The following is a 141,532-nucleotide window of genomic DNA, read 5'->3' as shown; positions in this document are numbered from 1 at the left end:
TCTGGGCAACTGTGCTCATTTCGAATTTCGATGAGGGACTCAACATTTTCCTAAATGTTAACTCAATCTTTTTTTTCTTTTTTTAATTGTTATTGGGGTGGTGTAGGTAGAGATGGAAGATTTTGATGCAAATATCGAAGAACAGAAGGAAGAAAAGAAAGATGCAGAGGAAGAGGAAAGCGAACTGGTAGGAGACAGACCAACCACTTTGAACAAAGTGTCTCTTTATTAAAATTCTTAAGGGTTTAAATTCAGATCTGTGGTCAGATTACTTCTGTTAATAAGCACCTTAATGGTAAAAGTTTCCATAATCATCTTCAAGAAGACTTTTGGATACTTTTTATTTTTCCCCTGACCAAAAGAACCCTCTACTGTGTTGTTACAAGAAAATTTTAAGAATGCTAAGAAACTTACCCTTGTACTCACTCATCTATTTGTGGGTGGCGTTAGGAGAGTATACTTTTTTAAGAAAATCAATTACATATGAAAGGGCATTCTTACATTCCAGCAGATATGTGGTACAGCCTACCCAACATATGCATAATTGTCTCTTCTTTGCTACAAGATCTCAAAATTGAGTTTATGTCAACTGAAGCAGAAGAACTTGTTGAGTGAGGAGGCAAAGCGTTGACTGCTGGATTTGTTCTTCTGCATTTTATCCTATTAAGTGATTAGGAAAATGATTTGACTGTGTAGGAAATGCATTTTGCTTAGGCTGACTAGAGGCTTTCATAGTGTGGGTTCAAAGCTCCTGTGTACCTACTGTAAATGCTTTTGATCACACCTCTGTAGAAATGTTTGCCTTACCCTGTCATTCAAGAATATGCGACCTATTGAGTTATGTTACTTTTCAGTGTTTGCTAATGAGGTACAGAAAATAGCAATGCCTTGGAATAATAGTGTTGCTTTTTAAATTCAAAATATTATTCGGTTTATTTAATATTTCAGCCCTTGCTAAAGCTGCTTCTTATAATCTTCTGAAAATGTACAAAGCAAGAACTCTGATTCCTATCCCCTAGAGAATACAGACTCTCTAAGGAGTGGTCTCATCAAACCCATGTGTGATATAGAGAACTCTGGATAGAAATTGTGTGTTCATATAGAGATGGTGTCAACCTCTACATTCTTAGATTTCATATGTGGATTAAAAAATAAGCTTTAAAGTTAATGACATTTGAGTCTCAGTATGTTTTTTTTCTTTAAATGAAGTATTTTTCTTAATTAGGTTGTAGTTTGACATATATGATCTAAAATGTAGGCAGGAAATTCACATGAAGGTCCACGCTGTTCTGGAATATGGCTAATGACCTCTTTAGCTCCTTGCAGCGTGTGTACTAGAAAGTGATCATGTGAGAGGTCTATAATGTTAGCTTTCTGAAGCTCTGTCTTCCTTTTGTGGAAATTTCAGTTCAGGATATGGTTCTTAACATCTGACTTGCTTAGGTGTAGGGCAAAACTTGGAACTTTTAATTGAATTCACTATTATTTTTAAAAGTGAAACACACTGTAATACTATATTTTTACATCAGAAAAAATGGCAAGGAAGCCTTAGCACTCTACACTGCTGGACTATCTCTTTTATTTCCAAGCGGCCTGACATTTCAAGCAGTGAGAAGATAATATAGTTGTAAGGACGAACTGGGTGGTTCCAGCAGGGGGATGTTAATATACTCATTTTGCTTATCTTTATGTTATAAAACTTCTCTTAACCCATTCAAAAATGCAGAATCCAGATCTTCTACTATTGGGTTCTAGTCCAACAGTAAAAGATCCTTGGAGAAGTTTAACCAAAGGGTTAAGAGCAAGTCTCATGTCATTTAGACCATTTTAATGGAATTCTCAATAAACTTTGCATTTTCTACTCTGTGCTGATTACTGCAGCTGGATGAAATCCAAACTTTTCTTGGTTAAGAGAATCCTTTTGGGGGATCGTTGGTATGATATTTTGCCTTCTTTAGTGCTTCAGTGAACCTAGTAAATATGACTCAGAATTTTTGAATATATTATTCTAGTGATGCTTAAGGTTTTCAGATGATTTTTGAGATATAACTTGTACAAATTTCATCAGTACTTAACTTTTAGCACCATCACTTCAGATAGCTTTGTCTTGGTTTGTTCTAAAAATGTATTTGGAAAAGATGGTATAATTTATTTATAACCTGAAATACTATAATAAGTTGAAGTTGAATTATTAGTCTGGCTTAAAGACTAGAAATGTATAAAACCTACAGGTTTCCTGGAAGAATGATGATGCTCTAGTAAACTCTTACACAAAAGCTATTGTTATGACATGCTCGACATACTTTCCAACTTACTTGTGTGTCAGTCTATTCTATGAACTTGAACATTCCCAATAGTAGAGAGATATATTGATTCTTAAAAGAAGATGCTGACACCTTTGATGAATCTGTCCTGTAAAATAAGTCCTAATATTAAAGTTCTGTATGTTAGGGCCTAATAGAGAACAGAGTCCAAATGAAGGAAAAGGGGAATCATACTAAATTACGTGGAAAAAGCATACACTTGCCAGATGAATAAACTGAAAGGATTACCACATAGTTAAATAGTTAATGTACATTGGGAATTTTTAAAATCTTATGGGACTTTGAAATAAAGCCCAGGTATTTTATTAAATACGATGTGAATTGCCTGTGGAAATTTCTGGTTTTTCATATAATAGGAAAATGTAATTTTAAAAGACGTAGAAATAATCATCTAGTTTCCAACTGATGAAAAAGAAATGCTCTGAAATTGATTCATAAAATTAGCTTTTGTAAGATCTAACTGATAAATGGATCGAGTCATTTTAAAATGAAGTTGAACTTCATAATTATGTTCAGTGATACCAAGTTTTCTCCTTTCTTTTGAGTATTTAAATTATACTGGAATATAAAGTAACTGTCTTGAACACTCTTTGGAGCTCATGGCTACTATCACTTGAGAATAGCAGTTATATTTAGAAAATAACCTACCTAGTAGTATAAGTCCTCTGCTACTCTGAATGATATTAATATTAGCACAGTAACTACCGTACATTCTTGCCATATTTGCTATACAGCTGTTGTTCAGACTACAATTGTGTTGTCCTGAACTGTAGCTGCCTCACAGCGCCTTCATGATACTATTCTGAAGTGACTCCTCTGAAATCTGGGCAGTGAAGTTTGGTGGATTTGGTAATTCAGTTTCTTCAAAAATAATGAGACTGTGTTTTCCCTAAGAATATATTGATAACTAGTAAGTGGAAACTGAATCCATTCCCAGTTTTAATGCTTTTCCGATTCAAAAGTGATATGCATGTATGTGTCTCTTTCTAACCCTTCGAGCTTCTCTCTGTGTACAATTTAGGGTTACATTCCGAAAAGCAAATGGGAGATGGACACATCTGAGGCAAAGCTAGGTGGGTATTTCCTTTTTCCTGTTTTTATATGTGATACCTCATGGTAATGGTCATAGATCTTTCTGCTGTACGAAGAACAGATTTCCCCAAATTTCTGCTTAAACCAGGATTTTTGGCCTCCCTTACATCCTCAGTCTGTTTTGCTAGCTTTCAGTTTAACTAGTTATATCTTGTGACAGTGTGAAAGAAGAGTATTTTAAAAGAACTACCTTCCATCCACTTAAGGTTTTTAGAGTAAGCAGAAATATGTGATAAATTTAGTAATAAAATACTGTCACTTCTAAAATCCATTCTTTTATATTAATCAGAAATGTTGGCGCTGAGGAGATTTCTGCTTTTTTAAGAGAATATTTAACTGCGATCCAAAGTTAAACCTGAATATGAATACTTTGGGCAATCATGTTAGTAATAATAATAAATATTGGAGTTTAAAAGTTAATTAAAAGGCAATTATTTTCCTTGTATGATAAATTAGAGTTTCTATGTGGAGGGAGGTACATATATAATTCAGGTTTTTGAGGACCCCGCTTTGTAAGATTTCATTCAAATTTTTCTTCAACTTTAGTGCCAGATTACAAGGTAAACTGGTTAGAATGATTGTCTAAATCAAAAATTGGAGTTGCTTAATGTGAGGTTATCTGTCAAGCAGAAAATCATACATATCCAGTGGATTTTCCTCCAGTATTTCATGGTGATACTGCAAAATGTTTTCAGTTTTTTTTTTTTTTTTGACCCTCACTTAAAGAGAACCATTTAATATATTGATTAAGATGTATTAATAAGTCATCTAAGAAAATGTGATGAGGACTTTTTGAAAGATTGATCATACTAATGTATGAAGTATGACTGTTGGTCTCTGCATTTCTCTTCCTGGTATCATGCAAAACTGAAGTAACCATCTAAATATCTTAAATTTGTAGATCAAATTTGAGTCATTTAGCTGCTTCACTGTTTGGGACACATTGTCTATGATTCTGACATCAGAGGGGCTATATTTTACACACAATTGCATAGGCTATGCCTTTCATTGTACCCAACTCTTCATGTTAGCAATTGATGTTGACCTATGTTAAAAAGTCCTGTGTTCAATGATAGTTCCATAAACTGTAGTATTACTGTATTATTGGGATAGGTGCTTTGTTGTAAAGCCTAGAATTTTTTTCTAGTGTATGTCATGTGAAAATTATATGTGGTTACTGACATATTCTACTAGTCTTCCCTCTGTGGGAAATCTTAATAAAAACCAACTATCTCCTTCCCTAAACCTTTAAAACATTTATAAGTGTTTAAGTGCAATTAGATATGTAGGAAAATAATAATCACAAATTACTTTTTTAATACTAATGCTTTAGATCTGCTTATTTTGACGTTAGATTAAGTCTGTCTGAAGTTCTGTACTTTTAGAATAACCTGTAAGACTGTAAGATCATTTTCCTCTTCTCTGGTTCTCTAAATAATGATTATCTTTTGGGGTAAAGAGAGATCATAAATAAAGAGACAAAGGGATTGTAAAAGTGATAAATATTTTAGCTAAACATATACTCTTCAGAGGCCTTATGTGTAATATATGTTCTAGGATAATGCTTTTTTAGACTTGAGCCAGTCCATTTTCTGTTTTCCTTTCTAATTTCTAAAGAGGAAGGAAAATGGAATTTAGTTATGATGAGTATTCAAGAAAACATGATACTAATTTTGGTATTTGATTTCTTCCATTTGCTTCTCAGAAAATACATTTTATACAGATTCAATCCATTTTAAAGACAGAATGTTAGACAATGAATTCCAGAAATGGATGTGTTAAACCATTTCAGTTAAAGGCACTGAAGATCTAGTAATGAATCTAGAAAATAAATTCTAGCGTGTTTGCAGTTGGGTTTTTGTTTTTAGTAAGAGTGACAGTGATGTTTCATATAATGATTTGTATCTTGCACCACTCTGTTATCTTGAGAGCTAATCCACCAGTGGAGAAAGGCAGATTGAGTGTGAGCGTTCTTACAAGTGCTTGCTTCTTTGAGATTGGTCCATGGAGCCAAATGAGAAGAAGACTCTTCTCTAAAACATAAGGATCTTCATCTGAGAATTAGCCTGTTTATGTTGCCTTCCTTATCATAACAAATTCAATAGATTTGATTACCAAGTACAATTTATTTTTCTGAGTACTTTACCTACACTCTTAAGTTAATCTTGGTAACATGATTATGATGGATGGAAACATATTAAGCTTTAGCAGTGTTATACATTGAGCCAGAAGAGCTGAATCTGTAACTGAGAAATTTTAATTCACAAGTGAGTCTGCCAATGAGAAAATACTCGCTTAACCTATAATCTTTCAAGCAGCTGGTTAAATCTCATTGCAGATTCTTGATCTATGTTCATTAAGTATAGTATACAGTTCAAACTGTGTTGGAGGGTTAAATTGGAAGTGGTGTAATTTTAGAAAAATTCAGAACTGGCCTGAGCTACATCTGGCATGGATGTCATGGATGTTGAAGACTGCCTGTGGCCCACCTTCAGTTGCACCTAACTGGCTCCTTCCCAGCTGGGACACAGGCACCCTAATGCAAGGGTGGGTGTTACATGCCACATCAGATGCTGGGATTCAGCATTGAAGCTACTTAAATTCCAGTGACATGATTTTGGTTTCTCAAACTGTGAGAAACCAAAAGAATGTTTGAGACTGTTATCATCCTAATTTAGATTTCTCCATATTGAGTACTTTTGCTTTTCTCATCTCTGTCATTTGTCTCCGCTTATGAGTTACTGTGTATTGGCCTTCTACACATCGGGCAGTTTCATCTCTTCACGGTTGGAATGCAGTTATTATTTGTATAGACACATAACCCTTGTATGTTCACCATGAACAAATTTTCAGAAATAACCATTTATGTTTAGAAAATACATAGATGTATCTAAAAAATTTTCCTGTTGTGCTATATTATAGTAATATATACTGTTTTGAAGATGTAAAATTCTGTGACCTTCCAAGTTGAATATATAAACTTTCATCTTCATCTTAAAACTTCATCTTTTGAAACTCAGACCTCTGAAAATCATTAGTATGAGTGTATCGGACACCAGTCGTGTTCCGTAATTAACACCCCAGGTTACTCTTCCCTCACCTTACGCCATACATCTGTGTGTTTGGGTTTCCAGGATGCCATGTGGAAGAGGTATGAACCTTTCTTCAGCCCCAAGAAAGAAACTTTAAACATGTTGTGCAAAACAAAATTTCAAATTAAACATTACAAACAAGGGTGTTCAGACTAGAAATACATGCTCCTCTGAATGTCCGTGTGGCAAATATGGGACTCCTGGTTTTGTAACTCCTGTCATATACCCAGTGTATGAGGAAAAGCTCTTGCAGTTTTCATACTGCTCTTCTGCATTGATGCCTGGCCACGCTCTATTCTTGAAATTGAAATATGAAATTTTTCCTTTGAAGTATGTTAATGTCGAAGTTGATCTTATTAAGTTTAGAAATCCTTTGAGGTTTATTTAATAATAAGTGTGTTGGAGCTTTCTGCTCTTCTGGTAATACTGTACACTGTTGAACTGAGAACAGTTTTATTGTTTGTGGGACTTTGTTTTTCTAATACCATGTCCCGTGTCCCTGTGCAATCAAGGGGTCACTTCTTTAAGAGCTTGTATAATATGGCCTGTCATATACGTGTAGATAGAGCCATTTGGTACAGCGTGTGATTTACAGAGGAGATTAGGACTGTTTCTATTGAACTCATCCATGTTAAAATTTTTCCATTGTGATATGATAAAAATTTCTTGAGTTTTGTAAAGTGTTGTAGTTTGCCTTGCTGATTTTTCACTAATATTGCTTTATCGGGGAGGGGATTAGGAAATAAAAAGCTTCACCAAGTATGCAAAATCTTATTGGTTTTTGAAGCCTGTATGGTATGTTACAGTTAGTTGTGTATGAAACTTTTACATATTAAGCATAAACTCACCCTCTCTCCTTCTACTGCTTTCATTGTACTTTTCTTTTCATATCAAGTTCTCTCCAACCTGGTGCCTAAAAGATTTCTATTGTATACACTCTGCACCCTTTATGGAGTTGAATGAAGTGTGGTTATTGTCTGTTTCTGAAGTTTTTAGGTTTTCTTTTATTGACCTGCTTAATATCAGTATGTCTGTATAACTACAGATAATTCAAAAATTTAGTGCTTCAATGTAACTAAAAATATATATAACTCATAATATTTCCCATGTAGAATTCAAAATCAGTATAAACAACCACCAATAAAAAAAGACCACACGTTTTCATCGCGTATTCTTCTTGAAGACATCTAAACTCATATCTCATAATTTCTGAATCAGCAATCCCTGTTCATTTAATTGATTACTGTTTGGGGCCCTTGGAAAGCGTACCCCTCTGAGATTGAGGATTCAGAAAGAAAATTCAGATCTGGTTACTTTGGCTGATGAGCCCTTAGTCTCAGGATGGTCAACAGCACTTCATAGTTTAACCAAAGAAAATGATGATCTGTACAATCAATTTACTCATAAACATTAACTCGTGGCAAATCCTCTCACAGCAGTCAAAATCTCAGGAAACTGTTAATCTAAAACCTTTTTAAACATTAGCTTGGCTCATTAAGTTCTTGGTATTGGTACTACCTGTTTTTCATATGACACAGTATCATACACGATTGCAGATGAAATGGGCAGTGTTAATATTGTACTAAAGACAAAAAAAGAATGGAAGAAATTGTTTTTAGAAAAACTCAACTTTGCATTTTCCTTCAGAACATGAGAGCGGAAATGTTGTGATTTGGGGCGGGGTGCAAGGACAAGGAGGCCAGGAGACAAGTGCCTTTCTTGCTCTGCCCGTATTTGTTACTTAAACCAACATCGTAATGTAGTGGCTACCAGTATGAACACCAGATAAACGATGGAAATTGCACAGAACTTGATATTATCTCAGCCAAGAAGTTAGCTTGGATCTGCAAGTGATGCTGCTCTCAGAAATGTGGATGTGCCCTCTCACAGTGTTCCAGCCTTCTTTTCCCCTGTTTGTGTGTTGTGTGCAAGCTCACACTCTTCCTTAATGCTGCGGCTCTGTGTTTGTCCCTCAGACAAGTTGGATGGCTTGAGAACTGGTACTAAAAGGAAACGAGACTGGGAGGCAATTGCCAGCAGAATGGAGGATTATCTTCAGCTCCCTGATGATTATGACACTCGTGCTTCTGAGCCTGGGAAGAAGAGGGTAAGAGACTTTGTCAATAACCACCAACGGATGAAGGGCCCATTTAGGCATCTGGTTTTAGAAAGCTTTAGGCAGATAATCATATGAATGTTATTTTTTTAGAATGATTTAGTAACACATCCAAAAAAAGAGTCAGACCTTGCAAATTATCAGATCAAAATGTACAAGTAACTTAAAAATTGGAGAACAGAACCTCACGTGGCTAGCATGCTGTCAACTTGAAAGGAGTTTAGAGTGGCCACTTGTGCCATTTTGTCATGGGGCAAAGAGCCAGAGTAGAATGCAGAATAGAATGTTGAAGAAAATCTGTGGGACTTCTTAATGGATTAGATATAGAGGGTCCAGGAGTGGATGGAATCAAAGGTCACTCTTCAGGGTTCTGGCCATAAGCACGACATGTATGTGCTTATCTGAGTGCCATTTACTGAGTTAGAGAAAACGGGGGGAGTCGTAGGTTTGAGAGTGAAAAATCAGAAGTTCAGTGAGGGACCAATTAAGTTAGAAATGGTAATAGGCCTCAGGACTCCAAAATTTAGAAGTTCAGATAGAGATAAATGTTTCAAGAAGTAAAGAATAGTCAATTGTTAAATGACACAAAGAAGACAAGTAAATTGGGAAAAGAGAAATGGCCGTTGGATTTGGCAACATGGGGATCTTTGATGATTGGTCAAGAATCATTCAAGTTTTCTTAGAGAGTTGAAGGGCAGAAGCCAGTTTGGAGCAGATTGAGGAAAGAATAGGAAATGAAGAAGTATAGAATAGCAAATGTAGACAACTTTTTGAAGACATTTTGTTATGAAAGGGAGCAGAGAAATGAAGCCAGGATGTTGGATAGTTCTTCCACACAGTTGTCAAATTCAATAAAAGTGGTATTTGTGTATATCTTTAAAACAAAATAACAAAGCAAAATGGATCATATTATATATGATCGGCATTTATAATTTTCCAGCTAATCTGTCTTTATCTTTCTATATAAGTATATACAGACCTCCTGTTCTTTTCAAATGTCTGCCTAGTGTGCCATTGTTTGGTTGTAAAATCAGTTATTTATCCAGTCCCTTATTGGTGGATGCTTCTGCTGTTTTCATTTTATTGCTATGGTGCAAGTCATGGTGCACATGACTTGGCATCTTTTTGAAAGTATATCCCTAGGGTGGATTTTTAGCCCTAAAGTTGCAAGCTCATAGAATATGATTTGTCATTTTGACAGATATTGTGAGATTGTTTTCTCAAAAGGTTACACCTGTTTATACACCCTCATGTAAATAAGTGCCTGTTTTTCTAAACTTGCACCAGCAGTGCTGTTACCAAATTTTTAAACTTTTGACAATCTAATAAGTGAAAAAAAAATGGTATCTCATTTTTCATTTCTTTAATTAAGAATGAGGTTGCAGGGCCGGCCCCGTGGCTTAGTGGTTGAGTGCGTGCGCTCCGCTGCTGGCGGCCCGGGTTCGGATCCCGGGCGTGCACTGACGCACCGCTTCTCCGGCCATGGCTGAGGCCGAGTCCCGCATACATCAACTAGAGGGATGTGCAGCTATGACATACGACTATCTACTGGGGCTTTGGGAGGAATAAATAAATAAATAAATAAAATCTTTAAAAAAAAAAAAAAAGAATGAGGTTGCATATCATGTTTCTTTACTTTTACACATCATTTATTTTTTAGGAATTTCCTCAATACTTTAATATTAAAAGTTTATTGTAAGTGGAAAAAAATGCCAGTAAAACTTCCCATTACAGTGGCTACCGTGACAAAGAATTCTAGGTTTCAAAGCTCTTGCAAATACTTCAGTCAGTCACTGGGCCCGCCCTTGTCTGTGTGGCTTGAGGAGGTGGGGAAGGGAGATCTGATTACTGTATGGGCCCAGCTCCACTCAGGGACTACTTGTACTGATACCTCTTATTCCAGTTCTAAGCTTGGGGCAACATAAGTGAAGTAGCTTTTCTTTGGGAATAATAATTTGGTGTAGTTTGGTAACAATGAATAATCTCAAATGAGAAATATTTTTCTCTAGTTTATTTTTAGTCAGATAACTTCTCTTCAATAAGGAGTATGTGAGGGCCGGCCCCGTGGCTTATTGGTTAAGTGATCGCACTCCAATGCTGGCAGCCCGGGTTCGGATCCCAGGCGTGCACCGACGCACCGCTTGTCCGGCCATGCTGAGGCCACGTCCCACATACAGCAACTAGAAGGATGTGCAACTATGACATACAACTGTCTACTGGGGCTTTGGGGGAAAAATAAATAAATAAATAAAATTATAAAAAAAAAAAAAATAAGGAGTATGTGAGCCCACGTAGCTTACTTGGTAAGCTGGGTGGGCAAAGAGAACTGAGCTGTGCTCTTCTAGTTCTTTAAAGTGGCTCCTCTTTAACTCTCCTCCCCTGCCTCACACCCTCATTTCAAATAGTTTACAGTGCTCAAACCACTCGTCAAAATCAACATCAGAGCACAAGCAGATCCTACAAGCGGGTTCCTGGGATTAACTTCCACTGTAACAAAAAGGTAGTTCTGTAAAGTTGATCATATTAGAATTTTACAAAGTTGGCTAGGTTTTAAAATATAATTTAGGGGCCGGCCTGGTGGCGCAAGCGGTTAGGTGCGCACGTTCTGCTGGGTTGGCCCGGGGTTCACTGGTTTGGATGCCGGCACGCACTGTCGCACTGCTTGGCAAGCCATGCTGTGGCAGCGTCCCATATAAAGTGGAGGAAGATGAGCACAGCTGTTAGACGAGGGCCAGTCTTCCTCAGCAAAAAAAAGAGGAGGATTGGCAGATGTTAGCACAGGGCTGATCTCCTCACAAAAAAAAAGAAATAAATAAAATAAAATTTAGTTTTTAGAAATCTCACTTACCTACCTTGGCTATAAAATGGTAACTCAAGTGGACATTTTTGTGTGTATGTGAGGAAGATCGGCCCTGAGCTAACATCAGCCAATCCTCCTCTTTTTGCTGAGGAAGACTGGCCCTGGGCTAACACCCATGCCCATCTTCCTCTACTTTATATGGTATGCCGCCACAGCATGGCTTGACAAGCAGTGCCTCCGTGCCTGCCCGGGATCCCAAACGGCGAACCCCGGGCCGCCGCAGTGGAGCACGTGCACTTAGCCGCTTGCGCCACCGGGCTGGCCCTCAAATGGACTTTAATTTGTTTTACTTTGATGACTGTGGAAAGTGAACATTTCCCTTGTTTTGTTTGCTGAACTCATACATTTTTGAAATATTTGTAGTGACAATGGATGAAATATATGTACCTCAAACCTTTGAGTGTTAGTCAAGATTTTTCTGTTACAACAATTTTTTTTTACGGTTAAGATAAATGGCAAAAAATTGAGATTGTAAATTTCAATAAAAGTACCTCTAGGAGGATTAGGAGGGACACTGACATTTAAGAAGCCATTTCTAGCTGAAAGTCATTGTTCTGCTCCTTCTATTTTTAGTGTTTTGGTAATCATTCATTCTACAACATTGAGTGTCTGTGTGTCAGGTCTGTGGATGAAGCCTCCACCTCTAGTGGAAGAGTCCAGCATGTAGATAAATAATGTTGATATAGCATCAGTGTATCTTAGAGATGTGAACAAAATACAGTAGTTTCCAAAATATTTTAATTTCAACTTTAAAATTTTAGGCATTTGTGCTAAAACATATTGCTTATTTAAAAAATAATTACGTACTTTTTCTTCTAATCTCATATTCTTTATTTTATCTGAGTTTTAAAGACTTAGAATTTAAACTGTGGATTTAAAAATTAGCTCTTAGTTTATTCAGGGAGAGATTAATCAGTGTGTTTAACTCTGTGCTAAGGATGTAGTCTGGACTGGTTACCATTTCCTTGTTCATGGCTACAATCTGTCTGTCTGTCCTTCATCCCCTTACCCATTGTGGTCTTTTGCTAAAATGTGTACGCTTGATCCCAATGGGAACTGAAAGAGTGTGTATGAATCTATCAAAATAAATACTTCACCGTTAATGGGCAGAAGGCCCAGAGATCTTTGTATGCTTATTACTTATTAGGCTTTCTTAAGGCCCATGAAGGTAATTGAGCAATAGGTTTTCTACACACTAAAAAGCTACTTTAAAAAGAGTCAGGTATTATCAGTTTCTCACCACTGCTATTACTATGTATCTTCTCTTTGGCCAAGTGGTTGCTGTTTGGAGAAGCCTAGTCATTTCATTAGTAGTCCTGTAAATGATAATAGGGAAGGTCAGTGTACCTCTGAGAGCAATAATGCATTTCCAGGTCCCGTGTGAAGACCATGGAGTATGCACGCTCTGGTTCCCTTTCCTTGTCACAGATAATAAATCACAAGCCATATTTAAAATACGGTCTCTGCAGACATTGGTACTGTGCACTGCAAACCAGTTTCATAGTCTTTCTTTGAGTATTTCAACTTTTACAGAATATGATGTATCTGCTTATATTTTTTAAATTATTACTATAAGAATATATATTATTAAAATTTATAATATATCTGCTTATATTTTTAAATTATTAATATATAGAATCTGTATTTTTTAAACATCAGAATACCAATAGGAAATATCCCTGATCTATATATTTGTAGTTGTCATCTTGCCATAGATGATATCAAAGTCAGTTTCTTGGTCTCTTTATCTCATGAATGAACGTAATAATACCAGCTCCCTATTTTCTCTCTAAGATTAAATTTCAAGAAATATTTATTCTGTGAAGATAAATAAAACTCAGTCCTTGATCTAGGGTGTTTATAGTCTGTTAGGAAACGCAGATCTATAAATGGATAATTGCAATATAGTGTGGAAGTTCAAAAGTAGACATGCCAAAATCCAGAAGTAACTCCAGGGAAGCAAAGATTAATTAGCTTGGCAGAGGACAAGAGGGATAAAGCAGGGCTTGATGACCAGACTCATGCCAGGTGGACAAGGTTAGGGCAAAGATGTGTCAGAAAGAGAGGCTAGTGTATGCAAGGTTACAGAGATGGGTAATGGCCCAATGTGCTCTGAGAGCTAGAGTAATTTTGTACTGCTTGTTTAAAATGCCATAGGCACTGCCCAGAGATGCCGCAGGAGAGTAGACAGGGCCAGATCCAGAGGGACCTGTGTGCTTGGATTTTATTCTGTAGGTAGGGGAAGGATTTAAAGCAGATGAGAGTCACAACTATGTGTATTTTAGGAAGATCACTCTAGCAGAACGGATTGGAGGGAGTGAGAACGAGACTGGAAGACTAGGTAAAGGTTGGTGCTTTACTTAAAGGAAAAAAATGAAGTTGGTGAACTAAAAAGGAGGGACAGAGGAGATGGAGGGGATGAACCAAGAGCTGACCTATTCAGGAGCTAGAATGGTTAGGACTTGGTGATTGACTAGAGAGTTTTCTTTCTGTAACTTATCTGTGGCTTTCTCCAGTTCTCCCCAGTTAATTTCTAATTTTTTAAATTCCTAGTTTCAAATTAGTTATCCTGCCCCTTAGACTATCCAGAGAGGGAAGAGGCCCTTTGCATGTTTATTTTTCCTAAAGCCCAGCCTAACGCTATGTTCTTTTTAGGTGAGATGGGCAGACCTGGAAGAGAAGAAGGACGCAGATAGGAAAAGGGCCATAGGTTTTGTGGTCGGACAGACTGATTGGGAGAAGATCACAGATGAAAGTGGTCACCTGGCTGAAAAAGCCCTCAATCGAACCAAATATATATGAGACTTAGTTTTTGAATGGAGTCATTGTTCCTCTAAGGTAAGGGTACACAGTCCTATAAATAGCCTACTGTGTGGTTGTTTTGAAGTGTTTGAGATAAAGAAGACAGCATGCTTTGCTAAAAATGCTTCTCTTCCTGTATTATTTTCTGGTTCTAAAAGAGTAAGTATATGCTAGTTGCCAACATTTATAGTACAGAGTGTGTGAAAAGGAAGCAATTTTCTGCAACCTGGCTCACTTATAAAAATATGAGACTTGAGAAAATCTTGGGTTCTGTAGATTTGGGAAGGAGTGGAGTGATGAGATACTAAGGTCTACTGAACTTTCTGCATGTTCTTTCCTGGCATGACAGCCTTTTCTTTTCTTTCCAGGTGGTTCGCTTTGAGGTGATCTGAAGCCAAGGCCTCATGGAACTTCGTTGTGTGTCACCTTGCTTCCACGTTTCAGTTTTTGTTTTGTTTCTACTGCTTTAGTTTTTTAAAGTTCTCCAGTGTCCCCACGAGGTATTAGAATCTTGCTGTACCCAAGCAAGACATTAATTTTTCTTTTTAACTATTTTTGGGGAGGGAGGGAGTGATAGCTTAACTGCTGAAGCCAGGTGGGGGTCTGCTGGAGGATTCCAACAGAAAATATTTCTTCCACTGTACAATGTCACAGACTATCTCTATCATCATTGCTTTGTGGCTGTTTTTGTTTTTTACTGTATGTAACTGGTAGCTGATTGTACTAAGATTAAAAACAATAAACTTTCACGATAAAGCCGATGAGATTCATGGGCTATACAGCATGGGCCCTTTTCTCTTGTTTTCTTAATTTTACTTTTATTGCTTTTTTAATATGGTGTATTCTAATTACATGCTAGCTGAACATCTCAAAACTTCTTTCCCGTGGAATATTATGTAGCTCAATGATTCCATAGCGCATGTTGTAAACACAAGGCTCAGTGATGTTCAACACACTCATCTTTGTTTTACAGCTGATTTTTCTCTCTGTCTTTGCATCTTGAAGACTAGTAATTTCGAATATTCATTAGTTCCCTGGAGCTCATCTGTTCTGTAACATGATGTTTTATTGCTTCATTTTTTTTGATCCTCCCTCTGTTCCTCCCTCTCTCCTTTCCTTCCTCTTTTCACTTTCTCCCTTCATGCTGTGTTATGTTTTGATTTTTCTCTGATCTGGCTTTGACTCCAGGTGGATAGAACTGATGTACTGCATGGAACTCAGGAGCTTGTTGCCTTACTGCTGAACTTGAATTGTTGATTTTTTAATCAAGATTGCAGAGGAGCATGGAGATGCAGAGTCCTCTGGCAGGCAGCCTTTAAGCCTGTCAGGTTTTCAGGTTCTTGCCAGATTGCTCATTATTGGAAAGCGTGGCCTTCTGCACAGAATCTCCTCTCTTGTGGATAGTACCAGGTGGAACCTAGAAACATACAGAGCTAAAACCCAAATATCATTCCTATTTAAAAACAGAAAAGGAGCTCTTTTCCCTTTTTCATTCTGCAAAGAAAAAAAAATCATTTTCTAGCATGAGAGAAGACAAATAAGAGCCTTTTTCCTCAAACACCATTTGCATTTTGTAATCCAACTCAGCAACTTGTAAATTTGTTCACAAAAGCCTTGAATATTTTGAAATGTTCACTTGGGCTACAAACAAAAACCTTTTAGTTTTATGACCTACATTAAATACTGTGTGAATAGAGATAATATTTGTTAGCATTCGAATAGTATCACTTTGGGTTCAAGAACTTGAAAGTATAGTACTGAAGACTAATTTAATGGGAAATCCTGACAACTTTCTGTACTTTTATCTTCCCTGAAATTCTGAATGTTTTCATGTAAGAGGCTTTAAGTTCAGTAAGTCGATATTGAATGTATAATTTGCTACATTAAATAACTTCCACAGTTTGTAGTATTTAACAAGCTACTTGGGTTGCTTATTGGCCAACAATACATTTTTATGTCGATCTTTCTCAGCCGCCTTTATTATGTTGAGTGATGGTACATCACAAGATAGCCAATAGAATTATTGTTTGTACAAAAACCCACTTACAAGATACTGAATCTGCTGAATGTCTGTTCTTATGAAAAATACAATTTCCAGAATATGTTCTTTAGTTCAGAAGAAAATGAAGGCATGTATGTTCTTAAAGAGGATGTTTTACTTCAGTTTTCTTAACCTCTTTATGTTCTGGCTGACAGTATTCAGAATGCCAATGAAATAAGAAGTGGTAAATACCCAGGAATCACTTTAAATCCGTCATATTTTTGCTTTGCAGTCATGGCTTTGTGTCTGCGATCTTATGCCAAGAGCGGGTGGGAAAGAGTGAACGGAGTCGGAAATAGCCTCTGCTGATTTTTAGAAGATAGAGATAAACATGACTTTAGGGGGTGAACATAAAATGTTGCATACTGTGGGGTACTAGAATAAGAAATAACCTCAATGAAAGGAGATAAATGAAGAAAGATAAGACACCAAAAAGAAAGTAATGGAGACTGTCAGTTGATGTTTGACTTTGCTAGTCTGATGTGGGGCTGTTAAGAAATCCTTGAATTTTGCATCATCACTAGAAGCAGAATAGATTAGAAAGTCCAAGAGTATCTTGGAGAAATTTGGTGTGGGTAGAAAATGCCTTGATAACACACGTTTTAAGTTTATTAAGAGATGATGTCCTGGGAATATAGAGGATCAAACCTCTTTTTATTTGCTAACATTTTACTGTTACTTTATTAACATTGTTTTCCTTATGATCTCAGAAAACTGCTTGGTATGTGTTTTAAAATTTTATTGTAATCATGTTAAGTTTATTTAAAATCTTTTGTGGTGTCTTGTGTCTTAACACAAAATAGTCTGATATTGGGGAAAGTTCCTGGTATCCTTAACGTTTCAGATCTTTTAAACTAAACGTAAAACCTCTCACTTCAGTGATTCAACTCTACTTGTAAACTCCCTGTGCAAGTAATTTGGTAGATGAGATGCAGAAATTTTTCTATTTGGGAATCACTTTTTTAGGCTTAAGTTGGCATATTCAAAATATGTTTTGATGATTACAGAGATAAAAGCCATCCATAATACACTAAATAATCTGTTTGTTGACACTTATTTGATTCACATAATTTTCTAGAAGTTCAAATTTGATGCAGATATCAATGATTAATTCATAAGTTTATTGGCAAAGATAAAATCTTTAATTTTCTGGTTGGATTTATTTCCCTAGTGCAAGAATTCTGATTGCTCATTGGGCAAACCAAAGTAAGTGCCTTCTCATCTAGAGATCAAGTTTTAAATTCTGAATTGGATTGACTAAAAATTTCAACCTAAGTGTTCTTACTTTGGAGGCGCCTCCGCTTTTTTGTTGGTGTTTCATCCTGCTAACTATGCAAGTTGCAGGTATTTTGGTAATAATAGGTGTCTAGAGCCTGGCTTACTGCTAAGAGTGTAAAAGCACCAGGTTGTCAGCTACAAAGAGGCCATACAGCTGTTTCAGATAGAGTTTAGAGTTTAGAGCTAGCAAAACTGATAATCAGTTTTGCTAAGCCATAGAAGAATGATTCCTATTTTTATTATTGACAGACCCTAGTGCAAGTTCATTTCCTCCCTTGGAAGCTATATGACCTTAGGCAAATCATTTAACCTATCTGAGCTTCAGTTTCCTCATCTGTAAAGTGAAAATAACAAAACTTACGTATTAAAGGTTGCTGTGAGGAGTCAATTGAGATGACGCTTGTAAGCAGTTTGGCGCAGTAAAAGCTCAAAAATCGGTAGCTGTCATTATCATTATTACTTTTTAACTTGTTCTCATGTGCTTTTGAAATTCAAAATTTTCCCTTGGCTTGGAGATAATTGTCACTTTTATAGTCAGGTACATGGACTGAGCTATGCCATATGAAATAGTGCAGGGTGCCGGGGGAGGGTGCTGGGGGAAGAGTACTAATTCAGTAGCATTTTCAGGTAATCAGTGAATCTGACCTTCAGAACTAGTATGGAGGCTTAAGAGGCTTAGGTGCAAAAGATGATTAATAAACACCCAGGAGGGGCTGAGTAGTAACGGAAAGAAGTTGCCAGACCACAGGTGTGAACAAAGGTGAAGGCACTGAAGCCTTGATTTTCACATATTCAAAAAGAAAATAGTAACTTTGTGAATAAGTAATATTTATATGAATACATGATATAAAATTCAGAAGGTTCAAGAGTGTATATATATTAAAGTCTTCCTTCCATCCTAACCCTCAGCTTCCCACTACCCTACCTGTAAAGGCAATCAGTGTTGCCTGTTTCTTTTGTGTCCTTTCAGAAAAATTCTGTGGATAAGCATTAAGTATTAACATTTTTGTTTTGGTTTACCCAAATGATAGAGTGCTACACACACTACCTTGTTTTTTTTTCTTTTTAATAGTGTGGCTTAGAGGTCATTCATATCATGTATAGAACATTCCCATTCTCATTCCCTCATTCTCTCCCACCGGCTTCTCTCCCTCCCTCCTCCCCTCTTCCCCTTCTCTCCCTCCCCTTCTCCTCTCCCTCTTTAATTTTTCAAAAGTACTTTCTTATTGTAAGGAGGTTTACTGAAAATTTTTAGAAATTGCTTCAACTATATTCTTTTCGTGGCATGGAATGTATATTGTGTGGGTGTGGGTATATTTCTATACAATTTTATCACATGTGTAGGTTTGTGTATCCAATCCCATCTTCCTCTGACCTCCCACCCATCTCTAACCCTTGGCAACTACTAATCTGTTCTCCATTTGTATAATTTGGTCATTTAAAAAATGTTATGTAAATGAAATCATATAGTATATAACCTCTTGGGATTGGCTTTTTGGCCTTTTTCACTTGGCGTAATTCCGTGACATTCATTCAAGTTGTTATGTGTATCAATAGTTTGCTCTTTTTTATTGCTCAGTAGCATTCCAGCCCATTCTTTTTTACAGCTGCGGAATATTTTATGTCTTTACCATAATTTAATTTACTAGGTCTCTATTGACAAGTATTCATGCTCTTTTTGCTCTTATAAATTGTGAATTTCATATATCATATATGAAATCATATATATGATCATATATGATCATATATCATCACTCTTTATACTTACCTAATTTCTAGCAATGAAGGAACACTACCGATGACATCCTTTGCATAGACATCCTCAGAGGATGACAGGCTCTTAAGGGCCAGCACAACACAGCAGTGAACTATCAAGAGAGAAGACAATAATGCCATGACAGAGGCAGATCTTATTTCCTGCAAAATCCTGCGTGATAGGATTCTGACAAAGCAAAGAACCATGGTGTCTCTTAGAGGGCCAGAGTGGCCAGAGGCTGTGATGGTTCCCTGGTCCACATATGACTGAGTTAAGACCTTAGGCCACTGTCCTTCGTACCTGGATATTTATGTCCCTGCACCTCAGTGACTGATCTGATGTCAATTCTCAGACTCCGTTGCTTTCACATTTGACCAGAGTCAAGGAGCATCCTTACGACTGGGGCTGAGCTTCTGCAGTTATGGACAGCCCTCTGCCTGCCGGCAGGACCTTACATTTGTGATCCTACGAAAAGCCTGTAGATTTAATGGTTTACTATGTAGGGAAAGACTTGACTTTAACTATTCTACTTAAGAGGCTTGAAATTTCTACCAAATATTCATATTCTTGTTTTTGACAATATTGATCTAGATTACAGATCTCTCTTCTATGATATTTGAAGAATTAAAATAATCTCTTCCACCGTAACTTGAAATCCCACTCTCAGATCTATTGTTTCTGACAGTGAGTTCCTACTTCTTGACTAGATATGTCTAATGTTTATTTCTTTTACAGCATCTAGCTCAGTGCATGCCTCATATATCTGTAGAATGAATAGAGGGGATGTCTCCTGTATGTATGGCAGTGGTCACAAACTCATTCAGAGTCGGACAGGTAACAAATGAGTGAGGCAGAGGGTGGAGACTGGCGAACTGGAGAACAAGGTAGGTCTGGTTAAAGGGGAGGCAGTACCTGGTCAGCCACAGCGTATTGTGGCCATGTGGGGATGTGGGTCTTGTGTTGCCAGATTTTCTGGGTTTTCAAGAAAAGTGAGAAATCTGGATTTTTATGTCAGATCTTCAATGTTTTAGAACGGGACTTTTTCTGTTTTTTGTTTGTTTTTTTTGTAAGTGCTTTGGCCCACACAGCCTGCCTGCCATTTCAGACTTGAAGGCTGCCAGTTTGTAACTGTTGATATTTAGAGAAGAGTTTGGAGAGACCTTAGAGCTCATTCCTATCACGTCCTTTCATTTTACAAATGAAGTTTCTGAGGCTGAAAGAAGAGAAGTGACTTGCTCAAAGTCTCACGGTTACTTGATGCAAAACAAGGCTAGAACTTGGGTTTTCTGGTCCATAACCCGGTACTTTCCTTTTCCTTAACTGCAACACCTTCTTTATGGGGGCCTTCATAAGTTCTAGGACGGTGAATCCTCCAGTATTGTGACCTGGAGATACATTCTGATCTAAATATATCTATCAGGAGCAATGTGATTGACTTGATTACCTCTGAAACCATCTTCCTTGAACTCTCACAAGTATAAGGTAGCTGTATACCTAGGATTTCATTATTATTTGTTAGATTGTTTGATACTTTTTTTAAATCACAGAAGCTTAAAATTTTGGCAATAGTATTGAATTAATTATTGTACAAGAACAGTGGGATTTTCTCTACAGAATAGAGAAAATCATTCATGTATTGCTGTTCAGGTAGCTTATAGAAATAATTTTGTTTTCTGTAATTTCTTATGTAATGTAACTAGCATATTTGCTTTAGCTCCAATGACGAGCATCTTACCTACTGCACTTGGAAGTTCCCTGTTACACAGCTTATTAAGGCCAAATTCATCAACTTGGCAGTGAAGTCTGTCAATAACGCGATCCCAACTACTTCTCCAGCTTCCTCTTCCACTCTTCTTACCAGGTGTACAGTACACTGCAGGTGCACTGTGTGACTTACTGTTCCTCAACACTCCCTAAAATTTCCTGTTTTACTGCCTCCATTTTATCTCATCCTTTATAAATTGTAACTGTCTTAAGGTCCAGCTCACGTGCTACTTTCTCCCTGAAGCTGTTCCTGATCTTCCTGTCTTGCTCCCTCCTCCCAGCTCTCACGGGGCTTTGCTTGTATTTATCCTGTGATCTCTCTTAATTTGCCTTTCTAATAGAGTAACTTGTATATCTGTCTATTCTTTCTTCTCCATAACTTCCCTAATCCAAAAGCAAGCTCCTAGAGGGTAAGGACTATATTTTACTCAGCTTCCATGCATGTAACACCTAATATGCAATACCTGCTATGTATAGTTGGTGCCCAACAAGCATATTTAGAATTGATGATGTGATGAATTTTAAATATAAAGTTAATTCATATAGATGAATATCTCTGTAATTCACAAAACTCCAATTCTTGTGTTTGCTTTTTCACTGCCTCTATATCTTGTGGCTGGTGGCATATTCATAAGTGTTATATAAACCAGGCATCCCAAATTCAACTGCCTGCTATGGACAGGAAGATATCATAAGTGAGAGAGAATTGGCCAGTAGTTTCATAATGGCATATTAAGTTATATTCTTTCATCAAAACATATTTCATTTGCAAATCAGATGTGTAGGAATATTCTTAAAATCATGGAAAAATATCCTCTTTCCCATTTTTCTTGAAACATTGATACTGTGTGTCTTTAGTTTTCCTACTTTTGGTAGAGATGTAAGTACAAGTATTTATTAATTTTCTTCTCAACTTTGCTGTGAGAAAAACAACAGCAAAAGCAGAATGATAATGGCAGCTGACTCAGCCTCACTGTTGAAGAGGCAATAGGGCATGATGGGGACTGGGATGACGCGGAGTGGTTGCCATGAAGCAAGGTAGACCCAGTGTTACAAGATGAAGATAAAGTGGAAATCTGGATTTTTATGGAAATATAAAATACTGTTTTTCAAAATACTATGGGGACAATAGAGTAAAGGCAAAACAAGTCACATCTGGAGGCCACATATTACCTGCAGGCCATCATTTTCAGATTTCTGACATATACCAGAAAGGATGGTGACAATTCTGAAAGACAGTTATTGCAAAGAAGATATTTATAGGAGAGGAAACATCAGGTCGTATTACAGAGATTGTATATAAATATTTGACCAGCACCTTTTAACTGATATTTTGGAATGAGCAATTCTGTTTTCATTGAGCCAGATAGCAATACATACATAATATACTGGTGCTGAATTTGCAGTGGGTTAATTTTTGTACATTGCTTGCTTTCACATTGAGGCATGTATATTACCCCCCTTTGGGTGACATCCTTCCAGTGCCTCTATTTATCAAGATGCAGGTAAGCACCTTGTGTGTGCACAAATAATGGGCACACACCTATCCCAGAGAAAGAAGACAGCAAGAATTCCCTTTGGTTAAGTGGAGCAGCTGAGCAACCATACCCAGGTGTGAATTTGACCAGAATGTTCTGCTCTTAACTCTCCATTGCTTTCTACTATTTCCACTGGGGAAAGAGGATGCATGTCATTAAAGCGTCTTTGTTGGCACCTGTCAGTGTCAAGGTGGGTATACTTTTGCTATGTTTGATTTCTTAAAGTATGTTTTTGGACATTATCTTTTTCAGATTTATTTCAGCCATAAAATATGAATTCATTCTCAATATTAAAAAAAATTTAAAATATTATAGGTAATACTGAAACCCCTATTGAGCAACAAACACCTTAAAATCTTAGAGGTAATTACTGTTATCATTTTGGATTGTGACTTTCCAAACCTTTTTCTGTGCATTTGTATACATATATATGTACCTACAAGGATATGGTTTTATTGTTTTTTTACGTGAGTGATATTGATTACATATTGTTCTACAGACCCATTATGTCTTGTGTGTGTATATATGTACACACACAGTGACATATACATATGTATATATAAATATGCATACTTATGTATATGTGTATATTCCATGACATGTATATAACATAGATTATTTACCCTTATTTGTGACAGTTTTTCACTGTCATAATAATGTTGCATTGAACATCCTTATAAATGCCCCTTTTGGACATATTTTCAAATTTTCCAGGGAAAATACAGAATAATTTAATTACTGGGCCATAGGGAAACAATTTCTCCTTTTATGTCCTCCTAATAATTATCTAAATATGTGTTTTAGAGAGAGTCCTAACTTAAATGTCCAGGATATCAAAAGAAATTATTTTCTTGGTATTTTAAAATTCCAGTTTTGTACGCTGTTTATTTGAATTCTGCCTTTTGAATCAATTTGAAATTGATATGGATAAGCAAAATAGGTTCTAAGTAGTAGCCATAGTTCAAAACTAATAAGCTTTTGGGAATAGGTGCTGTGTTTCAATGGCGGGGAAATTAAATTTTCAATTAAGAAGGTAATCTCTCTTAATCACGAAGTTCATTTTTCCAAGTCTTTCTCTGCTCCTTTTGGAGTTATCACAACTAGATCCACAGGTACAATGAAAATATTTTCTCACATCACACATCTTCTTTAATCCTAGTTTGAATAATCCTCAAAAACATAAGTTTTGATATTGTACGCTTGCTTTTCAAAAAAAAAAGTATTAGTTTAGTGAAGTCTAGAATACTCACTTTTCTTGAGAGGATCTAGTTCATTTATTTAAGTATTAAAACTTTTATTAAAAGAATATTCTTTACACAAATTACTAATATTGAAAGTGAAAGAGGGGACATCACTACAGATCCCGTGGACATTAAAAGGATAACAAAGGGATACAATGAACAACTCTTTGCCTACAAATTTGATAACCTAGATGAAGCAGACTAATTACTTGAAAGACACAATCTGTCAAAACTCACACAAGAAGAAATGGATTATTTGAATAGGCCTATATCTAGTTAAAAAATTGAATCAATAATTATTAGCCTTCCAAAACAGAAAGCACCGGGCCCAGATGGGTTCACTTGGAATTCTACCAAATATTTAAGGAAAAAATTATACCCGTTCTCTATGATCTCTTCCAGAAGATAGAAGCAGAGGGAATACTTCCTGACTCATATGATGAGGCCAGCATTATCCTGATATCAAAACCAAAGACATTACAAGAAAAGAAAACTACAGACTACAGATCTCTTATGAACATAAATGTAAAAATCCTGAACAAAATATTAGCAAACTGAATCCAACAATGTATTGAAAGTTTTGTACACCACAACCAAGTGGGATTTATCCCAGGTATGCAAGGCTGGTTCAACATTCAAAAATCAGTTAATGTAATCCATCACATCAAGAGGCTAAAGAAGAAAAATCACATGATCATATCAATAGATATAGAAGAAGCATTTAACAAAATTCAACACTCATTCGTGATTAAAAAGCCTCAGTAAACTGGGAATAGAGGGGAACTTCCTTAACTTGATAAAAAATATCTAGAAAAACCTACAACAAACATATTTTTTCATACTTAATGAGAAACTTGAAGCTTGAAGGAACAAGGCAAGGATGTCCCCTCTCACCACTGCTTTTCAACATTGTATTGGAAGTCGTGGCTAATGCAGTAACACAAGTAAAGGAAACAAAAGATATACAGATTGGGAAGGAAGAAGTAAAACTTTGTTTGCAGAAGATATGATTGTCTATGTAGAAAATCCTAAAGAATCGACAAACTGCTGGAACTAATAAGCAATTGTAGCAAGGTTGTAGGTTACAAGGTTAATATATAAAAGTCAGTTGCTTTCATAAATACCAGCAATAAACAAGTGGGACTTGAAATTAAAAACAATACCATTTACATCAGCACCCCCCCAAAATGAAATACTTAGATATAAATCTAGCAAGATATGTACAAGATCTATGTGAGGAAAACTACAAAACTCTGATGAAAGAAATCAAAGAACTAAATAAATGTGGAGATATTACATGTTCATGGATAGGAAGACTCAATATTGTCAAGATGTCAATTCTTTCCAAAACGATCTATAGATTCAGTGTAATCCCAATCAAAATCCCAGCAAGTTTTTTTGTGGATATCGACAAACTGATTCTAAAGTTTATATGGAGAGGGGCCGGCCCCGTGGCTTAGCAGTTAAGTGTGCGCGCTCCGCTACTGGCAGCCCAGGTTCGGATCCCGGGCGCGCACTGACGCACCGCTTGTCTGGCCATGCTGAGGCTGCGTCCCACATACAGCAACTAGAAGGTTGTGCAACTATGACATACAACTATCTACTGGGGCTTTGGGGAGAAAAAGGGGGGAAAAAAAAGGAGGAGGATTGGCAATAGACGTTAGCTCAGGGCCGGTCTTCCTCAGCAAAAAGAGGAGGATTGGCGTGGATGTTAGTTCAGGGCTGATCTTCCTCACAAAAAATAAATAAATAAAATAAAATTTATATGGAGAGGCAAAAAAGACTCAGAATAGCCAAGACAATATTGAAAGAGAATAACAAAATTGAAGGACTGACACTACCTGATTTCAAGACTTACTGTGGAACTACAGTAATCAAGACAGTGTGGTATGCGTGAAAGAATAGACAAAAATAAATAAATGGAACATAATTGAGAGCCCAAAATAGACCCACATAAATATAATCAGCTGATCTTTGACAAAGGAGCAAAGGCAATACAATGGAGCAAAGATAGTATTTTCAACAAATGGTGCTGGAACAAGTGGACATCGCCATGCAAATAAGTGAATCTAGCCACAGACCCTACATCCTTCACAAAAATTAACTCAAAATGGATCACAAACCTAAATGTAAAACCTAAAACTCCTAGAAGATAACATAGAAAATCTAGATGACCTTGGTTTTGGTGATGACTCTTTAGATCACCAAAGGCACAACTCATGAAAGAAAGAATTGATAAATTGGACTTCATGCAAAACAAAATTTCTGCTCTGTGAAAGACACTCTTAAGAGAATAAAACAGGCCACAGACTGCAAGAAAATATTTGCAAAACATGTCTGATACAGGACTATTATCCAAAATAAACAAAGAAGTCTTAAACCTCAACAACAAGAAAACAACCCAGTTTAAAAATGGGCCAAAGATGTTAACAGACACCTCACCAAAGAAGATATGCGGCTAGCAAATAAGCATATGAAAAGATGCGTCACGTCCTATGTCATGAAGGAAATGCAAATTAAAACACCAAGATGGCACTACACACCTATTAGAATGGCCAAAATCAAGAACACTGACAACACCAATGCTGGAGAGGACGTAGAGCTACAGGAACTCTCATTCATTGCTGGTGGGAATGCAAAATGGTACAGGCACTTTGGAAGACAGTTTGGCAGTTTCTTACAAAAGTAAACATACACTTTCCATACAGTCCAGCAGACATGTTCCTTGGTGTTTACCCAAAGGCATTGTAAACTATGGCGACACAATAACCTGCTTGTGAATGTTTATATAGCAGCTCTATTCATAATTGCCAAAATTTGGAAGCAACCAAGATGTCCTTCAGTAGATGAATGGATAAATAAACTGTGGTACATCCAAACAATGGAATATTATTGCACTAAAAAGAAATGAGCTATCAAGCCATCAAAAGACAAGGAGGAAACTTAAATACATATTACTAAGTGAAAGAAGAATCATACACTACACACTGTATGATTCCAAGTATATGACATTCTAGAAAAAGCAAAACTGTGGGGACAGTAGAGATTAGTGGTTGTTAGGGGTTAGAGGGAAGGGAGAAATTTTTAGGGCAGTGAAACTACTCTGCAGATACTATAACAGTGGATACGTGTCGTTATACACTTGTCCAAACCCACAGAATGTACAACACCAAGATTGAACTCTAATGAAGACTATGGACTTGGGGTGGTGCTGATGTATCCATGTAGGTTCATCAGTTGTAACAAATGTACAGCTCTGGTAGGGATGTTGATAATGGGGGAGGCTGTGCTTGTATAGAGGCAGGGAGTATGTGGGAAATCTCTGTACCTTCTGCTCAGTTTTGCTATGAACCCAAAACTGCTCTAAAAAGTAAAGTCTGCTTTAAAAAAAACCAAAAAATATGCTTTGAGGATTTTCTGTTTTTCATATGAGCCTTCTGCTTTCACTAGATATGAATCTGAGAGTCTGTAGGGCCCCTACAAGATCTGAAAGGCATTTCCAAAGTTTATTGTCAGGGAAGGGTATCGACAGTGGAGGCTTAACCAAAGAATTGGTAAGGTTCTAGTTGAATAAGTGCTTAGATTCCTTAAGCACTTGAACGTATGATTACTCTTGTCTTTATGTATGCATGTTTGGAAGAAGGATGAAATATGAAAAGTGCTCCATGTGAAGAGCTGTGTGCTAAAGAAATAGTTATTAAACTTTACATATAAGAATTACCTGAGGATTTGTAAAAACTCCCAAAGCTCAGGCTACACCTCATAGCAATTAAATCATAATCTAGAGGTGGGATTCAGGCATCGGTAATTTTTAAAGCCCATCAGATAGTGCCAATGTGCAGCCAAGTTTGAGAACGGGTAGGCTAGAGGAGATTTTAAATTTTATTTCATCTCCATCTAAAGATAGGTTCATTAATCACAATATCCAAAGGCCCTGGTTTGTTAGTAACTTTGCAGGTATGGAAGATGTTGAAGATGTTGGAAGGATACTTGTCAATAACAAACTCCTTAACTGCAAAATAAAATCCACCTAGCCTGGAAGAGTTAATGCAGTTTCCGAAGGTGCTTGATAGCGAAGGAACAGTTTAGGCACAGGGAGAATCTGGCTTATTGGGAGCAAATAAAGCCAAGATTGAAAGTGTCTCTTAATCTAAAACACTTATGTGCCCCAGGGTCTGAAAACAAGCTAAGACCTTCATAGTTGAGGTGAAGTTTCTTAACAATAGATAGAAATGACTTGTGGTACAATGTTATTTAAACTTGAAAGTTTAGAAGAGAAATCTGATTTGTGGAGGAGGTTGTAGATGGGAAAAGAGAAGTGCAGGGGCCAGGAAGGACAAATTGCTTATTTTTCTATGACTTGTTTCTGATTCCGAGGAGAGCAGAACTAGCTGATAGTTCTGATTATCTGTGTACTCGGAACAGAACAAAACCAAACAAACCCTAAGAAAATGAAAATTAATCTGCTTTGGTATTTAAGATAATTAGGTATTTGTGGTTTTAAGTGTACTTATAAAAAGCACTGTAATCTATGGTGGTGTGGACTTTTATTTGCTTCTTCCTTGGGGGACATCACTCCTTCAGTAGAACTCTGTCTCAAATATTCTGATTCTACATGAAGTGTGTTTTTTTTTTCTTTTTGTTTTGAAATAACTATAGATTCGTAGGAAAATGCAAAAAAATTTACAGGGAAGTCTTCATGCATCCTCCACCCAGCCTCCCCCAATGGTAACATCTTATATAAATAGAGTTATGTATGGCAACCAAGAAATTGACATTGGTAAACTTCCCAAAACTTATTCAGCTTTCACTGGTTTTCTTTTTCTGTTCAAGTGTGTATGTGTGTAGTTCTGTTTAGTTTTATCATGTGTATTTTCATGTAACAACCATTACAATCAAGATATGGTACTCCATATGGGATTTTGAAGACCCGTTAAGGGGTATGGAATGAGTCACTTTTCTTATAATCCCATCACCAACCTCAGTTCAGGACTTTGTATTGTTGGGGACTGCTGCTTTGAGGGGGTAGGTAGCCCATAGCTTTTACAACATAAAGTGGCTTTTTAAGTCTTTTTCACATGGGATCATCATTAAAGTTGTGTTTCTCAATAACTATGTTTTGGGGAGGTAAATCATGGTCACTTTATTTGAAGGAAGTGAAATGATAAGTATATAGCCCAAAGCATAAAAATCTGCTGTTGATCTTTATTGTGGGGGCAAATCTACCAATTTTGGCAAAACAGCAATGGACTGAGTGCTAGGAAGTTCTTTTTCTGCCGAGTTTTAGAACATCTGAGACTTGCTCCATCATTAGCGCATCTTTCTAGTTCCTGAAACAGTGAGAAGACTGTCAACCTCCCAGAGAAACATCCTGGTATGTTTGAAGTGAATGTTGAACGCTTAATAGCATATTCTAAGCGTTGTCAACATATTAAACTCTTCCACACTTACTGTCTCCAGAGCTTAAGAATATATAATCATTTCCACCATTCACGCGGCTTGAGGATTTTAATTGTCTTTGTACTTGTATCAAAACTAAGGTCTTTGTACTTGCTATATCAAAACTAAGGTATTTAGGAATGTAAGTCCAGTGTTATTAAGCTTTCTGTTTCCAGGATTTGCTGATAAATCTACAATCTAGCAACACTGTGTGTGTGTTCTGGTCTAATACCTGCATCCCACTGTCTTATTTCTGACACTATTTTTGGCAAGAGTTCTTTATTTTTATTTATTTATTTTTTTGTGAGGAAGATCGGCCCTGAGCTAACATCTGCCAATCCTCCTCTTTTTTTTTTGCTGAGGAAGACTGGCCCTGGGCTAACATCTGTGCCCATCTTCCTCTACTTTATATGGGACGCCACCACAGCATGGCTTGCCAAGCAGTGCATCGGTGCGCGCCTGGGATCGGAACCGGCGAACCCCGGGCCGACGCAGCGGAACGCGCGCACTTAACCCCTTGCGCCACCGGGCCGGCCCCCATGAGTTCTTTAGTTTTTTTGGTTTTTTTTTTTTCCCCCCTCCAAAGCCCCAGCAGATAGTTGTATGTCATAGCTGCACATCCTTCTAGTTGCTGTATGTGGGACGCGGCCTCAGCATGGCCGGAGAAGCGGTGCGTCGGTGCGCGCCCAGGATCCGAACCCGGGCCGCCAGCAGCGGAGCGCGCGCACTTAACCGCTAAGCCATGGGGCCGGCCCCATGAGTTCTTTAGAAGATAAGAATTCTGGAATTTGTTGTGGTTGGTCCAGAGCCAGTAAGCTCAGCCCTGATGAAGTAATGGGAGATGTGATGAGAAATGAAGTGTCTGTGCACGATGATAGTCATCTTGCGCGAAGGCAGCTTTAGGGTCTTGATAGAGAATATAATCTGCCAGATATAATTGTGGGTTTTTTGTCAGGGATTTAATATAGTGAGAACTCAGCAAAGCGTTAAATCAGTAATCCCATTGTCTCATGAAGCTTGATTTGAAAAAGTCAATTTATTTAGAAACAGTAGCCAGAAAAACATTGAGAGTCTTAAATATTCTGGAAAAGATAATCACCAACCCACATTCATGAAAGAGAGGAGGAAGGTAATCCACATTAATGACTATAAAATGAAAAGGACCAGAAAAGAGGCCAGATTAATTTCAATTAAAAAGTAAGCTTATCTTTGTGGAAATGTAGTCCTAAACATAGATTTTAAATGTTAGGAGAAGAAAGCCAGGGTCGTGCCTGTATATACTCCCCCTAAACACCCACCCAATCAAGAAAGCAATGAACCAGCCTCTTTTAACAAGTGGAACAACTACGAAGATGTTTTGAATAACTATACAGAAGTTATTCAAGATACTTATGGCAAGAAAGTATTCAAGCCAAAAACAACCTATTCAATGGACATTGATACAGCCCCCAAAAGCAGTTGTTAAAGGTGGCAAGTTGAATAATTTTAGAAATGTCACATTAGTCACTAAGCTTATAATTAAGAGGGTGTCAAAAATGCAATGTGTTGGCCTGTAAAAGACAAGCTGGTTGATATCTTAGCAATAATAGTTATATCATGTATCAAGTAAACATGTCAACATAGGATTGTTATAAAGAATAAATGAGGGAATGCAGATAGAGTTTATAGCACAAGGCTTTTTTTTTTAGCTGGGTTTCCTTTACCTCTCAGAAAACATTAACATCAGTTTAAAGCTAGGTTTGTGGGCCGGCCCCGTGGCTTAGCGTTTAAGTGCACGCGCTCCGCCGCTGGCGGCCCGGGTTCGATCCCCGGCGCACACCGACGCACCGCTTCCCCGGCCATGCTGAGGCCGCGTCCCACATATAGCAACTAGAAGGATGTGCAGCTGTGGCATACTATCTACTGGGGCTTTGAGGGAAAAAAATTAAAGCTAGGTTTTATGCTGTCATCACAGGTATTAGTGTATGTGACTGCATGGTTATAGTAAAAACAAAATTCAGAGTATGTTTTACATCAGTAATGTCACGCATCAGTGCTGTTCTTAAGCTAAGAAATAATTGTTTTTCACTGTAAAGGAGCACAAATTGATGACTTTGCTAACAGTTTATGACTGCTGAGTTAAAGCAAGGCTAACATTTACTGAGCTCATACTGTGCACTAGGAGTGTGCTGAGAATTTCCCGTGTATTATTTGACCTAAACCTTAAAACAGTACTATGAGGTAGGTACTATTATCTCTTTTTTACAGATGGGACAGCTGAAGCCCACAGGGTAACTTGCAGAGATCCAAAGCTGTTAGGTGCTTGAGCCAGGATGAAAACACACTCCAGAGCTCATGCACCTAACCACACAGTACTCTACTTAGGAAAGGTATTGGTTGAGGGCGAAAGTGAAGGTAGCTGGCTGCAGATCAGATAACCAAGGATCAAGTGGGGAAAGGTACCGGGAGAGACAATAATCTTGCCTAAGGCTACATTTCCAAGCCGGGAGCAGTTATCATGGAGACAGGAGTCTGAGCCACAGAAATCAGTAAATATGGAGAGTAGAAGGGTTTTCTAAGGAAAGACTAGGACCTGATGTTTGCTTCAGGGGTGACTCTGGAGAATTTGAAAATGGCAAAACAAGAGTTTGTGAGTGTGAAGGGGTAAGATTGTGAGAAACAAAATAACCCTGAAAGACTCTTGGTGAAAGAGTCCTCAGTAAGTAGACTGTAAAACTCGTGAGGTTTGGGGTGGATGTTCCTCTACTGTTTTCATTGTCTATCTCTGCCCTTGACATTTCATCAGACGTTCCCTTCTTCCTCTGGAAGCTGGCATCTGGTTTTTTTAAAAATATGACTGAGCATTCAACTCCTGGGCGCTTGGTTACACTACTTAGGTTTGTATAGTCTGAAAGAGCTGCTTCTTGGTCTATAGGAATTGTCCACCCTCAAAAATACTCTTTCTGTGAATTATCTTTTTCTGCATATGCACGCTTAATACATATTTTTAAGTGTAGGTACCATGATCTACCTCAAAGATACAGCATACATTATTAATACTCTCAAATAGGTAATAAGAGCTCATTCTTTACAGTGTGTGTTGTTTATACTTAAATCTGACTAAGAATATTTTTTTACTTTCATGAGAAGTATTATTATATTTGCCATATTGTCACAAGCCTATCTTTCCCCCCATAGCGTTAAACCCTGAAGCAATTGTTAAGAATTATAGAGTACTTTCCAAATTCAAATTTACATAATTTAATCATCAGCTTGATAGAACTATAACTTATTTTAGCTAACATGTTCTTTATCTCTTTCCCACCCACCACTGTTTCATTATGTTTTCTGATTTTCTCAGTCCTGAGAAACGGATCTTGCATTATGTGAAATTGATGCAAATGCCTAATAGAGTTTGTGTAAAAACATCAAAGGATTTTTAAAATTTCTATTTTGTTTTGAATGCATGTATCATCAAACTATGTTTGATCTGCTTTACAGAGCAAAGAATCAGAACTATAAAGAAAAGAGCTAGATCAAAGATTATGAAAATTTAGAATATAGAGGACTTCATCCAGGAAACTGGTTATAAAATTTTAGCTAATTTTATAAGAATTTTAAAAAGATTTTTTTTTTTTTTAAAGATTTTATTTATTTTATTTTTCCCCCCAAAGCCCCAGTGGGTAGTTGTATGTCGTAGCTGCACATCCTTCTAGTTGCTGTATGCGGGACTCGGCCTCAGGATGAACGGAGAAGTGGTGCTTCGATGCGCACCCGGGATCCGAACCCGGGCCACCAGCATCGCAGCGCACGCACTTAACCACCAAGCCACAGGGCCGGCCCAAAAAAGATTTTTTTTTAATAATTTTTTTTTATTTATTTACTTTCCCCCCAAAGCCCCAGTAGATAGTTGTATGTCATAGTTGTACATCCTTCTAGTTGCTGTCTGTGGGACGTGGCCTCAGCATGGCCGGAGAAGCGGTGCGTCGGTGCGCGCCCGGGATCCAAACCCGGGCCGCCAGCAGCAGAGCGCGTGCACTCAACCGCTAAGCCATGGGGCCGGCCCTAAAAAGATATTTTCTAAAGGCATGTGAAAAATTGTGTTGTGGAAGTCTTATTTTAAATTATTACTTTTTCTGAGAATTCTATATTTTGTCATTGAAAACAAAGACAACTTTTTAGAAGTGGACCTGTGGACCTCCATATAGTGATGGGTCTGGGACGCAGAACTTTATTAAAGAATGTTATCTCTGCCACGTGTGCTTTGCCCCTTCTCTGATGGAAAGGAAATGGATCAGGTACCCCTTATATGTCCAGGAGAAGCCTTTGGCCTCTCCACTGCATGAATCTGGTTTGGAGCTGTGTATACTATATGAAACCATGTTTGAAATAAAGGTTTCTAATGAACCTTTTCCTGCATGGAATGCCAATTAACTGCCTGCTTTTAATTGATAATTGGCATTAACTCCTCAAAACTGCCATCGTCATAAACCACAGTCCGGGCCTTTTTGTCCACCATTGAAGGATTAGACAATTACGCAGTATTTGACCAGACTCTGAACATGTCTAATTTCGGAAAGAATAGCCCCCACACATACCTTAAGGGAGAAGGACCAGACCTTTGGCAATGTTATGACTGCTGAAAGAACATAATCACCTTCTCAGCTTACTCTCAGAATGTGTTCCCAACAGAGAAAGAGATATACTTGGTAGAAACAGAAAAATAGAATAAAATAGGATTCTTCTGCTGGCAGAGTGTATGTATTTATACATTCCTCTGTGTTTAGCTCAGTGGTTAGAGAACATTTCTGGAAAGACTGCAGGACACAAATGCTTTCTATTTGAGCTTGTGCATTTCATGTCATTGGTCCCTTGGACAAGGTTCACTGCCCTGGAGGTGGCTTGGCTCAGTCTTTAAAACATACACTAATGAATTTCAGGTTCGGGACAGAAAACGGCTGCTCCATATCGGACAGTCATGTGAACTTGGAATAGTTTCCCATGAGTGTCTTAAAAAGCTCTGTAATATCATTCTGGATAGTGGGTTCTTCTGCGTCTCCAAAGACAGATAACTGATTGCCATTGCTCCAGGTACTCAATGCTGGCCTACTCTTAAAACTGAGATTTGGCAGATTCCTTTATTTTTGTAAAGGGAACATTGTGGGAGAAAATAGGGCAAAGATCATCTGAGTGCAACTGGGTGTATTGAAGGACACTTAAAAATAACCTTAAAACAACTGAAAAGATTGGTTTGGGCTGAGTGTGTTTGTTTTGTTTTTCCTCTCAGCTGTTTGAAGAGAAAAAATTTTTTTAAAAGTCATATTTCATATCTTTTTATGTTGATACATCTTGCAATAGTTTAGGGGTTTTATCTCATCTGATCCAGCCCACTCGAAAAGTCAAGAAAGTGGGGTAGTCAAATATGGAAACTTGTTTTATGTAGGTGGGAAAGAAGTAAGCTAATGGAGTCCCAGACACTCCTTATCAGAACAACAGAGCCAGAGTCCTATGTGACCCCCACCCCAGCCTGCACACCTCTGGCTGACAAAGACTTGACTCTGACTAGCTCAGAAGACAGATGCAGGTACTCAGCTTTGCAGACGTCTTGCCTGTATGCTCAGAGTGAGTCACAATTGGTGTTGAGCTGGTAGGAAAAAAAAATGTTGATTTCCTGAATTTCTTTATCTGTGAAAGATTGACCATGGACTGTGATTTCCTTGTGAGGCTGTGCACAGGCTGTGCAAGCCTCTTGTCTGGGTCTCAGTTTCCTCCTTCCAGATTTAAGCAGGGTGGGCCGGATGATCTCCAAAGGCCCTTTCTGGCTTTCACAGTCTGAAGTTCAGTTTCTTCTGCACATAGGAGGTGGGTGTATCAATTGCAGTGGTCGGCTAGAGATTATTTGGGTTCTCCAGCTGATAAAGTCTTCCAGCAGATGAATCTGAATGAACAGCAACACTCAAGTCCTGCAGAAAGTTTATGTTGAGCTTGCTGGAATGACCACTGGAAATCCTGGGTGATGAAGCACTTCTGAGTGCTAGGCAGAGGTTATCAGATGACAGTGCCCCATCGGTGCTGGATGCTTATTGGGGCTCATGGAGAGGCAGCATGAGGTGGTCCAGCATACAGCCTGGCACCGGAAAACCTTGGGTTCCTCCACACTCCTGCCCATCCCTGCCAACCCAAATGCCCTAGCCTTATACTTTGGCGAGTTACCTCACAGTTCTAAAACTCTGTTTGGTTATTTTTTAAATGAAGATAATATCTACTTTTCAGGATAAAAAGCTTGAACATAATGTATTTGAAAGTGTCTAGCAAATAGGTGAAGCTTGATAAATAGGTAACTAAAACCAGCAATTTGTAAAAAACCCAAATACGATAATCTTACCTGAAAGTCAAGGGAGGGAGAAACTAACATTTGTGTAGTAACATTTCACAAGAGTACTTTAGGACGTATTACCTTTTAATCCTTACAACCTCATTTTACAGATGCAGAGACCCTGCAAGTTCGCAGAGTCACGACACCTGAAATCAGTGGAGTGGAGATTTAATTTTCCAAACTGTTGTGTTCCTTTGACAATATGCTACCAATACCATTACACTTGGTTGATATATTTTATAGTTAAGGTTTAACATCTAGATGATTCTGGAAAAGGAAATAAATGATCAGAAGTGGTAATAGTACCTATTTGGGGGATTTCTCCTTATGCCCTTTTTATATGACTACAGCTATACTAACTGCCATTTAAGACAAATCCAGGAAACCCTGGCCAGTTGCTCCTCACTTTGTAGGATCTTAATTCCGAAACAGCTCCTGGGGATAGCTGGAAGATTTGAATATTTCTGGGATGTCACTGTCCAGTTTCGAAATAATTTTATAAATGGGTTTCTTCCAGGAAGGATCTGAGTCTTTCCCTGTGGAGACAGCCCTGAAGAACTCCTGTAACGTCAAGCTGGCGATTTCCAAGAAGCAATCTGGGACCTGCATTCCCAAAGAGACCCACCAGAAAGAAAAGACGTGAGGCTGTGAAACACTGGCGCAATACAGACCTTACTGCTTGATGCTGCCTGTTCCTTGCGTGGTGGGCTGATAAGAGCGTCCATGCTCTACTGGACCCTGAATTTTGCAGCTCTAGGAATCCCCTGCTGCCTCATCAAATACAAACCTTAAAATGATGGTACCAATGAGACAGCCCTGGGAGAAAGCATATTAGGGATACTCCGTTTGTAGGAGGAACTGATTCCACTAATGGGTGATGTTCAAGTGGGAAACTCAGACTCTGATTGATATTAAATCTGTGGTTCAAAAGAGGTTTTTAGTATTCTTTTCCTTGGTGCCTAATGTGGAAAGGAGTGCCCCCAAGTTTATGACTGTGGTACCTCATCCCATCATCTTTTGGGGCTGGATCCAAAGGACTTGGAATCATTCCTGCTTCCAAAGTGAACCATGAGGTTGACGGGGGCTCAAGAATATGTTCCGGGACCTCACCCAGACTGGCACCATAAATGGTGGGGAGTCCCTCAGGTCCTCCAGACCCAGCCTGGCCCGAGGCTTGCCACCACTGCATGCCAAATGACCACCCACACGTGGAAAAATGTGACAGCACTGCCCCTCCCACATGCCCTGACCCCACGAGCCTCAGAAAGAGGCTTAGGTTTCCAAATATATTCTGACAGAATATCTGACTAGTGGATGCCTTCAGTTCTTCCCTTTCTTAGAGGTATCAATAAACTGCTCTTTGTGATCATGGTCAAGTGAGAAAGGCAAGAAGAAGGAAGTGTAGTTGGTGACCAGATGCACCTGGCACCTGCAGAACAAGATGACAGCCTACCAGAGCTGTCAGCCACACACAAGGAAACCTGTCTGGATTAGGAGTTCTCGCCAGTGACACTTAACACCACTTGCTCACCCTTTACTGACACTTAACCTCCAAGGTGCCACCAGTGTGCCTTCATAGAGATCCCCAAAGGACTGAGAAGCTTGAGTACTGTTTATTCATTATTTCCAGAAAGGATTTGAGGTGACTTGCCATGAAGGGCCCACAAATAAAACTGTTCAAGTGAGAATAAAGATAAGACCCAAGTGAGGAAAAGAACAGAAATTGTTGTAGAGAAAACCTAGGCCAAGACTAGGTGCTGCAACCGAGCCCAGCATTTAGTCCTGGGCCTCCTGGCGCTGAGGCAAAAAGGTCAACAAGTTATGTAACTTGGTAATTACAGAATATTAAGTCTAAAAGGGCATTACAGCTAGCGGACCTCTGCTTAAGTTTCAGAATGAAGACTGGCTGTATATTCTGTTTGCAGCATCGACCTGTTGCCTAAGAGAAGATATTGAGGCTGTAATCTTTGTGGATGATACAGAGCTTGGCCCTAGGCTGGCCTGGCTCTCAGTGACTTAAGGACAGACGCAGAGGAGGATCTTTTCTAAAACTCCAATCACAAAGGGAAGGCACTCATCAGACCGCCTGGGACCCAATTACATGATCTTACCTCAAAGTCATTTCCCCTGTTATAGTGCGTATTGAGAGCTCGAAAAAGTTCTGAGTCGCGGAGAACCATCAGCATCTTGGGATTTGTGACACCATCTGAAATCGCTTGCCGGGCAAATTTCTCCATTTGGATGTAATAAAACTCACGAAAGTTGCTGAACCACTTGATCATCTGGGAGATGATGCAGCGGTTGAACTGTACAAACAAGGGGTCCATCAAGTCAGACATTTTCCGTGAGGTACTCAAACTCAGAACTGTCAGCTTCCAGTTCAACATAGGGGTTAATAAGAATGGCTTCAACCAACATTAAAAAGGACTTCCTTTAAAAAAGAAGCCGTGGCTGTTTTCCAAGCCTATTCACTCATACACAGAAAAATCTGAGCTGGCTCTCATGCCCATTAGAAAATAATTGTTTTTTGATATACTAGATTTATGAAGGTTTTTTACCCACAGAAAGCTTTCCGTGGTGTCTAAGTGTGACTTTGGGAGGGTCCAGGGTCAAGGCCAGTATGGTACCAGCTTCTGCTGCACCCAGGCAGATTGCATGGCAGCCCCGGAGCCTTCTGCCGGGTAAAGGGCCAAGGGAAGGGGTGAGAGTGTAGATCAGAGAGCAGTTTAGTGGCAACTTGGAGTTGCAGAATAAAGCAAAGGCAGAGCTTGGTGCAGGGATCAACCAAGCAACTGAATATGAGGGAAAGACCTGGAAAATGCAAAGGAATGATATAAAGTATTAATAGCCCTAACCCAACACGTAGGGTAAAGGGGGCCCCTAGAAATTTTTTTTATGGGAACAGGCAAGGTCTGGTTCCAACCATGAGAGCTTGGTTTTCCTTATAGTCACTCTTGATCTGTGTGCACCTTCACTCAGTTTTGAAACACAGCAATTTGAATGTAAATTTGACAGTGTCCGACCCTTTATATGTTCTTTATTTTTCATAGTGTCCCCAGCAGAGACAGAACACTAGGCCAAAGACGCCATTTACTAAGGGTTCTCCCTCCCTCCCCATGTGTTTTTGGGTATTTCTACAGCTCAAAAACTTAAAAATTCAGATACCCAACCTTCCTAGCCCAAAGTTATTCATGATTATCCAGGCAGAGTCTCAGCCCAGACTGGAAATTGCACGAGTCCACCAACAACATGAAGGGGAGTACGCGCATGTATGAGGACCTTGGACTTGCCTCACGCCAGGCAAACCGCCTGCCACTTGGGAGTTGTGCAGAGGCGGAACCTCAATTGAATCACTTTACCTGCACGTCAGGGAAATAAGCCTTCAGGAGGTTGGAGCTGGGGTAGCGTGTGAAGAAAAACATTAGCTTGGCCTTCTTCAAGTGACCAGGGTTGAGCCCCTCCTGGATTTATCCCAGCGTCAAGGAAAACCAACACCAGTTTATCAATTTTATCAAATTATCCAGTGAATTGTCCTGTTCCTTATGGTTTCTATTCTATTTTCTTTTTTTCTGGGTGAATGGTGTATTCGCTCCATTTTTCTGTCTCTAGCAAGTCTGAGCAGATGAGCTTTTTCTTTCTGGATGCTGAATACCATATATGTATAGTAAAGTTGCAAAATTTAAAAACCCTTTAGATGTGTAAAAGTTCTGTGGCATCTAGGATATCAAACACAGTTCATTGTACTTTGTGTGTGTGTGCTGTCCGAATAGGATGGGGAGAGATGGCAGCTCTGTCCCAGATAAACCATGTTTAAACTCCAAGTAGAGCTTTCCTTCCCTCTCTGCCTCAGTTTCCTCATCTGTAAAGAGAGAGGAGTTGCCAAGGTGGTCCCCATTCTGGCTCTCATCATTGCCTTTGCAGTATTTAAGCCAACAATCGTCTACCCAGACTGAGGATCAGATCACAGTTTGCTTTGGCTCAAAAAGCTTGAACTGCTGGGCTGCACCTGCTCCCCATTCGCCCGGCAGAACTTTCCCTCATCTTTCCTGCCTCAGCTGAGATGCTCCCGCCATGAAACCTTTCCTTGCCGAGTTAGGCCTTCCTCACCCTGGGCTACCAAGGCTCTTTTACAAATGTCTGTTGTAGCAATGACTTTATTGAAATTTTTACTGCATGTGTGTTTCCCCATTTAGACTGTGAGCTCCCTGAGGGCAAGGACCTTATCTTTTCATCTTGTATTCCACATGCCTGGCCCAGTGCTAGGTACATAGTAGGTGCTCAATAAATGTACATTGGATGAAGGAATGAGTGAGTGATTAAATGGTCCACCTTAGACACAAATACAAAAATTACATTCCGACCCATCCCTCACTCGGAACAGATTCCTTCGCCTTTTACAAGGGCGGGGAGCTGTGGGGTGACTGCCTAGTACCAGGGAGGGAGGGGAATGCAAGAACACTCAGCATCCCAGGGGCAATCCTCAGGCTGGAGGAGAAGCACTGTACAGAGTAACCTTGGAGCTCAGGGCTGAGAGCTGCAGCTTTAGGACAATTAAGACTCTCAGTGGGACATATCAGTTTAGCCAAAAGAAACCAAACCATCTGATTACAGTTACAGCTGGCCCTGGCACCCAGGCTGCTACCCAGAGGAGCCCAGCCCCTACCTCAGTGGCCCTACTTCTTATCCTTCTTACAGGTTCATAAATGCTGTAGAAAGAATCCTGGGTTTGGGAGTCCAAAGACCCAGTTTTAGATACTGATTTTACCACTTACTATCTGTGTGACCTTGGGCAAGCCACTGACCTTCTCTGGGCCTCATCTCTAAAATGTAGAGTGTAGTGGTTAAAGCTTGTGCTTGGCAGTCAGATTCTGTGTTTAAATCCTGCTCTGCATGTGTCTGTCTCATAACTTTGGGCAAGTTAGTTTGCTTTTCTGGCCCTGCCACTTGGATACCTGATCTAGAACGGGTGCTTGAGGATTGTGAGGTAACATAGGCCCACAACCCCTTATCTGAAACTCTGGGCCAAATGGGGTTCAGATTTCAGAATTTCTGTTATTTTATAACAGTAATATGGTATGTGAGCCATATGTTAGTTAACGCCCGGGGTGGGGCTATGGCAGCAGCCTGTAATTCGATACATTAATATTCCCACAGCAAGAGGGATGACTGTTTGCACTAAGTGGGATAGTCTATAAATAGCCTCCAATCAATGCAGGTTAGCTTTTACCACCAAAAAAGTTCCCATCATCCTTAAGAAAAGAAATCATAGGGATTTTCAGAGCGTTTGAGTTTCAGAATTGTAGCCAAGTGGTGGTGGGCATGTCCGTGTGAACGGCTGGTAGTGGTGCCTGCAGCAGAGAAAGTGCACAGCAAATGCCACCCTCGCTACTCTCCCATCGTCCCACCTGCTCTACCTGTTTCACGGGGATGTTGTGTGAATGTGCAACTTCTTTTGCACTTCAAAGCAGCTTGCTCTTAGGTGGTTTTCATGGCCCACAGAACAAATCTCTAAAGCCCGAATATAGGCAGCAGGAATGAGGGAACAGTTGGGGGGCTAGGATGCTGTCTGGGGACCCCAAATCATTCCGAAGGTTGCCAAGCACCTCACCCATGCAGCCAGGCCCAGCAGATGTGCCCTGAAACCTCCTGAAGCTCTCTGAGCCCAGTCCTCATTTCATGGGCCGGGGCCAGGCACACAATAGGTGCCTGAGAAATATCAGCATGCCCCTCCCAAGGAAAGCACAGCAGAGAATCTCTGGGGACTGAGTTCTTGGGGTTCTTCCACCACTGCCTGACTTGAACAGGGAGTCTTAACCAGGGGCCTTTTATTAAAGGCATGGACAGGTAGCCTTTCTCACACAGGGCAACCGCTTGATTAGAAAATCTGTCTATGTTGATATCTCTATACCTCCAAGAAGACTCCCTAGCACCTGAAGAGGCAATAGTGGCAGGTGAGGTGTTCTTAGCTTTGGTTTTACAGTTGCTCACTGCCTGCAAGGAAAGCGGCCGGCAGGGCCTGAGCTTTTCCAACCTGTGACCAGCAGGGGGCGCTCATAGCATTTAGGACACAAGAGCCGGCCCTGGTGTGGCGGTAAGCTGGTCCCAGCGCGTCCTGCCATCCTCACTACAGCTTGCCAGGCAGCGCGCACAACTATTCACACCTAGATATATGACTCCAGAGACACATTGACCTGTGGAAACTGGATCAAAGACTGCCCGGGAGAAGCAGCTGTGTGAGCTCAGCTCGCTAAAAAAGCAACATCCAAAATATGTTGTCAGGAACTTTAGTCCTACGAGATGCTTGTTGGAAGAGGGTTCTTTGGTCATATGAGTTTGGGGCTGCATACATTCTCCTCTTAGAGCTTCACATTGGATTTCAGCATGTTAAGGTCTCTGAGAAGTCCCACAGTAAAGAAACTAACCCAGTATTTACCCAAACTGCTTTTTTCCCCCTAATTCAACAACTATTAATATCCTGAGGGAGGGTGACACTGGGAAACACTATTTAAGAGAGTGGGGTCTGCCTAAGAGTTGCAAAGATGATGCGATAAGATCCAGACCCCTGCAGACCAGCCTGGGCCCCTCAGCTTTCCCCACGAGGGCCTCCTTTCCCTCCATGGCCCAACCCCTAGGCTCTAGTCCTCTCAGCTGCAGCTTAGAAGCTGTTCCTTAAACTAACAGCTTCTTATCCCTTCCAGCTGCCGCTCAGATCTAGTCCCTGAGGAAAACTTCCCCTTTCCCATCTGCCCCCGGAGTTTCTGGTCCCTCCTATCTTCCCCATGAATTACCTAGACAGTGTAGGCTTTTTCCCCGGGGAGCCAAGAGGTTGGAGGAGCCGTGCTTCAAATGAGCTCACTCCTCTGACCCTCTCTGCCAATGTGTGTGGGCAGCCGACAACCAAATGATGGGGTTTCTCCTTCCAGAGGGTGTTTATGGTGTTTGGGAAGCCCATTTGAGTTTAAAAACAAACAAATAAAACTCTTTCAGACCCAAAGGAATAAGTCAGTAGCGGTAGAATCTGTGTTACATAAGAAGGTAAAGAAACCTTCCTAGCATCCTTAAATCCCAGAGTGTGGTCACCACCTCTTCAGGAACCTAATAACTGGGAGCCACAGGGAAGGAAGGCCTAGAAGCAACATTAAGACCATCGGGAAAGCAAAGCTATTCCCTATGCCATGTAGTTGTTTGTCCCCACCTCCCCTCAGCTTCCAGGTCTCCTGTTTCTCTGGGTGGTGACAATGAGAACTTCAATTACTAGTAAAGGATATGTGGACAGAAGGAAAAGGAAGTGCATCCGTGACAGCCTGCAGGCCACCCTGCTCCATCTTTACCGAGGGAAGAAGGGGCAGTCTTTCCACACGGGTGGAAGTGAAGGGCAGCGGGTACTGCTGCTGGCTCAAAACCGACGGTCGCAGTTTCACAGCGCCCCAAGGTTGCAGGGCAGACTCTGAGGAGGGGTGACTTTGGGAAGATGAGTCCTGGGGAAGACAGCTGCTCCAGTGACCGTTGGGTCCATGACCCAGAAGCTGGCTAAGAATCTGATTTTCCTGGATGTGGGAAGGCACAGTCAAGGGACAGTTTGCTGGAGGACCCTGATAGGGTTTGGGGATCATTCTTGGAGAGACAGGGTACCTAGGAGAATCTAGAGGCTTGACCAGTGATAAGTTTCCCAATGGGACCCCAGCCTGTGGCTGAGCCCTCCTGGGCAAGGCAGCCAGAGGAAGTGGATCTTTACAGGCACCTCCGTCAGGAGGTGAGGGCTCACTTTTACTCTCTGGCACCAGCCCCTGGAAGCTTCTGCCCAGCTGAGTTAGGTGGCCTGATGGATCCAATAGCACCTTTTGTAATACTGAGTCCACAGCCTGAGACACTGCCCCTGTCAATTCTTTCCTCAGACTCTCCAGCAAAGCCCGTGCTGCAGAACGAAGGAACCTGGGTTCCTCAGACTGGTATTCGACCTCAGACACTCTGTGTTTTTCCACCCCGGAGAGGTCCCCACTGGAAACCTGGTGGTGGTCACTGTCCATAGCCCAGGGCCTAGACCCGCAGCCATTTTTCTGCTTTACACTCAGAGGGCCCCTCCCCTTCTCAGAGCCTCCTGGGCCCTGAGCGGTGTCCTGGGGCTCGGCAGCCTGTAGAATGTGCTCCTGCAGATGTCTCAGCTGTTGCTTCAGCAGATGAAGCTGTTCTCTCACCCGAGGGCCCCCCTTCCTGCTACCGTGGCCCCTGGCTGGGCTAGACTTCAGAGGGCCTTGCTGCACGGGAAGGCTCTGCTTCCTCTTCCGCTCCTGGGCCCTCCCTGGGCAGCACAAGCTGTCCCTGGCTCGAACATTGCCCGGCACCAGAGGGTCAGGGGAGAGGCACATGCCTCGGACGATGGTCTCCACTCTGGCCCTCTTTGCTTGGATGTGCTCATCCCAAAACCAGTCAGGGTCAGCGAGGCTGGAGTCGGGGACCAGGCTCCAGGGAAAGGGGGAGTCGCTGCCCTGCTCTTGCGGGGATGGGCTTCTCTCCCCTTCCATACAGATTTCTGCCAGATGGGAGCAGGCCCGGGACAGAGGGGAAAGCAAGCCGGAGTGTGGGTCCATCCCCCGGCTCCACAGTCACTTGTTCAGAGCCTGTGGGGTTACTTGGGGCTCAGTGAGGGAATGCCTCCTCCGAATGTCGTAGCTGGAGGGGCACCCAGAGTGGGCCGGGTCAAGGATCAAGTGGTCTCTGTGTTGCCAAGACTTATGAACCTCAGGGCAGACTCTGAAATTAGAGACAGAAAGAAAACAGTGCCTGTGACTTTGAGCAATGCTTTTCAAACTTGAATGTGCAAACATCACCTAGGCTCTTAGTAAAATGCAGACTCTGATCAGCAGGTCTGGAGTGGGGCAGAGAGTCTGCATTTCTAACCAGCTCCAGGTGCTACTGTGCTGCTGTCTGGACCACACTTCGAGGGAATTCCCAAGAGCAATCCTCCTCCTGCCAGGGCATAACAATAAAATAATAATGATAATAAAAATCATAATGGCAGCTAACTGCCTAACTGGCATTATGTCAAGAACTTTACATCCATTACTTAATTTAATTCTCATAACAGCTCCGTGAGAATGTTGTCATTCCTATTTCACAGATAAGAAAACAGGCTCAGAGAAGTTAAATTACTTCCCTAAGGTCATACAGCTAATAAGTGGCAGGCTGGAGTCAAAACAAGATTTGTCTGATTTGGAGTAACTTTCTTAGTGACTACCTGCAACAGAATCACTGGGGGAATGTGTTAAAAGTAGCAAATTCAGTAGACCCCACTGGTCCTGCTGAAGCAGAATCCCCTGGTGCTGGGGCAGGGGACCTGCACTTGAAACAAGCAAACCAAAGTCTGAGAACCAGCTGTTTGACCGCTACTCTGTCCTGCTCCTGGAAGAATCCGATTATGCATTCATCGTTCAACATTCAACAACTATTTATTAAGCACCTACTGTATACATCAGGCCTTCTGGGCACTTGGGGAGACAGTGGTGAACAAGATCGCAGAGTCCTGCTCTCCTGGAGCTGGCTGTCTACAGGGGAAGAGAGAATAAACAAGTACATTTTCAGGTCATGATACGGGCTATGAAGAGAAAGCACAAGAAGGGGTTGGAAATTGGGATGAGGGTGTGGGGAGAAGGAGGGAGCTATTTTAGGAAAGGCTGCCGAAAGCTGTTTTATTCCCACAAAGTATCAAAATACATTGCGCCTTACCCAGGAGGCTTCTGAGAGCAGGTATAAGGCACTTCAAGTTGACGAAACATTCGTCCGTGTTACCTCATTGCAACTCACTCCAACCTTGAGAGTCAGTGTGATTCTCCCATTTTACAGACGAGGAAACCGAGGCTCAGTGAGGCCAAGAGTGGCTCTCAGCTACTAAGATTCCAACTCTTTTGATGCAACCACAACCCGGCTGCCTCCCTGAAGATGAAAAGACCTGCAGGAGAGACCAACTTCTCTGTCTGTTAAGCCAATTCATCCTTTCCTAGAAGAGTCAATGAATTTTTTTTCCTTGACAAATTTCCACTCTCCTTTGCTTCTCTTGTGGCAAATGCTGGCAGGAGAAAGTTTGCTTTCCTCCCCCACTTTCATCCTAAAGCCTACTTGGAATTCTCTACCTGGGGCAGGTCTCAAATCTTCTGCAGCTGGTGGTTCTAGTCTGTAGACATGGCCACAGCCTCCACCTGGAGCTGCCGGGTGACTAGCAGAGACCCCCAACATAAGCTCCTGGTGAGCAAAGTCACTCTAAGCACCAGGGCAGAGGGTGGGAGGCAGTGACAGCTGCAGTGCCATCATGGGGAAAATGCCACTAAAAGAAGGCTAGGTTCTCGGGTTCTCCAGGTTCTCAAAGAAGGTTCTTGCTTTGAGTCAGTAAGACATTTGTAAATTACTAAAATAAAAATACAGGGGCCCGCCCGTTGGCGTAGCAGTTGGGTGTGCAAGATCTGCTTCAGCAGCCCTGGGGTTCGCAGGTTCGGATCCCGGGCGCGCACCGACACACCGCTTGTCAAGCCATGCTGTGGCGGTGTCCCATATAAAGTAGAGGAAGATGGGCATGGATGTTAGCCCAGGGCCAGTCTTCCTCAGCAGAAAGAGGAGGATTGGCAACAAGTGTTAGCTCAGGGCTGATCTTCCTCACACACACAGGTGCAAAAATAGATGACTTGCCAAATGAATATAAATTAAAGAATTTGTTATCACCAAGTTTATACCCACAGTTTGGATGGTTAACCACCTCTTGGAGAGAGAAACATTTAGCTTTCTGTGATCATTTGACAATGAATATATGTTGTTTGTATAATATGAAAAAATTATTTTTAAATCAGATCTTATCTAATAAGTATAATTGGATCATTAAGCATACATTAGCTGCTTTCTAACTAATAATGGTTACTAAAGTGGCAAAACTGATATTTTAACCAAGAGGGACTGTACAATAATAATACAAACTATATATATTTTCAGTTTAATAGCTTCCAAAAAGAAGAGGGGATTGATTATGGTTATTCTAACTGCTTAGTGAACATTTCCTGCTTCGACTCAAAATTTCCAAGCCCAAACTTTACAGCTGTCCCTCTGCTTCACCTTTCATACTGCCTACCTTGCTGTTCAAGCTGGAAACTGGGGAGTCTCATTGACACCTGCCCAACTCCTCATCCTCCACATTGATTTGGCACCATGTCTTGTAAATTTACGGCAAAAACGTCTCTGAACTACATTCCACCATGCCTTTCCCATTATACTTTCCTGATTCAGAGTTTCATAACTTTTCACCTGGACAAGTCCAATACCTCCTGACTGGTCCCCCATCCTTTAGCCTCTCACTCTGATCGTTCTTCTACATTCATTCAACAAACATGGATTGAGTGATGACGACAGACAAAAATCCTCTGCCCATGTGGAGCAAATATTCATGCAAAGGGAGACAGATGTAATAACATACTAAGTAAGTAATGGAAAGCTGTTATATAGGGCCTTGTGGGCCATCGTGAAAATGTTGGCCTTTTCTCTGACATAAATGAGGACCCATTGGAAGGTTATAAGCAATATGACCTGACTTAGTTTTAAAAGGATCATTCTTTACTGAGTGGAGAATAGACTGGGGGTGGGGAGCAAGGGTTCCAATAAAGAGACTACTTAGGAGGCTCTTGCAATAATCTGGATGATAATAACCTAGATGAGATGTCTTGGAGCAGAGTTGTAGCAATGGAAGTGGAAAGTTGTGTCAGATCCTGGATATATGTTGAAGTTGGAGCCAATGGGATTTGCTAACAGATTGGATGTGAGGTGCAAGAGAAAAAAATATCACGGATGATGACTCCAAAGTGTTTGGCCTGAGTGACTGGAAGGATAGAATCGCATGAACTGAGACGGGAGGGCTGCAGAAGGAGCAGGTTTGGGGAGGAATATCGGGAGTTCAGTTTTGGACATGTTAAGTTCGAGGTAATTATTAGACATCCAAATGAAGATGTTGAGAAAGCAGTTGGATAAATAAGTCTGGGTTCAGTGGAGAGGTCTGGGCTAGAAATATAAAATTGAGGGTTGTCAGTATGCAGGTGGATGGGCTCACCAAGGAGTGAATGTAGACAGAGAGGAGAGGGGGGCCAAAGTGAGTCCTGGGACATAGCAACACGAGGAGGCTGGGGTAAGTGGGGAGTCAATCAAGGAAACAGAAGGAGCATCAATGAGTAGGAAGAAATCTAGGTGTGTGAGGTGCTGGGTGCCAAGTGAAGAAAGGGTTTCTAGGAAGGGGGTGAGGTGGAGTCACATAAGGATTGTGAATTGACCATCCGAGTTAGTAATGTAGAATCATTCGGGATATTGATCAGAGCAGTTTTGGTGGATGGAGGGAGAAAAAGCCTGATTGGAGTAGATTTAAGGGAGAGGACAAGAAGAAGAATTGGTGACACTGACTATGACAATTCTTTCAAGGGTTTTTGTAAAGAGAGAAATGGTTCAGTGGCTGGAAGAAGTGGGGTCAAGAGAGGATTTCTCAAGATAGGAGGAGTAACAGCATATTTATAGGCTGATGTCAGTGATACTGTAGCAAGATAAAATTTGTTAACGTGGGCAAGAGGGGGAGAATTTCTGGAGCCAGTCCTTGGGGAGGAAGGAGAAGATGAACTGTAGTGCACACATGGAGGGACTGACTTAGAGAGGAGACCCCTCAGCTCATCCATGGTAGCAGGGGGAAGGCAGTGCGCATGGTCAGGTGCTGGCAGGTGGGAGATGCGGTGATGGGAGTTGGTGGAAGCTCCCTTTTGGTCGTTTCAGTTTTTTCAGCGACATTGTCATTAACATTAATGTTCTAAAATGTGGTCTGCTTATGCCCCTCCATGGAATCAAAGTCTTTGCTAGCTTCCTGTTGAACATACGGTTCAGATGTCTCAGCTCCTCGTCAACATGGTCTTAATCTAACTCTTCTGGAGCCACTGTCCTCAATACTTACCTAGGTGTAAGTATTGCAGTTGGGCTGTCCTGGGCTTTGTGTTCCTGGAGCTTGCCAAACTCCTTCACACCTCCATGTCTTCGCACTTACTGTTTCCTCTGCCTGGAAGGCCCTTCTCCCACTGTTCCACTTGACAAACCCCTACTCCTCTTTCAAAATCCAACTGAAATGTCACCTCCTCTCTGAAGCCATCAATGTCTCTTCCCCTGTAGATAGTGAGCTCCCTCTATGTGTCCCCCTCTTCCCCTGTAGATAGTGAGCTCCCTCTATGTGTCCCCAAGTAGTGCCTGACTGCCAATTGTCACCAGATCGATGTACTCAGTTGAATACATTATTCTGTATGCACTTCATTTAGACTGATTTTGTCTCCTCATTAGAGGTACTTTATTTTAGCACCCTCTAGCACCTACATGGAACCAAATTAATACAGAGAGAGGCAGGCAGACAGACAGACAGACAGGTAGGTAGGTAGATAGAAAGGGCATAGAACCACCAAGTTTGCCAAATCTCCCTTGTGGCTTATTTAAGGCATTGTTTCTGAGATTCCAGGTAGTCTGTGTGTTTTAGAAGGCAGAACTACCAGGGAAAGAGACAGGGCTCAGTGTGTTTAATGAAGCAACAACCAGCAGGAATGTCTTGAGGCTAGAAACTGGAAATCCAGCCAGACTGCTGTGGTTGGGTGCCCAGAGACGTTAACGCCCACCTCTTTAGGACAACCATGGAAACTCTGCCTCTGGGCAGCAGAGAAACAGGAAACCTCCGTGCTGTGCCATGGCCAGTGTGCTGCCCAGAGCCCTTTATCTGGGTGTGGCCTGAAGCAGCACCGCTTTCTGTTTGAAAGTTAACCAGCAGCACTCTCATTCACTGATAGAAGTAGCATTTGTCACAACCCTCTAAAAATAGCTTTACTGCTTTTCTTAGATCATTTTACTTCCCAAATACAGAAATGTATTAAGAGGAAAAAAAGACACCTATAATGCTGGCTCCCACACAAAAAAATTACAGTTAACATTTTGGTATTGGTCATTTTTTCCAAACATTTTTCTCTGGGTACAGATAAATTTACGTAATTTCTCAAAATTATATAAGTGAAAAACAAAAATGGAATTATAAATACATAGTTCCATAGCTTCCTTTTTTTTCCTCTTTCGTGTCAATGAATATCAATCTACAGCAACATTGTGAAAGCTGATGACATTCCATTGTGTGGGGTACCATAATTTATTTACTACTTTCCCTTTTGACAGTTAGGTGCATTCCTATGTTTTCACTGTCATAGCAGGGGAGATAATAATGTATGAAGGTTGAGAGCGTGGACCTCGGAGTCAGGCTGCCTAGATTTGAATTCCTAAAGCCACTTACTAGCTTTGTGACCTCTCTGTACCTCAGCTTTCTCATCAATAAAATGGGAATAACTGTTATACTTACTGTTAGCACTGGGTTGTTGTGAGGATCCAGTACGTTTTTTAGAACAGTTCTTGGCACATAATAAAATGCTGATAAGGGTTAGCTGTTGTTATTATGAATAATATTGGGATGAACCATCCTATCTATATTCCTGGGAACTTATCCTATTATTTCCTTAGGATATATTTCTAGAAGTGGAAATTCTGGGCCAAAGACTAGGCATTTGTTAAACTTTTCTACTTGTTGCCCTACTGCCCTCCAGAAATATACCAACTGATTGTGAATGGAGATGAGAGACTGAAAGAGAACTTTAAATTATCACTCTGTATACTTCTATATTAATAGAATTTTTATAAGGATGCATTCATGCATTATTTGTATATATACTTTTAAATAGCCAAGAAAGCCATTTGCTTTCTTACCAGCATATCTATAAAAGAACACATATCCCCCATCCTTATCAACACTGGGCATTGTCAGTCTTTTAAATCTTTGCCGATAACGATGGGTGAAAATGTTATCTCATTATTTGTTTTCTTTGCTTCTCAGTAATGTTCATTTCTCATATATTTTTGGGGAAATGCTTATGTGGTATATGTTACAAAATGTAAACATGTTTATACCATTTGAGACAATGATTCAATGTCTAAGAAGTAAAATCAAGAAAATGATGCTGGGGGCCGGCCCTGTGGTTTAGCGGTTAAGTGCGTGCGCTCCAATATTGGCGGCCCGGGTTGGGATCCGAGCGCGCACTGACGCACCGCTTTTCCGGCCATGCTGAAGCGGCCTCCCACATACAGCAACTAGAAGGATGTGCAACTATGACATACAACTATCTACTGGGGCTTTGGGGAGAAAAAGGGGAAAAAAAAAAAAAAACCTAGGCGGATTTGGCATGGATGTTAGCTCAGGGCTGATCTTCCTCACACATACACAAAAAAGATGCCATAACCACAGATTTATGTTAAAAATGATCATCTTAGTATTATCTTTAAGAGTAGAGACTGGTTAAATAAATTATAAAGTATGGTATCATCTATAGGATGCTATATTATGCAGCCATTTTTTTAAAAATCTTGTTTAAGAAGAGTTTATAGAACATTATTTTATAATAAGTGGGGAGGAGAGAAAATTACTTATTAAAAATACAAAGAAAAAAGATGAGGAAGAAACATTAAAATGTCAGCAATTGTTTATGGGTGATGGAACCATGGATAATTTTTTCTCTATTTCTTCTTTTTACTTTTCTGTATTTTCTATATTTTCAATGGGTATGTTTTCACTTTTGTAATTTTAAAAAAAGGCAACCCTTGCCTTTGATAATTAAAAACTTGCATTTATGGGGAGGCTATGCATGTGTGGGGGCAAGGGATATATGGGAAATCTCTGTATGTTCTGCTCAATTTTGCTGTGAACCTAAAACTGCTGTAAAAATTAAAGTCTATAAAAAAACAAACAAAGCTTGCATTTTCTGTCATTGATTCTTTCCCAGATATATGTTCCTGGGCACCAGACATAAAAAGCCCCACTGGAGAAGCAAATTTAGCTACAAACATGAGCACAGAACACAAGGCTCATGAGAGAACTGCAAAGTTATGTAGGATTTTATAGCTAGAAAGCATAAAATGAGAGTAAGGTTGAATTTCAAAGTAAATCATAGACATAAGAAAGAAGCTGTATGTCGTCTCTTTTCGGCCGAAGTGTTAGAGGCATGGGCACAAGATGAAAAGACAGCCAGTGTCTGCAGCATTATCAACTGCACAGTTCACCTCCTAACGTGGGAGCCCTTCTGCCTGCAAGTCGGTGTGTCCAAAGAGGCAAAAGGGAAGGGCTGCGCATGGGGCCGGCTGAGGTGAGACCAGCAGCTCACAGGCTCTGTGTCCCCTTCTGTGGTATGTCTACATTCAGGGAACAGCAAACACCTCTGACACACTCCAGCAGGGCCTCTGGGAAACCAATTAATAAGCAAGGTGGGCTATGGGGAGTCCTTAGATAAAAGGCACCATGCAAAGCCCAAGAGATGCCAACTCATTCTCATCACTGTTGTTCACACTCCGTCCAGATTTATACAAGAAGGTCTATTGTTATTTCCTTGATAAAGTTCCTGCCAGGTTTTTGTTGGGAAAATTTAGTGTTTCTCTTCGCAGGATTTTGTTCATTCATTTCCTAGATTCAGTTGGATTTCAACTGGACCAGCCTTGTGCCTAATAGATAACCACCCACAATATGGTTGGAGAAATATTGAGGAAACCGCCTTGTCCTGAAACAGCCTCTCCTGTGCAGACATCATGGGATCTAAGGGTCCACCACTGGTGATTCATAATAGTGATCACTTAATCACACATTTATATAGGAATACATTTTTGTCTGACCCACAGTATTCCTGAACAGCTTCCCATCCAAGTACTTAGCAGGCTCAGCAAACTTTTGCTGCCACTGTAAAACTTGTTCAGGGTGGCACATCTCAAGGTCACACAGCATTTTTACGCTTTACTAAGGTGTTTTCATATACAACCTCATCTCTGTTTCATTCTCTAAGATGAGGCAACTGGGGGCCTCCTGTGTCATCCCCATGTGGCTGCGGGCCAGAGGCAGCCCCATCCATCTCTGGTCTAGCCCTGAGCAGCTCTCCCTGCCCCACTGGCTGATGGTGGAAATGGGCAGAGGAGGTCAGACTGAAGATCCAGGCCACATGGCCCTGTCCATCGACAGACATAGATACAACCAAGTCAGAGGCCCTGGTGGTCTGTGTCACTGGTGCCCACGAACTACAGAATGATCTACCCGGTGTTGGACCTGTGTTGGACTCGCTAGCTCTGATGTGATCTTACGCAAGTTAACTGCCTCTTTTCCCCCTCAGTTTCTTTGTCTGTAAAATGGGGTTGATAACAGTGCTATCTCCTAGGGTTGTGGTGAGGATCACATGTGGTAATATGCCCAGTGCCTGCACTGTCCAGCACTGATAACAGGCAGTTATCCTTAAATTACAGTTTCCTTTCCCCCAGGGATGGGTCTTGGAGGCCCCACAGCCCTGGAACTGTAGCGCTGGAAGGGACTTAGAGATCACCTGGTACAGCGGGCGGTTGCTAGACTTTTAGATTTCAATCGTTAATAAAATGAAAACAAAAAAAAAATTGGACCAGCTCAAGAGTTGCTGACATTTTATTTGCAGGTAAGGGCACAAAAAATAAAAAATAAGCATACAAAAGACTACAACCTACTATCATTTTTATTTCATAAAAAGAAGAGAATCTTAACCACCTTGTTTTTTTTAAAAAAAGGGCATAATATCCAAATAAACTTAGCTTTGTAAAAATCTCTTTACATTGTCTTTTCTGAAAACCAATGAAAGCATCACAGACCAGAGTTAGGGTACCTTAGATCTTCATGTTATGTTCTTGCTTTATGCATAAGGCAAGCGAAGCCCAGAGGGGTGAAGTGACATGCCCAAGGTCACACAGTAGCTGTGATGTCTCATTGCTGTCTAGAAAAACACCCCTGGACATGAGAGATCCTTTCATGTGGCCAAGACAGGCGCCCTGGGCTGGGAGATAGGAGGTCTGGGCTCTACTCCCAGCCATTTGCTCATGAGCTATACTTTCTGCCTTTTCCGCTTTTCTAAAATCTTGCCCCCTCACTCAAGACTGGTGTGAGAACCTAATGACAGAAGAGCTTCACGAGTGCTCCTGAGATGCATACCAGAGTATTACGGAGTGAGGTCTTAGGAGTGGAAAGTCTTGTTGCCTGATTTACTTGAAAGTACTTCAGCCAACAAAAATAGATGAAGCAAATATGGCAACATATTAACAATAGTTAAATCTAGGTGATGGATATATAGACGGGTATTGTTATGCCAATCTCTCCACTTTTCTGCATACTTGAAAATTTTCATAATAAACATTCACCATTAAAAAAAGTGCTCTGGCAAATGGAAGGTAAATGGAAGGGATGGTGTTACTCACGGAGAAGATGCCCTCAGGGAGGTCCAAGTCCTGGGCTCTGAAGCCAGGTGGGGCCCGCCACCCCAGGAGATGGAGCAGCCCGCTCTTCATCAGCTTGGGCACACAGAGCCACAGTCAGGAAGTGATTTTGGTTTCCCTGCTTCCTCCCCAGGCAGGCCTGGTGCCTGTGGCTGGGTGAGGGAGGCCTCCCACCCCTTCTCAGTCAAGGCACCATCTGACAGACCCCGCCCTGACGCAGCCACTGGCAGTGGGGACAGTGGGGGCTGCTTAGCGCAGCCAACCGGTGTGGGGGGCTTATGAATATGCAAATAGAGGCCAGAGCTGGTTGGCTGCCCCCCCTGCCATCTCCCACCCACACCCCAACTCAGATGCCAGAAAAGCCAGCTCAGAGAGGAACTTCCTGAGATCCCATATCTTCTGTCCTTGCCTAAGGAGCCACAGAGCCCCTTGCAAATTTGGAGGCTGAATTACCCACCTTCTCCCACTGCATGGGCCTCAAGTGGGGAGCTCCTGACCTCTGCTTCCAAATTCCCCAGCGAGGCAGCTCCAAAGTGAACATCTTTCTCCCTGTCCTTCAGGCATCCTGAGGATACTGAAACCAGCCCAGCACCAAAATATGGCATCTCAGCTCTGCAGGAATGAGCAGCTGTGTGGCCTCTTCCTCCAGCAAAGGTCCAAACACTGCTGGGGAGGCTGTTTGCTGGGCCCAAAGCCCCCATCTCTAGCAGAGCTGGGGAGAACTCACTGGCCAAATCACCTACCTGGGAACATCACTCAAATTTTGCCATCTTCTCCTCCTTCAGTTTGGGAAGTGGAGTGAAGGTTATGAAATACAGCAATGAAAATCAATGAATTACAGCTCAACTCAACATGGAAAAATCCTCAAAATACAATGTTGAGTGAAAGAAGTAAGTCACAGAATAATATGCGCACTGTGATTCCATTTATGTTATGTTTAAAAATAGGCCAAACAATGCTAGATTTTCACTGAGTATTCATCTATCCATTATTTTTTATTACAACTGCATGGAGAGAGAGGCAGATAGATGGAATCTAGGTATCATGAACAAAACAAAGTCAATATGGGGTACAGTCTCTATTTTAAGGAGCCCAGAGGTGGAAGAATATGCAAATAGCCCCATCTACCATCTGGTCAGTAATACTCAAAAATATATAAACAAAGATGTGAGTGTATGGTTCAGACCACACATACGAATATTGGGGGATTTCTGGTAAGGAAAAAAGAATGCTGTGTGTATTATTTAAGGTGAACTGCCCACTCTGGGGTGTTTTTTATTCATTAACTGAGCCATTTATCCTTCCTAGAAACAACATTTTTCTTATATAATTTGAAAGTAAATACATCTTTTCCTCAATTTAAAAAATAGGCAAAAACATGTATAGTTTAGGGTACATACTTATTGAAGCTACAATGAAAGCAAGGGGATGGTTACTATATAATTCAGTATAGCAATGGTTAACTCTGGGAGGACCAGCAAGGGGGCCACATAGGGCTTCTCCATTCCTTAAGCTGGGTGGCGAGTGTGGGTATTCCCTTTATTATTTTTCTTTAAATCATACATACATATTTATGTATCCTTTTGAATATATGTTACAATAAAAGTTTTTTTTTTTAATTCTCTTTTGAACCTGCCATAAACACAAGTTTATGAACTTGTATTCGTAAACTCCTGCCTCAATAGATGATGCTGTGTCCTGGGAGGCTCTAAATACAGAAGAGGGTGTGAGCTTATTGGGTTGCACCTTGGATTCTATGGAAGCTCATATGTGAATCTCAAGGAAATCAATTTCCACCTTTATCCTCTGAGAGGGACTTTGCACGCTACTGTGCATGTATGTGTGCACACGTGTGTGATGTCTAAGACTGTAACATCTAAGATTAACTTTATTTATTTTTTTAATTTTATTTATTTGTTTTTTCCCCCCAAAGCCCCAGTAGATAGTTGTATGTCATAGCTGCACATCCTTCTAGTTGCTGTATGTGGGACATGGCCTCAGCATGGCCGGAGAAGCGGTGCGTCGGTGCAGGCCTGGGATCTGAACCCGGGCCGCCAACAGCGGAGCGCGCGCACTTAACTGCTAAGCCACGGGGCCGGCCCTAAGATTAACTTTAATGATCACTGAAACTCCAGGAGAAATGCTTTGCCACATCATCCAGGCCTGAGCTTCTTAGATAAGAATCCTAAAAGTTAATTATTTCAAACTGAAAAAATTAAGTAGCTATCTAAGAAATATTAACATCAACCCCTGCAAGGGATTGCCATAACTCCTGATTACTCTTCTTGGACTCGAGAGCATCCAGCAGTGTTGTAAGCATGGCAGTATTTAGTCATTCCCTTGTATTTATTGAGTACCTACAGAGTACCAGGCACTGTGTTCTATGCAGGGGATTCAGGACAAAAGAGTCATCTCTTTCTTCCTGCTGCTCTGCCCAGGAGAGGAGACATACAGGTAAACAGGACATTACAATGTGACGTAAAGACACAGACACAATGTTTTGGAAGCTCAGAAAAGGTATCTGTTAACTCTGCCAGAGGGGATTAGGAAAGGATTCAGAAGAGCTGAGGCCTTAAGCAAACAGGAGTTGGGAACAACCTGGCAAAGCTTTGAAGGAGTAAAATAGCACATTGGGGCAACGGCCAGCAGTGTCCTAGGACTAGGGCTCAGCACCTGTGAGAAAGGGGGGAGGATCACAGCATAGCCATGGGCCAGGTTAACAGATGTGCCTGATCCAGGGGAAGAGTTTGGAATTTATCCCACCAACAGGGAGAAGCAATTGAAAGACTTTAAGCAGGGGAGTGACAGGATTAGATTTGCATTTCAGAGGGATCTTTGACACAGGTGTGGAGGATGGGTTAGAGAAAGTGAGCGTGGAGGCCCAGGTCCACTTAGGAAGATTTTAAAACAATCCAGGTGGAGGATACTGAAGACTAGATCAGGAGCAGCAGCAGGGCAAGGATATTTTCTCTATTTCTAGTTATGGCTTCTGCCCATCCTTCCAGAATTCCAGTGGAAGGCCGTTCCGAGTTTGGATGAGCGAAGGCACCATAAAGGTCTTGAGGACGAAGCAAGATGACTCAGCTAAAGAAACCAACACCAGCAGGCACTAAGTGGCTCATTCACTCATTCTTAATTCAGCCAGAGGCTTACAGAAAACCTTTTCTATTAGGAAAGTGAGCTATAAAGGTGAATACTCAGGGCCTGGCGACTTAAGGGGAGGGGAAACTAAAGAGAAGGGGGTGGGTGCTATGTGCTTTCACTTTGAAGGCAGCAGGCAGAATAGTATGTCCAAAGCTGGGAGGCCCAAACTCAGCCTGCCAATATTTATTGTGCACCTAACCTACGCCAATCTCTGTTCTAAGTGCTGGGGATACAGCAGTGAACAAAACAGACAAGGTCTCTAATGTCACGGAGTTTATATTCTAGGGGTGGAGCGACAAATGAACAGCCTCCAAAATGCACAGAATATATGGGGAACAATTAGCTTGGCTGGAGAGCGTTTGAGTAGGGACTAGGGAAGAGCAGGAGATGTAGCAGAAGTAAGGCTACTTGGTGAAGATCCTCGGCTGGGTAAAAGGGCAAAGGCAGCCCTTCAGAGGTTCCTTGGGGCTCTGTTTCTTTGTTCCGGGGTTAGGGAGGCAGGGAAATGACCTGGTTTTTTTTTTACATTTGAGGAACCTGAGGCTCAGGGAGGCAATGTCACCTGCCCAAAGCCACACAAGTGTAAGATCAGGCAGGCATGTCCGCCAAGGTCCGAGTTCACAGCCCGCCCCCGCCTAAAGCTCTTTTCCAGTAGAGCAGAGGAGGAACGGCGCGCCGCCCCGGGGTCCCAGGAGTGAAGGGCGCCAAGCTCAGAGCCAGCTCCGCGGACAGGTCGGGGAGGGCTGCACTCAGGGAGTCGCCGGACAGTCGTAGGCCCCTTCGGCAGCGCCGCGAGCTCTGAGAGCACCCCCGGGCTGCCGGGCTGGGACGGAGACTCCTCGGCGGGTCCGTCGATCCCCCCCGCCCGCCAGTGGTTCGCTCCAAACACCCCTCCCCGCGCGGTGGGTTTCCCGGCCAGCCCCACTTCCGGTTGCTGCCGGGCCCTATATCCGGTGTCCGCCCGCCCTCGGCCCCGCTACCGCTGCGATGCTGTCCAGGTCCCGCTGCCTGTCCCGGGCGTTCAGCCGCTCGCTCTCCGCCTTCCAGAAGGTATGGTCCGGCCGGGCCGGGGCCCCCCGTGGGTGAGAACCCCGCTGGCGGGCAGGTGGGCGGCCTGGGGGCAGGGGCGCGGCGCGCCGGCCAGGCACCAAGGGCACCGGGACGCGGAGGCCGCGGGCTGGGCGGCTCGGGGCCGCCGTTGCCCTTGGGGCAGTCTTGCGGAGCCCCGCGGCCCCTCGCTTTCCCTGGGCCGCCGGCGCCGCGGCCCCTGCCGTACCCCACCCTCCGCGCCGGGGCCAGGGAGCCGCACAGAGCAGCGCCCGCCGCGACACGAGACTCGGAGTTTGGAGGAGGCGCCACGGAGTCCCCGACGGGACCCAGGGGCCGTCCCCTCTGCTGTTAAAGTCAGCGGGTGTCAGTCCGGTGGGGAAGTTGAGAGAGTTTGGCAGGCCCCGTGCGCTGACTGGGACTGAGAACCCTGGCTCTTGCATTTACGTCTGGAGTCATGAGATTCACCTGTCACCAGCGCCTGAACAGCTTTGAGTCTGTACTTAAAAGAAAGAGCTGTTTATTCCTTGCGTTTATCCCGGGTGACGTCGATAATGTCTTCTTTCTCAACAGGGGAACTGCCCTCTAGGGAGACGTTCCCTGCCTGGTAAGTTCTGCCCTTGCCGTCACCAAAAATGTTCTCCTCCAGGGCAGAGCAGTATGCGAGGAAATCGGAATGCCTCTGTTTCTCCCCATGATTTTCAGATAGATAGGAGTGAAACAAAATGTTATTTAATAATAACAGCTGTCATTTATTTATTTAGCACATGGCTACTGAGTTTCTGCTGCATGTTGGGCACTGTGCTAAGCGCTCACCCGAGACAGCAGTTGACAATTCTTGCCCTCCTGGAGTGTACAGTCTAGTGGGAAAGACAAAGTGTAAATTGCTAAACAAATGAGCAATCATGAATTTTGGTTAAATGCTGAGAAGGAAACAAATGAAGGTGGACAGAAGAGGCCTTTTTAGTAGGTGACATTAAAGCTGTGACCTGGAGGCTGTGACAGAGCCAGCACAGTGACGAGCAGGAGGAAGGGAATAGCATGTACAAAGTCTTTGGGGAAGGAAAGAGCTTGTCAGTGCTCCAAAACTGGAGAAAAAGGTGATTTGGCCAGAGCATTTTAATTAAATGAGATAGAAGATGGTGTAGAGACTATTGGAAGGAATTTAGATTATATCTCAATAATTTTTTATATAGCTGGAATAAATATTTGTTGAATGAGTCAGTCTTATTGTGGGCTTTCTGTGTGCTAAGCATTGTTCTGAGTACTTTCTGTGAATTTTTCAGTTAATCATCAAGAAACAGTAAGAGAGGTATTCTGTTTTACAAATGCATAGCCCAAGGCTAAGAGAGGTTAAGTGCCTTGACCAGGGTCACTCAGCCAACTATTGGTCAAGCCAGGTCTGCCTGACTCCTCAGCCTAAACTTTTAACCCATCATGTTATCGTTTACTCCTGTACTCAACAGATCATTTATTGTGTTCTTACTACATGCCAGGCATTGTGCTAAGGGACAGGGATACAGATGGTTCCTACTCTTAAGGATCTTAGGTGCTACCTGGGGAGACAGCAAATATACATTTATGCACACATAAGGACATAATTACATTGTGATGACTGTGAAAGAGAAGTGTAGGGTGTAATGAGAGGGTAGGATGATGTAGCCCAGCTTGGGAGGGTGGAGAGTGCGGTGGGAATGTCAGTAAAGGCTTCCTCGAAGAAGTGACATTTAAGCCAAGTCTTCAAGAATACATAGGAGTTAGCCAAGAGAACTATATTCCAGGCAAAGGGAATTACTTGTGCAAAGGTTTTCAGGCAGGAAGGGACTTGACTGGTCATAGAAATGGAAAGGAAGCCTGTCTGGCTGGAAAGATAGGGAGAGCTGACAGTACAGGAAAGTGTAAAGTTTTTGAACTTTATCCTAAGAGTCATGAAAACATAGCACCTAGTGCAGTGTTAGCTCATAGTGGACTCTCAATAATAAATATTCTTTTTTTTTTTTAAGATTTTATTTATTTATTTTTCCCCCCAAAGCCCCAGTAGATAGTTGTATGTCATAGCTGCACAACCTTCTAGTTGCTGTATGTGGGACGCAGCCTCAGCATGGCCAGAGAAGCGGTGCATCGGTGTGTGCCCGGGATCTGAACCCCGGGCCGCCAGCAGCGGAGCACGCGCACTTAACCGCTAAGCCATGGGGCCGGCCCAATAAATATTCTTTTTAACTGGAAATCCTAAAAAATATCAGTAAACGTTTTCTCCATTTTATAGACTGGCAGGATAATGGCAAGAGCCTTGTACTTGAGGTTTGCATCGTGGCTCAGGGCTTCACCTTGGGCTAGTCACTTAACCTCTGGAAGCCCTACTTATATGTGAAATGGGAATAATGGCAGATGGTTGTTTCGCTTCAGGGAGTTGTGAGACGTGAAAACCAAAATGAGGTTATTATGTGCAAGCTTTTTATAAACCCTAAAGGACTGTACAAATGAAACTTGCTGTAGGATAAATTCTAAGTTGGACTCAGAGTTCCAAAAATCACTATAGGCTGCTGGCTGTTCTAGCTCAAAGACATGCTAAACTTGGGATTTGTGCTGCAGAGTTGTTGGCTGCTGGACAAAGAGGTGACTTATTTGACTCTGAAACTCTGAGGAGGTGGGTGCAAGAGAGAGCTGGCTCCCATTTGGTGTCTCCTGAGCCCATGGCTCAGAAAGATCTGAAAAAATAAGACATATGAAAGAATATCTTCAGGTGAGGCAGCTGTAGTAGTTAGTTGTCAGTTGGGGAAATGCAGTTATCTGTGATAAAGGACAGTTGGTGGGGCAGAAAAGGGGCTCCCACCTTGTAGAGTGTGACCAGAGTGGAAGACCTCAGGAAGAGGGTGGGAAGACAATACCATACTGAAAGAGGGATAATGATTTGCTCAGTTGCAGAACAAGCTGGAGACCCTGGGTCTAAAGTAGCCCTGTTTTTGCTAATACGGTTCAGGCAGTAAGACTTCCAGCTCAGTACATTTTAAGTTACCAGGGAAACAGAAACCCAGACCAAATATCCCCCTGCTTCTAAGATTAGGTTATGTGTGGTCACAGGTTAAGCCATCACGTGTCTTTCTCAAGCTTCAATTGTACTTGAAGACTTGGGAAGTAGACACATTTTATTATGAAAACATTGAAATAATGAAAGTTTATGTATTTTAAGGTAAATAAGATTATAAAACTACCTCTGGCTTTACCCTTAGAATTCTCACCTTTCTTCTTCAAACACATACCCACTCTCAACCCTACATACCCGTTGCTCTCTGCCATTATGGTTACTTTGGTGGAAAAGTTTGAGAAGCAGGACTCTGTGTGTTGAAGATTGTATTGTTGCTTGCACTTGATCCTGCTGTATCTCAGAGTTAGGGGGTGAACAGACTTCTTTGGTTAAGAGTTGTTTTGTTTCTTGCAGGGGTCTCCTTATGTCAGGGACCAGGTTATCCTGACAGCAGGAAGATTGTGTAAGTATCATTGGGGAGCACAGATTTGTGGTCATGGGATATTTAAGATACCAGTTCTAAATTTCACCATCTGATTTCTTCACTGGCTTCCAGGCCTGGAAATTGAGGTGGTTATATTGAGTCCCTAGACCTAACCTCGATGTTAATTTATTATGTGTGATGGACCTTGAGCTTCAGCCCCATGTCAAGTGCTAGACCAGGAGTGTGCCTATCCTCAGGTGTTTTAATTATAAGGAAAGTGAAGTTGGAACCCTCTTTTTATGGGAATAGATATAGAAGGGTGCTCCTAAATATTCTGGTTGGATACAAGTGCAGCCAAAGGGCTGGAGGTTATATTTATTGTGGAGATTGAGAGCATCCTCTTGGTAGCATATTCATTTTAGAAACAGTAAAAGCAAAAGACTAGTCGGTTGAGTCCTGCGACTTTGACTAGTTTGGAGGGAATGCTATTATTGCATCATGCAGCATTTGGAGAAAGGCCACACGTGTGTTTCACATTAACTTCTGCTTATGAATGTTGCTTAATGCTACGTTGTATTCCAAGCATTTTCAGGGTGGTGGTAAGAGGATGCTCTCTAGTTACCTGTTAAACAGCTATCAAGCTACTTTCTCTGTAGGGAGAATCTTCAAAATGAAGGGTCAGCAGATTAGCTCCTTCTCTGTGCATCACAATGGAATTTTTTTTTATTGAGAAAATGATGCACTCTGTATTAGAAGTATGAATTCCTGCGTTATTTTTGGAGGGCAATTTGGCATTCATAAGTCTTTGAACTCTGTGTACCTTTTGATCTAGCAGTTCCATTTCTAGGAATCTAGACTGAACTCCTGGTATACCCAGATTTCTCTCAAAATTGACAAACAGGGGATTGGTTAAACTATGCCATGTTAATGTGTTTGCACTATGGTAAGTGGGAAAAAGCAGGTTATAAAATGATTCCATTTTCTACTGTACAGTATAATCCTATTATAAATGTTCTTTTTGCTGTTTCCAAATATTCTACAGTGAACATCTAATACTTTTTATAATTTAAAAAATTATTTAGATTCAAAATGTACTACTTATCTGCCATGTAAATGAAAATTGGAGCAACTACAAATCTCTATGCAATAAATACAACAAATTACTATTTGAAAGTAAATTATTAAGACAAAAACAAAACCTAAACTTTGAGGGGTGAGGTCACACATTAGAGTAGGGTATCACCCTAACCTAATATCTGTTTTTGTGCTGTGTTTTGGTTTTTTTCTGTGAATAAGGTACCCACTTTATTTTAAAAATCTTTTCTTGTAAAACTACTTTTGGTTTTATGTTTTTATTTAATAGGTTATACATTTACATGGTTCAAAAGTAAAAAGAGTATCCATGAGAAGACTTTATCCTTGTCCTCCAGTGCCACCAAGTTCTTCTTCCCAGAGGCAGCCAGTGCTGCAGCTTCTTGAGTATCTTCACAGAGCAGTCTCCACATTTGCACATTGCCCCTTAGTTCTTGCCCATGAGCTTGTACTCATACATGGTTATAAACTTTATGCAGAAAACTTTGTGTTCTGTATTTTTTCTATAACATATGTTTTTTCTCTTGATTCTACATAGATGTTATGGTTATTTTGATGTTATAAAGGTTAAAATATCAAAAGGAAACTTAAATCTGTTTTACTTTTCTATTATAAAGGTGCTTGTTGTAGAATATTCAAACAATTTTGAAATGTAGAAACTCCCTGTCAGTCCAAATCACTCTCCCAAAATGTGTATGTATGTGACAGATAACCATAGGTACGGTATATACCCATGTCTCCTGTTCTCCAGAGGTAACCACTGTTAATGGTTTTGTGCATACAAGGTGATATCATTCTCCGTTTACCTTATTTGAAGTTAGTGCCATATCAAAAAATACCTTGGTCTTTTGAGGTTCCTCTTGAATGAGTCCAGATTGGACTGATGTGCTGCCTCTTAGTAAGAGAACAGAATAGGAGATACTATGAGTTTTTTGGTTTGTTTTTGTGGGGTTTTTTTGCATATAACCTTTGTTTTACTTCCAAGTTAACTATCTCATCTTACTGCCTTGTCTGACCTAAATCTGTAATTCTAGGTAGAGAAATTCTGTTGTATGGCACAATGGCATATACCCCAAGGGCATGCAATTTATCTCACTTGGATTTAGTTAAGGAAAAAAACCTACTCAGGAAGCTAAGTCCTTTTGGTGGGTGTGCAAAAGGACCAAGATGCTTATCTTTTTCTTCAAAGAACCAGATGTAAGTCTCTATATTTTGAGAGCCGGCATTTCACTGCAGCACAGGGTCCTGGACTCACCCAAGGAGCTCACTACTTAAGGTACCCAAGTCATTCAGGCTCTACTCTAGACCTGCTGAGTCAGAATCTCTGGGGATGGGGCCTGGGCATGTATGCTTTGAAAAAGTTCTCCCCGGTGACACTGATGGGCACCCCTGGTCAAGAATCACTGATTTAAACAGAAGATCCATGGTGTGCCTTATCTAGACCAAAATGTGAGTGGTTCAGCTGCTAAAGCAGTTTACTTTTATGTTTCTTTTGTAGCATTAACAGCAGTAGTGTCTTCAGCGTTCGCTTCTTCAGAACTACGGCGGTGTGCAGTAAGTACCTGCCTTATTGGGAATGGAGTTTTACTAGGAAGAGCAACAATCCACTGAGTTTAACTAAAGAAAAACAAACATTTTTAAAGGAAAAATATAGACTACTTGTGATTTTCTTTTTTGCTCTTTTCCTAGAGGAGGATGTGATTACAGTCAAAACCCCAGCATTTGCAGAATCTGTCACAGAGGGGGATGTCAGGTGGGAGAAAGGTAAGATTTAGTGGCCTCTCACTTCTTAAGTTTAAACACTTTCTACAAGTCCCCTCTCTCACCGTGATAATCAGTGGGACCTATGGCTCCACCCTTTTCTCTACATGCCATGTGCTTTCTCCTGGCCCTATAGGAAAGAGGTCTTGTAACACACCTGCCAAAAGGGATTTTGTGGCTACTGGAGGCTGCCCTCTAACAGATAGCCTTTGACTGTCTTTTCAGCTGTTGGAGACACAGTTGCAGAAGATGAAGTGGTTTGTGAGATTGAAACTGACAAGGTAGGCTTGTCCTATATTAGTGCCAATTTTTCATGTCTCCCCTTGGTTTCTTAACCTAATGAAAGAAACAGGGGCTGACTGTTAATGTTTAAAGATAATTTTTTAACTGGCTCTAACCTCAGTTGTAAATGTGTTAGAAGAGCTCATTTAAAAAAGAAAGCTTTGAAGTTTAATTTTAGATCCTTCTAGGTGTATGTATTATGTACTTTAGTAGTTTTAGTTTTGTAGCCTTTTTTTTTTTTTTTTTTGGTGCATGAGCTGTTTCCCGTTGTCCTTCATGTATCACTTGGAAGCAGATTAACTGAATATTGGTTTAATGTTTCTGAGAAAGGACGGAAAGGGTGAATCCTCACAGTAGCATTGACTTGTCATTACTCTTACTCTGAAAGTGTGGCCTTGGCATTTCTATATGCAGGGTTTTGTATATCAGTGTTGCAACTGTTGTGACTCATATTTGAGATTCTGTACAATTAACTTTCTAATGCTGAGTAAAAATTGGACTCTTTCTCCCTCTGTCTTCGTTTTCCAGACATCTGTGCAGGTTCCATCACCAGCAAATGGCGTCATTGAAGCTCTTTTAGTACCTGATGGGGGAAAAGTAGAAGGAGGCACTCCTCTTTTCACACTCAGGAAAATTGACGGTAAAGAAGTTCTCCAGGTTGTCAAGGTCTCCAGTATTCCCCCTTGAAATTGGGGCTGAGCATAATGTACTAATTCCTTGATACCTGAAAGACTATTTGGCATTCCAGCTGCCCTTAGTTGAGGGAATAGGAGGGGTGATATTTATATAGTGTGAAGTTTAAATGTCAAGTTCTAGAAGAAAAGGACATTAAAAAAATAAACCTCATAATGCTCAGTTCTTTCCATGTATGTTTCTTATGCTAGACCTTTTTTTTATTTTATTTTTTTTAATTTTATTGTGGTCACATTGGTTTATGACATTGTATAAATTTCAGGTGTACATCATTATACTTCTATTTCTGCATAGATTATATCATGTTCACCACCCAAATGCTACTTACAATCCATCACCACACACGTGCCTAATCATCCCTTTTGCCCTCCTCCCTCCCCTCTTCCCCTCTGGTAACCACTAATCCAATCTCTGTCTCTTTGTGTGTGTTTGTTGTTGTTTTTATCTTCTACTTATGAGTGAGATCATATGGTATTTGACCTTTTCCCTCTGACTTATTTCGCTTAGCATAATACCCTCAGTGTCCATCCATGTTGTCACAAATGGCTGGATTTCATTGTTTCTTATGGCTGAGTAGTATTCCATTGTGTATATATACCACATCTTCTTTATCCATTCGTCCCTTGATGGGCACTTAGGTTGCTTCCAAGTCTTGGCTATTGTGAATAATGCTGCAGTGAACACAGGGGTGCGTGTATGTTTACGCATTGGTGTTTTCATGTTCTTTGGATAAATACCCAGCAGTGGAATAGCTGGATCATATGGTAGTTCTATCCTTAATTTTTTGAGGAATTGCCATACTGTTTTCCATAGTGGTTGCACCAGTTTGCACTCCCACCAGCAGTGTGTGAGAGTTCCCTTCTCTCCACATCCTCTCCAACACTTGTTTCCTGTCTTGTTACTTATAGCCCTTCTGAGGGGCATGCAGTGATATCTCATTGTAGTTTTGATTTGCATTTCCCTGATAGTTAATGATGTTGAACATCTTTTCATGTGCCTGTTGGCCATCTGTATATCTTCTTTGGAGAAATGTCTGTTCAGGTCTTTTGTCCATTTTTTAATTGGGTTGTTGTTTTGTTGTTGATGTATGAGTTCTTTATATATTTTGGATATTAAGCCCTTATCAGATATATGGTTTGCAAATATCTTCTCCCAGTTGTTAGGTTGTCTTTTTAGGATTCTGTGTTCTGTTTCTGTGAAAAATGTTGGTGGAACTTTGATAGGGATTGCATTGAATCTGTAGATTGCTTTAGGAAGTATGGACATCTTAACTGTGTTAATTCTTCCAATCTCAGAGCATGGAATATCTTTCCATTTCTTTGTGTCGTCTTCAGTTTCTTTCAGCAATGATTTTATTTTATTCTTTTTCTTGCAATTGTGAATGGGATTGTATTCTTAATTTCTCTTTCTGCTGCATCGTTGTTAGTGTATAGAAATGCAACTGATTTTTGTATGTTGATTTTGTATCCTGCAACTTTTCTGTATTCATTTATAATTTCTAAAAGTTTTTTAGTGGATTCTTTAGGATTTTCTTTACATAAAATCATGTCATCTGCAAATAGTGACAGTTTTGCTTCTTCCTTTCCAGTTTGGATCCCTTTTATTTCTTTTTCTTGCCTGATTGCTCTGGCTAGGACTTCCAATACTATGTTAAATAGGAGTGGTGAGAGTGGACATCCTTGTCTGGTTCCTGTTCTTAGAGGGATAGCTTTCAGTTTTTCACCATTGAGGATGATATTAGCTGTGGGTTTGTCATATATGGCCTTTATTATGTTGAGGTACTTTCCTTCTATACCCATTTTATTCAGAGTTTTTATCATAAATGGATGCTGTATCTTGTCAAATGCTTTCTCTGCATCTATTGAGATGATCATGTGATTTTTATTCTGCATTTTATTACTGTGGTGTATCACGTTGATTGATTTGTGGATGTTGAACCATCCCTACATCCCTGGAGTAAATCTCACCTGATCATGGTGTATGATCTTCTTTTTTTTAATTGTGAAATTTTTGTTGTACATTATTTTTGTCAGTCACCATATAAGTGCATCTCTCCACCCCTTGTGCCCACCCCCCCAGCCTCTTAGCCCCTGGTAACCACCAAACAGTTGTATCTGTCTGTGTGTTGGTTTATCTTCCACATATGAGTGAAATCATGCACTGTTTGTCTTTCTCTGTCTGGCTTATTTCACTTAACATAATACCCTCCAGGTCCATCCATGTTGTTGCAAATGGGACAATTTTGTCTTTTTTTATGGCTGAGTAGTATTCCATGGTATGTATGTACCACATTTTCTTTATCCAATCATCAGTCGAGGGACACTTGGGTTGCTTCCATGCCTTGGCTATAGTGAATAATGCTGTGATGAACATAGGGGTGCATAAGCCTCTTTGGATTGTTGATTTCAGGTTCATTGGGTTGATACCCAGTAGTGGGATAGCTGGATCATAAGGTATTTCTATTTTTAATTTTTTGAGGAATCTTCATACTGTTTTCCATAGAGGCTGCACCAGTTTGCATTCCCACCAGCAGTGGATTAGGGTTCCCATTTCTCCACAGCCTCTCCAGCATTTGTTATTTTTTGTTGGTGATTATAGCCATTCTGACGAGTGTAAGATGATATCTTAGTGTGGTTTTGATTTGCATTTCCCTGATGATTAGTGATGTTGAGCATCTTTTCATGTGCCTATTGGCCATCCATATCTCTTGTTTGGAGAAGTGTCTGTTCATTTCCTTTGCCCGTTTTTTGATCAGGTTGTTTGTTTTTTTGTTATTCAGTTTGTGAGTTCTTTATATATTATGGAGATGAATCCCTTGTCAGATATATGGTTTGCAAATATTTTTTCTCAGCTGGCGGGTTCCCTGTTCATTTTGATCCTGGTTTCGTTTGCCTTGTAGAAGCTCTTTAATCTGATGAAGTCCCACTTGTTTATTTTTAGTTTTGTTTCCCTTGTCTGAGTAGACATGGAATTCAAAAAGATCCCTTTATGGCTGATGATCCCTTTATAGGTAGTGTACTACCTATATTTTCCTCGAGGAGTCTTATAGTTTCAGGTCTCACCTTTAGGTCTTTGATCCATTTTGAGTTAATTTTTGTGTATGGCAAAAGAAGATGGTCTACTTTCTTTCTTTTGCAAGTGGCTGTCCAGTTTTCCCAGCACCATTTATTGAAGAGACTTTCCTTTCTCCACTGTATGTCCATAGCTCCTTTGTCAAAGATTAGCTGCCCGTAGATATGAGGTTTTATTTCGGGACTTTGAATTCTGTTCTATTGATCTGTGTGTGTCTGTTCTTGTACCAGTACCATGTTGTTTTAATTACTATCACTTTGTAGTATGTTTTGATCATGGTGTATGATCTTTTTAATGTATTGTTGTATTAGATTTGCTAGTATTTTGTTGAGGATTTTTGCTTCAATGTTTATCAGTGATAGTGGCCTATAATTTTCTTTTTTTGTGTTGTCCTTGTCTGGTTTTGGTATCAGGATAATGTCGGCTTTGTAGAATGAGTTAGGAAGCTTCCCCCCCTCTTCAATTTTTTGGAAGCGTTTGAGAAGGGTAGGTATTAAATCTTCTTTGAATGTTTGGTAGAATTCACCAGGGAAGCCGTCTGGTCCTGGATTTTTATTTTTGGGGAGGTTTTTGATTACTGTTTTGATCTCCTTACTGGTGACTGGTCTATTCAAATTCTCTATTTCTTCTTGATTCAGTTTTGGAAGGTTGTATGATTCTAAGAATTTATCCATTTCTTCTGGATTATCCAATTTGTTGGCATATAGCTTTTTGTAGTATTTTCTTATAATCTTTTGTATTACTGAGGTGTCCGATATAATTTCTCCTCTTTCATTTCTGATTTTACTTATTTGAGCCTTCTCTCTTTTTTTTCTTGGTGAGTCTAGCTAAAGGTTTTGTCAATTTTGTTTATCTTTTCAAAGAACCAGCTCTTGGTTTCATTAATTTTTTTCTATTTTTTTAGTCTTTATTTCATTTTTTTCTGCTCTGATTTTTATTATTTCCATGCTTCTACTGATTTTGGGCTTTGTTTGTTCTTCTTTTTCCAGTTCCTTTAAGTGCACTGTTAGATTGAGATTTTTCTTGTTTGTTGAGATAGGACTGCATTGCTATAAACTTCCCTCTTAGAACTGCTTTTGCTGTATCCCATAAATTCTGGCATGTCATATTTTCATTTGTCTCCAGGTATTTTTTGATTTCTTCGTTGACCCAGTTATTGTTCAGTAGCATTTTGTTTAATCTCTACATATTTGTGACTTTTCTGGTTTTCTTCCTATAGTTGATTTATAGTTTCATACCGTTGTGATCAGAAAAGATGCTTGGCATTATTTCAGTCTTCTTACATTTATGGAGACTTGTTTTGTGACCTAACGTGATCAATCCTGGAGAATGTTCCGTGTGCATTTGAGAAGAAGGTGTATTCTTCGGTTTTTGGATGGAATGTTCTGTATATATCTACTAAGTCCATCTGTTCTAGTGTGTCATTTAAGGCCAGTGTTTCCTTATTGAGCTTTTGTTTGGATGATCTATCCATTGGGGTAAGTGGAGTGTTAAAGTTCCCTAGTATTATTGTGTTACTGTCTATTTCTTCTTTTATGTCTATTAATAATTGCTTTATGTATTTAGATGCCCTTACGTTGGGTGCATAGATATTTACGAGTGTTATATCGTCTTGTTGGATTGTTCCCTTGATCATTATGTAGTGCCCCTCTTTGTCTCTTCTTACAGTTTTTGTTTTAAAGTCTATTTTGTCTGATATGAATATTGCTACCCCAGCTTTCTTTTCATTGCCATTTGCATGGAGTATCTTTTTCCATTCCTTCACTTTCAGTTTGTGAGTGTCTTTAGGTCTGAAATGCGTCTCTTGTATGCAGCATATATATGGGTCTTGTTTTTTTATCCAATCAGCCACCCCATGCCTTTTAATTGGAGCATTTAGTCCATTGACATTTAAAGTAGCTATTGATAAGTATGTACTTAATGCCATTTTTTAACATTTTTTCTCGGTGTTTTAGTGGTTCTTCTCTGTTCCTTTCTTCTTCTCTTGCTCTCTTCCCTTGTGGTTTGATGGCTTTCTTTAGTATTATGTTTAGGTTCCTTTCTCTTAGTTTTTTGTGGATTTAGTATAGGTATTATGTTTTAGGTTCCTTTAGTTTTTGTGTATTTATTATAGTATTATGTTTAGGTTCCTTTCTCTTAGTTTTTTGTGTATTTATTATAGGTTTCTGGTTTGTGATTACCATGACGTTCATATATAGTAACCTGTGTATATGGCCATCTATATTAAGTTGATGGTCTCTTTAGTTTGACCTCTATCTGAAAGGTCTACTCTTTGACTTCTCACCTCCCACATTTTATGTTTGTGATATCATATCTGACCTCTTTTTTTGTGAGTTTGTATCCTTTACCCTCTTATCATGGAAATAGATAATTTTTCCTATTCGTGGTCTTCTCTTTTCCCCTTAAGTCCCTTTAGCATTTCTTGTAGGACTAGTTTCTTGGTGATAAACTTCTTTAATTTTTGCTTGTCCTGGAAACTATCTCTTCTTCCATTCTGAATGATAACCTTGCTGGGTAGAGTATTCTTGGCTGTGGGTTTTTTCCTTTTAGCACTTTAAATATATCATGCCACTTTCTTCTAGCCTAGACCTTTTTCTTAAGGATATAATAGAAATGAAAAAGATTCTAAAGACAGTGATTTTTTTTTTTCCCCCTCCTCAACCCTGCCATCAGAATCACGTGGGGGCTTTGAAAATAATGCAAATGCCTAGACTCCATGGCCCAGGGATTCTGATATATTAAATCTGGGATTATCAGATCCTGGTTATCTATCATAGTTTTTGTTGTTTTTTTTAATGTTCTCCAAATGATTCTGATACACAGCCACGGCTGAGAGTCACTGTTTTAAAGTGAGAAGAAGCAATATTTCATGGTGCAGTTATGGAGAATTCAGTGTAGTTTTTTCACATCTATTCTCTCATAACATTCCTAGAGAGGATTGGTATCTCTCTTGGGAAGAAATGAGAAATAAGGAAATGAATTTGTCCTGGACCTCACAGTCATTATTAGAGATCAGAAAAGAAAATAACTTTTTCTGATTCTTAGTTAAATGCTGTAACTAGTAAAATCTATTTCTTTCTCATTGTTAAAATAGTTAAGCAGAGAGCTGGTAGAGTGCATCAATGAGCTTGATCAGGGCAAGACCAGAAGCCCCGAATGGAAAGAATGTACAGTAGAAGGCTAGAGAATAAGATTTATTCTTCCAGTTGAAGAATTCCATCTTCTGATCATTCATTCCTTAAAAGAATGTTTTTCTAATTTAAATATAAAACCAGATATGATGTTCAGATGGGTAAATTAAAAATAAACATCTAATTTAAAGTTGTGAGTTTATTGCTTAACCACTTCATTGATTTATGAGAGACATCTTGGATGAAATGCTCTGAACTCTTAAGTCTAAATGAGCCCTTGATTATTTACAACTTTTATTTTTTAATAGTTGAGTATGCTTTCAGATGTTATGTTAAAATATAAGGTGAGACTGTCAATATTACTATCACTACAAATAGGTTACTTTTATGTAGGTATTTCAACCTCTTAAATTCCATGGGTTTATTTTGCTTAGAAGGTTACATTTCCATGGGCTTAGTAGGTGCTTTGAAAGTAGTTGCTGAATTTGATGATCAATAGATATTTGTGAAATCAGGAAGGCAGCTGAATTAAGTCAGTTATCTGATAAAGGACATGTAGGAGCCCTGGGGAATAGAAGAACAGTGCCTTATATCATTGTGTGTGTCTCATAGTGCCTTGCATATATAGCAAATACCCAGTAAACATTTGTTAATTGGTTGGAGATAGAGCTTTTGCATCTGCAATTTGGTTGCTTTACATTCCAGACAGTGCCAATGGCATCTATTTTTCTTGTTTTCCAGCTGCTCCTGCCAAGGCCAAGCCAGCCGAAGCTCCTGCTGCTGCAGCCCCAAAAGCAGAGCCTACAGCAGTTCCTCCTCCCCCCCCAGCATCCGTACCCACTCAGATGCCACCAGTGCCCTCTCCCTCACAACCTCCTGTTAGCAAACCGGGTAAGCCTCCACCTCCCATGCGTCTTTATATGGGAGGAGAATATTTCATCTAATGTCATGTTCCCTCCCAGGGTAAAGTCTGAGACTAATAATCACTCTGAATAGGCTCCGTTGGCTGCTTTGTAGAAAGAACTCTAGACTTTGTATCAGAAGACCCGGGTTTGCACCCAAGCTTTCTATTTACAACTGTGTGACTTCTGGCTAGTTACTTAACTTCTCTGAGCAGATTGTTTTTTTTTTTTTTAAGATTTTATTTATTTTATTTTTTGCCCCCAAAGCCCCAGTAGATAGTTGTATGTCATAGCTGCACACCCTTCTAGTTGCTGTATGTGGGACTCGGCCCCAGGATGGACAGAGAAGTGGTGCCTCAATGCGCATCCAGGATCCGAACCCGGGCTGCCAGCATCGCAGCGCGCGCACTTAACCACCAAGCCACAGGGCCGGCCCTGAGCAGATTGTTAATACCAGGGAAGTTGATAGTTGTGAGCAGATTGTTAATACCAGAGAAGTTGATAGTTGTGAGCAGATTGTTAATACCAGAGAAGTTAAGTAACTAGTCAGAAGTCACACAGTTGTAAACAGAAAGTCTGGGTGCAAACCCAGGTCCTCTGATACAGATCGTTCATTTGTGAAGTGGAAATGGTACTGATACACCTCAGAATATCTTGAGGATTCCATGACAGTACAGTATGAAAGCACTGGCACATACTCAGTAAATGTTTCTTTCATTTTCTGATGCAGCTGTTCCCCCCTCTTGGTTTTTAGTGTCTGCAGTAAAACCCACTCCTGCTCCTCCAGCAGCTGAGCCAGGAGCTGGCAAAGGTCTGCGTTCAGAACATCGGGTAAGCCACTGAGGACCACTTCCAGGAAACAGAGAGGCAGTGTTGAGATTAGTGGAGTGTGAGTATGGTGGTGCTTACCATTGAATGGCTGGCAGCTCACTCTCTTGGTCTTGACAGGGAAACTGAATTTAGGAAGTGACTTGTTCACAGTCACGTAACTATCAAATGATAGGACTAGAACCTGAGGTCTTCTCAATACTTGTCCAGTGGTTTTTCCCACTCTGTCATGCTACCAGTGAAATGCCTTGGGTGAGTAAAGTATTTGCAGGGGATGGTAGCTTAGTAACGCACCCTCTCCCTCCCACTTCAGAGAGGTGGTTTGGTGAGCTCTATTCCTATGCTTCCGGGATACTTAGCTGAGGGCTACACAGTAGCAGTAGCTGTCAGGAGCAGGCATAAAACCTCAAGGAAGTATGGTCAAGAGTGTGGGTTCCTCTGCCTGAGAATATCTCCTAAAAATACTACAGCCTCAAACGTTTGTTGCTTATAAGTTTCCATTCCACAAGTAGCTATTGTCATGCAAGTCTTTATCACCAGAAGTTGCCCTATTTGTAATGATTCTTGGGCTGGCTAGCCCTATACCACATTCTTCCTTTTCATAAATTGGTTTTGGTTTTTAAATCAAACTGTTTCCTGAGCCTGCATTCTTGGTCAAACTTTAGGTGCATATGAGAGAGTAGATTTTGTCTGTGTTTCCTTGTTCTTGCTCAGGAGCAGGGCCACCCCAGGAAAGAGGAAGCCTGGAGCTCTCATTGTACTTAGATCCTGTACTCCTTAACCATCCAGTCCTGGCAGGCAGAGTGCTCCCTCAGACTAGTAGGGAGTGCTTGATCCACAGAGACCAGACTGTCGGTACTTATCCCACTTTCACTTTCAGGAGAAAATGAACAGAATGCGGCAGCGCATTGCTCAGCGTCTGAAGGAGGCCCAGAATACATGTGCAATGCTGACCACTTTCAATGAGATTGACATGAGGTGAGAGCACTATGTCTTGTAATCCCTGTGCCTTTTCTTTTGGAGAACACTTGAACTTGCCCCAGTCCCTACCTAGTGCTGATTCCAAAACTAACTTAGCAGGGAGGAGGTACTGGTTTACATTTCTTGTTGACTTACACAGAGTGACCCACTGGTTTCATTCTCTAGTTGACTTTCCTAATACTATGTCTGCCTCCTCTATGACTTAAAAAACAGCCTTTTGGAATTTTATACCTGAATCTTGTGATTTCTGATAAATGAGGCTAGTAATAGTCTTAAACTCTGATGACTAATGTTGAGTTGCCAAGTTGAAATAGGGCAACCAGGCCAATAAGGCTTATGCCCGGGCCTACCCCTTAGGATGGAGAACCACTTGACAGAATGCCCAAAGCTGGGGCACCACACCCTGCTCTTTCTCACAGTGACTGCTCCTTATACTGTTCCTAAGCGACTCAGAATTGGGTGGGTGAAAAGGCATAGGCTTGTCGTCTTTCACCTTTCCCAGCTTTGATAGTGAAATGGAAAGCAAATTGTGTTTTTAGAGAAAAACTTCAGAGTATTAACTATAGGGGCTAACTCACTATACCTGTTTCTGTAGTGAGCTAATTGTTGACTGACTTATTTTCTTCAAGATTTTGATGTTTACAAGTATCAGCACTGTAGGGAAGAGAATGTAGTTAAATTTAACATTTTTTGAGGGCTTACTGTGTATAAGACATTATACCGCATTTAAGGGGGATACAAAGGTGAGTGAAAAAGAGGGGCCAGCCCGGTGGCGTAGTGGTTAAGTTTGCACGCTCTGCTTCGGTGGCTCGGAGTTCATGAGTTCGGATCCTGGGCACGGACCTACTCACCGCTTATCAAGCCATGCAGTGGCAGGCATCCCACATATAAAGTAGAGGAAGATGGGCACAGGTGTAAGCCCAGGGCCAATCTTCTTTAGCAAAAAGAGGATTGGCGACGGGTGTTAGCTCAGGGCTAATCTTCCTCATCAAAAAAAAAAAAAAGATGAGTGAAAAAGAGCTTACTATTTGGTTTGGATAAACACAAAGTAAAGTCTAGAAACATAAGTATCACAGGGCCAGCCTGGTGGCGTGGTGGTGAAGTTTACATGCTCTACTTCGGCGGCCAGGGTTCGCAGGTTCAGATCCTGGGCGCAGACCTACACCACTCATCAAAGCCATGCTGTGGCAGGAACCCACGTACAAAATAGAGGAAGAAGGGCACAAATGTTAGTTCATGGCCAATCTTCCTTCCTCACCAAAGAAAAGAAAAAGAAAAAAAAGTATCAAAAGGATACAAAGAGTATGAAATGGAAAAGAGAATGAGATCATTTGTTTTTGAGGTAGGGGCCTGAGGTAGGGAGGGTAGGGTCAGGAAAGGCTTCCTGGAGGGAAGAGAGTTTTAATAGGCCTTAAAGAACCGTTAGCATTTTGACACAGGTAGCATTGTGGAGGAAGGTCATTCCGGACCGTGTTAACAATATGGACCTGACACAGATGGGAAAGTACAAGATACATTTGAGAAATATCTGCTGTGAGGAAATAAGTGTAGGAAAGAATGGTAACTTTGTATCCATATTTCAAAATGTTTTGAATGCCAGGGAAAGAGTTTATATTTAATTCAGAAGGTAAATCATCAAGTCTTCAGGCCATCTCTTTGCTTCTTTTTGTCTTAAGTGTTTAGTCTGCTAATCTACTTTTCATTAGAGAAATTTATTTTCCTTTGGAATGGGTCTGAAAAGTATAGAGAAGGCAGTGGTTTATTGACAGTGTACTGTGGCATTGTTCACAGCGTAGGGCTCTGTGGCCTATTTTACTAGATGTCATTCCTTCTATTTTGAAGCTCCCTAAAACGACTGGATGTCATTCAAGCTCAAGATTTCTGTCCTATCCATAGGATGTAGGGAAGGACCTTGACTAATGCATCCCAAAGGCTGCAGCTTATGTTTCAGTGCATTAGGGCTAAATTGTACACAAATTGAATTGGACTTTGAAATTCTACCCAATTCCTTAAGACAAAACATGTAAATATTTATGGCCTTGAAAGATGCAGTTGGCCCAACAGCTTTGTTTGGAAGGTAAATGCAATAGCTGGATCTCCTTTCAGCAGCTAATCGAGGTGTCACTTAACGATGGCCTGGGGTCTCGCTGCAGTCAGTAATCTGGTTTAGATTGAGTGCCCTTTGGGTCTTGTGCTGATCAGCTAACCCATAAGGGGCCTTTCTGAGACCTTCTTCTCTTTCCTGTTGTCCCATTCTCTGCCTCCAAGGGCAGAGCTCTGAAATAGAAACTACTTAATGACATGACAATAGCATTTGGGCAGTTTTGAGAGCAGAGATGTTCATCACTTCTCTTTCCCTCTTCTGCAGCTCTTATGTCTTGGGAACCAGTAATGTCTTTAGGGTGGTAATCCTAGCACTAAATAAGGTTAGACTCAGGAAAACAAACATTTTAAACCCAATCAGTTCCCCCAGGAAAACTTCCTTTTTCAAAAACAAAAGGTCTAAAGGGGGGAGTTGAAGTTATACCATCTTATCTTTCATGCTCATGTCGATTTAGGCCATTATAGGGAGAAAGGGAGAATTGAGCATTTGGGCTTGAGATAAAGTTAAATTCAATTTCCGTCATGGAACTGTATGTATTCCCATAAATACTGAGGTTTCTGCAGCAAAATGATGGGAAAGCCATTTCCCATTCACTCCACAGTATGTGTGTGGTATGTATATAGAACAACCAGCCCCAAAGGAACAAAGGACTCCTCACATCGCGAAGGCTTCTCAGAGGCCCTACTACTCATACTTTTAAAAGCTTAGGTCCACACATGGCCACTTTTCTAAATACCAAGGAAACCATGTCCTTTAAACTAATCTTAAGGGCAAGAGCTGTGTCTTCGTTATCTTTGTATTTTCGTGTCCAGCATTGACCCTCACATGTGGTAGGTGTTAGCACCTGTTGGAAGGACCAAGCAGATGAAACTGCTAATTCTGGGCAGATGAAGAATGAATCTGCTGACTTTCCCATGAGCCTAAACGAATGCTGTATACTCATCCATATATAGTCATGACTGCTTTTGCTCACATGGAGCCCATACACTTGTGGGGTTTGGTTTTTTTTTTCTTTTTGTTTTTCACTAATTAAGAGATAGGAAGAATGTCACAAGGAAGTCATAATCAGGTTTTATGGTGTTTTTGAAACTAATTCTAACAAGAAATAAAAAGAATATTGCTTATTTTGTGGACTTTATGCTTAAAATTTTTTTTTCCCAGGGTAGATAGCTCATGATTTTAGTGTAGCTAGAAATCACTTGCTCATCTAGAGCAAGAATGTTGGTGTGCCATGTGATCTCTTGTTCATATTATTGGTCACTGTAATTTGTGACTTCTGGCACATGAAGGAGCCCTATGAAGGGCTCAACCCACCTTAAAGACAGATTGGACTTTGTATCCCAGTTTTGTAAAGAAACAAGGTTATTGTGTTGACCTCTAGTGGACTATTTCTTTACTTTTTTTGGTGAGGAAGATCAGCCCTGAGCTAACATCCACACCACTCCTCCTCTTTTTGCGGAGGAAGACTGGCCCTAGGCTAACATCTTTGCCCATCTTCCTCCACTTTATATGGGACGCCGCCACAGCATGGCCTGACAAGCGGTGCATCGGTGGGCACCCGGGATCTGAACCCAGGCTGCCAGCAGTGGAGCCCGTGCACTTAACCGGTATGCCATGGGGCCAGCCCCCAGTGGACTATTTCAAAACCTGAACTTAGGTAGATGGTCCAGAATGAGGGAAAAAAGCTTACCCACTTGTGTCCATGGAGTTAGAAATTGGTATGAAAGTCAAAATCGAGGCTTTGTGGTCAGTTTGTTTTGTAATGTGTTTTTGCAGTAACATCCAGGAGATGAGGGCTCGGCACAGAGATGCTTTTCTGAAGAAACATAACCTCAAACTAGGCTTCATGTCGGCATTTGTGAAGGCCTCAGCCTTTGCCTTGCAAGAGCAGCCTGTTGTAAATGCAGGTGAGTTTGCGGTGGCCAGAATCACAAGAGGTCCTGGGACGTATGTGTTTGAACACAGACCTGCTCCTACAGACAGAGACACAAAGATGGGGGTCAACAGACCAAGGCTTTTTATTTCATATCTGTGAAAACATGAGTGTCTTCCCCAGGGATTTCATGACTCACCTTCCTGAAACAGCATCCTAATTACCTTTTCCCCACTAGCTGGACAGAATAGTTTCTCTTCCTGGTGCCTAGCTTCGCAGCTGCTCTGGCAACAGGCAGTTCTGAGCCAGCCCAGCTCTCCAGGCTTCTCATGTCAAGGTGGAAGCTCATGTTCTGGCTAGCGCCCGCCTTCTCTTAAACCCTAAATCTTGGGGTCTGACTTCCACAGTTGGCAAGGCTCCAGAGTGACCTTTGATTTCTGGTCAGTGGACCTCATTGGGAGGTCTTGGGCTTGGCCCTTCTTTCATGGACTTGGTGCTTGTTTTCCTTACTTTTTGCTCACCTGCATCGTTGAAATGTTGACCTGCCAAGCAGTTCTTCTTCCTATTAAATCAATTCTCTGTTCCCTGAAAGATTAGAGAGGGGACAGTGACACTTTTGCAACCCTCAGCAATGCCAGGGTCCCTAAAGATCTACAAATAGAGACCCTAGTCCCTTCCATCTTAGTCCCCTAGGTAGAAGGGCTGTCTTTGTTTTGCCCAGATGTGTACCTCCTTATTTCTTCTGATCCTCTCATGCTTCCTGATTGGCTCTCTCCATCCCTTTCTTCTGCCTGCCCATACATGTAGGAATTTCTCAGAATTCTTTTGGCCTCTTTCTCACTTGACATGCTTTTCCTGGGTGTCTGACCTAACAGTACAGCATAGACTTTCTGTGGAAAATGATTCCCAAGCCTTTTCTCATGAGTATTTTCTCATGAGCACTAGACCTAAATTTTCAGCTGCTGGTGTGCTCTCTCAAGCTAGCATATTAAAGCCAGACCACCCTGCTTCCTCCTAAGTCACCTAGAAACCACCCTGTTTCCTCTTGAGTCTCCTAGAAAGAGGCTTCCCTTGCCCCTTGTTGAAAGTGGACAGCAGAATGGGCAGCATCCCCCGCCTACTTTGCTAATTTGCCTTTTTTGGAGCACTTCTTAAACCTAGCAGTTAGCTAAAGGAAGGCTTGAGTGGAATTAGTTAACAAGAACTTAGTGCATACCTATCCTATGGAAGCCAGTGTACTGAGCTCTTTGAGGGCTGCCAAAGAAATGGATACTCCTCCACTCAGGCTCAGTCAGGGCACTTGGGAGATGTTACAACTGGTTGACATGGGAGTAAGAAGAGTCTGCCACTTGTAAGGAAGTGGGTTTTGTGCTGGTTGGTCAGCCCCCACTGTACCAAGCACTGGGGATTTTTACTCTGTTCAAATATTACCTTATTAACCGAGGCCTGGGGGGTTGTATGTAACATGTGTTTTCTCTCTCATAGTGATTGATGATGCAACCAAAGAGGTGGTGTATAGGGATTATATTGACATCAGTGTTGCAGTGGCCACCCCACGGGTATGTTGGGGCAGAAAGTGGGCAGCTCTGGTCTTAGACTCTCACCTTATCAGTGTGAAGAAGCAGACCCCTGGGGGAGATCCTTTCTGTAATTCTGTCTTTTTAGAAGGGCGTTAGTAAAAGAGTAACCTATTTTTGACCATACCACATTCTTTTATCTTAATGTCAAGCCTAAATATTTTAGACTCTGTTAATCACATTGAGTAATTGAGATGTTCTGGGGAGGGCAGACCATTGGCTTGAGTCAAGGGAGTTGTAACTATAAAGGGTACTGTTAATTTGCAACTGAACACAGCTTTCCACTCTCATCAGGGTCTGGTGGTTCCCGTCATCAGGAATGTGGAAGCTATGAATTATGCCGACATTGAGCGAACCATCAGTGAACTGGGAGAGAAGGTAAAATAGAAAGGAAGGAGCATGTATATGAGTTATTGGGCAGGTCAGGGAAGAGAGCCTGGGGAAGGCTGGGCTCCCCTGTGAGCTGGAGCCTCACTTTGTTCCATAAGAAGTGCACATCCCCTGAGAACGGCAGTCACCCCCAAGAGCCGAGGTATGGATATCTGGCGGAGCTTAGCCTACTCTCATGACTGAAGATCTCATCAGATGAGACCTGCTGGGAAAAGAAAAGGTCCTGAAGTCCTATTTTTCTCTGGTGGAACACTAGTCACAGGCGTTTCAGCTAAACAACTTGCATGCTGAAGCTAGAACTTGGACACAGTAGATCAACATGATCTCAGATACAAGCCTTCTGGACATCCTTTAGGTAAAGAAAGCTTGGTTAACTTGATATGTCAATTATGAAATCTTCGTTTTTAGGCCCGAAAGAATGAACTTGCCATTGAAGATATGGATGGTGGTACTTTCACCATTAGCAACGGAGGCGTTTTTGGCTCGCTCCTTGGAACACCCATTATCAACCCCCCTCAGTCTGCCATCCTGGGCATGCACGGCATCTTTGATAGGCCAGTGGCCGTGGGAGGCAAGGTAGGAACCATCACTGCTAAAGTCTTAGCAGCTAGGTGATGAGGAGGGGGAAATCTAAATGCTAATTATAAAACATTCACTATAATTTCAGGGATAAATTCCATCTCTTAGTTTCTAATTAATAGCTAAGGCACTGATTCTCAGATTGTGGTGTGTGGATCTGCATCATCTGGGAACTTGTTAGACATGCACATTCTTGGACCCCTTCTCAGACCTACTGAAGCAGAAACTGCAGATGATTCTGATGCACATTAAAGTTTGAGAACCATTGAGCTAAGAAAGCTTGCTCCTTCATCTGGGGCCAGTCAACAAGCTTCATTCTCCAGGTTGCTGTAGGGGGATACAGCTGGAGACATGGTCCTTGCCCTCAGGAAACAGAAGGGAACAATGCAGAGCAGTCTGCGAGCTGTCAAGTTGTCTGATAAGACTTATAGGTTCTCCGGGAGTTCAGGGAATGAGGTCAAAGGGTCTTGAGTGGGTGTTGGAAGAGATGTTGGTAGGAAAATGTTTTCTGGGTCTCCTGTGTTTAGAACCTTTTTGGTTCACTGACTCCTTTGTGAATCCAAAAACCATAGACCTTCTCCCCTGAAAATGCTCACACACCCAACTTTGCATGCTATTTCAGACAATTTGTGGACCCCAGGTTAAAAAAAGTTTTTTTTAATTACAACCCTAAAAAAGAAGCTGCAGACAACCAGAACTGAAGGAGAAACTTTCCGTGTAGACGGAAAATCATCAATAAGACGGAAAACACATCAATAAGAGGGGAGAATGTGTTTTAAAAAGGCAGTTGTGGGGCTGGCCTGGTGGCGCAGCAGTTAAGTGTGTGCCTTCCACTTCGGTGGCCCAAGGGTTCACAGGTTCAGATCCTGGGCGCACACCGATGCACCACTTGTCAAGCGATGCTGTGGCAGCGTTCCATAGAAAGTAGAGGAAGATGGGCATGGATGTTAGCTCAGGGCTGATCTTCCTCACAAAAAAAAAAAAAAAAAGGCAGTTGTGAGGAGACTCGTATTTTCTTGGTTAAGCTTCTGAGTGTGGGAGCTTTGCACTAAGCGTAAGCCTTGGTCTTTAAAAATATTCTAGGGCCGGCCCCGTGGCTTGGTGGTTAAGTGAGCGCGCTCCACTGCTGGCGACCCGGGTTCGGATCCCGGGCTCGCACCGACGTGCTGCTTCTCCGGCCATGCTGAGGCCGCATCCCACATACAGCAACTAGAAGGATGTGCAGCTATGACACACAACTATCTACTGGGGCTTTGGGGGGAAAAAATAAATAAATAAAATCTTTAAAAAAAAAAAAAATATTCTAAGTATCTAGAAGCAAAGTCAATAGGAAGGGCTCTGGAACTGGGAACTCTCTTATGGCCTGTGCTTTCTCATCTCCCCTCTTCAGCGGGGCTTTCTCTGCCCTGCTGCAGACAAACCTGTCAACTTCTCCTTTCTAGGTGGAGGTGCGGCCCATGATGTACGTGGCACTGACCTACGATCACCGGCTGATCGACGGTAGAGAGGCTGTGACTTTCCTCCGCAAAATCAAGGCAGCGGTAGAAGATCCCAGAGTCCTCCTCCTGGACCTCTAGGAGGAAGCCACATGCCCTACACATTGACCATGCAGGAACTGAAAACCAGTCTTCTCCCTGTCCCCTCATGGGTCCCAGGTTAGCCTGGTGACAGACAGGCACATGCTGTTGGCCTCATGAAAGGAAGCCAGACCACTATGTAACCAGCAGGTCTTTTCTTGGCGTTCCTGTCAGGCTCTCTCCCTCTCTTACACTCGAATATCTTATTTCCTTAGGCTTGAGGGAAAGAGAGAGAGCCTTAATGGATGCTCATTAATATTCCTGCCTTCCTCCATTAGTCCTCTGCAGAGATGATTTTGCTTCTTCCCTGTGCCACTATACTATAGGACCATGTGATTAAGTTTCTACGATTTGAAAGTCTGTTCTCCAGAGATGTCTAGTGGGGCGCTGTGCCTCCCAGGCTCAGAGCAGCCTCTCTCCTGGCTGTGCATATTCTCACTCAATTCCACTGGAGGTATTGACCACAGGCCAAGAGGTGCTGCTTTGCTTCTTAAATGGCACCTTCATTCTCACCTGTCATTGACTTCAAGATGCCTCTTCTACCTCTTCCAGGAAGTACAGGCCAGGGGATCTGGGTGGGAGGGGAGTGGGCTGTGTTGAGAGGGGAGAGGGCAGATTCTCCCTGAGGTCATATGTTATAAACAAGACAGGAGCAGAACCCAGGCCTACCCTCACACTCTCCATCATAGCCTCGCACCAGGAAGACCCATTTTGGCAGTCACACACAGCTGTGGTTGTGCCAACCTTTCCAGACTGCTAGGAACCATTCTAGCACATTGTTCTCATTTAGAGCAGATTCAAGCACATCATGGTAGTGGGACAGAGCATGGTCACACCCAAGGGCTGGAGCCTGGTTGAGATTGGAGTGAGAGGCACTGTGGATTGGCTCAGATTGACTTGGGCTCTTAAATTTCACCGGTATAAGCACGTGGACTGAGAGGCAGTTTTGTTCCTTCCTGCGTCATGGCCCTTAGGGAGTGGGGCCTTAGCTCTTCCTCTGCAGAACACAGGTCGGGGGAGGATGGACTATGGTGGAAACCAGCCCCAAGATGGTAGTACACAGTGGGGAAACGGCCGATGTCACCTCTGAGGTACTGCCTTTTGGGTCTGGATGCAATCATTGGAATTCCTTGGAGGATGGTTGAATGTGCATATCTTGTCACGAAAGCTACTGGACTTCATCGCTTTGTATCCAACTGCATCCAGGCCTGAGGCTGCTGACACTTGACACCGGCAGCCCTTTATTTAGTGCAGAGTGCCCAATTTGTATCTTGAGCGAGGAAGCTAGGCCTGGGGGGTGGGGTGAGGGGAAGGGGTGGGAGCCAGTACTGAGTGCCTGCAGCATCCACTATGTCTTCACTATTCAGAACTTGTAACTAAAATATTTAAAGAAACTGATTTTAAATGCAAATTAAAGGGCAAATGTTCTCAAACAGGGTTCTTGCTTCTGTGTTCATTTTGGTTACTGAGGTTGTACAGGTCTCCAGCACTGTGATTGTCATTAGCATTGAAAGCCACGTAATGTCCCCTTGACTACCTGTGATATCTCAGACTTGAAATAAGTTAACACTGTACTAATTTGACAGAAGACCAGGAAAGTGCCCTGGCTTCCTTCCAGTGAGCTCCTCAAGGCTAGCAAGCCATATGCTTGAAGAGACATTGGTTCCTAGCTTTGTGAAGCCCTTTCAAACACTAACAGACATTTGCATTTTTGGGGGACTTGCATAATTTCTGGGATGGTTTGGGGAGAGGTGGGGCAACTCTTAGAATTTTGTATTTTGGACTTGATTGCCACATGTGTACCAAGGATGCTCAAAGTCATAACAAATGAGGGTAGATCATCTCCTGGGAGCAGTGGTCTGTGAGGGTGAGTGGACAAGGTTGGGAGCTTACCTAGACTGACTACAGGTGACAGGCATGCTGGTGTCTAGGCTTAAATACAGCCTGGTCTTTCCACACAGTCCCTGCCTGCTGATCTTGCTTGAAGTGATGCCATCTATATGAAGGTGTCACAAGAACGAAGTGGCTCCCAGAGGGTAGAACTAGAGTTGGTAGAAAAATTTTGGTTCAATGAAGGGAAAAATTTAAGAATTATCAGGTCTGGGGCATGGTGCTAGAAGCTTTAATTTCTCTAGTAAACATGCAAAGGAGGTATCCATGTTGTATCTTATACAAAGGAGGTATTATACTGCGGGACGACAGTATTCAAAGCTCAGGGCCTAGCAATGTGCCAGATGTGCAGTGTTTATTGCGTGGATGAGGCCCAGAAGTTCCAGAAGCAACTCGCACTTCATGCAGCAGTGGTTGGAAGTGGTCTGGCCTGACTTAAGGAGCGTAGCGGAAGGAACACAGCCGTGTGAACAGGCTCTGACCAGGTCCTATTATTAACCCCTTTGAACAGGAGCCACCATCCGTCTCAAGGGGTACCTGTGAGGATTAAACTGGTATTTCCCCAGGCACCATGACCCTCTTCTAACACTTCTCTTCCTACTTTATTTCCCCCAGAGCCCAGTGCCCCCTGCATGCCAGCACTTCCCCTCCAGCTCAAAGCTGCTCTGCAGGGCACAGGCTGGCATGCTGGTCACCACCAGCCCTGCTTCCTACTTCCTAAGCAGACTTCCAAGCTCATTCTTGACCATCATAGAGCTTCCCTGGGGGAGCCTTCCAATCTCACCCTTCAGGCAGGACCACTCTCATTGCATTAATGAGGAAAAGACACCATAGGCAACAGCAGGCTTTATTGTGGGGGACGGGGGGTAGGGGGACTGGTATGGGCAAGCCCCGGGGAAAGCCAGGACCATACACAGGCTGCACTTTCCCATGTCATCTCTGTCCCAGAGTCATCCTAAGGAACTGAGTGTCATGTGCTCCCCACAACACAGGTCCCTACCCCCAGAGTTAGGGTTGGGCCTTCACAGCCTGACTGGAGGACAGCGTCAGAGGCGCCACCTGGTGGTGCCGGAGACACACCAGAGGGAAGGAGTTGGGGGCAGAGCTGGTGGAAATTACTGTCTTAGGTGCCACGCCCCACTGACAGGGTGAGTCCTGAGAAGAGGTCCCCAAACTTGGAGAGGGGGTTGTCTTTGGGGGTAACTACCCCAGGTCTTCAGAGACCAGAAACATCTTGCTTCTGGCTAAAAGCTTGGGCAATCGTTCCATGTGTTTTGTGGTTTCTCATTTCCAAAAGGGATGAAGTCACAGTGGGCAGTGAATTGAGTGGACCCTCAAGACTAAAATGCAAAATGGTAAACAGGACGAATGTCCGAGAAGGGAATCCTAATGGGTACAACTTATTTTAGTGGTTTCAGCCCGGAGTTCAGCTGAATTGTGGTCTCCTCTCAGACCTGTGGGGCAGGTTCCCCTTTCTCTCCACACCAGTGGGCTGGCTGCGGAAGGGAGCTCTTGATTCTGTTTTCAGAATTGCTCTAAATGGCAGAGCTGTGCATCCCTCCCTCTCCCCATTCCTTCTTATCCTTATTTTCCTCCCCTCCCTTCCTTTTGCTCTCCAAAGTCTGAAATCACAAGTGGGTCATCCTGTCCCCCACTTCACCCCATGCCCCCTACAGACTTCTTCCCTGCTTCCCAGCCTCCCCACCCCCTGCAGGAGTAGCCTGGTAGAAGAGGCCCACTAGTTGCATGGCTAAAATGACCAGCCAGGGCAGCCCTGGTGTGAGTCCACTGAGCCAGTGGACCAGTGTCCTGAGATGAGTCTCTGAAGATGTCCCAAGTGGGGCACATAGCAGATAGTGAGTCACAAAACCTTGTGGTCACCTCAGCAGGTGGTTGGTAGTTCAGAGCTAATGCAGCGGAAGGCACCCTTTAACAAGGTAGATCTGTGTTCAAGGTACAGGGTGTGTGTTCAACAGGTATCTGTTGACTGATGGGTGGAGGGATCCAAGCTGCCTAGCAAGATGAGATCTCCCTGTCCCTCCGCCTCAGGAGTGACTAGAAAGGATTTCTCCAAGAGCTGGCTGGGAGACTCCCTAGGTCCTTCCTGGGCAGTGGTGATGATTACTTCTGAGGCCCATGGGAGGGGGCTGAGCAGGAAAAGCAACTGGCCTGCATTCTTTGCCTGAGGGCCACTGATTAGAGGGGCCAGCTCTGGGTGAAGGCAAAGAGAAGAGAGGTGATCCAGACCAGTCCAGATGCTTCCATTGCCCACTCCACCCCCTCTTACCCCACTAGTTTGCTCCACTGGATGGTACTGAAAAATGGGTGGGACTTGAGTTTGTTGACGCCGCCTCCTCCAGCGCCCAGGCGCCGAGTGGGATCAAACTGCAGCAGCTGCGGAGAAAGGCCCCGTCAGCACTCAGCAGGCCTTCCCGGCCCCATTGCTGAGGCCTGGGCTGACCTCCAGGGAGCCCAGCCTCCATGGCTCCTGGGGCTCACTCTCTGCCAGCCCAGTTTTACCCTGGGGGACATTGGTGGTGTTTGGCCACCAACACACAGAAATTTATTGTCCCTATTACCCTCCTGTACCCACATCAGACATCTAGTACGCAGCACAGCTTGTTCACACACAGAGTTCTACCCTCCTAGCGCCCGCCCACAGGCCAAGCGACCTCCCTGGGCTGGCTGTACCTCACCTCTCTCAGCAGGGAGGCCGCTGGGTGACTGAGCCACTCGGGCAGCTGGAGCTGGGTGTGCGGCTGGATTCCTGAGGGGTGGCTCTGGGACAGTGTCTGGAAAACACAGGGAGGGGTCTCTGAGGAGACAACCCCAGGAAAGTCTGTACACTCCAGTGGCAGCCAGGATTTTATTGATCCCCGTGTCACATCCCATGGGGATGATGATGATCATGTTATGTTGATCGTGGCCTTTTGCTTTGCATCTACTGTATGCCAGGCTGTGGAAGATGCCTGCCATCCATTATCCATAATTTCCACAACAAGCCTCAAAGTAAGTATTAGTATCCCCATTTTAAAGACAGGAAGCAGGCTCAGAGAGGTAAAGGGACTTGTGCTGAGTTCAGGGTTTGAACCCAGGTCCCTCTGGCTCTAAGCTTGCTAGAAGCCTCGACCTTGGGTTGCAATCAGGGCAGGCACTCTATTAGGAACAGCACTGGAACTTGTGTCCTTATAGAAAAAAAGTCTCCACAGGCAGCTCATTTGACAGCAGGCCATGGCATGCTACCGTCAGGGCCAAGGCAGACCTGAGACAAGGGAAGACCTCTCCATGCTCCAGAAGGGGGCAGCTGTGGAGAGCAGAGAGGTCTGTCTGGAGGTCAGGAAGAGCTGCAAGAAGCAACTGGGAGGAAGTCAGGAGCCCTGGGCTAGGCAGGCGGCGGGAGACCAAGAGGAGAGAACCACTGTCTGGGGATATTTGCAGCCAGGGCTCTCAGAGGCCCCGGCTATGGGACAAAAGCAGGAGGGAGCCAGCATGGACTGGTTGGATCTGGACTTCAGGTCACACTGCATCCACTCCTCCCATTTCTTGCTCAGATGCAGTTTGGCCTCTCCCTTTCTGCCGGACCTAACCAGCCCTGGGTGCAGTGCTGAGTTCACGGGGGAGGACAGAGGGCAGAGGCTGCCAGCCTGAACAAGGGTGTTTGCAGGGGGAACCCTGAGCTCTTGGCCGACCCAGGCTGCACAGAGCAGCTGCTGGCCTGCATGAAGGAGGCCCTCTCTCTTGTCCTCCAACCAAAGTCTGGGGGTTACAGCCCAGAAGGGTGTGGATGGGAGAGTGAATAGTGGGGAGAAGAAGCTCAGGGGAAGAGTAAGTGGCGTTCCAGGGAAGAAGGGCTGTGTCAAATCCCACCCTCCCACCAGACCTAGGCCCGAGCATTCTCTTCCAGAAACCTTCCCTGACTATTCCAACTCAACTTTCATTCATATAAGTTGACAGTCTCACTAGCTACAGCCACTAGTGTGGTGGAGGTGCTAAATGTGTCCATGGCCTTGGTGGGAGTGGATTTCTGTGTCTCTCATGGCCTGTGGGGGCAGCTGGAGGGACAGCTGTGTTGGCAGGACACCTGGCCCAATGGCCAGGTCTTGGAGACCCGGCAGCCCTAGCCCCAACACTGGCTGGTTGGACTAAGCCCAGCCCGTCCCGCACTCAGTGACACCCCCCAGGGCTCCACACCCTGCCCAGCTACTCACCATTCCAGTCAGCAATTCATAAAGTAGAGACCCAAAGCTCCACCAGTCACAGGCTTCTGTCAGCTCAGAAATCCCTCCCACCTCTGTGGGAACAAGAAGGCACATGTCCCAGCCTCAACCAAGAGGGCAAGTCTCCACTCTACTCATCCCACCCAGACACGGCCCATTCCCTCAGCCTCCAGCTCAGCCCGCACCAAGGCACCCAAGATCTAGGGGCTCCCAGGCCCGCTCCCTTCTTGCCTGGGGCGCTGTAGAGGTTGTCCAGAGCCTCCCTGCAGCATTGGGGCTCCACCTCTGACCACTGGCCAAAATACGTGAGCTGGATGTGACCTTCCATCCAGTGTGTGCAGGGCAGAATAAGGGGGACAAAAATTGCAGTTAGTCACTGTTGAGCAGCTGGTATGCGGGAGGGTACTCCAGGGATCCCCCCAACAGTCACAAGGCAGGAGCCAGGGACTGCACTGGGCAGAGCCTCCCTAGGGGCATAGCCCCCGGAAGCAACCAGGTATTCATAGCAGCTGCTGCCCTGGACTAGTAGCGGGAAGGGACTTGTTTCCCAGGCTCAATCTTGGCCAACCAGACCAGCAGAGTTCTGTGTGAAAGGGCTGGGGGAGGCAGGGCAAGAAGCAGACAGCCCCTGCGGTCCCGTTGACTTTGGGGAGCTCTTGTTCTCTGTCTTGGGGCTTTGGGAGCCCCCATCTGAGGGGTGGGGTAGGGTGAGGGTGGCCTACTCCCCTCCCCCAGGCCTGGGGCACCTACCTGCCTGGTCCAGGAGCAGGTTCCGGGGATTGAGGTCCCGGCACAGCACCCCCTGCTCGTGCAGTGCCTCCAGGGCCACCAGCGTCTCAGCCGCCCACTGCTTCACCTGCTCTTCCCTCACACTCCAGGAGCCCCCGCCACACCCCAGGCTGGCCCCATCCGCTGAGGGGCGGCTCTGACCTCTGCCTCTGCCACAGCTCTCCAGCACCCGGCCGGCCCCCTCGCGAACCCAAGGGAGCCCCCAAGAGGACCCCATGTCAAGGCTCTTGGCAGGTCCCCGCCTGGCTTGGAAGTGCAGGCGGCCACTTGGAGCCTTCGGAAGGTCCGAGGAGCAATTAGTACTAGTCCTGGCTGAGGGTTTGCCTTCAGCCTCTCTCTGGGGTCTGATGGATGGGGCCTCCCTGGCTGGGGGGAGGCTCCGAGAAGTCCATGGAGGCTCCAGGGGGATTCTGTCCTGCAGGTGCGTGTGGCCCAGGGGGTGCAGCGCTGGCGTTCCGAGGCTGACGGGGGAGTTGAGCTGAGCCTTCATCCTTTCCAGGCTGGAACCAGACCTGAGCCCAGACTGTTGGGGGCACGCCTGGGAGAGCAGGTGGGACCAGAGAGTGCCTCCTGGGCCATGCAGAGGGAGCGGCAAGCATGGGGGCAGGGGAGAAGAAGAGTGTGGACACCAGGTCCCTGTCCCATTCCTGCCTCCCCTCTGTCTTGGGCAGGGACTCTCTGCCTTCCAGGTCCTCACCTCTGCTCCCTCCCTCCCTCAGCCTAGCATGCCCTCTCCCTCCTCTGGACTCACCTAGAGGGCCCAGCCTCACAATATGGCATGAAATAGGTGCTTAACCCCTAAGGAGATGTAAATTACTGTTAATGTCCTTGGTTTGGGTGGTGGGTTCACTGGTGTTCAATATGTTATAATTTTTTTTTTCTTTTTTAGGGAGAATGGTATAATAAAATTTAAGTAAGTGAAATAAAAGGCCAGGCATGGACCTGTGATGACTATATGTCATGACCGAAGGATGTGTACCTCATTAAAAAAAAAATCATCAGGGCCGGCCCCGTGGCTTAGCGGTTAAGTGCACGTGCTCTGCTGCTGGCCGCCCAGGTTCGGATCCCGGGCGCGCACCAATGCACTGCTTGTCTGGCCATGCTGAGGCCGCATCCCACATACAGCAACTAGAAGGATGTGCAGCTATGACATACAACTATCTACTGGGGCTTTGGGGAGAAAAAGGGAAAAAAAAAAAAAGGAGGAGGATTGGCCATAGATGTTAGCTCAGAGCCGGTCTTCCTCACACACACACACAAAATCATCACTCTAATGGGTGATCAATGAATGTCTGTTATGTGCCCCAGTTCCTCTCCTTACAGCTTCAGTCACCGCCACATCACATGGCCGTTCTTAGGGAAGGGTACAGACTAGAAGAATGAAGAGAGCCAAGACTGGAGAAAATGGTAACAAAGAGGACATCTGCATAAATGCTCTCTCGCCCGGCCAGGATGTCATCCTCCTCCTCAGGACATCCCCTGTCCCCTTGGCACCACACAGAGGCCCACAAGAGCCCGATCCTGCCATCATCCTCCAGAACGCCTGGGTCCCCCGGCAAGTGCTACACATCTGGGGCAAGTCACCCTCCTCCCCAGGGCCTAGCATTTTAAGAGGATGAAAGAGGATAACATCCCAAAGGCCTGAGGCGCTGACAGAGGCCCCTCAGGCCCCCTCACCTTGCACATGCTCCAGGTGCAGGAAGATGGAGTCCTCACTCACGAAGTACCGCAGCAGCTTGGTCATGTAGGGGACACCATGCGGGATGATGGTCAGCCGCTCCCGGCTCGCCACATGGCACCTGGACAGGCTCTGGGGTGGGGGCAGGGCAGGCAGATCAGCCGGGGACAGGCCAGAGGCTGCTCTGCTAGGGGATGTTACAGCCCCGGCTTCAGGGGCAACTGGATAAGGGATCGGAGCCACCTCGAGGAGCAACTGCCTCCCCCAGTTCCTGACCTGGCCCTCACCCCTATTTACACCATGGAATCCAGGTCCTCCACCCTCTGGGCAAAGGATGATGCAGGATGTGTGTGTCTGCCTGTGTGGAAGGCACGGGGCATGCTCAAGGGCAGAACAAGCAGCTTTTGGATTTGGAAGGAGCAGGGACTTCAGATACAGGTTCTGGGTTGGGGGTTCCTCAGAGGGTGGGGGTCCCAGGAGCTCTGAGAAAGTCCCAAGGGGAATGCAGAATGGCAGGGGGCTGGGCGGCACCTGCCTTCACCACGAAGGTCCCTCCAGTTGCTGGGTCCTGGACCAGCTGCACCTGCCGAGGTCCAAGAGGCAACAGTCAAGGCACATGCTAGTTCCTGGGGTTCCAGGGCCCCAGCCCCAGCCCCCCAGGTTCCTCCACTGAGGCCAACTCACTCCACGGGCAGGGCAGAGAGGGCAGTTTTGGTGGTGCAGAGTATGCCCCCTGCCCCCGCAAGCTGACATCTATCCTGTCCTGCTCATCCACCCTTGTTAGACCTGCAGATCTTAGCTCCGGTGCCACCTCCTCCAGGATGCCTTCTCAACCCTCAGGTCGGGCTGGGGCCCCTAATCTGTCTTCAGTGCTCTCTGGGCTCACCCTGAGAGGAGCGCTGTCACACTGCATCTAGTTTCCTGTCTCCCCACTGGATTGTGAGCTCCGTGAGGGCAGGGACCACACTGTCCAGCTCTGCATTCCCAGAGCCCTGCACAGCGCAGGGATGCAGTAGGTGCTTCACGCATGTGTGGTGAGTGGTCCATCCTGCAGAGTTGGAGGGTGTCACGGCTGGAAGGGACCTCAGAGCCAGTCACCTTCTCTGATCTCTAGTTTTACAGGTGAACAAGCTGAGGCTCTGGGGAGTGTGGCACCAGATCACCCACAGGCTGAGCTGGGCCGGGAACACACAGCCTTCACATGCTGCTTCAGGTCTCTTCCTCTGCCCGCTCCACCCCTTCTTTTAAACAGTCTTTCTCCCTGGAGGCTGTCTTTGAGCAGCAGGCTCCTTCTCCTGTTGCTTTGGGCTAGAGGCAGGGGTCTGCCAACTGCTGGTTCAGGGCCTTGTTTGGAGTTGGGCCCGGACTCATCTCCGTGGTGAGCAGGGGTGGACCCCAGCCATAGGAGAGGGCACACCAGGTGTGTTGGGGCAGGAAGGCAGAAGATTCGGCCCAGATGAGGGGCAGGTGGGGGCAAGACCGGCACCCTGGTGTTGTGACTCCTCGGCCGTCTGCCTGACCCGCAGTCACTCCCCATGGTGGTGGGTGAGAGCCCGGCTCTGAGGCCAGGCCACTGGGCAGTGATGAAGGCTGCAGCCTGGGATTGGGGTGGGAAAGGGGCACTGGGTTTAGCTCTTGGGTGAGTGAGATGATTTTCTCATCTACCAAACAGGAATTATAAATGCCCACCTTCCCTCACCCTTGGTTTGTTGAGACCACAAATGGGAAGGCCCTTTGTGAATGTAAAGGCTGTGAGAATGCCAGTTTTCACATTTGCCAAATCACATTGCCTCTCTGGACCTTATTCTTCTTAACTGCAAAGTGGGGTCATGGCAGTGCCTCCTTCGGAAGGTCATTAGGAGGATTCTAGCAAAGCAGATAACTCAAGGATAGCTGCAGCCTGTGCGTGCCATCCAACATGCCCTCAATAATCTGTCGTGATGATGATTATTGTAGAGAAACCCCACAGTGGCTATAGAGCCCTTACTCCGTGCTAGGCACTTTATATAGATTATTTAATTTTATTCCCATAGCTCTACCAGGTGAGTGTTACTAGTGACCTATTTTATTGATGAAGAAATTGAGGTTCAGAGAGGTTCTGTTGCCTGTGGTCCCACTGCTAAAAAGTGGTAGAGACAGGATTTGAATCCAGGCAGGCTGATCCCGGAGCCCTGGAGACTTAACTGCAACTGGGGGCACAACCAGGTGACCTTGGCACGTGTCTTCCCCTCTGGGCCTCAGTTTCCCCATCATCAGAGAAATGAAGGTGGGGGACTAGATGAGCGCCAGGGCCCTTCCTGCAGCAGGAGTAAGGCATCCCTTCTGACCACCAGAGGTCTCTCCTCCCACAGCCAGAGCCTGGCCCCAGCTCCTTAACTAAATTCGTGCAATGTTTAAAAAAGAAAGGAAGAAAACTCTGGGGTCATTTAGGAGAACAGAGTTTCCCACAAGTATTGACACACTGGATAATTCCCCACTGTCCCTCGCCAAGTGGGATTCCCTACCACCTTGTCCTGGGCAAGGCCTTCTCATTGACAGAGTCCAAAACAACAGCAGTGAAGGTTGGGGAAGCACGAAATAAAACTTGATCAGTACATTGAAACAAATGTGTTAATATATACCTAAACCTACCTACCTACAAAGAATTAGACCAAAACGTTAACAGTAATTGTCTTGGAGTTAGGTAGGATGGTGGGGAATTTTTTTTTTTTCTGTTTCATTACATCTGCAAACAGTTGTGGAGGGAGCATTTCCCCATTACATCAAGCAAACAAAAAAATCCCCTTCCCCTTTTGCTCAATACTATAACAGACAGAGCACCAACTCTTCACTTGAACTCTATGAACCTCAGTTTCATTCTCGGTAAGACAATTATTAAAATGTAGCACTGTCCAATAGAACTTTCTGCCATGATGGAAATATTATATATCTGCACTGTCCAATACAGAAGCCATTAGCCATATATGGCTATCAAGCCCTTGAAACGTGCTGGTGCAACTGAGAAACAGAATACTTATTAATTTTAATTTAAATAGTCTTATGTGCATAGTGACTACTATATTGCATCGCACAGTATAATGGTTTTTTCCCCAGGGCAACTGAGAGGGTTTAATGCAACAGCTTTGCAAATAAGAACGTGACTTATGAATGTCACGTGAATATTGCAATTGGAAAGTGGAAGGCAGTCCTGGGTGCCTGCTCTCACCTTCCTACAAAGGGAAATCTTTTTTTTAAAAACAGAAACCCACTGAGTTCTTGAATGTGGGGACAATTAAAGCTTTGGTGAAACACGTTAGCCCTTTCTTTAAAAATGCCCAAACTAGGGGCCAGCCAGGTGGCATAGTAGTTTTAAGTCCACGCATTCCGCTTTGGCAGCCCAGGGTTCACAGGTTCGGATCCTGGGCGCAGATCTACTCCCCGCTCATCAAGCCATGCTGTGGCAGCATCCCATACACAAAATAGAGGAAGATGGGCACAGATGTTAGCTCAGAGCTAATCTTCCTCAGCAAAAAGAGGAGAATTGGCAATGGATGTTAGCTTAGAGCCAGTCTTCCTCACCAAAAGAAAAAAAAATGCCCAAAGTATCAAAATCCCAGGAGGAATCTCTCATGGAGCAAATAAGTCCAAAAGTTTTGAAACATGTTCTCAAACTCCAAGGCCCACAAGGGCCAGGCATGTGAGCCAAGTGGGCAGGGGGGGACAGGAGAGACCAGAGGGCTGGTGCCCCAGTAAAGCAGGCAGCCCCTCCTCCACTCCCTGCTTCCAGGCAGAAGTGTGAGACAGCATTTCCAGATCCTCCGATTTTTCAGGAGAAGCAGGAAATCTGGACTTCTATATGAAACCTGCCAATTTTTAAATGTTGGTAACTAATAATAATAAAAAAAGCACCCCTGTGTTTGAGCCAAAAAACAAGAAGTGACTTGGGTGGCTTTTTTCTTCCCCGTCCCTGACTCAGAGCCTGGCTCCTGGACAAGGCTCACCAAACACGAGGCTCAGCAAATACGCGGCTCAGCAAATACGCGGTGATGTCTCCAAGGCCCCCCACACTCCTTGAGAGCAGACCCCTGGGTATCTGGCCAGCTGCTTACCTAGTCCCTGAGCCACCCACCTCGCTGTTCCCTGCCACCCCCTAGCCCTGCTAGTATCTCTTCAACCCCTAGAAACCCCCTCCCCAGCCCAGTTAACCCTAACAACTGGGCATCTTTGAGGGCACTCAGGCTTCCTGAGCGAACCCTCTGCTCCTCCCGGGCTCTGCAGGCTGCTGCTGGCTGGCAGTGCCCTCCTGCCTGAATCTGCCTGGGCAGAGCTATGGAATGGAACACTGTGACAGCACATCCAGGCCTGGCTGCAGGGACTGGGACCCACTGGCCTTAGCACCTCTCCTAATTTGGGGAAACTGGTGTTCCTGGCTTGGGAACAACACAGGAAAGAAGGCAAGATCTCAGGAGGGAGGTGGAGTAGGTAAGTTGAGTGCCCAAGAAAGGATGAAAAAGGAAAGAACAGCAAGCTCCAGACAGAATGGTTGAACTTGGCCTTATTTTGTGCTTTCCATATGCACAGGCCTCAGAACACTGGACTCTGAAATGAAAATGCTTTGCATATGCGTGTCCTGGGGTTAAACAAATTCGGGGAATTCTGTCATAGACCTCCCTCTTGGAAACTCATGGTGTACATTTGCATCCTAAAAGCTCTGAAAACTCCTATAATTACAAAAACTAAGTAATGTAACTTTAACCCACTGTTTCCCAGACTTGCTTGACCCGGAACCCCTCTCTCCATAACAGGTATGGTTCCGTGGGATCCCATATGGGTAAATGGTGGCGGCAGTCACCTCCCCAGCCTGTCTGTGGGAGGACTGTGCTTGGCTGAGCCACGTGGACGAGTGCAGCGGGAAGGCCCGTGCAGATGGAAGCTGGCTGGGCCTTGCCTGACAGACTGGGGCCTGTTCCAGGGACCTGGGAGAAGCAGCTGGAGCAAAGCTGGGGGACGGGAAGGCTGCAGGCCTCCCGACTTGCTCTTGTCACCAGCATTTAGAGCCATCACACATGTATCAAATGTTTTAGCGTGTGCCAGGCCTTTCCCAAAAATTATTTCATTTGAGTTCCCACATCACCCCATGGGGGGAGGATTCTCCCCCTACTTACAGATGAGGAAACCAACGCTCAGAGAGGGGAAGGGACTTGCCCGTGGTCATCCTGTGCATTGCCCAGACACCATCTCATCCTCTGGCGTGTGAGGAAGCACACAGTCATCTCCTTTTCTCTGTGGGCTCCCAGGCCCGTTAAATCCCCCAGCGAATGTTTAAATTACAGACTCCCGGGCTTGACCCTAGAAATTCTGACTCGACAGGCCTAGGGTGGGACCTGGGCATCTGTGTTTTTAGGAAGCTCCCCAGGTGATTCTGATAAATAGCCAGTTTGAGAAAGAATGGCTTTAGTGACTCCTCAGGTATTCCTGGTTGGGGCCGAGGGCAATCGAATGTGGCCTCAAATCTCATTTGACCCAACCATATGTCCTTCTGATTCTTCCATTCTAATGAGTATTCCAGGTATGGGTTGGGATGTCAGCTCCTGTCTGCCCGGAATCAAGGGAAGGGGTCCCAGAGGGGGACAGGATGAGGGTGGGGGTGCCAAGGGAGAAGGGGCAGAGCTGCCAAGGCCCTGGACAATGCACCGGCCAGCTTGGACCCTCTGCTGGACAGGTTTCTGGAGATGAGCACATTCCCACCACAAGAACTTCTTGGCTGTGCCTGGTGGGGAGACTGTTGGCCGCAGCCCTGGGGTGCAGAGTGAGTGCAGAGTGAGGGCCTGTGGGAAGCAGGAAGTGGGAGTGGGCAGGGCAGTGCATGCTGGCAGGGTGCCCTGGGCACAGCTTCTCCTGTGGCTTCTGTCTTGAATCTCCGAGGAAGCGGTTTTCTGTGTCTGAGCTGGAGGGCCGTGTAGAGGGGCCTTCTGCCTCTTCTGTTCCCGTTTCCTTTCTAGGACCTGACTGTGTGTACTGAGGTGGGGGAGGGGTGGGGAACTGCTGGACACAGCTGCTCTCCTCCTCTTGGACCCTCTGACCCCCTTTCCAGCCCCCTCTGGAGGAGTAGGGGGTAGCTGCTCTCTCCCCACCCGCCGCCCCCAATCGCACACACCATCTCCTCCCACACCGCAGGTGTCTGCTCACTCACCTTCTCGATGACCCCGACCACCCTGCAGCCCCTCAGCTGCTCCAGGGCAGAGCTCAGCGTGCGGATGGGCCGGAGCCTCAGGCTGCTGAAACCCTGGAGGTGGGAGACAGGCCATGTAGCCTCAGGGCCCAGCCCTCCTCAGCCACCGCCTTCTCACCAGGCAGCGGGCAGGGCCTCTGGCTGCCAGGAGAGCAGTGGCCACAGCAGGCAGGACTGGGGTACAGGCAGACCTCACCTCATAGGGACAGGCTGAGTGGAGAAGCTGGCCCTGACAGGTGGGGGGCCCACACTGGTCCAGGGTGGCCACACGGCCCTCTTCACTCAGCCCCCGCCCAGCCATCCTCCAAGGCCCAGGGAGTTCTCGAGGCTTCAGAAACACTCTCTTGAAAGCCCCATCCACAGGAGGCAGATGCTCCCGGGGGTGGGCAAGTAACCTGGGAACATGTGGGTCTCAGGGAACACGCCTCAAAGACCAAGGCATGTGGCCCAGCCACCTGCTTTGGGGAAAAGCAGCTTATAAGATGCAGCGAGCCTAGGAGGTATCTGTGTGCATGTCTGTGCCCACCTGTGGGTGTGAGAAGTGTGCGTGCATTTTCAACCCTCTCTGAGTGCCCACTGGTTAGGAAAAGCCATACGGGGAGAGTACTTGTGCACATTTGTGTCATGCTTGCGTTCACGTGTGTGTGTGTGTGCACGTGGGCATTCATGCTCCAGATACTCACTGGGGCCCATTCAAACACAAACAGATCTGGGAGACTGAGCGTGAACACACGGGAGCATGTGTACGAGCCGTGTGTGAGGGTGGGGAGATGTGTGCATGTACTCTGTGAGGGCGCGACACTGGACTGGAGATGATTCACTAAGCGTCTGAAAACGAATGAACTAAGGAGGGTGTGGGGGAGAGAGGGAGCCAGAGGCCAGCAGGAGGGACAACCCCGGCACCCACCACGGCCGCCCTGCCTTGCAGCCCAGGATGTGAGGAGAGGGCTCTCTGGCCATGGGTAGGGGTGGGGAGCTCAGCTATCTCCCCTCAGAACCCCCAGGCCTTTGGGGAAGGGTCTCCTCACCGTGCCAGGGCTGCTTCCACTGCCCAGTGTCCTCTGCAGGTGACAGTTGAAGATCTCCTCTGCCCGCCGCAGGTACTTGGTAATTTTCAGCTTTACAGCCTCACGTCGCTCCTTGTTGGGGTCAACTATAGGGGAAAGGGGTCCCCAGGACCCACCTCCCGTCTTAGAGGGTTGGGGTTCCGGCTCCCCTTGGCTGTCCTCTGCCCTCCACAGGAGACAGCACCTCTTTCTGAGGCTGGTCAGCAGATTCTGACCCCACATCTGTTCTTGAGCCCATCCTCTGGGTGGGAGATCAGCAGGGGAGGAGGAAGAAGGCAGATGGCAGGAGAGGTTGGGAATCGCCATCACCCCTCAGCCCACAGCTCTTTACAGTTGGCCCCCACCACCTCGCTGGCTGCCATCACACCCTGGGCAGGGACAAAGTGGGGATTTCCATGTCCATTTCCAGAGAAGGAGACAGAAGCTCCCAGAGACCACACCTTCTTCCATCTCTGAAGCCCAAGAAAAAGGCCAGAGTGGGGATTAGGATTGGGGGACAAAGAAATTCACTGGACAGGCTTGAAGCCCAGGCGTTGAGGGGTCTCATCAGCAGGAAGGTGGAAAGCGTGAATCAGGGCCCGACTCTTCCCCCAGCCTGGCCACCACAGCCCTCAGGGGTCTCAAACCGGCCTCAGGGCCAGGCTCTTCCCCAGCTTGGAAATGCCTGACTGCTCTGCACAGGCCTCCCCTCTCGCCTCTAGGCCTTTGCTGTTCCCTCTCTGGAGTACTACCCAGCCCTTCAGCTGGACAATGTGCCTATCGCTCTTCAGTGCTCAGATTAGAGTTCTGACTTCTAGAAAATACCCTCTGCTGGTCCAACCTGGCCTCAGTTTCCCTCTTCCCTCCCTTCACTTCCTCCTCATTGCTCTTCCCACCTGGGACTATAACTGTCCATCATCAACTCATCACTCTCCCCCAGTCTAATGCAAGCCCCAGAGAGCAGGAGCCCAGCCCAGCCCCAGGGGCAGGCAAGCAGAGTGGGTCAAGCGCCCAGCCCCTGGATCCAAAAATGTTCAAACTCTGCTTTGCCACTGCATAGCTATGGAACCCTAAGCAAGCTACTTAACTGCTTTGTGCCTCAGTTTCCTCATCTGGAAAGTAGGAATAAAAACAGTTCCCATATAGTTGGAACTACACGCAACAACATATACAGTAATTTCTATTGCTGTGAGGCTCAAACAAGTTAACACATGTAAAGCCCTTAGACCAGGGCCTGGTGTAGAGGAACTGCTAGCTGTTATTATTGTTCTTCACAGGGGCCCTGCAGGACCACCATAGAGCCCTGTGCACCTAGCACAGATGGGCGGATGACGGGACGAGCCCCCCGTTGGCCCTTCCCCACTGGCCCCTGCCCAGCCTGGCCCTCACCGTGCACGCCGCGCAGCAGGACATCTACGCCGTTCTGGTAGTGGTTGAAGGCCGCCTCGTAGTCCTCACTGACGTCGCGCTCCAGGGCCAGTCGGATCTGCATGGCTGCATCCACCAGGTAGTCACGTTTCGTCATCTCAGGTGCCCCTGGAGCCACCTGGCTGCGAATCTGCTCCAGATACACACGGGCCTGGGACCGTGCATGCGAGCAGGGCTCAGGATCCAGGCCAGGGCCGGATGGGCACTCGTAGGCCACCAGGCTCATGGCTGCTGCCCTGCGGCTGCAACCTGGAATGAACAGATGCAATAGGGAGGACCTAGCTGGGAACAAAACCCCATCTGCACCCTGGTTTCCCCCAATGAATATTGGGAGTCTAATACTCACCTCCAAGGGCTGGAGGGATCAGAGCTAATGTGGGTAATGTCCCTTCCCTGAGCCAGATCGTTCCTAAGTGGTGGTGGCAACAGAATAATAACATGCTTGGGGCTCTTCTTTTCCATTCAAATGCAGTTCAACAAGTATTTCTGGAGCACCTACTCTATGTTGAGCCCTAGAGAGAGCTGAGGACATTCGTGGCCCAGAGCTGCCTTCAACGGGCCTTCACAGAGCAAACTGGTGTCTAGTACACGGTGAACATATGGAGGCCACACACTCTGAGGCCGAGGCAGGGGCCCTGGGCTCAAAGGCCATTCCTCACACTGTTCCCTCCATCCTGCCTGTTCTGCCCTCCCTACTCCACCTGGGGGAATCTCATTATCCTTCAGGGTTCAGCTCAGTGGCACCTCCCGGAACAGGATGGATTGTCCCTGCTTTATTTCGCTTCCCTTGGTGCTGAGGTCAGTGTGGTCAGCAAGTGAGGACCCCCCACGGAGCGCAGCAGAGAGCTGGGCACAAAGCCAGGCCTTAAAGCCTATGGGCAAATGAAATGACTGAATGGCAGATGCTGGATGGAGTTAGAGGAAGGAGGGCCAACCCAGCCCTAGGGAGGGGATGGCTCTGTCCTCCTGGCTCCGTCTCGCTCGGTCTCTGAGAAGGCCAGGAGGCCACGTGGCCTCCAAGGACTTGACAACAGCTCCTCCCTGAACAGTGTGTGACACAAGTGGCCAAAGGGGTAAGAGCAGGGCTCAGAGAAAGCCCAGCAGAGTTGCCTCTGCTCTCTCAGGCCCTGCTGGGACGGCAGGGACAGATTTCCAACACAGGCCATTTCTGCCTCTCTGGAGAGAGGGAGGAGAGAACAGATGGCGAGTGGGGCGGGGAGGGAACCCACACACCCAAGCCAGCGGTGAGCTGAACCCTGGCCAGGAGGTGGAGGGAGGGAGGCGGGATGCCGCGCCCTCTCTCCTGGGCCCAACCACCCGGGACCTGCAGCTCGGGGCCTGTGTTGGCAGCGCCAAGGCCGATGGGGGGGACTGCTCGAGTCAGGCCCCGGCTTCAGGGGCCACCGCGCCGGGCCGGGTCCTGCGGGGCAGAGCCGCATGGCCACGTGTGGTTACAGAAAGCGGCGCGTCCAGCCCTGGAGTCCCCGGCACACAAGGTGCACCGCCCGCGGGGGTCAGGCCGAGGAAGGCAAGTGGGGGAGTGAGAGGAGGGGGCATCCTCCCCAGGGGGAGGGGAATGGAGGAGGAGCCGGGCAAACACTGTACCTGCCCGAGCCAGGAGCTGGGTCTGCGCGGCCAGATCTACTCCAGCCGCCATCGTCCCTTCACCCCCGCAGGGGACCACGAACCGCGGGCGGCGCCGTGCGCCCTCCAGCCAGGTGCAGGGGTCTGGCCGGATGCAGCGCGGCCATTGGCTGCAGATGAGCTCATCCTCTATCCGTTAGAATAAACCACCAATCAGCGCCCAGCTCGGCTTCTGCCGGCCCTTAAAGCCGCAGCGTCCGGGGTGCGGAGTGCAGGAGCGTGGGTGAAGGGCTGGGCGGGGCGGGGCGGGGCGGGGGGTAGGAGTGTTTCGGGGAGGAGGTCCGTAATCACCCAGCGATGCGAGAGGGGCTGCTTCAGAAATCTAGGCCGACCAAAAAGCACACATGCCACTTCCAGGACTTTTCTCATTCATTATCTCATTCATTTATTCAACTATTTAATAATTATGTATTGAGAGACGACTATGCAAGAAGAGCTTGATGCTGAGGTACAGCGATGGAGGAGACGGTGTTTGCTCGTGTCCTCTCGGGGTTTACAGTCTAGTGAGGGATATGGAGATTAAAGAACTAAAGAATACAGTTGCTGTTTCGTCCCCACTGTGATCAGAGTTGTGATAGAGAAGCACCACAGGGGCTTTGAGACTTATAACAAGGGGAGTGACCTCGTCTGGGGTCAGAAGGCTTTGGAGGAAGTGATATCTCAACCCAGAACAGAGACCTACCTGCACCCTAATGCTGCCTGGACTCACACTGTCCTTCGCTAGTGCTCTTGCTCTGCCGGAGACACCTTTTCATACCTTGTCCTTTTCCTGACTCCCAGCCCTCCTCCCCCATCCTCACTCTCAGCCAGAGACGTTGCTTCCTCCTTCCCTTGAAAACATGGGAGCATGGACTCCTACCCTGCCTGCTGTCTGCGACCCGCCAGGTCTGCACCCACATGCTGCCTCCCCACCTCTTTCCATAGATGCCCTGTCTGTGCCCCATTGAAGGCCAGCCTTCCACTTGGGATCAATCCTGTCCTATCACCTACTCCAGGACACTGCTCCAGCAAGTCTCCCCTCTCTCTCCTATGTCGTTAATTTTTGGCTCCCACTGGATCGTTCCCATCGGATACAAATATGATGCTGATTTTCTCATCTTGAAAGCAAAACCAGAAAACAAAACAAAACAACACTCTTGGCCTCACTTCTCCCTCTACCTACCCCCTTGGTTTGCAGCAAAACTCCTCTTTGAAAGAAATGTCTATACTTGCTGTCTCCAGTTTCTCTTCTCCCATTCTTTCTTGACCCCACTCTGATGAGGCTTTCTTCCTCAACATTCCTCTGAAATTGCTCTTGGTCAGGTTACCAATGACCTCTTAGTTGCTAAACCCAAGGGTCATTCTCAGTGCTCACCTACTTGATCTCTCAGGAGCATCTGACCCAGGTGATCACAGCCCACTCTCCACGCACTTCCTCCCCAGGCTCCCAAGACCCACTCTCTCTTTGTTGCCTCCTGTCTTGCTGGCAGCCCCTTCTCCTTTGATGGCTCTTCTCCTCCTTGCCAACTTCTGAATGCTAGAGTGTCTCAGGGCTCAGTCCTTGACATCTTCCCTTTATCCTTACTCTCTTGATGAGGGATTGTACCCAGTCTCATGATTTTAAATAGTATTCTTCCATACACTGATGATTCTGTATATCTATTTTACAGATATACAGATATCTTATATCTTCTGTATCTCTTAGCTTACACTTCTCTACCAGACTTAAGTATTTAATAGTCTAATAAAACATCTCAAATTCAATAAGTTCAGAACTAAAATTTTTTTTTTTTTTTTGCTGAGGAAAATTGGCCCTGGGCTCACATCTGTGCCCATCTTCCATCTCGATATGTGGGATTCACTACAGCATGGCTTGATAAGCAGTGTGTAGGTCCGTGCCTGGGATCCAGACCTGTGAACCCTGGGCCACAGAAGTGGAGCATGCGAACTTAACCACTATGCCACCAGGCCGGCCCCCAGAACTAAATTCTTAAAACACAGCCTGCAGAATTGGAGAAAATATTTGCAAATCATATATCTGATAAGGGTCTAGTATCTAGAATATATAAAGAACTCTTACAATTCAACAATAAAAAGACAAATAAACTAACTTAAAAATGGGCAAAGATTTGAGTTGACATTTCTCCAAACAAGATATACAAATGGCCAATAAGCAGTTGAGAAGATGCTCAACATTATTGGCCATTAGGGGAATGCAACTAAAACCACAATGAGATGCAACTCTGCACCCACAAGGATGGCTATAATCAAAAAGATAGACAATAACACGTGTTGGCAAGGATCTGGAGAAATTGGAACCATCATATATTGCTGGTCAGAACGTAAAATGGTACAGCCACCTTCGAAAGCATTTAAAAGTTCCTCAAAAAGTTAAACATAGAGTTACCATATGACCCAGCAATTCATGCCTAGGTATGTACTCAAGAGACCTGAACACATGTCCACATGAAAACATATGTATGAATGTTCATAGGCGCATTATTCATAATAGCCAAAAAGTGGACAACCCAAATGTCCACTAACTGATGAATGGATAAATAAAAGGTGATATATCCATACAATGGAATACTATCCAGCCATAAAAAAGAATGAAGTGCTGATTCATGCTACAACGTGGATGAACTTTGAAAACATTATGCTGAGTGAAAGAAGCCAGACACAGAAGGGCACATATTGTATGATTCCATTTATAAAAATCTCCAGAATAGGCGAATTCACTGAGACAGAAAATAAATATCAGGGAGGGGGGAAAGAGGAGTGGCTAAAGGGTATGGGTTTCTTTTGGGGGTCAACAAATGTTCTAGAATTAGATAATGTGATGGTTGTGCAACTTGTAAATATACTAAGAACCATCGAATTCACATTGTAAAGGGCTGAATTTTTGATATGAGAATTATATCTCAATAAAAAATCATCATAATGAAAAAGAAAAAAATACTGAACTCTTGATCATCTCCCACCTGAAATCTTCTCTACCTAAAGAGAGATGGAGCCTCTTCCAGCTCCATCCTTCCAATTGCTCAAGCCAAAAGATTTGGAACCATCCTGGCTTCTCTCATTTTCTTACACCCCACATTTAATCCATTAGAATATCATAATGGGTTTTCCTTCTAAATAAATCCAGAATCTGAGCACTTCTCACCCCCTGCACTGGGATGACTCTTGCAGGAAGATCTTCATCTCATATCTGATTTACTATTGGAGATTCCTCCTGTCTTCCTCTTTCTACCGTTGCCACTCCAAAGGCCATTCTCAACACTGTATTGGGGGATCCTTTTGAAACACAAGTCAGATTCTGTCCCTCTTCTGCTCAAAACTCTGCAAGTGCTCCCATCTTACTCCAAGAAAAACTCAAAGTCCCTACTGTGACCTCCAAGGTCCTCAAGGTCACCCTCTCCTACTGTTTCTCCAGCTTCACCTCCTACCAACCTCACTCATTCAACTCCAGCCACTCGAGCTTCCTCATGGCTTCTGGAACACACCTGGCAACTCCCACACCAGAGCCTTTGCCCTGCAGCTGCCCTCTGGCTAGCGCAGTCTGCCTGGTAAACCCTGCCCCTGCTTTGAGTCATTGCCCTGATGTCACTTTCTTGAGAGGTCTACTCTGACTACACCCTCCCAACACCTCTACTCTCCCTTACCCTGCTCTGCTTCTTTTCCATTGCACTCAACACCATTAGCATGGTATATAATTTACTTATCTACTTTTCTATGTTTATTTTCTTTCCTCCCTCAAATGGGTAAGGGACTTTATCTGCTTTGTTCACTGACATATCCCAAGTGCCTAGAACAGCATGTGGTACATAGAGAGTGTTGCTCAATAAATATTTGCTGAATGAATGAATGAGCTCTGAAGAACGAGAAGGAATTAACCAGAAAGTGTTTGGAGAAGGCAGTGGAAGAGAATGTTCTGGGTGGAGACATAACATGTATAAATGCCTTAACAAAGTAAAGAAGAAAAATAACATTTGCACATCAAACAGATGGCATAAAATCATTTGATAAAATTTAACACTCATTCATGATAGGGACAAACTCTTAATAAACTCTAAACAAACGCATGAACTTCTTAACTTGTAAAAGGGTTATCTACCAGAAACTTAGAGCAAATGCTGTATGTAATGGTGGAGCATTAGAAGCGTTCCCACGGTCCAGTTGTCCTTTTGGCATACGGTAGCATCACACTTCTCTACCCCTTTGGAAGTTAGGCTTGGCCCCAGGACTTGCCTTGTCCTGTGAAATGCTAGTGGACAGAACATGAGTTATTTCAGGATGGAAGCTTCAAAAGCCAGTGCATGCTTCACTCTGCCCCTTCCTCCTGCCGTGGTGGTCATGGAAGCACATGTCCATGGAGACACAGAGCGCCCATCCGCCTGGGTCTCTGAGAAATGACACAAAGGAGCTCTTCCCTGAGCTTGACTTGTGTTACATGAGGTGTGAGAAATAAATTTTTATTGTGTTAAGCCACTAGATTTGAGGATTGTTTGTTACTGCAGCATTTCTTGACCTATCTTGAATAATACACCCAATGCCGTCAGAAATGAACCAACATCTCTACTCTTCAACAATATACTGGAAGTTACAACTAACGCAGTAAGAAATTAAAAACAAACAAGAGGTTTAAAGATTGGACAGGAAGAGGCCAAATTGCCATTATTTGTGATGATATGATTATCCACCTGGAAAACCCAGAGCAACAACTGGTGAGTTCAGCAAAGTGGACACCAAATCAATATTTACAAATCAAGAGCTTTCCTACATATCAGCAATAACAATCTGAAAACGTAATAATAATTTTAAAATCCCGTTCACCATCATAACAAAAACTATGAAATATTTGGTAATAAACTAATTAGAAATATATAAGGACTTCATGGAGAAAAGAATAAAATTGTATTGAAAGACACAAAAAAGACCCAAATAAATGGAGAAATGTGTTGTATTCAATAATGGGATGACTATCATCGTAAAGACGTCGATTTTCTCTAACTTAAGTTTAAAACTTCAATGTAATTCCAATCAAAATACCAAAAGAGCTCTTCACAGAAACTGACAGGGTGCTTCTAAAATTCATATGTTTATTCATTCACTTAACAAAAACTTATGGAGGGCTACTGTTGGTCTGACCCTGTTCTAGGTACTGAGGTTACGGTGGTGAAGAAGACAAACAAAAAAAACCCTTTGTGGAGATTTCATTCTAATGGAGAAAACCAATAATAAACACATAGACATACAGATACATAATATCCCATGGTGATTTTACATAGTATATATAAGTGTGCAATAATAGCCCCTTGAAAAAGAACAAATGGTAGGGGTTAGGAGTTTGCCTTACCAGATCAAAAGGCATATTATAAAGCTGCAATTTTTCTTTTTTTATAAAGCTGCAATTTTTAAAATAGGTGGCATTGGTACACATAAATAGATGATAAGAATACAATAGAGTTCAAAAAGAAACTCATGCATCTAGGGGGATTTGACTTAGGATAAAGAAGGCATTTCAAACCAGCGGGGCAAGGATGAATTCTTCATGAGAGGTGTTGGGACAATTGACTTATGGAAAGAAAATTGATCCCTACCTCATACCATATATAAAAATAAATTCAAGTTTAAAATTCTAAATTTACGGGCCGGCCCTGTGGCTTGGTGGTTAAGTGCGCGCGCTGCGATGCTGGCGGCCCGGGTTCGGATCCCGGGTGCGCATCGAGGCACCACTTGTCCGTTCATCCTGAGGCCGAGTGCCACATACAGCAACTAGAAGGATGTGCAGCTACGACACACAACTATCCACTGGGGCTTTGGGGGGAAAAAATAAAATAAATAAAATCTTTAAAAAAAAAAAAAATAAAATTCTAAATTTAAAAAAAGAGACAACCTCAAATTTTTAGAAGAAAGTGTCAAAGAATAGCAGCATGATCCTCAGGTAGAAAGTACCTTTTAAATATTCCTGGTAGGGAGGAATATTAAATTAGTGCACTTTGGAGGGTGATTTATCCAAACCATTTAAAGTGGAAATACACATAATCTATGATCTATCAATTCCACTTGTAGATATTTAATCTAGAAAAACACTTGCCCAGATACATAAGGATATATATGGATATAAATTGCAGCGTTGCTTGCAATATCAAAAAATTCCAAATTCAATATCTTATGGAATATCAATATGGAAATGAATTAATAAAATGTGGTATCGTCATATATTGAATTATTATTGTCATTCAGCATTTTAAAAGAATGAACTAGAACTAAATCTATGTGTATGAACATACAAGATCTCAAAAACAAATTTTTGAGTAAAAAGTCAGTTCCTAAATGTTACTTACAATACGATGCCATTTATATTTGTATTTTTAAAATACACACACAAAAGAATACTATATGTTATCTATATATTATACTGTATACATCAGGATTCTCCAGAGAAATAGAACCAATAAGATAGGTAGGTAGGTAGGTAGATAGATAGATAGATAGATCAATGATAGATAGATAGATAGAGATAGATTTCTTATTATAAGAAATTGACTCATGCAACTGTAGAGGCTGAGAAGTCCCACAGTCTGCATCTGCAGGCTGGAAACCTAGAAATGCCTGTGGCATAGTTCCAGTCTGAATCTGAGGGCCTGAGAACCAGGAGAACTGATGGTGTACACCCCAGCCCAAGGGCAGGAGAAGATCAGTGTCCAGCTCAATCAGGCAGAGAGCGAATTCTCCCTTCCTCCAACTTTTTGCTCAATTCAGACTCTCAATGGATTGGGTGATGCCCACCCACATTCGGGAGGACAATCTGCTTTACTCAGTCTATCAATTCAAATGCAAATCTCTTCTGGAAACACTCTCACAGACACATCCAGAAATAACGTTTAACCAAATTTCTGGGCACCCCACGACCCAGTCAACTTGACACATAAAATTAACCATCATGTATAGTGACAGCTAACATCTATTCAACACTTACTATGAGCCTGGCACTGTCGTAATCACTTAACATGAACCGTCTTATGTAAATCATAAAACTACACTATTAGTTACTGTTATTAATTCTTACTTTACAGATGATAAAACTAAGGCAGGGAGAGGTTAAGTAATCTGCTTAAGCTTGCACAGTTAGGAAGCAGGAGCACTAGGAATCAAGCCTTAGCAGTCCGGCTCCAGAATCCAAGCTCTGGACCACTGCGCTGGTCAAATTAAGCTCCTAACAGGGGTGATATCCAGGAAGTGGAGGCAGGGACCTGGACTTGGGGGAGGGGGCAGGCAGTGGTCAAATAAGGCTCTACAATACCTGTAATGTTCTATGTTTTTAAAGAACAAAGTAAATTGGTATATTATTTGTGATATTAAAATTAATTAAAAATATATATATTAAATATATAGATACATGAAATTATACCATTGTTTTTCAGAACATAGTCATCAGTGCTACTGGGAAGCAGACAGTGCTCCATAAGGTTCTAATGGTGGACTAGACCCAGTTTGATGGGGAGGGATGTTTGGAGACTTTCCTGAGGAAGTGCCTTTGAGCTGAGTGATGGATGATGCGTGTCTATTAGTCAGCAAGTTTGAGGGGTTGGGTGTGGAAGAGGGGAAGGGATTTCCTGGCAGAGGAAACAGCAATGAGCACAGGCCATGAGGAGGCACCACAAATTCCAGGAACTAAGACAAGACAGGTGCGTTGGACCTTAGAGAAAGAGGGGGCATGGCATGAGATAAGGCTGGAGAGGTGGGCAGAGGTCAGACCTCATGGAAGCTTCCAGACTAAGGAAAGGACTGGGAGTTTAATTCTAAGAACAATGTGTACTGTTGAATAAGATGAAAACTGGAAACTCTGGCACCATGGAAATCCTTGGAGTCACTTTCGCAGGGCTGTGTTATGGTAGTGAGTGGAAATGCCAGTCAAGATTCCAAAAGTTTAGACAACTCTCAAAACATGTGCATCTGAAGCACCAGAGCAAGATAGGGAGCTACTTGGAGGGAGAATGTGCAATTGAGGGATGGGTTTGATTTTTGCTGCTGTTGTTATTTTTATGATGGAAGAACCTTCTATACACAAAGACATTTCCACAAGGATGTTCATCATAGCATTGTTTATTATAACAACAACAAAAAAGAGAACCTAAATGTTCAACGTAGAACAATTAATTAAATTACGGGATATCCAAATGCTGCAAGGCAATTCAGTACTCAAAAAATCATATTGCAGAGGACTATCTAATGTCATGGGGAAATGTCTACAATATAATAAGTTTAAAAAGCAAGTTATAAAATAACGAGTATATTACGATCTCCTTTTTGTATCAGAAATTAAGTGTACATGGCAGGATGCCTCCTTCACCTCTTCCTTTCTCTCTGTCTTCACGCCTGGTGGTGGTGGAAGCCCCAGCCTAGGTTAACTTTATATCAAAGCTGAAAAGAAATGTATTGCTCGTGTCTGAATTTTGGAAGAATTTGTGATGGATTATAAGGAAGATTTTTTGGGAGAAATACTGCAGGAAGATATAACCACTCAGTATCTGAAACAAGACGCTGAGTTTCCTGCGGGCTTCAGCAAGGGAGAGCTGTACTTGCAAGGCTCAGTCTCTCAGCAAGGCAGAGAGTTAATCTCACATTGGCTTTAGGGAAGCGCGGAGTTCAGGGATAGGTCAGCTTTCCGAGCGTTTAGGAACTAGTTGACCTTTGACCCTGGAAGCACGGTCAATGGAGTGAATCTGTTGCTGACTGGTTATTTTCAGAAGGGTGGGCCAATGCTGACTGAGCACACAGTTTCAGGAGCATGGTTCCTGAAACGAGTGGTCATATAAACCAGGTTTATAACTGGTTCTAAGAGTTACTTGTTATTATGGCCACATAACAATTGGTCTTCTCCTAAGAGGCTGGGAATGTTTTATCCTCAGGGGAAAGGGGAGGGGGTGGCAGGGAAGTCTATACATAGCCACATACATCTAAAGATGAAATGTCTCAGGGAAATAGCTCCTGTGTATCCTTTGCTGCTGGAGCTAACCTTGATTGGCCGGGGCTGGTTTCTAAAGAAGGATCCCAAAGGCATCCAGAGTCTCCTGGGTTTGGACCTGGGACTTGGTTGTGAGAGAAGAGTCTGGGCCCCTCCTCAGCCTCCCCAGGTCTGGTGAGAAGTGGTATTTCCAGCTGATCCGGGAGGATGGCTCCAGGATGTCCTCCAGGTTCTGACTGGACCCCCTCCTGAGTGATGGCCTCCATGACCCCACAAGGCAGGCCCTGCATCCACCAGTGACTCCCGAGCCTGAGAAGCCTCAGTTTCCGCCTCGCTGCGGGGCAGCCGCGGCCAGCTGTCAGCCCCCGAACGTCCAGAGACTCTGGGGCTGAAATTCCTTGGGCAGCTTTCTCCCCCCTCAGTACTTCCTTCCCGCTTGTCTGGCAAGTGAGAAGGCTTCAGAGGCTTCAGAAGAGGGTTGTGGCAGAGACAGCTTTGAAAAGGATCAAGAGCTCAAGGAGGGGAGGATATCACCATTACAGCCTAAACCTCAGACCCCAGCGGGGGGCGGCAGGCGGTCACATGTCCGTAAACAACCAGCGCTGTGGGCCTGGGGCTGTGTGAGCACAGGGGCTCCCCTTACCGTGTTGCCCACATGGTAACTCATGGGTGGCCCAGGCTGACTGCTGGGGGGTGGGGGCAGGGGCCTAGAAGAGAGAGAAGGAGAAAAGGGAGACAGAGCATGAGGGGCGAGGCAGGGGTTCTCTCCCACTCTGAGTCTGACTGAGGACAGGGCTGACTCTCTTGCCTCAATGAGGGGTCAGTATGGCAGCAGGACCCTCTCCCCGTCACCCAGGTAACGTCCTCTCACTGAGAGAAACAGGGAGTGGGTCCAACTTTGGGAGGAAGCCTTCAACCTCCTCCCTGCCTGACTGTCCTGCCTGATAGTTTCCATGGTAACAAAGTCACCTCAGGGACTAGAAACACACCATCTTTTTGGCCTGGAGCCCGTTGGTCTCTGAGGTGGGGCCCACAGACGGCTAGCCTAGCCGAGGCCAGACCCTCATCTGCCTCAGTCACAGCCAATGTCGTGGGGGAGGGGGAGTGCTCCAGCCTTCCCTCAGGAAAGGGAAGGGTAAGCCTTCTCTAGGAAAACAGCTGCTGGGCTCTGGGTCTTTCCACACCACGGCTCTGTCCTGTCACCGCCCTGTCTGGAGCCTTGATTTCCCACCAGAGTTTGTGGAGGGGCCTATTCTGCTGACCCCGACCCACCTCACAGATGTCTGGCCTGCCTCTCAGGCTTGGAGCAGACACAGTTCTCCTCCCCTCCTCCCCTCCTCTGCTTTCCATCCTGAGGAAGAGATGATGTGGTGAGAGGTAGAGAGCACAGGCCTTGGAGACAGATCTGGATGCAATTCCATCTCAGTCACTTACTGGTAAAATTTTAAATTCTGGCTCACTTCACTTCCATGGCTCTGGGCAAGTCTGGGCCTCAGCTTCTTCATTTGTAAAGTGAGAAGGTAGAAATGGATTATTTGTAAATTTTCTTTCAGCCTTGGATTCCAAGATCATGTCACACTCCCGCTTAAAAAATTTCAGTGCCTCCCACTGCCTAGCAAAGCCCTAACTCCCTAGGACGGTGTCCAGGGCCCAGCCTATTTTCCAGCCTCATCCATCACTCTTCTGCATCACGTACCTTAAGCATCAGCCGTACTGAACCACTTGAAAATCCCTATACAGCTACGGGTTTTCCACCTCTGGGTCTTTGTTAACGGGTGGCCTCCAGCTAGAACGCCTTCATCAGAAGCTCCACAATAAAACCCTGGCTCTTTCTCTAGATCTAGCCCTGAAGTCTACTTCCCTCTCCAGGCTTGCCTTCTCTCTTAGTTCTTAGGTAGATCAACTTAGCCTCTGCAGCTAAGACCTCTCTCCTTATTCTCCGTATTCCTTGGAGAATGGGATTTTCTTTGGTAAGTGGGGAAACTGGGAAGACTTTCACACGCTAATGTATTTTGCCCCCTCACACATGTGTCTACTACAAAATGCCTGGTCCTAGTAGACTCAAAAATGTTCATGAATGAATGAATGAATGATCAGGGTAACCAGCCCACATGCATAATTAGGACCAAACTCTCTGCTTCTCTCCATCCCCAGTGCTTCTTCCAGAGCAAGCCACCATAACTGGTTGCCCGGATTTGCTACAGCCTTCTAAACGCTACTTGTACCTCTAGTGTTGTGCCCCTAGGGTCTATTTCTTCATGCAGAAGGCAGAGTGATCTTTCAAAAATGTATGTAATATCACTTCATTCTCCTGCTTGAAACCCTCCAACAGTTTCCCTCCACATTATAACAAAACTCAAACTCCTTACCCTGCAAAGCCCTTCGTGATCTGGCCCCTGCCCACCTCTAACATCACATCTCATGTCCCTCCCTCCTTTGCCCATCATGCTCCAGCCACCCTGGGATTCCTTCTAGGCCTTTGCATCAGCTGTGTCTTCTGTTTGCAGTGCACCTGTCCTCTGTTTTGGAGTGATCTTCGCATGACCAACTCCTCATCCTTCAAACTTCACCATAAATGTCACGTCCACAGAGAGGCCTTCCACGGCCTCCTGATCGAGAGTACCTTCCCCCAAACACTATCTCATCACCTTTCCTTATTGTGCATTCATCCTCTATTGCTGCATAACAAAGCCCCCAATTTGTTATAATAATATCTCATGATTCTACGGGTTAGGAAATCAAACATGGTACAGTGGGTACAGCTTGTCTCTGCTCCATGGAGTCTGGGGCTTCCGCTGCAATGACTCTGATAGCTGGGAGCTGGAACAGCTGGGGGCTGGCTGAGCGTCTCTCCTTCTCATCCTCTCTCTCTCCACACGTCTATATGGCTAGCTTGGGCTTCCTTCCAACATGGTGACCTCATGATAGCTGGACTTCTTACATGGCAGTTCAGGGTTCCAAGAGACCAAGGCAGAAGCTGCCAGTCCTCTTGAAAGGACTCGGAACTGTTATGGGGTCCCTTCTGCCACACTCTATTGATCAAAGCAGGTCAAAGGGAGGGAACAGAGACCTCTCCTTTAGAGGGGAGGAATGTCAGAGAATTCAAGGCCATCTCTAATATGCCGGAACCACATTTTGGCAATAAGACACTTACTTATTAATTTCTTTGTTTACAAGTTACATGTATAGCTTGCTTATTGAGCAAACAGTGGGTGTACAAACAAACCAGTTTTATCTCTCATCATTGCTTAGATGAACTATGTTGATTCTCCTGTTCCTGTCTCTTAGTAGCATCTTGGGCAGATCTTCTAATGTTCCTGTCACTTTGATTTATTAAAGGCCCAGCCCCATTTAGCTGGTCAATCCAATTTAAGACCAACCCCTTTCCCTCCCCCAGGCAGGACCTGGATTTGGCTCAAGGGAGCGGAGAGGGGCATGGTCTGCCCTTGTACCCCCTTCTCCCTCCACAATCCCTCTCTTCTTTCACACAGGGTCAGGAAGGAGAAATTGGGGGAAAGTCCTCTTAGCCGTGGCCATCTCTTCTCTGGCCATGAATGTGCCTGGCATGACAGGCATCCAGATGCCAACTCTCTTGTGGGCGCACTGCAGGGCCACTCTGCATCACTCTTCCCTGATGTGTTCCTTTCCAGCTCTGTATCTGACCCCCCCACTCAGCCATTGCCCCAACCCTACACCCACAGCCTATAGCCTGTGGGGTCTCCTCACCTGCAGGCCTCCTTTTTGGGAGACCATGGGCAAGGCAGCTCATGGCCATTTACATCCCGCCATGTCCCCCTGACCCGTGGGAAACTCCTGCTGAATACCCCGGGGCATCCCTCTCTCTGCCCTCTGTCACTCTTCAGTTTTCCATCCCCCCAGTTCCCATTCAGATAGCACATGGGCTAATCTGAATGGCATATCCAGCTCCAGGGAGAGGAGGGGGAAGGGCCAGTACCCAGGTCTCCAGTGACCTCCCTCCCTCCCCTCCCCTTACCCTCCCTGGTCTTCTGCTCATGGAGATTGAGGACGGGGGTGGTGGGTGATGTTTGGGCCTAGCAGAATTACTTCAGCCATCTCTTAATAAATCCCGTGGGCAGCCGTGTCCAGCCCCAAATTGTTTCTTCTTTGTTTTAGAGTGTGGGGTACTCAAGACCCCGTTTTCCTTAGCTCTGGGTCCAGTCACCAATCTGAGCAACAATAAAGTCCCTCCAATAGCCTGTAACACAGGACTATGGTCTGTCTCTCTCCTCAAATGCAAGATCCATGAGAGCAGGTCCTTGTGTGTTTTATTCCCCACTGGATCATTGGTGCCCAGGACGGCGTCAGGTACACAGGTGGGGATCCACAAATATGTAATGAGCAAATGATACAGGCCCCCTAGGACCTAATTGATCTGAAAGGACCGCCGATATGGTCAAATGGACCAGCCAGTTCCTTTCCTACTTGTTCCCACTGTGAGGCTCCTGGCCATGGATGCAGATTTTTCCATCTGGCCTCCAGGAGCTCCCCGGTCTCTGTCTAGTTCTCTACAGGGGTTGCTGGCCTGGGTGGGGAGGCTGACCTCCAAGTGGGTGACTTGTGAAGCTGATAGCCTTGGAGATGCTACAGGGGCTGGGCTGGGGTCCCTGGGGCTGAACCAGAGGCCTGGCCAAGGGGAAGGGGTGCTCTTCTCAGCTCTCAGTCTGTCAAAGGCAACGGCTCAGAATGGCTGCGGCCCAAGAGTGGAGAAGCAGGAGAGAAAGTATGTTTCTTCTGCAAAGTGTGTCCCCCGGGGCTGGCCCGTCCGCCTCCTATGATCACCAGCCAGAAGCACATTCTGACCGGAGTGTCCTTCAGGGGGGCCCAGGCCTTGGGCAGCTGCCTCAGCAGGACCACCCCACCCCACCCCACTGGACCGTCCATGGCTTCCCTCCAAAGCCCGAGGCGGGCCCCTGCCCCCTGGGCCCCTGTGGATCTGTCCTGAGCAGTCCCCAGGAGAGAAAATGGGAACTGCCCTTCCCACAACACTTACAACATAAAGACAAACACACCTTGTGGGTCAGGGGCAGATGGGAGTCTGATAGTAAGTGGTTTGGACCGAAAAAAGAAAAAAAAGAATTCTTTTTCGTTTCATGCCAAGGCGTTCAAGAGGAAGGCAGAGAAAGGTGGGAGGTAAAAAGAAGAAATCGAGCAGCATCTGCAGATCCCTGCATGCAGCAGCCCGAGCAGGCTGGAGAGGCTGCAGGTCAGTCCCCTGGGGCCAGGGCCCGAGGAGCTTAGAAACCCCATTTACTTGGGGTCCAGAGGGCCAGCCACTGGGCTGGGTGTGGGGTGAACCTGGGGGGTGGGGGAAGGGGATTGTGCTCCTGAATTTGAGGGTGTTCATGGGTGGCTGGGGCCAGGGTCTCCCAACTTTGGGGCCAAGACTACATCTTAGGAACCTCTCGTTATGGGAGGAGTGGACCTCAGGGTTCTGCCAAAAGCAACTGGGAAGAAGATACCCTGCAGGAGCAGGCTGGAGCCACCCCCAGGGCAGCCTTGGAGCCCATAATCCCTTCTTCTGTCTTGCTTCCATTTTCTGCTGTTGCCCACTGTCCAGCAGACACACTCCCCTGGAAAAGCTGTTTCCAGACTAGAATAGTTTATTCAAGAGAATCTGGCTTGGCAGTCAGACAGCCACACAGGGGCAGCTCGCTCCATGTCCAGCCTGGGGCCCACTCTTGGCCTGTGTCCCTGAGAGGGGCAGGATGGTGATGCCTCAGCCACAAAGAACAATGTCCCAGCACAAGCAGTGGCAAGATAGGAGGAGAGACCATAAGGGACAAGGAGTGGCAAAGGCCCCCAGGCAACCACTGTTCTCCAGAGCTGAACATTCTGATCTCCAGGGTGCAGAGCTGCTGCCAGGAAGAGGAGGAAGCAGGGGACCCCTCTACCTCCTGCCTGCCTTCCCACCCAGCTGGGGCCCTGGCGGCCAGAGGAGGCTCCTCCAGCCCCACCCTGGCCAGGAGCTCCCGCAGCAAGGGCTGCCTGTCCAAGCAGAGCCCAAGGCCCAGGAACAGACAGTGGGTCCCCCTCTCCTTCCCATGCCAGCCCCCCAGAGACCCCCCCGGGGCCTCTGGGGCCTGGCTTGCCCCTCACAAAGCCACAAGTCTTGCTTCTTCCCAAGCTGAGGCACACACAGGCCTGTGGCTGCCTTCTCTCTTTCTCTCACGTTCTGTTTAAGGCACTGAATTCCTGAGGGTCCTATCCCCCCCTGCCCCTCATCTTGGAGGGAGCGAGTCATTCAGCAGGGATACAATTGGCTAATAAATAGAGGGCAGGTGCCAGCAGGGAGGTAACCGAGTGTGACGGTAATAAATACACGAGCCGGGTGTGGGGTCTCTCTTCTCCGAGGGGCTGGTTACCTCCGGGGAACAGTATCGCCGCACCTGCAGAGACCAAACACAGACGGGGAATCAGCACACTGGGGAGGGAGGCGCCCCTCCTACGGGAGGGCCGACAAACCCAGAGCGGGAGCTTGGACAGGGAGCACGGGGAGCTTGCAGCACTCCTGGATCTCTGCTCACACTGAGGCCAATAAGAAGCTAGGAGCTACTCTTCACCAAGCACTTACCCAGGTGCCCCGCCCTGCGCTAAGCACTCTCTTATTTACCCTTAACAATATCCCATGAGGAAGGCACTGTTACTATCAGCCTTTTGCAGATGAGGAAACTGAGGCTCAGAGAGGTTAAGAAACTTGCCCAAGGTCACACAGCTAGTCAGTGACAGAGCCAGCTTTGAACCCACTCTGGCTCCATGCACTAATGCCTCTGGTTACTCTGGGACAGCAGTCTGCAAACTGAGGTACCGGCACCCCTAGATGTACATGAAGATTGTCCAAGGTGTATGTGAGTATTGATGGTTTTAAAGGAATCGTTTTCAGCCTCCACATGTGCTCCGCCTGAAAACTGTCTGCCTGAGAGGTCTGCTTCCCCCCCTTAATCCACAGCTCCTCTTCTCCCTTCAGAAAGGAAGGAAGCATCTTGCCCACTCCAAACCCTGTTACAGTGCTCTGCTCCCAGGTAAAACAGTATTCAGGGGTCGGGTGGGGGGTGGACACTGAACAAAAGAACAATTTGAGATACGGGTGTAGGTATTGAGAAAGGAGACATGGCGTAACAAGCCTTCTGCAAGTCAGGTGGTTTCCAAGTCTTTGCTTTCAACAAAATCGAAGAACAACTTAACCGACTGTCAGCTAATATATCAGAAGAAGTCATTTTCGTTAGCAGATCACCTTGAGGTTTTTGGCAAATAACTTGGAAGACTGAGTGACATCTAGTTCCATTCACTTACTTACATGAGCGCAGTTTCTCATCCTTTTCATCTATAAAAACTGATGGGCAGGGAGGGAAGTAATGCTGAATGCTCAGTCTGACAGCGGGTAATAATCATTAACGGGTTCATTAACTAATTGAAAAGAGGTAGCCACATCCATCTCGTGGAGAGCCGTTCTGAATAAGATAGATTGCACTTTTATGTTCAGCATTTATTAAATATGATGTATTTGTGCCATTTTGATCAATTGGTACTACTAATAATTATTGTGAGAATTCATTCCAGGAGAAAATTTAATTTAGAGTTTTATGTTCACAGGAAATTTAAAATAATTCAGGGCCGGCCCCGTGGCTTAGCGGTTAAATGCGCGCGCTCCGCTACTGGCGGCCTGGGTTCTGATCCCAGGCGCGCACCGACGCACTGCTTCTCTGGCCATGCTGAGGCCGCGTCCCACATATAGCAACTAGAAGGATGTGCAGCTATGACATATAACTATCTACTGGGGCTTTGGGGGAAAAATAAATAAATAAAAATTAAAAAAAAATAATAAAAATAAAATAAAATAATTCAGACTTATATACACCATTGTTGTGGCAGGTATATATGGCAAGGTGACACAGAAGAGACTTTTGAACATTAAAAAAATATTTCATTAGGCTGAAATTCTGTGGGGAAAGTGAAATGGAAATATAAGTTCAAGGAAAAAAGAAGCAATGTAAATATGCAACTATCAAAGGAGAGTGTTCACTTTTTTTGTTATTGCTGTCGTTCATTTTTTAAAAAGTGGATGATGGTGAGTATTAAGTTAGGATGGCTTATTCCATGGGATACATCTGAAGAGTTATATAAGGGCTTTATATTAAAATATTTGTAACTTTTTTTAATATTTATAACATTTTTATATTTATATATAACATGCCAGAAATGATATCCTTTGCAACTATTTACAATTTTGATGGAAAAGTTCAATGTCAACTTAAAAAGGAACAAGGGAGCACATGGGTTTTTGACATTCTTTGAGGAGATTCCCAAATGAGATGTTTCAAGACTGCTGTCCTGACAGATCGAGCAACGGGATGCTTTCTGTCCGGGGCTGTCCGGCCAGGGGGAGCCCTGCATTGACTACACTGCCAGCTCCTTCTCTGAGGCATTACTGGGGCCCAGGGGAGAAATAAGGGCCACATGTGTTCAGGGAACCAACTTCCCCAGAACCCCTGTCTTCACAGAGTGGGGTGGAAGTCTCTGTCAGGGAGGGGTAGGCTTATGGGGTAGGACCTGGGTCAGCTCCAATCCCACGGCATGAAATGACTCCCTGAGGTCTTGGAGAGGGGAGGAGACAGGCCCTGAGGGAGAACCGCACTGTGAATGAGTTAAGGTGCGTGTGAAATATTTTATTTTTTCCTATTTACTCACACAGAGTTGAGTTTTCCCTTCTCTACTCCCTCTCTCTCAGCCACACTCAGGCCTGGACTCCAGCCTGGGCCTCCAGGTCTGAAGCCAAGATAGGCAGGTAACATCGAAAGGGAAAGAGGAAGCACGTGGACCCCAAGGCCTCCTGGGAAATACTGGCCTGGGAGCCAGTGAGGGGTTGCACCTTCCCCAGGGCCACCAGGAAGGAGCTCTGGGTAAGTCTTCAGCTGTTAGGCTTTTCAGTCCTAGAATGTAAGCACTGGCGAGTAGGAATCCTGTGGGTTTGGTCACTGATGTATCTGGCACACAGTAAGTGCTTGCTAAATATTTGTAGAATGACTGAATGCTCAGTGGGCCCTCGACCTCTCATTCTACACACAGAGGAAAACTAGACTCAGAGAGGTGACATGACTTGCTCGAGGCCACACAGACACTCAGGGCTGAGCCAGGACAACAACTAAGGTCCCTTGATGCTTCCTGGGCCCTCGAATCTCTCAGAGTGCGGCTCCCTGCTCTGGCCCCAAGACTGCCTGGGCCTTGCTTTCCCCTTCCGACCACTGTGCCCTGCTGGCAGGGCGGGGCTCCCCTCTGGCCCAGCCTCCTTGCCATCCCTGGGCCCCCGCGCACTCACAGGTGGCAGTCTGTGGGTCTCTGCTTCTCTCTCTTCCTCTTCCCCCTGCCCTTGGGTCTCCTCCTGCAATAAGCCAAAAGCGTCAGGACAAGGTGGCTGGGGGCCCCCATGCTAGGACAGGGGCTGGCAGGCCCGAGAACAGCCCGGAGCCCCAGCCAGGCCACTTACCTTTCTGGCTTCATCTTCTCCCGCAGAGGCCTGGCAAAACAGACAGAGAGAGAGAAGGGGAGAATCAGGAGAGCGGTAGGTGGGGGCTCCCTGCCACCCCCACATCTTGCCTCAGACATCCCGAGTCCTGGTCCTGCAGCTGGCACTGAAGCCACTAGGGGGTAGCATGGAGCTAGTGAGGAACAGATGGCCAGAGGCCTCTGGGCTTCAGCTCCACTCAAGACTGGTGACCTCACCAAGAGAGGTACCAGTTCCCTCTCCCGGCTCCTCTCCACACCCTTCTGCTCCTCAGCGTCTTGGCATCAAATCCGGGGACTGGTGAGTCTGTTGTCTGCTGCCTTTTTTGTTCACTTCCTTCGGGTGCACTCTGGAATCTCAAGGACAGTGAACGAGGGCCAAGGCCGTGGACTAGAGGATGCTGCCGCCAGCTAAGGCTGACTGTCAGGGCACAACTGCTACCCCTGCCCTGGGGATGTGTGACACTGCAGGCAACAGCAAGGGGAGTGAAGGAGGACATAGGGTGAGGGGAGGTGAGCACAAGCCCCACAGTCACCTGGCATGTCCTGGCTCTGCCTCCTGGGGCTGTGGCTGTTGGCCCAGAAGCAAGAAGAAAGGTGTCCCTGTTGCCCAGCCCATTGGAAGGGGACAGAGCTCAGTCTTCCCCAGGAACGGGGGGTGGGGGGTGGGGCAGTGTGCTAACAGTCGGCTTCGGGGCCAGGGACTGCTGCCCTAGGCTGGCTGTCTCCTTTGGGAACCAGGGCAGGGTACTAGGGCCACTCGGGACTACCTGGTCATGTGTCTGCCATCTTGGGCAAGTCAGAGACACTCTTGGAGCCTCAGTCTCCTTGTCTGCCTGCCTCAACAGAGTGGTTGTGAGGGCAAAGGTGATATAGAAGGTGAAGGGTCACCATCCGGCACTGTGCCCTGGGGGGTTCACTACTGAACTATTGTTATATGGCTAAGCCCTGGCTGGGAAGGACGGGAGGAAACAGACTGAGGCAGGGCCCCTGAGAGCGGTACAATGAAGAGGGCCCAGAGCCCGGGCTCAGGGCCAAAAGGGTCAGCCAGTGCCCCGGACAGTAGGCAGCACTGGGGCTCCTGGGCAGCACTGGGGCTCCTGGAGAACATGGTAATGGCCATGAGAGGGAGCATGAAATAGGGCAGGCGTAGGGGTAGACAGGCTGGTGGGCCCGCACTAGCTGTGGCAAATCATGCAACCAGACCAAGCCTTAGTCTCCTCATCTGTAAAATGGGGATGCCAAGAATACCTACCTCCCAGGGTGGTTCTGAGAGCAGGGGCCTGGTCTGTCTTGCTCACCACTGTATCCCAAGCATCTAGGACAGTGCCTGGCATACAGTAGGCACTCAATAAACGTTTGTTGAATAAATGAGAAAAGTGCCCAATGTGGGGCTAGGCACAGAGTAGATGCACAATAACCAGAGTAGATGGTCCTCCTCCTCTTCTCACCCCAGGATGGGGCTCAGCACCCCTAGTCTGGTGCCTCTATCATGGCCCAGTGGCACCAGGAGAGCATCTCTGCCCATTTCTCTCTTCCCTGAGCCTGGCTGGTGGTGCCAGGCCTGCTGCTTCTGGTGACTAATGTTCAGGGTGCCCTGGGCATGGCAAGACTGGTGCTGGTCCAAGGCTCTGCCAGGTGGGGTTGCGATTTTAAAGAAAGCCTGGTGCCTCCTTCCTTCTGCCCCTTCCTCCCACCAGGGCTTGTCCTTCTCTGTGCTCCTCTCCCAGGGGCACCAGCCTGGCCCAGACTTGTAATGTCTTTGCCTCAGGTGTCTCTTCCAGGGCTGGGCAGCTGGCTCCCATCTCTGGGAGGGGGTGATGTGCCCCAAGCCCCTAAAGGTCTGGGAGGGACCCAGGCTTCCTCTGCCCCTGCGGTTTCTCAACAGCTGTGCTCCAGCTGCTGGGACCACCTCCCCAGGCAACACTGGCTGATGGCGGGACAAAAGGCAGCTGCTACTAGTCCCCATTCTCCTGGTCTCCCTCAGCCAGGAAGGAAGTGCAGCCTGCAGCTGAGGCTGCCAAGTGTGTGGGGCTGTGCCTGCCACCCCCTGAGGACCTACCTGCATTCGCAGCGCACGTGCTGTGAGAAGGTCAGCTCCACATAGGAGGGCCGGTCCCCAGAGCGGATCTTCAGGAGCTGCGGGGAGAGAAAGGTTGGCTGCCTGGATTGGGGGTGGCCCACCCCCTCCTTGGGGGGAGGACCAGACTCCCAGTTCCCCACCAGCCTTTGGACAACAGGCCCTCATTCTGCTTTGAGTGTGGGGCAAACAGCCCTCCCATCTGCATGACGATCTGAGGGAGCCCCCTGTCCCTCCCTACCCAGGGCCACCAGCATAGCAATGGTGTAGGAAGGGGGTCCATGCTCTGGAATCAGAGAGACTTATGTTCAAATCTCCACTCTTCCACCTGCCAAGCAAGTGAAATAATGTCTCTGAACCTAGAGTTCCTCATCTGTGAAATGGGAATAACGCTTGTCTCGAAGGATTGGAAGTTGAGGTGAGATTTATGAAGGGCCTACCACAGTGCTTGGCATTACTCAGAAAGCACCTGACAAACCATTGTGTACGTGCCTGTGTGTGCGTGCCCGCGTGCAAGCAAAGCGCAGGGACTGAGCTGGCTCGAGAGGGCTCGGAATGCTCCTGGTACAAACAAGGACTTCTTGAATCTGAGCAGATTTCTTTTCCAACCTCAACCAGATATCCTGGGTCTTGGGGTAGGGCTAAGCTAGAGCCTGAGAACGCTGGTAAGGGAGGAGGTGAGTGGGCTCAGAGCCCAGATGGGGCTCAGGAAGGAGGGCGCTGTGCTGGAGTCAGTTCCAGTCCTGTGACCTTGGCCTGCCCTCCTTCCCTCTCCGAGTGGCCCCTCGAGCAGGGTGTGGACGATGAGGCAGGCCAGGACATGAGGAGGGCACTCTCCCTACCTGCATGGTGACGTTGACCGTCTCCACGGGGACACAGTGCAGGTTCTCATCGCCACAGCAGCCGGTGCAGCGCAGCAGGGAGACGCAGGACGGGCTGAACATGTGCTCCACCTCGCTGGGGTACTCAGTCACGACGTCCACCAGCCTCTCCAGCGCCCGGCAGTAGCTGCGGCCCCACACTTCCTGGAAGGGCACCACTACGAGGCGGCACAGACAGCTGCGTCAGGCCAGGAGGGGCCGGCTCCTCGAAGCCCCAGACCCGGCTCTCCAGGCCCTGCAGGGCCTTCGAGGTTCAGCCTACACCCCCTCCTCCACGAAGCCCCCAGCCTATCTGGGCTCCCACTGCTCTGAACTCCTGGTGTGATCCCTCTGGGATGACTGTTCTGCTCTTGGCTCATCTGCTGGATGAACATCCCAGTGGAATGGAACTTCCAGGTGCCCTGAGCTCTCTGCTCTGTTCTCAACTCAGGCACCCACATCTGCCTTGGTGCCTCAGGAGCTCCGAGGAGCGTGCTCTGGCAGCTCCCCAGGCCCTCTGGGTCTTTCTCAGGCCTGACCTAGTGCTTCCTCAGTCTTGGGGAATTTTCAGAAAACAGTCAGTTCTGCAAGACTGGCTTGCAGAGTCCCACAGGGAGGGTTAGCCTTCCCCTTAGTCCTTATTTCCCACCCCACGCTGGGCCAGCTCCTCTGCCTGGCAGCCAAGACTGCAGCCAGCAACGTGCCCCATCCCGACTCTCCATTTTAGTTGGACCAGCCCGTGCGTCAAGCCCAGGCTGCATCACCGTAATTCCCACCTTTGGGCTCTGCTCCTTGCCCCCTTCTCATTTCTAACCAAATAAAGCCCATCACCCATTTCTCAAGGCCCAACTCCCACCTCCTCCCCGAAGCCTTCTCCAACTTTTCCAGTATGAACAGATGTTCCTCCTTTGAGCATAACTGAGGGCTTGCCTTATCTCGCCCATTGGTGGCTCTTATCTCCTTTACAACCAAGTGGAGGCTCCGCGAGGCCAGGGACCCAAGCGCCCGGTAAAGACAGGCTAAGTAATTACTGATTGATTAGATGACAGTTCACTGAGGATTATCAGGGATGTCCCTGACCACCACGACGTCCTGGCGGTTGTGACCAGGATCGTTTGGGGGCTGATCTGGCATCTCTCAAAAGATGCTGCTCCTTCAGGAGAAGGCCTGGGGCCTGGCCCCAAACAGAGGCTCACAGGAAGTGAGTAGCTAGAACCAGGAGACCTGGCTTCTAGTCCTGGCCCTACACTGGCTGTGTGACCTTGGGGAAGTCACTTAACCTTTCTGGGTATATCAGTTTCCTCGGCTGGGGAAAACGAAGAAGGTTGGGAATAGATAGTTGCTAAGGTCTCTCCCAGCTCTGACAGACGGTCTGTGATGCTGTGCATACAACCCAGCCCAGCCTTGAGACCGTGGGCAGAGAAACAACTCCAGCCCTGGGTCATCCTGCCCTGTACCTGATGGTCGTCCTCAGCTGGTGGGGGAGGACAGGGAAGCTGGGCCACCTGGGGACCCTGCAGCCTCTGCCCTAGAGCAATGGCCTCTCCTGGCAGCCCCTCACTTCCTTCCACGGCCCTTCCCAGGAGGCAGAGGGGCCGAAGTCCATTCCATTGAGCCTCTGAGGACATGAGTCTCAGGGTAATCTCAGAGGAAAAATAAACTTCAGCCCGCGCAGAGGCCCTTGGGAAAGGCTGTAAGCTGATGGAAAATACCCAAGAGGCGCTGTGTCCACGTGGAGCTGGCGGAGGCGGCCACACGGGCAATAAACTGTGCTTATCTGGGCGTCTGCTGCTCCATTCTGCCCTGTCTGCTTAGGGGGCACTAGGATTAGGCCTGGGGATGGGAGAGGGACCAGAGGCTTCCCTTGATCCTACCTCTCCAGCCACTGGGACACTCTCCCTGGATCCAAGTGGGGAACAAGGCCCTCTCCTTCTAGGCGGCCCCGAAGCCCCGAAGCCCTGGGGACGCTGGCCTTTGCAGTGCGAGGTCAGAGGAGCACCCCTAACTCCGTGAGTGTGTGTTTAGTCTAAAATCTTCATGAGCACTATGTAACTTCGAGCGTTTAATCTCCGCCTTGGAAAACATAAATAACAGCAGAGGAATAGCCAGCTGCAAAAGCACCATAGGAGGCTCAGGCTCCTGCTCTGGGACCAGCCATCAGGGAGGGGACAGCAGTACAGAAGGGGCACCCCAGCCCCCTACCATTCAGCCAACAGACTCCCACCCAGCGGGGCTGTCAGGCCTCGGCCAGGCTAAGCAGAGCCGGCTGGGCCTTGGCGGCAGAAGAAGGGATTTCCTGTCCTCACCCCCACACCCCACCATGTAGGCTGTATCAACAGGTCCCAGGCTCCAGGGCCCTGAAATCTGCCACTTGCCGGGCCACATGGCCAGACCATGCTGGGGGACGGGCTGAGAAGAAGGTGGGCTGGGCCTGGTTTACTGGGCAGCCCCCAGGAAAGAGGGCAATTCATCTGTGGAGGCTGCTGCCTGGGGGTGTGGGAGAAACAAAAGGAGCCGGGTAAGGGGCCGGCTGAGGGAGCGTGGTGACCGCTCCCAGATGTGGGCTGAGCCCCTCAGCAAAGAGCTCTGCTCAGCTGCTCCTGAACGCACTTCCTCTGGCCCCAGACCTGCTCCAGAGGTAGGGGTGGCGGGAGAGGAATGGGAGGCTGTGTCCAGTCAGGCACCTGGCCAGGGTGGGTGGTCCCACAAGGGCCACCAGTGGGCCCTCAGCTCTCCCACCGGCCCTATGGACAAGCCTCCCATCTGGCTCCAGCTGCCTACCACCCAGGACGGAGGAGACCCAAGAAGGGAAACGTTTAATCCTGAGAGCAAGCTTCTGCGGAGGCTGCTGGGGACGGGCCACAGGGCTATACAGAGCTGCTGGCCACCAGACTGAGCCCAGCAGGTGTCCTCTCCATGGTCACTGGCGGGGCACACAGCCAGCCTGCCTCAAGGGACACCCTGTTCATGCCTGTTCAGCCATGAGCCGTGGGGAGGTCTGGTGCCAAGCACTCCAGCTCAGCCACATAAACGGAGGAGTATCTGATGCTTTAGGTGACCCCAAGGGCCTCTCGGAGCCTCAGGTTCTTCATCTATAAAATGTGGAGAATACAAATGCCTTCCTAGTTCGCAGCCTGTGGTCAGCACAGAATTATGGTAGATGCCCAATGCTATTATCAGAATAGTAATAGTAAAAATCAATGTCCACGACTGCAAAGTGCAGACCACGTTGTCTCTTGTCTGTGTTAGTGGGAGGGGATGGCGTTTTCAGATTTTGATAATTGGGGTCCAAAGCTCATTGTACTTCCCCTGGTCACAATACAGGAACCCTGATTGATCAGGTTGAGAGATGAGCTGCCCTAATGAGTCAACACTTCCAGGCCTCCTCACCCTGGTCCCTGGGAGATATATACTCCTGTGACTCCTCTGTGGAGTCAGATAATCCTACAATTTTAGAAAGATAACCTTAAATATGTAATCTAATGCTCCCATTTCACAGATGAGGAAACTGAGGCTCAGACTTCTTTGGTAGCTATTGCCTGAAACACACTAAAAGCATCAAAAAGGCCATGGGGTGGAGATGGGTGATGGGTCCCTCTCCAAATCCTAGAGAGCCTAATGTTGTGCCAGTCCCCGAGGGCACAGCAGGGGAGGGGCAGAGTGTCAAAGAAGTCAAGGTCTGATACCTCCCCCACCTTCTCCGTGCCAAGGGGCCTGGGACTGAGTCATCGGCTCATGGTCAGGCCCAGGAGAGGCTAGCTACCAGGCAGGCAGGTGGGTGGGCAGGCAGGCAGGCCAGCAGAGAGAGGGTGTTCCCGGCTCACAAAGGCCATCACGCGTGTGCATGTGCACGTCCCTACACGCTCCCTCTCCCACGACACAGGAGGAAGCCTTAGCAGTGGTGTGTGGCCTCGCTGCACGTCTCGGAGAGGCAGGGAGGGAGGAGCGAGGCAAGGAGCCTGGCATGCACCTCCTGCCTTCTGCATGTATGTCTCTTTGGCAAACGTCTTTCCCTTTGAAGATTTCCTCTTGATGCAACTCAGGGTGGGGAGTGGAGGAGCCAGTGAGGACCCGACTCCTGTTCTGTCTATTTGTAATCAATGGAAGGCCTGGTCAGATCCCTGCAGATGCGCCCGGGCGGGCTGGTGGGAAGGTCCCCTCAGCCCTCCCTCGTCCTCTTGACTGCTTGCCCACTGCATCCAGCTCCCAGACCCCCAGTCTGGCCCCTGGCACTCACTGCCCACACTGCGCTCCAAGACCCCATCTGCTCCCTTACACATGCTGGGAAGGGGCTCTGAGCCAATCGCACGCACCCTGGGTATACTGGCCCCAGCCCTGCTTTCTGTGTGCTGGGTGACCCTGGCCCAGGAATACACCTTTCTAGGCCTCTGGGTCACAAAGGGGGGATCTCTTAAGCCCTGCCAACTTTGTCAGCCAGGATGTCAGCCAGCTTGCAGTCTCTCCAACTCAGTCTCAGGCTGTACCCACCCTTCATGCCCATCTCTTCCCATCTCTGCAGAGGCCTGGGAGGGAGGGCTGGATGAGCACACCGACCCCCAGCCCAGTCGGCTTACCTTCCACCTCTGACGAGCTGTTCCCAGCAGACAAGGCCCACTGCTGTGGACAGAAAGGTGCAGAGATGAGGGGACCACATGGGCCTCTGCGCTCTGGGGCCGAGCGCGTTGGCAAGAGCGTAGAGGCCCCTCTGGGCTCCTTCCCTGCCCCGCCCCCCCGCCCCCGAGCTGCCTCTTTCCAGGTGCAACTAAAACCTCACTGGACCCTGGGTGTGTCCCACCCCTCTCTTTAGCCTCAGTTTCCTCATTTGAAAAGGGTGGGAGGCTGGAGGCTCTTGGAGACTCTTTGCCCTCTGTGCTCCAAAGATCTTGCAATCCTTCGGGGTCTCCCATCTACCCAGCCCCCAGGCCAGCCCTGCTGGGCCCTGTGCAGCCCGCCTTGGCTGGGTGCCAGAGCACAGGGGGAGGTGATCAGCTGGTGGGAGCCGAGGGGCCGGAGCGGGTGGCGCCATGAGCTGGTGCTGCCGGTAACGTTACACCTCTGGCCAGCCTTGCAGCAGGCAGACGGTGGCGGGTGGTGGGGCTCTTCCGCCCCAGTGGGACCGCCCAGCCCACCCACTCCTGGGCTGGGGCCGGGGACTACCGGGGCAGCGGGACAGCACAGTGGGAAGGGAGCTCATTGGCTTTGTCAGGATTTCACTGCCCGAGCTGGCTCCTGGCCAACCTCACCCGGCTCCTGGGAAAAGGGCCCTGCTCACTTCCCCAGGCCCTGCACTGAGGACCTCCAGCTGCCCACCCGGGAAAGAGGGCACAGCATGACCTCTTGTCTCGCCCCCAGCCCACCCAGGAGCCCTGGGCTCAGCCTGGAACCCTGGTGGGGGCAGGGCCCAGCCTCCCCACCAATGGCCACTTCAGCAGGCTTCCCCTCCACCAGGCCGGGTCAGAGGTCCTGGGGGCGCCTGCCTTGTCACGGGGCCTCGACCCTGACCACAAGGCCAGGGACCCGCCTGGGATTAGTGGAGAGATGCTTTTAGCAAAGCCACCAGGGCTCCAGGGGCCAGACAGGAAACCTCCCTCCCTTCCCTGTGGCTTCCCTGCCCCCGCCAAGACAGACCCCAGAGCTAGAGTATGGGACAGCCCAGCCTGAGGTCTGCTCCCAGATGGCGTGGTCCAGCCTGGCTCCTGGGAAGTGTGTGGACATCCTCAGAGGTGCCCCTCCCTGGAGAGGGTCTGTGATTTCAGAGCCCTTGCTTCGAGTGTTGAGGGTGGGAAGGTCAGGGGAGTCAGCCTGGGGGTGGGAGTGGTCTTACCTGGGGGGGCACAGCAGGCAGCGCCAGCCCAGCCAGGAGCTGCACGAAGCAAGTGAACAGCCTCATGGCAGGCATCTTCTCAGACGTCCCAAGCCAGGGGGCTCCAAGGGAAAACCACCATGCTCGTCCCCCCGGGGGAGCCCCTGGCACAGGAGGAGAGGAGCTGAATGGGGGGCCGGATGCCCCCCTCACTGCTGCCCCGAGGTCCCCGCTGGGGGCCTGAGCATCCTCTGGAAGCCCGGGGGAGTCGGGAGCCCGCAGGTAAGGCTGTGGCTGGGGAACCTGATGCGGAGCGCCCGGCGGGGCGGGGCGGTGTGGGGCAGGCGGGTCCCTGGGGAGGGTCCGTCGGGCGCCCAGCGCGACCCCCGGTTCTCTCGTGGCTGGCCAGTGAAGATGCGGCTTCCTCCTCAGACAGCAGCTCCCTTCTGGGACTGAAGCTTGTCGGCGACTGGGTTTCAGGGGCCGTGAACGGGGCGTGGCTGCAGGCCGGCCCCGCCCACCGCCGACGCCGCTCCAGACCCGAGACCCGGCGAGCGGCCGAGCGCGGAGCCGGCCCGGAGGTGGACGCGGCGGCGCGGACCTGAGCGCGCTGGCCCTGCAGTGCGTGGAAGGGGCGCTCCCGACGCAGACCCTCACGCCCCATCGGAGCCTGGCGTCCGGGGCTCTGGCGGACCCCGGAGCACACAGTGCCGGCCAGCGGAGAGGGGCCCACAGCTCTGCTCCTGCTCTTCTAGGCCGGCCACCTGGGGTGGGGGCATCCAGATGTGGAGCCCAACGTCTGCCAACAAGGTTCATGACCTTAGCGGCCTCTGCAGAAACTGCAGCCTCAGACCCCTAGGAAGGCGGCAATTAGGTGAGGCCCTTCCACCTATACCATCCCCACAATCCTCAGGGGTGAAAGGATTATTAATCCTATTTTATAAATGAAGAAACTGAGGTTCCCAGAGTGCCCCTGCCTGTATGTTGTACATACATATGCACACTTGAAAAGTGTGTGTGTGTATATCTGTGTGTGTGTGTCTGAGGAACTGACAGAGACAAACCCCAAGCCACATGACTCCAGAACTGTCTCTCCACCCCATGCACCATCCTCCTGGCCAGGCACTCAGACAGCAGAGCAGCCCAGCTGTGGGCACCTGGCTGGGGGTCCAGCACTATTTCCTCTTGTGGGAAGCAGTTTTCTCAGGCCCTCCCTGTGAGGCCGCCACATGTGGGTTGGAGAGTGGCCTAGTGCAGCATTTCCTCCTGGTCCTCGGAGGAGGAAGAAATGCTCCAAGGTGACAGGGGTCTGCCAATGGGTCTGTGTGTGTCTGTGCATGTATGTGGGCATTTATGTGTGACTGTGAAGATCCACGTGTGCTATGGGTCTCTGTGTGATCTGAGTGTCTGCATGTCTCCGCTGTATGTACGAATGTGGCTTGTGTGGGGGTCTGGTCTCTTGGTATCTCTGTATGCTTATGTGACTATGTGTGTGTATGTGTCTGCTGTGTCTCTAGATGTGTTTGGAAGGGTGTCTGAATGTGCATTTCAGGGGGATTGTGAATTTGTATGCCTGCCTGTGTCTTTGTGTGTGTGTCTCTCTCTGTGTGTGAGTATCTGGACGAGCTTGTGTGTGTGACTTTGCATCTCTCTGTGCATTTGTGTGTGCCCTCCTGTGGTCCTTGAGCATTCATCACTGCCACCACCCTTGCTGCACGGCTCCCTGGCTGCAAGAACCTGGCAGGATTCGGAATCATGGGTTGGCCTGGCCTGCGGCTGGTGGGCAGCTGTGGGAGAGGAGGGAAGCCTGGGAGGCGGCCCCTACAGCTCACATTCCAGCCAGGAACGGAGAGGCCAGGGCGGCCCCTGCTCTCACCCCAGTGACCTCTGCGTCCGCTGCCTGCCTGCCCACCCACGCAGGGCTGCCAGAGACATTGCCTCTCTGCCTGGCCCGCCCCAAGCCTGGAGGTCTGGGAGCCAGGGACCAGTCACCAGACAGCTAAACGGGGGCTGCAAAGAACTTTCTGATGAGCTCCAATGTGCTAGGGCTCGTGGGCAGACAGATCCTGGCCCAGGGTCATGGTGGAGGGAGTCTGGGGATTGCTGTGCATGTGTATGGGGGTGAGTAGACGTGTGTTTGTGCATATCTGGATCATAGATGTTTGCCCATAGCATCTGTGTATACATACGCAGGTGTTTATGTGTGTCTTTATTTTGGATTTGGATTTGTGTACGTGGGCACGGGTGTGTATTGTGCATGAGTGTGTGTATTTAAATATCCGTATTGTATATGCTTGTCTATAGCTGAATGTTTTGAGCACCTATGCACTGGATGTATTTGCCTATAACCAGTATGTATAGGGGTGTGTATATTGTGTATGTGCGTGTGTTTGTAGTCACTCATTTATTCTTTAATTCACCACATATTGCTTAAGCCCTACTATGCCCCAGGGGCTGGGATGTGGTGTGGGGGTTCCCTTGAAGTTGATGTTTGGGGAGGTGGGGTACCGATGGTGGGGGACACCACAGCTCTCTTCCTACACTCCGGAGTGAGCTCAACACCTGGGCAATGACTGTCATTCCCTCCAGTGCACCTCAGGCTTGTTGTCACTAAACTGGGGACTATAGCCTTCTCAACCTGGCTCTTGGGTTGTGAGATGGATTAGCTGGCATAGACTAGGTGACAGAAATCAATAAGACTCCAAAATTTCCATGAGTTAGAGATAGAACTTTACTCTTGCTCACCTCCAGTCCAGGACGGGTGTGCTGGTAGCTCGGCTCCCCTGAACTGTGACTCTAGTCCTTGCAGGCCATATAACCTCAAGTGACTTCCTTTACTTCTCAGAACCCCCGCTTCCTCCATCTAAATATATGAGAATAATAACAGTCCTTACCTTGTAGGTGGGGACCGACAAAGCAGCTGGGTGCAGGAAATTGTAGTTGTTAGGCGTGATTTCTAATTCAACTTTTCATTCTTATTAGAGATATAAAAACACTGCAGTGACAGAGCCGAGTCCTTGCCTTCATGAACATGAGACAGATAGAAAATAAAGAATCTCATGTTTCTGCCAGTTGCAGAGGAGCGAAAGGATAGAGGGATTTGCACGTATGCATGCATGTGTGCACACACACACACACACAAATTCTCACTATCACCATCCAGGTGATCCATCTCCCTGTCATGAGGCCTGCTGAGTATCCAGGCTCTGAGTACATCCACTGGCAGAGTCAGTGTTCACGGCTCAGCATTTAACTGTCTGTCATCAGAATTCTCACTACAGCCCTATGAAGTAGGTTTTAATTATTTTCATTTTGAAGATGGGAAAATGGAGGTGCAGGGAATTTAAGTAATTTGCCCACAGTCATGTAGCTACTAAGGAAGGGACGGAGTTGGGGATCAAGCCCAGGTCTTTCTCCAGAGCTCTCTTCAGTGAGCAGAAGCTGTCTCTGCAAACTTACAAATACGTTGAAGGAGGGCCGATGTTTCAAACCCTTTCTCGGTCTTCCCCTTGCTGAAACAGAGTGGGTGCTTGACAAACTCTGAAAAGTTGACATGTGGGAGGGAGAAGCCCTCATCCCAGGCCTGGAGCTGACCCCGTCACAGGGAGTTGGGCAAATACAGGTAAACAGGAGGGTCTAGGCCATAGGAACACTGTTTGGGCATGACAGCAGTCACCATGAGCAGCCGTGGATTCTAGCCCTGCATGCTAGGCTGCCGGGCCAGCCCCCACCTCCCAAGGCTGCCCCAAAACACAGGACTTTCCACATTTTGCATTAGTCATGGTCTTAGCCTGAAACACTTGCCTCAACCCATCCCAATTTCTTGGCTTTCAGCTTCCTGACTCATTTTCCCATTTTGGTCTGGCCTCTTCTTTGTCTTGACCCTCTGAATTACTTCCCTTTTCCTTCTCCCTTGATGACAATTCAGCATCAGGCACTGGAGCGGTGTCCCAGGTGGCCGTGGGTAAGCCCACTCCCTCTGACCCTGTCCCTGAGCCCTGGACCTGGGTATGGCCAGAGGGGGGTGAGATACAGAGTATCCAGTGACTAGATTGCCTCCTTCCTGGCTGTCAGGGAGAGGTTGGGCCAAGGGCCTTTCCACTTTGTTAGGCTGTAGCCACCAACTAGCCAAGTCACCAGCAAGAAGATACTTGGTTGACCTCTCTGCCTTCTCCTCCTGCCTCCTGGGCTGGGATTTCCTGTGGCCCTCAACCTGCGCCCTCTTCTTCTCTCCATGAACTTCTTCCAGGCAGGCTGATGGTCATCCTGGCCGCCACCACTGGGTGAGATGCCTCATCTAGGCTCTCCCAGCACCTTGAATTGCCCCTCCATCGTGGCACCTGGCCCCATGTCATCACTGCCTAGCTGTTTGTCTGTCTTCCCTCAGACCATAAGATCTGAGGGGACAGACACTTGTTCACCCTTGGATCCCCAGCATCTAGTGCGGTGCCTGGCACACAGTAGGTGCCTAATTGATGTTTGTTGAGTTGCGCCAATCCTCAGAGCACTCACTCCTCTCCCCACAGGGAAAACATCCCAAGTCTGCCCATTCCTTACCCAAATGTCCTTCAGCCTTCAGAGGTAGCCCTCCTAGACCCCATGCTCAAGACAACTTGGGTGGGCCTCTTTGGTGGGGGTAAGTGTGGAAGAACAATGTCCTGTTACTGTGTAATCATGACCTGGTTGGTCACCACAGCCCCACCAGCCCCCAGGGGACAAGGCTCATGCCTCAGGCCAGAGACCAGAACCCGGTGGGAGGCTGAGGGTGGGGCTGAGTTGGAAGGGAGACAAGAGCAGAGCCCATGGGTGACCAAGTGGTTCCCAGGGGCGGGAAACAAGATGGCACCCACCACAAGGGCTGCGAATAAGGGAAGCCAGGCAAGGTGCCCGCAGCCTTGTCCCAGGCCTTTGGGGCGACGTGTCGTCACCAAAGGATTGGAAACCTGTACTTTGGGAACTTGGCAGCCAGGGCTGGGTTTTTCGTGTTTTCTGTAATTATTTCCCTTTTGTTCTCCCTTAGTATTTAGTAAAGCCCTTTGTAAAAATGCCAGCTGGATGGGCCAGCCCCGTGGCTTAGCCGTTAAGTGTGCACGCTCCGCTGCTGGCGGCCCGGGTTCGGATCCCGGGTGTGCACCGACGCACCGCTTCTCCGGCCATGCTAAGGCCGCGTCCCACATACAACAACTAGAAGGCTGTGCAACTATGACATACAACTATCTACTGGGGCTTTGGGGGGAAAAAATAAATAAATAAATAAAAAGACTACAGCATAAAAAAAATGCCAGCTGGTCTCAGCTGTGCTAAGAGGAATGACGAAGGGGTCCTCTGTGCGTGCTTGGCCCCGTGCTTAGTGGTGGCAGCAAAGTCAAGGACCACTAAGGGCAAAGGGAGGCTCTGGGGCCACGGCCAGCACCTCGTGTCCAGCAGCCTCCCCGACACTGAGCTTCCCTCCAGGCTCTTCCAGGCCCCAGATTGGGCTTTATTGAAACCAGAGGGGCTAGAGGGCCGACCAGTCACGGCTGCTTTGAGGGAGGGCATTTATTCAGATCCTAGTGGTGTCCAAAGCTCTCGAGAAATCCAGAGGCCACGCACCTGCTGTGCCCTGGCTACCCAGTCGGGGGCAGTCCTCCCCAGCTGGGGCTACTTGGCAAGCTGCTGTCAAGGAACGGGGCTCATGAGCTGGTGCCATAGCTGCCTCCCCTTCCTGCCCTCCCAACTCAGGACCCTTGCTAAGCCTTGGTCCCCTGCCTGCCTGCTGCCTGCCGGGGTGGACACTCAGCTGGTCCCTTCCCAACTGCTGGGACCCTCCACACCTTTCTCTCCCTCTTCTCCTTCCAGCCCCTCCTCGCCTCCCCATTGCTCTCTCAGCTGCCCTGGTGAGAGGGGCCGGAGACCTTCCTCCTCAGGAACAATCGCCCCTTTCTCTCTGTTGTGTAAGTGATACGCGAGGAGAGGAAGCTATTTGTAACTAATCGGCTGTGATGTGGAATGGAGCTTTCTGAGAACTGGAGAGGCCGCCAACAGCTCGGGGCTGTCCTGCTTCTGCGACAGCTGGGTTGTTGGGGATGGCAGGTCCCCCTTCTCATCCCCCACTCCACTGGGGAGGCCTGAGGGATGATGGCGGGTGGTAGCTTCTGCCCACGTGGCACCTTCTGTGTGCCAGGCTCTGTGCTTCATACATTTAGTACATGGGAATCTCCCGACCACCTCTGAGGGAAGATTGTTGCTCCCACATTTCAGATGAGGAAACAGAGGTTCAGGGAGGTGAAGTTACTCATGCAAGTTCCCTCAGCTAGCAAGCAGCAGAAAGGAGAAGGATGGACAAGGTCCAGCTGAGGCTGTGCAAGGAGGCAGTGTCTGGCATGGATTAAGAGCCTGCCTTTTACTAGCTGCATGATCTCGAGCCAGTCTTTTCAGCTTTCTAAGCCCATCTCAGAGGTGGGTTATGTGGTTTAAATGAGAAAGTGGAAATTGATCACATAGCATAGTGCCTGGTATGCTGTAAATGCTTAATAACTTCAGCTATTATGATCATTTCCTGGAGAAAGGGGAAAGAAGTGAGCCAGATTACCCCCACCAAGCTTCAAGCAGACCCTGCCATGGTCTCCTGGACCATGGTCCCCATGGTCACCACAGATGACAGGAAAGCCATCCCAGAGGAGGCAAGGCTTCTGGGTTATTCCTCTGCCCTCCGAGGTTGAGCCACCTCAGAGACCTCCTTCTCCATAGAGTGGGAATATGGGCAGAGAATGGGAGAGAAGAGGGCACCCACATCCATTGGGTCCCTTCACTATGCCAGTTGCATAGCGGTTCATAGAGATGATCCTGCTTCATAGACAATCACAGATAATTATGAATTAGCATCTGAAGAACCAGAGTCAAGGTGCAAAGTGTTACGGGAGCATAAGGGGTGGGGAAGAGGATGCTGGTGTGTGTATGTGATCAAAATAAATATCTATCTCCCTGGCCTGGGAATCCTGACCATCCCTTCCCCCAGGGAAGGCACCCACCCAGAAGCTGGAAGATTCTGTGAAAGGGGGAGGGAGATGGGCCCTAGAGCCAGGGCCCTTGGCTTCTTGGGGAAGGAGGTCTTAGTGCCCTGGGCACGTCTTCAAGGTGGCAGTGTGACAAAAGTCTTCTGCAGGGACTTCCCCAAAGGAAAAAAAAAGTGATGCTTGCTTCCTGGGGAGTAACTGAAGGACTTCCCTGAGCTCCTGGGGGAGGGCTTTAGGGGGAGGGAGAGGGAAACAGCAACCCAAAGACCATCCCTGCCCCTTACCCTCAGGCCACTGCATCCAGAGGCTGCAAAGTCTGGGGAGGCGGCCAGCGGCCCGAAGTCGAAGTCGTTGCTTGTGTCCCAGAGCTGGCAGTGGGGTGAAGGGCTTGGAGTCTTGGCTTAGCGTTCACCCTGATGCCAAGAGCCCAGGGGGTGGCCACGGGCTTCTGTTCTTGTCAGGAGTGACGTTGTCTCTGTATGGGTTGGAAGGTTGGTGGAGACTTTATAAACTAAACATCTCCTAATGGGAACAGCGTGCATCTGGGTGAGGATCCCTGAGAGGCCTGTATCTCTTCCATTTTAATGTCACCCCTTGGAGCCTTAGCCCCTGGTCAAGTTGTCATTCTGTGCTTCAGAGGGAGGGGCCGGGCCAGTGAATCAGCGAGACTCCAAGAGAAGGAGCTGCATCTTCTGTGGGTCCTTCCCTCAGTCAGCCCTACTGAGAGCCAGCCCCTGGGCTCAGCGCTGGAGACACCAAGAAGATTATGGCCCTCGAGGGGCTTCCAGTCCGGCGGGAAAGGCTTAATGTTGTCTTAAATATATCAAGTCTGTGCAAAACAGAGCCCTCCAGGGCCTCTGCCGCAGACTCATGGTCACAGGCGGGTGAGCGGCTGAACATTAGATGGCCTGTCCTCTCGAGGGCCTTCAGGCACGTGAAAGATGGAGAGTTCCAGAGACTTCCGAGGAGGTCCACTGAGGGGGCAAGAAAGGCTTCACATGGAGAAGGTACTGCTTGTGCAGCATGTCACAGGATGAACCAAAGTTTTTCCAGAATCCAAAGGCGGAAAGAGCACTGTGGTCAAGTGGAATAGCTTGGTGAGCTGTGGGTTATTTGCAGGACATCAAGGAATCTGGTGGGGCTGGACTGTGTGCAGGGTGGGGGAGGGACTGTGCCCGGAGAGAAAACTGGAAGGGAAGGCTGGGGTCAGATTGTGAAGTGTTTTGAAGGCAGTGAGAGATTGAGAGCTCACAGTTTATTCTAAGGACTCCAGGGAGCCATTGCAGGTTCTTGAGCAGGGTAGTGACATGGCTAGATGTGTATTTCAGAGAAACAACTCAGAGCAGGTGGAGAGTTTGGCTTAGAGGTAGGAAGACCAGATCTGTGGTTGTCGCAGAGCTGAGAGTGGCCTGAATCAAGATAATGGCTGTGGGAGGAGACAGGATGGGACCCAATGCCACCCAGATAAAAGAGTTCATTTCTCAGCCTTCTTTGGAGCTGGCTGTGGCCTTAGGACTGAGTTCTGACCGATCCCTGCCCCTTAGGGCTTTTAAGGATTCTGAGTGTAAGTAGAAGTATTAGGTTTGACCTCGGGGAAGTCTCCTTAAAAGGAAGAGCATGTCTTACTTCTCTACCTGCCAAGCTTTTACCTAGAACTCCATTATGATGGTAGGAGCTCTTGTAGTCATCTTGGACCATGAGGATGAGTTAGAAAAAAATTGGATCTCGGACAACTTTACAGGGTTGCCATATCAGCTATGGCCTGCTTACATCCAGAACTATTTTATGTGAGGGGGAAATCAACTTCTATCTTGTTAAGTCACTGTTATTTTGGAGTTTTCCGTTAACATACATGCTGTTCTGCATTTTGCCTTATAACGGTGAGAAAATGAATTCCACAGTTGTGTATGAGTTTCATAGGAAAAGAGGCTACATTCTTCCATGGCTTGTGCTGGGGAGTGAGTCATATCACTGTTTCCTGGGAAGAGTTGGGGCTCTCCATCCCCTCTCAGTTTGAAGCAGGAATGGAGAGGCCACTGTTAAGGATATAGACATTGTGGCCCAGCTGGGCTGGACCTGCCTTCCCAGCCTCATCCCTCCCTTCCCAGCTCTCATCTTCCCCCAGAGAGCACAGGAAGGAAACTTTGTTGGGGGCAAGGGGTGCAGAGGGGAGTCAGATTAGTTCCTCTTATGGTTGGATTCCCAGGGGTGGAGGAGACAGAAAGTCTAGTGGAGGGTTCAGCAGACAGACAGTGGACCTCCAGCTGGCCCCTCAGGCCCCAGGCTCTTCTTTGAGCAAAGAACACTTGGCTGCTTGTCCAAAGATCCTCCTCTGCCTCCAGCTCCCCTCATCTTGGAGAAGAACAGGGGCCTTGAGTCTATAGCCCAGGAGGCCCTAAGGGGCAGGTTCCTGCCTTGGGTATAATGGGGTGGGGGTGTGGGGTGGGAATGGAGGCGGAGTTGGGTCTAGAGGCTGACATGAGCCATTTCACTCTAACTTTCCAGCTCTAGCTTTAGGTCAGGAAAGCTATGAGGGAGGGGGTCCAGTTCTCCCAAATTATGAATCAAATGCTCCAGATGACACCATATACCTTGAATCACTTCCATATCTTTCTTCCAGGAACCTGCAGGAGTTCCCCAAACCCACACTTACTGAGTGTCACGTATACTTCTCATGTCTATGTGTGTGATCTCACTCCATCCTCACAGCAGCCCTGAGAGTTGGCATCGGCCCCATTTTAGCGATGAGAACGGTGAGGCACAGACAGGTTAAGTAACTTGCCTCAGGTCACCCAGCCAAGAAGTGGCCAAGCTGGAACTTGAACACTAGTCATGTGGCTCCAAAGACCAGGCTTTTTGTGCCGGTCATGGCTGGGGAGTCCCTGTGGCAGGGGAGGCCTAGGCCTGAAGTCACGGAGGGCAGTTTCCAGGTCCTCCCAAACCTAGATCAGGTTGTGAAGGAAGGGCCCTCCGTTCCAGCCCTCCTGCCTCTCACCCCTTCTTACCACCCCCTCTTGTACTCCTACCTCATCTTCACTTTCCATTGTCTGCACTTGGAAGATTTTGAGTGACAGTGGATTTGTGTCAATCAAAATAATATTATATATACATAATAATAATATTAATAATCCCTTATGGAGATTTACTGATTTCAAACCCCTTTCACATACTTCGTGTGCTGAAAACACCCCTGTGAGGCAGTCAAATGAGGAGATGGAGATTCAAAGACACTAAGAGACTTGTCCAGGGCCACATAGCTGGCGAACGTGGTGGTTGGTATTTGGACATGGCAAATATGATATGCTGTCGGATGGAGCCTGACCTCTGACCTCAGGCCTCTTAGTACTTTTTGAATGACGCCTACCCTGCTCCAGGCCCTGTGCTGGGGGAGACTCCGAGGCGTAAGACACACTCTTAGCCCCTGAGATGCTCCAAAGCCAGCAGTACTAGGAAGAAAAGCTGAGGAGTCACGCCAAGACCCAGAGCTGGTGTAAGCAGCTATGGGTGGGGGGTCTCAGAAGAGTCAATCAGAGGGATCACTCCTCCCAGGGTGTCTGCATTTTTCCAGGGACCAAAAATCTCCCATAACCATGTGTCACATTCACGATGCATGCCATATCCAAATACCACCTACGCTATTATTTATTTGTTTAGATTGATGCTTTTTTTCCTTTTTACTTAAAGAATATTTGTAAAGGAAACATTATATCACTACTTTAAATAGAAAGGTAACTGTAAAGAGCAATTAAATTGTAGCTGGATGTTGCTGGTGAAGACTCTGAGCCTGAGGCCTGCTCTCTTTTTGTTAAAAAGGACACTTAGCAGGTGTTAATGAGAGGTTAGAGACACATTAGCCCCGGACTGAGGCTTTCTTCTTGACTCATTAGGAGGATGGAAAGAGGATCAGAAAGGGGACAATTTTCTCACTCCATGATTCAATGTTATTAAAGGCTAGCTAAAATCATCTCAGACATGCCCCAAATCATCTCCTATGCTGTCCATTCTTTGAGAATCAGTGGCATAGAAAAACGAACCTTCCAGTGCCCAGGGTCAGGGTCTGTGTGATGTTTAAGGAGCAGATCCTCCACTGGCAAGCCCGCAGGGCAATATGGAAGGGTCACTGCATCTTCTCTCTGAAAAAGAACAAAAAGGATAGTAGGCTTCTCAGCTTTGGTGCATCCTTTCACAACTTACAGAGACTTTTTTTTTTTTTTTTTATAATTTTATTTATTTATTTTTCCCCCGAAGTCCCAGTAGATAGTTGTATGTCACAGCTGCACATCCTTCTAGTTGCTGTATGTGGGACGCGGCCTCAGCATGGCCGGAGAAGCGGTGCGTTGGTGCGCGCCCGGGATCCGAACCCGGGCTGCCAGCAGCGGAGCGCGCGCACTTAACCGCTAAGCCACGGGGCCAGCCCATACAGAGACTTTTAAGCATTTGAAGCTCACAGCCTTGTGGGACCCACCAGATCCCTGGGTAATTTTCCTCTCTATTGTGGCAGAGAAAGCTCAGGTAGAGAAGGTCGAAGGGCCTCCCAGGGCCATCCAGCAGGTAACCCAACAAAATACTGAGCAAATGTTTGATGGCCCTCTCTAGATCCACCCCATCCTCAGGTGGGAGAATGCAGCATCCACTTTGTATGGGAAACTTGTCCCCCAGTGAAGCAAACCCAGATCCTCGGAGGTTGATCCTAGAAGAAGAGCTTCTGCAGGAGCCATCCTGGGAGTCTGATCTCTGCCCTTGAAACCGGATTCACCTTCCCTTGGGGGTCTCTCTTCCTGATTCCCACTGCTCCCACCCTGTTGGTCCCAGTGGGTACTCAGGGAAAGGAAGGACAAGAGGCACAAACACTGAGAGAATGGGAATGGGTCACTGTCCAGAGCCCGAGACGTCTGCCCCCCAGTGTCAAAGGCCCGGGGACCTCAGTTCCTGGTCTGCACCTGCCTCCACATGGATGGCTCATCTGCTAGCCCACCACCAGGGAGTTCCTCCTACACTTTGCAGCCTCTTCATGGTCCAGGTCCAAAGAACCTCATTCCCGGGCCTCTGCCTGGCCAGGCCTTTCCAGCTCCGGGCTGGCTCTTACACCAAGGGACACACTCTTCATAACTGGTCTCAGCAATACTTCCCCTTCTGGCAAGACCCGCCTCTGACATTCGGGGTGTGGCCCAGCAGTATAAACACAGTCACCTTGTTTTAATTAGACAATATATATCCCTTGTAGAAAATACAAATTAGTATAAAGAATAAAATAAAAAATTGCTCAATCTCATCACCAAGAGAAAACTCTTATTTAATATGTTGTTGTCTATCCTCTAGACGTATTTATATGCCTGCATATCTTTTTTTCTCTATTGTTTTGTAGCATGCTTTCTTCATTTAGCATATTTGGTAATGCTTTTTCATATCAGTAGTGAAAATTCTACAGCTTTGCCACTCAAAGTGTGATCTGGGGACCAGCAACATGGGCATCACGAGAGCTTCTTAGAAATGCAGAATTTCAGGTGTCACCCCGGGCCTGTTGAATCAAAATCTTCATTTTAACAAGACCCCCTGGGGAATTCTTGCATGCATTAGGGTTTGAGAGTGCTGCTATTTGGCATCATTTTTAATCTTGTACTCCCAGGGAGTACTTACCACCATGTGGCTAAATTTTTCTTCTCAAAGCCACCTATAATTGGGCATTTAGGTTATATCTAATATTTTCTCTGTTAACAATGCTACAATGAGCATCTTTGTACATATTTGTTGCTCGTATCCCTTAAATTCCTAGAAATAGAATTTCTAGGTCAAAGGCTTTTGATGCTTGTCGTCAAGTTGCTCTACAGAAAGGCTGTTCCAGTTTACACTCCTCTCTGCAATGTCCAAGAGCGAAAAGATCCCTACACTCTGGCATC

General features: G+C 45.9%; 5 protein-coding genes across 9 annotated transcripts in view; 2 read left to right on the top strand and 3 right to left on the bottom strand.

Annotated features, from left to right (window-relative positions):
- Positions 1–15,070, top strand: part of YLPM1 (YLP motif containing 1) — a 66,305-nt gene extending 51,235 nt beyond the window's left edge. Inside the window, exons 17-21 of the mRNA XM_004426359.3 lie at positions 107–187; positions 3,346–3,397; positions 8,485–8,615; positions 14,140–14,322; positions 14,655–15,070. Of these exons, the coding sequence (XP_004426416.1) occupies positions 107–187; positions 3,346–3,397; positions 8,485–8,615; positions 14,140–14,286 (411 nt within the window). The 3' untranslated portion in view covers positions 14,287–14,322; positions 14,655–15,070. The remainder of the gene's footprint in view (positions 1–106; positions 188–3,345; positions 3,398–8,484; positions 8,616–14,139; positions 14,323–14,654) is intronic.
- Positions 15,071–34,441: 19,371 nt separating this feature from the next.
- On the bottom strand, positions 34,442–54,174 carry PROX2 (prospero homeobox 2). The gene is made up of 6 exons (XM_087448194.1): positions 54,026–54,174; positions 45,160–45,240; positions 42,967–44,449; positions 39,058–39,159; positions 37,810–38,004; positions 34,442–36,301 (listed from the first exon to the last, which is right to left on the bottom strand). The coding sequence occupies exons 3-6, from the start codon at positions 44,284–44,286 to the stop codon at positions 36,116–36,118; spliced, it is 1,803 nt and encodes a 600-aa protein (XP_087304320.1). The 5' UTR covers positions 44,287–44,449; positions 45,160–45,240; positions 54,026–54,174; the 3' UTR covers positions 34,442–36,115.
- Positions 54,175–58,129: 3,955 nt separating this feature from the next.
- DLST (dihydrolipoamide S-succinyltransferase) lies at positions 58,130–82,772 on the top strand. 2 transcript variants are annotated; one of them, XM_087448193.1, is made up of 16 exons: positions 58,130–58,237; positions 58,808–58,841; positions 61,674–61,722; positions 63,965–64,051; positions 64,274–64,329; positions 64,465–64,539; positions 64,762–64,817; positions 65,347–65,458; positions 72,456–72,605; positions 73,371–73,447; positions 74,325–74,422; positions 78,306–78,436; positions 79,888–79,961; positions 80,274–80,357; positions 80,778–80,945; positions 82,391–82,772. In XM_087448193.1, exons 1-16 carry the CDS (start codon positions 58,175–58,177, stop codon positions 82,523–82,525), a joined length of 1,449 nt encoding a protein of 482 aa, XP_087304319.1. In that variant the 5' UTR covers positions 58,130–58,174; the 3' UTR covers positions 82,526–82,772. The 2 variants fall into 2 exon arrangements, with proteins under 2 accessions (XP_087304319.1, XP_004426418.1); XM_004426361.3 differs by lacking the exon at positions 63,965–64,051.
- Positions 82,773–84,423: 1,651 nt separating this feature from the next.
- Positions 84,424–101,452, bottom strand: RPS6KL1 (ribosomal protein S6 kinase like 1). Of its 3 annotated transcripts, none has more exons than XM_087448192.1 (12): positions 101,390–101,452; positions 100,131–100,193; positions 99,746–100,033; positions 98,339–98,463; positions 97,272–97,364; positions 91,635–91,682; positions 91,099–91,231; positions 89,383–89,991; positions 88,864–88,953; positions 88,624–88,706; positions 87,112–87,207; positions 84,424–84,567 (listed from the first exon to the last, which is right to left on the bottom strand). In XM_087448192.1, exons 1-12 carry the CDS (start codon positions 101,439–101,441, stop codon positions 84,535–84,537), a joined length of 1,713 nt encoding a protein of 570 aa, XP_087304318.1. In that variant the 5' UTR covers positions 101,442–101,452; the 3' UTR covers positions 84,424–84,534. The 3 variants fall into 3 exon arrangements, with proteins under 3 accessions (XP_087304318.1, XP_087304316.1, XP_004426419.2); XM_087448190.1 differs by lacking the exon at positions 84,424–84,567 and adding an exon at positions 86,085–86,809; XM_004426362.3 differs by lacking the exons at positions 84,424–84,567; positions 100,131–100,193 and adding an exon at positions 86,085–86,809.
- A 14,330-nt stretch (positions 101,453–115,782) lies between these two features.
- PGF (placental growth factor) lies at positions 115,783–129,062 on the bottom strand. Of its 2 annotated transcripts, XM_004426363.3 has the most exons (7): positions 128,662–129,062; positions 127,412–127,454; positions 122,820–123,016; positions 121,960–122,036; positions 119,881–119,910; positions 119,713–119,775; positions 115,783–116,785 (listed from the first exon to the last, which is right to left on the bottom strand). In XM_004426363.3, exons 1-7 carry the CDS (start codon positions 128,734–128,736, stop codon positions 116,758–116,760), a joined length of 513 nt encoding a protein of 170 aa, XP_004426420.1. In that variant the 5' UTR covers positions 128,737–129,062; the 3' UTR covers positions 115,783–116,757. The 2 variants fall into 2 exon arrangements, with proteins under 2 accessions (XP_004426420.1, XP_004426421.1); XM_004426364.3 differs by lacking the exon at positions 119,713–119,775.
- Positions 129,063–141,532: the final 12,470 nt, after the last annotated feature.

Source organism: Ceratotherium simum, chromosome 24 (genome assembly GCF_057802395.1).
Source record: "Ceratotherium simum simum isolate JZ-2026a chromosome 24, ASM5780239v1, whole genome shotgun sequence".
NCBI classification, from domain to species: Eukaryota; Metazoa; Chordata; class Mammalia; order Perissodactyla; family Rhinocerotidae; genus Ceratotherium; species Ceratotherium simum.
The sequence above is the reverse complement of the archived record's forward strand: the minus strand, read 5'-3'. Positions and strand labels throughout refer to the sequence as shown.

Excerpts from the sequence above, each read along its gene's own strand:
- RPS6KL1 (XM_087448190.1), bottom strand. The coding sequence starts at position 101,441 with ATGGCGGCTGGAGTAGATCTGGCCGCGCAGACCCAGCTCCTGGCTCGG. Across the intron at positions 100,194-101,389 it reads CCAGCTCCTGGCTCGGGCAG|GAACGATCTGGCTCAGGGAA; the intron begins GTACAGTGTTTG and ends ACCACCACTTAG. Across the intron at positions 91,683-97,271 it reads TGGTCGGGGTCATCGAGAAG|GTGCAGCTGGTCCAGGACCC; the intron begins GTGAGTGAGCAG and ends GGACCTCGGCAG.
- PROX2 (XM_087448194.1), bottom strand. The coding sequence starts at position 44,286 with ATGGACCCACACTCCGGCTTGCTTTCCCCTCTGTCCCGGGCCTGCTCC. Across the intron at positions 39,160-42,966 it reads TTCCTTTTCCTTCTGTCCAC|GAGGGGCTCAACCCTGGTCA; the intron begins ATATCCTTTACT and ends GGATAAATCCAG. Across the intron at positions 38,005-39,057 it reads CTTATTTCCCTGACGTGCAG|TTCAACCGCTGCATCATCTC; the intron begins GTAAAGTGATTC and ends TTGTTTGTACAG.
- PGF (XM_004426363.3), bottom strand. The coding sequence starts at position 128,736 with ATGCCTGCCATGAGGCTGTTCACTTGCTTCGTGCAGCTCCTGGCTGGG. Across the intron at positions 119,911-121,959 it reads CACGTGCGCTGCGAATGCAG|GCCTCTGCGGGAGAAGATGA; the intron begins GTAGGTCCTCAG and ends CTGTTTTGCCAG. Across the intron at positions 116,786-119,712 it reads AGACCCACAGACTGCCACCT|GTGCGGCGATACTGTTCCCC; the intron begins GTGAGTGCGCGG and ends TGGTCTCTGCAG.
- DLST (XM_087448193.1), top strand. The coding sequence starts at position 58,175 with ATGCTGTCCAGGTCCCGCTGCCTGTCCCGGGCGTTCAGCCGCTCGCTC. Across the intron at positions 64,540-64,761 it reads GGATGTCAGGTGGGAGAAAG|CTGTTGGAGACACAGTTGCA; the intron begins GTAAGATTTAGT and ends CTGTCTTTTCAG. Across the intron at positions 80,358-80,777 it reads TCAGTGAACTGGGAGAGAAG|GCCCGAAAGAATGAACTTGC; the intron begins GTAAAATAGAAA and ends CTTCGTTTTTAG.